Source organism: Mus caroli, unplaced genomic scaffold, assembly GCF_978045245.1.
Source record: "Mus caroli unplaced genomic scaffold, Mus_caroli_1 scaffold_14, whole genome shotgun sequence".
Lineage (NCBI taxonomy): Eukaryota > Metazoa > Chordata > Mammalia > Rodentia > Muridae > Mus > Mus caroli.
Genome location: NW_028227269.1, coordinates 17,824,788 through 17,952,500, shown reverse-complemented (window position 1 = coordinate 17,952,500; position 127,713 = coordinate 17,824,788). Strand labels below are relative to the sequence as shown.

Sequence of the window (127,713 nt, the reverse complement as noted above, 5' to 3'; positions counted from 1 at the left end):
CCATGACCACAGATCTTGGCCATTTATCTTGACTACATCTGGCATCAATTAAAATCCAAACTTGTTGGGTATGTATGTACACCAGTAGATTAAACTACTGCAAGCACAGATGAGAGAGTTAGGGGATGGTTGGTCCCTGCTTGCTCTTTATCTCCTGCATCCCAGCCTGCATGTCTGTGGGTTTGAGGAAGACTGCCCCACTCTGGCTTAAACAAACACCCTCCAAGATGGCCAGGACATCTGGGAAGACTAGGGGTGGGTCTCAGTCATCCATATGGCTATGGAGAAAAACTGGTCCCTGTAGGATAAAGGCTTTCTATGAGCAGCCTTTTGGGTGAAGAGCACCCACACTACTGCAAACACCTCCACCTTATGTTCTCTATGGAAGCTCAATAACCTCATTGGCTTTACAGAATGGACTTTGGCAAATCTTGTTTCCGTTTGACGTTGAGACCTTAGGGGGAACTGTACCATTTTGTCTCCCCAGCAGAGGGATTTTAGTACTGCATGTGTTTAGTTAGTCTCACTTCACAAAGGAAGGAGCAGAGGTTTGGGAAGTTGTGTGATTTGTGGTCTCACACATATGTCACACGGGTCCTAGTTGTGGGTGAGAAAAGCCGCTGAGTTACAAAATGTCCTTAAACTCCATACTCCCCTATCACATGGCCACCTGCTCCCTTGGAAGTTGCTCCAGGCCTCTTGTCTGGTGCCTAATGCCTGAGAGGTTCTGAGTGGACTTTTGGAGCCTGCCCTGGCTCTGGAACCAGAGGATCGGGTTTGGCTAGTTGGTTCTGACCAGACAGAACCTGGTCTCTCTAGAGACTGCTTGTCTTTCAGCCTGGAACTCTCCTTAAATCTTCATGTCTTTTGCTTCAGACACTGAGTTTATCTAAAATTTCCACAAAGAGGAGGACATTACCTACGGAGACAAACCCTGTGTCCACCATAGGGCCACCCTGTAAGGCAGGTGCCCAGCCCACAGGGGGCAATGCCAGATGATTTTTCTGCTGGGAAAGGCTCCTGGCCAGGATATGGGTCTGGACTTTGGGTCTATTTTCAGTGTCGATTGCTCAAGATGACAATTGTCAAGAGCCTGCACTCTTGACAGGTCTAAAGATGGAGAAACAAACCCCAATGGGACCAAGGCAAATTCATCAGTTCTCAACCTAAGGGTTAATTTTTTCGGTACACTTCTATCTCCAAAAATATTTATATTAGAATTCATAATAGCTGAAAAGTTACAGTTCTGAAGTAGCAAGGGAAATAATTTTTTTTTGGCTGGAGGTCACCACAACATGAGGAACTGTATTAAAGGATCGCAGCCAGGCAGCTGACCCTGAGGACGTCCTGTCTGCCTCTCAGATGCTGGGATTACAGGTAACTGCCATACTTGCCCAGCTATTACATGGTTCTAGAGATCTGATTTCTGGTCTTCATGCTTACATCTAGCATGTTTTATGCACTAAGCCATTGTCTCCCCACAGCCCTGTTTTAAAAAATTAAATAAAAGTTTTGATGTTTGAGTAATGACAGACCCAAGGGAAGCTGCAGCTGGGTCCATGAATCTGTCCTTCAGGTTCACACCTGGTCCTGTCTTGCACAGCTACAGTGATATTGAAGTCAGGGATAGGAACACTGCTACCATCCACACAGCTTTCTCATATCATGATTGTGTGCGCGCCCCGACAAATGCATGCTGTGTGCATGGTATCTGATGCAGTTTCAGAGCATGTGTAGATCTGCGTTGTCACTGTCACTGATTGCTCTTCCTATGGTTAGAAAATTGCAGAAAAGATTCTGTGGGGAGGCGACCATAGGGTCTCCTAATGATGAACCTTTCTGCCCGATACTCGGCTCTGTACCCTTCCTTCCTGCCCCATCCTTGGCTCTGCACCCTTCCTTCATGCCCCATCCTTCTCTCTGTACCTTTTGTCCAGGCGACTTTCTGCTCATGCTCACTTCTGAGTACACTCCCCCTGTGGTCCATCCTCTGGTAAATAACCAGCTTAGAAATCACAATGGACTAGTTTCTAAGCTGCATTTACCAGAAAAGGCTACATTTCTAGAAGGCTTTGCAGGGCCTTCCACTAATTTTAGCTTGAATCAAAGAAAATAAACTTTCATGATTTGTCGATTACATTTAACAGCTGCAGCTGACCCTGGAATGACCTTTAAGTCCGTGTCATGAGCTTACAGCATAGCTCCGTGCACAAGTGACCCCATTGGGGGTGCTTCTGTTTTTTGGCTAAATTCTACACTTTGAGGGGTCTTTCCTTACTGAGACAGTCTCTGAGAAACCTAGCAAGTGAACTCCCACGGAAACAAGGGTGACGGAAACATCCTATCTTCTTGATATCAATTTTCTGATCCACAAATTTTGGTCACTCACTAGCATATGAATTTTTCCACCAATGAACTCTGATGTTGGAGGTCTGTAACAGAAGCCCCAGACTCACCCAGTGGAAAAAATAGTCCTGCAGGCTGCAGAAGCAGCAATTGAGTAGTGCACCACTGCCATCTAAGGCTCACCATTAGTGTTGCACCATAGGGTGGCTCTTAAATATCTTGGAATCGAGCCTTGTTAGACTGTTCCTTGGCCTTTCAATGGGAACAATTTAGTCAACTTCAATGGCTCCCAGAAAAAGGAAGTCTAGTGTAGAGAAGCTGGGGGTCAAGGGGACCCTGAGATGAAGCTGACAAGGCTTCCCACACCCTTTGGAAGGGAACAGAGCCAAGCAGTGGTGACCGTATCTAGGGGCTCTGGGTCAGGGAGCACAGGGTTGGAGTCCTGAGTCTGTCCCTTGTCAGTTACTGGACCTAGAACAAGATACTTAGGCCTCTTCATTCATTCTATGAGACAGGGTGTTCCTGGGGAGGCAAACATGGACTCAAATTTGAGATTCTTCTGCCTTAGCTCCTCTAGTGCTGGGATTAGAAGGGTGAACCATCATGACTGTACCACTTTAGCTTTTGGAGACTTGTGTTTTTAATACCTAGTGGGAAACAGTACTAGTAATCTGACCCTAATTAGGCCAGCATGGCCATTAAAAATATGTGAACCACAAGGAACATAATAGAGCCTCCAAATGGAAGGCATATATAGTTCTTACTGACTGGTCGCTAGTAAGACTAAGAAGGAAGTATGGGGGACAGGGAACGCTACAGGGTTTGAGTCCTGAGTCTGTCCAAATGAGACAGAGAGACAAGGTTTTACAGGGTCAGTAGGAGTTTTCCATTCTAAGGGGGAAGGGCAGTCCAGATGCAGGTACTATGTGTACAAAGTCATTTTATTAAGAATTGTCCCACTGTGCTGAGTGCATTTCATTGAGTTTGGCCTGGTCTAAGCTCAAAGTGGATGAGGTATGGCTGGAGAGAAGCTCAATGGTTAGAGCACTTACCGCTTCTGCTGGGATCAGAGTTTGGTTCCCAGCACCCATGTACCAGGGCTTACAACTGTCAGTAACTCCAGCTTCAGGAGATCCAATATCTTGCTCTGGGCCTCCACAGGCACCTGCATGCATATATGCAAATGCATGTAGTGTTTCTCTCTCACACACATGGCCACAATTGAAATAATAAATCTTAAAAATCCACTGAGTGAAATAGAACAGGTGAGTTTGGCTAGAACCTCCAGGAGGGCTCAGGAGTCCATCTTGCTTCCAAACTTCCTCCAACCTTTCACCTCCCCACCTTGACATTCCCTCTCTGGGCTTCCTGCTACCACTGTTTCCAACACTGTCTGGATACAAGGTTTGGTATAGGGTAAGGAGTGGATTGTGGTTAGTTTCACCCACAGCCACAGAAGTGCAAAAGCCACATTCTGCAAGGCTCACCAAGACTTTGTCCCTTTTGGGTGGTGCTTCCTTCACGTGCTTGAATGGCCCTGGCTTCCTAACAGAAAGTTCATCTTTAGATTTGAAAATGTACTGTGGGACTGTAATCTTATGGATGTGTTGGTAGTGTCCCTAATTCTATGAAAGCTGATTAGCACCTTCACTCCCAACAAGACATCCTGTGGGTGTTCTGGGGTCCCATGGATAAGGCTAGCTCACTGTTTTTCCACAAGAGAGCTTCTTCCTTGAATAAGTTCTTCTTTTTCTTTTTAAATGTTTATCTAAATTTGTTTCACATGCATTGTTGTTTGGCTTGTATGTATGTCTGTGTGAGGGTGCCACATCGCCTGGAACAGGAGTTAAAGACAGTTGTGAGGTGATATATGGGTGCTAGGGAATTGAACTCAGGGCCTCTGGACTTGCCATCAGTGCTCTTAACCACCAAGTCCTAATTAGTACTTTCTATGACAGTTGTCAAATTTTGTTTTTGAGGCATGGTCTCACTATTGAACCCTGGCTGGCCTCAAACTCAGTATGTAGCTAGGAATGGCCTTTGACTCCTGATGTGATTGTCAGGTTCCCAGACTGCTGGGGTTGTAAAGACAGATGGAGGCCAGAGGACAACTTATGGGAGTTGGTTCTTCCCTTTCACCATGCGGGTTCTGGGAGATCAGACTTGGTCTCTGATCTTGTATTTTTGAGCTAGAGTCCTAGAACTCATGACTTTGCTGCCTCAGCCGCCCCTTTCTGTGCTCTTCTTTCTACCCCTCACTGTACTCTCACATCTTGTGTGTCTTTGAGTTCTTCATTTGAGAAGACTCCCAAGGCTGGAGAGATGGCTCAGTTATTAAGAGCATTGACTGGTCTTCCTAAGGTCCTGAGTTCCAATCCCAGCAATCACATGGTGGCAGAGAGAGAGAGAGAGAGAGAGAGAGAGAGAGAGAGAGAGAGAGAGAGAGAGAGAGAGAGAGAGGTCTTCATAACTGGGCAGACACATCCATTGATCCTTTTATTCCCCATTATTTGAATTAGTGATCCTGAATTTGCTGTGTAACCTTCGCTCAGCCTGAAGCTGGCTGAGCCAGACCTTGACCTTGCTGCCACTAAGGACATTACCTAGGGTGGAACCTTCCTCCATAGATCACACAATTGTTCAGCCACTGTTGCTGTTCCTCTTCAAGATACTGCTACCTGCAGAGAGGCGCCAGAGCTATTCTGGAGACTATGCCCTATCCTTCATATCATCACCTGCAGCCAGTTCCAAAGATCAATTGGTGGGAATGGGCCTCCCTCCCCACTTTATAAGCGCATTTGCCATTAAACATTTGAACCTTGATCAGAACATTGTCTTGGCTCCATTTCTCTCACTTCCTCCTAGTTTCCCTTTCTTTAAGTGCCAGCCTGCCACTCAGGTGTACCCTGTACATGTGAGCCACTGGACGGCTTGCAAGATTAGTGGGTGACATTAGCCAAGGCGCATGCCCTGTTTGGCCCTGAGGGATTGATTGTGTCCAATATCTAAAACACCTTTTAGCCAACAGCACCTTTCTCCTTGAGGTGAGGTGGGAGCAAAGACAATGTCTGGCCAATCTCAGAGTCTCCAGTGATTACCCAGGACAGATACTCAGTGGGTGTTTCCTCAACATCTTCAGACAGTCTGGGCCTCAGTCTACAGGTTCTGTGGCTTAAAGCAGGAGGGCCAATGGCCTTGCTGTGTGTGGAGCCCACTGAGTGGGGAAAGGCTGGCATGGACTCCTCTCTGACTAAATTCTCGGCTGTTCCAGACATCCAAGGACTTTCCCCATGTCTACCACTTATCTCCTTCATCTCCACACTCACTGCAGAGTGAACCATGAACAGGGTGCTTGGGGAAACATAGGAAACTCACAGACCTTGGTTTATTTGATCATTTTGATATGCCAGGTCAATGGAAAGGAAGGACGGAGCACACAGGAAAACCTGTGTTTGCAGGACGGAGGGCAGATGTCCACAGCCCTGGGCATGCATGTATCTCCTGTGTAATTAGGCAAATGAATACATAAATACCACAGCACAGCCAGACTTGGGGGTGGGGAGAATCACAAGCCACAGGGGACCATGCTTTTAGGTCAGTCAGAGGCTTTAAATACAGGGGCTGAAACTTCTCACTTTATACAAAACTTATATATTAAAATTAAGGATACCACGGTATACACATGCAAGCAGCTTTGGTCGGAGAAAATGAACAAAAGAGGTGGAGCCATGCACAGGAAGGGCTTGCCTATCTACTGTCCATCGTCTTCATCCTCACAAAGTCAGCTGGGATCATAGAATAAATCACGTGGTCTCGGTAAGATACTGAAATGTCCTGTCTGGTGTCCTTAAGGGCCTCCAGGCCCTCTGTGGGCAGGGAAGGAGCCCTACAGCCGAGAACACTTGAAACCTTGGAAGGAACCAGCCTGGACTGGATGGGGAGGTACATCTATTGGGTCAGATAGAGGAGGGAGCTGCATCCAGCCAGACCAGGTGAGTGTGATGTGCTGCCTGGACCCAGGTCCCTAGAGAGCAGGAGAAATCACGGAGAAATCCACTTTTGCAAGCAAAGCTGAAGATGGTAGGTCAAGCCTGTGTTTCTCACAAGTGTGTAAAAGCCCATTCCCCTCAGAACTGGCTAGCACTGCTTGGATCACACTGCAGCAACCGGACAATGGATGGGTCGCTCTTGGCGCCTTTGTTGAATTCTTCCAGGGACATTTTGCCTGAGGAATGGAAGAGGGAGACTTAGGATTAGCCAGTGCTCTGGTTAAAGTCTGGAACCCTCTGGAAAATGGACAATGTCCAGTCTTCTCTCTCTCTCTCTCTCTCTCTCTCTCTCTCTCTCTCTCTCTCTCTCTCTCTCTCTCTCTCTCTCTCTCTCACGCACACACACACACACACACACACACTCACACACTCACACACACACACACACATATGGGAACACATGCCACTTTGAGGCACACATGTGGTCAGAGGACAACTTGTAAGAGCTGGTTCTCCTTTCAAGGAATAGGTTGTGGAGATTAAGCCCTAGTCATGAGGTTAGGTTTGGTAATGAACTCTTTGGCTTGATGTAAGCAGATAGAGGCCTGGAGAGCCACCATGATCTGGGGCAGCTGGGGAGAAAGGACAAATTATGGCTGCAGGTCAAATTACATTTCTGTTACTGTGACAAAAATCCCCTGACTAAAAGCAACTTAAGGGAGGAAGTTTTCTTTGGTTTACTTCTAGGTTACAATTCATCACTTCAGGAAGTCAAGGCTTTAAAACCTCACGGGGCAGAGAGAATAGAGGTATGAGCACCTGGCTCATAATGAGACTCTGTACTTTTTTTCTGATACTCTTCTTTTCCCTTTATTACACAGTTCAGGCCCCCTGTCTAGAGAATAGTAATGGGGTTTCCCGCATCAATTAACCACCAACACAACAAGCAACAGGCATGCTCATAGACTGCCATGATCTAGATGGATGGTTCTCAGCCTTCCTAATGCTGTGACACTTTAATACAGTTCCTTGTGTTGTAGTGACCCTCAACCATAAGATTATTTTCACTGCTACTTCATAACCGTAATTACACTATTGTTATGAATCTGAATCTGAATATTTGTGTTTTCTGTTGGTCTTATGCTACCTCTGGGAAAAGTTCATTTGATCCCCCAAAGTGGTTGAAACCCATAGGTTGAGAACCACTGATTTTGATAATTCTTCATTAAGATTCTTCTGAGCTGAGCAGTGGTGGCACACATCTTTAATCCCAATACTCAGGAGGCAGACTGGTGGATCTCTGACTTTGAAGCCAACATGGTCTAAACAGCAAGTTCTAGGACAGCCAGAGCTACACAGAGAATCCTTGTCTCTAAAAAACAAACCAACAAGCAAAAAAAAGACTCTCCTTTATGGCTGATGAGATGGCTCAGCAGTTAAGAGCAGTTGATGCTTTTGCAGAGGGTCCTGGATAAAGTTCCCAGCATCCATAAGGCAGTTCCCAATCATTTGTAACTCCAGTTCCAGGGCGACCCAGTGCCCTTTTCTGACCTCTAACACATTACACAAACATACATTCAGGTAAACGCTCACGTAGAAAACAAATACTACTTCTAAAATAAAATAAAAATTAAAATAATTAAAAAAAAAGAATTCTGAGGTTATTCTAAACTGAGTCAAGTTAACAGTTAAAACTATCACAGCGCCCCCTAGTGTAGACTCTTGTCAGCTTCGGGTGTTGAGAGCTATCCACCTTTGCTGTCCTATTCTTGTCCTATTCTGTACCAGTTTCTCTGAAAGCCCTGACTTCTCCTTTCTTGAGTGCTAGCAAGTGGCCCCTGGCTTACAGGGCAGAGTATGCACTCAGTGGCCTCCATTGTGAGACACAAACAATTGGACAAGTGCACAGTGGGGACACGGTCTCCACTCTGAAACTGCTAAAGCTCCTGGCTTTGACAATCAGAAACAATGGCCCTCCATGTTAAGTGTGCCACCAACATAGTGCTACTTCAGCCTCACACCCACACCAGTGGGCTTATCCCCATTTCACGGAGAAGAAAGCCAAACCTGGGAAGTGGGCAAGTCTTAGTACAGTTGGTCTATTGGAACACAAGCCTCCGTGTCAGAGTACACAAGAGAGTAAAGAACACTTTAGAAAATGGCTGAAAGGCAGCACCAGTCAAGAGGCTGCATTGCTTTGTGTGCATTGAAAAGCATTTCCTTGATGTCTGGGAAGCTTTTTGTTGTCTACAGTTCCCTGGAGCCTTGAGTCCCACTGAGTCCTGTCCTCAGCTCACCTGCACAGAGCACTGGAGGCTGTTCACTGCTCTTTCCTGTGCATTAGCTTACATTCAATCTCAGTGCGACCTGGGGAGCCTTTCATGCCTTAATGCTGCATTTCCTGTTGGAACAAAACCCAACCAGTCTTGGCTCTACAAAGCCACAGAGAGGCAGAATTAACTCACCATGCAGCTACCTCACCCTTGCTGAGGTCCTGTGAGAAACTCAGCCAAGGCACAGAAGGACCTCTCACCACCTCACCTCCTCCTGAGACCAGCCTTTTTGCATCTGTGGTAGAACCTCAGACTCCTAGGTAAGATGAGGCTCAGTGGTTTCTATGTTTGATGAGCCCCATGAGAATCCGCAGTTCCTCACATCCCAGGATGATGGCCTGGTTCAGAATCTCAAGACTCAATGCCACTTGATTCAGTGTCTCACCTCTCAGCCACCAGTATGACCTTCCTCCCCTCTGCATATATAATTGTGGAAATAGTAAGACCACTGTTTCTGTCAACATGTGTGCTAGCTAATTTTATGTCAGTTTGATACAAGTTTACGTTATCAGGAAAAAGGGAGCCTCAGTTGCAAAAATGTCTGTATAAAATGTCTGCAGGAAAACTTGTAGGGCGTTCTCAGTCTCTCTCTCTCTCTCTCTCTCCCCCCCTCTCTCTCTCTCTTTGTGTTTGTGTACCTCCCTCCCTCTCTCCCTCTTTTTCCCTCTTTTGTTTTGTTTTGTTTTGTTTTGTTTTGTTTATTGAAACAGGGATTCTCTATGTAACAGCCCTGACTGTCCTAGAACTCACCTTTTAGACCAGGTTAGCCTTGAGCTCACATGTTGCGGCCTGCCCAGAGTCCACAACACGAACGGTTCAACTGAGAATGGCAGTTCGAACTGAAAAGAGAGGAATCTAGACGGGGCGGAAGAAACAATGGAGCCAAGACAACAAACATTTTGATCAAGGCTCAATTTTACTATTTTCAGACACTCAGTTATAAAGGAAGGGGGAGGGAACCCAACTTCCCGCCAAGTAACTCAGGGTCCAGTAGCAGGACGAACACGTGTGTGCCTCCAGGCAGCAAAGGCAGGTTCCAGCAGTAGGCGTGGCAGGACGAATGAGCAGGTAGCTCCACCCTTGAGCAAGCAGGTTCCAGGCTGGGGGAAGGGAGGCCACATCTCCTCCCATTAGTTAACAAAGCAAACAAACAAACAAAAAAGGGGGTGGCCTGAGGCAGAAAAATTATTTATGTTCAATAGTTCTGCCTGAGTTCTTAGGGCTAAAGAAAAAACTTGTTTCCGTGGGATTCCCTAACTTTTCTAATGGTAAACTGTATTTGGCTAAGACTGTCTTTATTATCCTAGTAAACCACTAACAACAGAATAGGCTCTGACTTTATAATGCTAATTAGTGCTGAATAGGTAGCTACCTGTTTGCATTTTAAGTAGGGCGTTGGAACCCTGGCTGAGTTTAACTAAACAAATTTAGAATAACACTGAGCTGATAATCTTCCACAATTTTGGGTGACAGGCAGGGGAAACAGGGAGAAGGGGGTAAGACCAGCTCTTTAGTACAAGGCCAGTTGGCTTTTTTATTTGGGTGGGAGGCAGTGAAGGGCTTGCCCTTATGACAGTAAGGTCTCTAACCTCTCTCTCCCCTATTAATTAAGTTTAAATAGGCAATGCTTAACAGAGGTGATCAAATGATTTTTTTCATCCATAGATGAGTGGGCCTTTAACCTTGACTTGGGTGGACATTGACCTGATTCTTCCTGTAAGTGTTATAACAACTCACATCTGTGGCTCTTGGTATCTTTTGGGGAGGGGAGGCAGAGCCTTAAGTATTTTTGGTTTTTAGCTGGAATCAGATACCAACCTCTTTCAAATTAGGTGTGTCGCACAGGAAACTCAGAAACGGTCAAGCTGGACCTTCCCTCCGCAGTAATCTCCTGCGCCAAGCGGTACCCATACTGTATTCATATGATTATGAATCAGTAGCGCAGTTCTGAGTTATGCGCGGTCTTTATATGAGACTTGTCAACCTCAGATTTAGCAAGGCCTAGACAAAAATTATGTCAGTATTAACATCACTAATTTTGGTTAAAATAGGACCTGAAAGTCTTTTTTCTTCATCTCTGTTATTCTCAATAGCCTGAGGAACTAAGGACACCTTGCAGTAACAGCAAGGGTGAAAAGCCAGAGGCCAGCTAAGGGACTAAGCCCATCTCTATCAAAATAAGAACTAATCTCTGTAAATATATGAAATTTCTACTTTTCTAGCTCTCCTGGTAAATCTAAATCTTATCTCAGGCTGAAAGCCACGTGCTGGGATGTCTTCGGGAGGAAGATTAGCAGTACCACCTGTTTGCTCTTAGGGACGGAGAACTGGAGAATGTAGATTGACTTGCTTGAGAAAAGGAAGAAATCTAAACAATGAGAGTGTAGCAATGTAAATTTTCTGTTTGGAGAAGTTAAGGTACTTTATTTAGATGCAAATTGTAAAACTAAAGCTAATCTCCGGCCTCCTGTAGGGGAATTGGCTCAGAGGAATACAGCGTTTCTGGGAGGTTCCACTCCCAGCTGAATTGTAAGCACAAGAGGAATTTTAGTCTTTAGAATGATACTTACGAGAAGAGACAGGATCTGTGTTTACCTGACGAATTAATCTCTCTGGTAGCCACCGTGCTTCATCTTCATCTCGTGAAAAAACACAAACCGAGCCTCTTTCCCAGATTAGAACTGGATCTGGACCCTTTCATTTATTAGTCAGGGTGTCCTTTCATTTTACCAATGCATAAGAATTAGAAGTAACTGGGTGCCAGTGGCATTCTGCTGCAGACTGACCTTTAATGTCAATTTGCAAAAAGTTTAGGACAAATAAGGTGAAGGCAAGATGAGCCTTTGGTGACCTTGGGGGAAATGCTCTGAATTAACTTTGCTAGGTAATTTAGAATATAGGAATCTCTAATAATTGAACTGAATATTAGACCAGTCTAAGATTGAGTTAGAATGGCTGGTCACACTGAAGAAGAGTGAAAAATCATTATGACTCTATTAAATGACTAATTTTACTAAGTCTGAATATACAGTCTCTGATGTACTATTGCCATAAAGTTAAAAGGCTAGAAGCTAGTCTAAACTGGAAAAATGACAAGCAAGGATTTAAGGTAAACTTCCCTTGAGAAGCATTAGTTAATAAAATACTTTCCACTTAGGAAACAATATATACTGAAAGATTAAAACTTTTGGCTTCTTGTAAAGAAGCAGAAACAATAAACATTTTTCTTACATAATGTAAAGCTATATTAGCCATACGTAGAGGCAAAATTTTCTAGTGATTACCAGTTTACTAGAAGCAAAAATCTTTGAATTGACATGCCCATGGTTATAGAGCCCTAGGAAGGGTGCAGGATGCAGGCTAGGTGTACCTGACCCTGAATTCTAGTCTCCCTCCCTCTATCAGAGCTGAATCAAGTGGGCTGGAAAAGGGCAGGCCTGCATAGGGCAGAGAGTGTATACCAAACACCTCTGTGCCATCAACAGTTTCACAGGCTCACCTACTCCCCTCTCCCCACCCCCACCCCCTCTCCCAATCCCCTCTTCCCACCCCACCTGCTCACTCCTACCATGTTTCCTACCTTCATTGTTTGTGTCCATCTGCCTGAAGATCTTGTCTGTTCGATTCTCGGGAATAGACTTGTCCTCGGGCATCTTCATCACAGAGGACACCATCTTGTAGATGGCCTGCAAAGGGGCATCTGTGAGTGTGCTGTGGAGGACGGAGGGTGAGTTATGGTCCTCGCTCAGCTAACCAAGGAGCAACGACAGGGCAGAGTCAGGACCCTTCTCTCACCAGAACAAGTCTCACAGACAAGGTTCTGGGCAAAGGGAACCAGGAAACTTTAAGTGACATTCAAGAGCACAGGATACAGCTGGGGTGTGGAAGAATGGAGGGCTCCTTGGTTCAGACTAGAGGGGAGGTTGTGTGGCAAAGCATCTATCTGAAAGGAAGATCTTTGGTGGGGAGCTGGGAAATCCTGGAGGGAAGGTCAAAGGGGAAATACATTGATCCCTGCCCACCCATGGGTCCTGAATCTGCAGATTCAACAAACTACAGGTAGGAAATAGTCTAGAAAACGAAACTGGAGGTACACAGATTCTTGTTATTTCCCAAATAATACACATTATTATTAACATCTATAGCCATTGTACAAATTTTATTTACTTATCTATCTACACGACTAGGAGATATTTAAAGTTCCTTGTCCAACACAGACATATGGCAGCTTGATATTGTCTTTCAGAGCACACACTTACTTATCTAAACATGTCCTCCCCTGTACAAACAACCAACTCAAATGTCCACAGTGTCTTGATCAGAAATAATCATCAACTCAGGTAGACAGGTGCCACACATCTGTAATTCCAGAACCGGAGCGTAGAGGCAGGATTATCAGGAGTTCAAGGTCATCTATGACTATATAGAAAGTTCATGGCCAGCCTGAGCTACATGAGACCCTGTGTAAAAATGTTATATTAAAAGAAAGAGAACAGGAAGTACAATAGTGGTGCATGCCTTTAACCCCAGCATTCAGTGACAGTGAAGACAAATAAGAGTTCAAGGAAGGCTACCCTGGGCTACAGAGCAAGTTCTAGGATAGCCAGGACTACACAGAGAAACACTGTCTCTCTCTCAAAGACATACACACAAAGACACACACACACAAACATACACACGGGCGGGTAGGGAGAGAGAGAGAGAGAGAGAGAGAGAGAGAGAGAGAGAGAGAGAGAGAGAGAGACTGAGTAACAGAGACAGAGAGAGACAGAGAGATTTACAAATGGAAGATTATGCACAAGGGCATGTGGTGAATGATGCCATCTGTGAGAAGAAGTCCAACGGGTTTGTGAGTGGAGGCCTCCTGTGGAAGAACTTACTGGAAAGGTAAAGTTGACTGAAGTGGGGGATTGGCTGAATGGACAGGTATCTTGTAGGCCCTTTTGTCATGTTTTCCTTTGTAATTTTATTTGTTTATTTGTTTTCTGAGATAGGGTCTCCTGTAGCTAGAAAGGAGCGAAGACACTACGGTCTTCTCAAAGCAGTTTATTCAGGAACCTTTCAACATGCATGCATGAATCTCTCTCCAGGAATAGTATCTTGTTTATCTCTCTGCCCCCAATCGCAATCCATTATATAACCCCTCAACCACGCCCCATCAGCCCAGTCCATGTAACAGCAGTCCATTGGCCAGAATCATCACTCGTCATATGGTCTGATCTTGCATCATGGTGCACCTGAGCAGTTCTCACGATGGTCGTGGCTTATTTTCAGGTGTATGAGGAAGTCGGGTGCAAGTCATAAGACTTGGCTGCAGTCCCAGGCGCCATCTTGGGACTGCTGCCACACCCACTCCCCACATCTCCCCCTTCTGTACTTATTGGCAGACAGAATGTCTGTCTTAGGTTGCACCCTGCGGCAATGCCCCTTACCCATCATTGGGAGACAAAGAGCATTGGTTTGATCCCTGTCTTAGGTTGGTGACACGCCCAGGGCATCTTACCCATCATTGACTACTTCTCTAGCATGCCAAGCCACACATGAGGAGATTGTCCTGTTTTCGCTGCCGCAAAAGCCTGTATCATCAAGGCTTGGGCTCTGCACTCACGACTCTGCATGCATCAGGTGCACCAGAAGGCCAGGATGCTGATCAATATCAGATACAGAGCAAGTCCATCAATTCCAGCTCACTCTTTCAAGCGGGAGACAGCGGACAGCAATCCAAAGCTTCTGCTACATCAACGGTTAAATTATTCACAGCCGCGGCAGTTTGTAAGGGATATGGTCACACCGGTGGCTGTGGTGGCAGAGATTGCTACAGCAGTGACAATAACTGCAGCAATGCCAAAAATCCCTCTTAGGTCCAAACAAAGTCATAGCAGAAGGAGCCTGAAAGGGCTAAGGTACAAAGCGAGACATCCTAGTCACAACAGCTAAATGATATTCAGATGCATTCCAGCACATACTATAATAACAAATATCACTACTACAATTAACAACATTATTCTCATAACTACCATTATAAACAATAAACACAAAAGGAGGCCACATACAAACAGGTGTAGCCTGAAAAGAAGCATTCCTCCGTCCAGCAAATTGAAATACAGAAGTTTTAAACACATTAGAACCATTCCAATAAAAACTTGCATTGCCCCAGGCCCCTCCCACCACCATGCTTAAGGGGGGAAGATCAGTGCAACTACCATTCACCCCACCTAACACCATACATTAAAAGGATTACTAGCTCCTACTTGAGCTGGATTTTGATATGTCCAATTATACTCTAAAAAGGAACTATTATGGACTGTACCTATATAAGGGGAAAATGAAAAATAATTCTTCACTGCCCAAGGTACTTTTCTAGATTGACAGCAGGTCCAAGGTGGAAGGGAATTGCGAACACTCCTACAAAAAAGGGGCCCATCTAGGTTAGGAGGGTATAGTGCTATTGCCCTTGGATATACTGGCAGGCCACAACCCTCGGAACCAGGTAGCATTAGCTTTAGTAGATACAGCTGAACACAATCACTCATCTGTGAAATATTTTGAACCATCTGAAAACACAACAATCCCCTTAGCTGAAGCAGCATAGATTCCCTCACTGGAGTTATCTCTCCATCCCATGATAAAAAAAGGCAATTGTAGCAAAGCATTAGGATATAAAGAACTGAGGAAACACTTGTGCTGAATGCGTCAACGGCATGGTTTTCGGGAACACAGGCATAATTCCCCAATGTAGCTCTTCAGTTCTCACTAGCAGGACCATTCCCAGCCACAGGAATATCCATGTCCTCATGGCTCTGCTTGTCCTGAATTGCTCTGGTCAGCCGCTCTGGGATCCACAGCAGTTGTCGGTGATCCTGGGGAAACACACAAACAGACCCTCTCTCCCAAACAAACACTGGGTCAGGGCCCTTCCAACAACCAGTCAAAATGTACCCTTGGATGGGATAATTAGTTTGAGCTGCTACAAATCTCCCTTGTCCCAGCAGCATGTCTTGATCCCAGGCTGGATGGCCATTGCCAGCATTTATTGCTGCTTGCTCGGCAAGAAACTCAATGAAAAATGCCTTCTAGTCTAAATATTGGCCTGGTGACAAGCAGGCGAGAGCTAGGTTCTGCCAATTGCTTGGAGACATGCAGTAGTGGTGCAGGTTCTCTAATTGCGCTCTTACAAAAGCAGCACTGACACTGTAAGTATGAACCCCTTCCTCTATACTTTGAACAATCTTCCAATCAAGCGGCTCATGATGATGACCTCCCTGTGCATCCTGAAATACAGTAAAGCACTGGGTTCCCAGTTCCCTCCAGGTTTCTGAATGCAGACTACACCTGGATCCTCTTTCAGGGGCTTACGGACGCGGCCACGGTGGCCCTGGCCCTGAAGGCTCTACCTTCATTTTTACTTTCTCTAGACTGTTGGCTATACTCTCCAGATTGTCCTCAGACATATCCCCATAAATAGAATTTCCTTCTGCCTCTGACTTTTGGGATCGCGCCTCTCTCACCTGATTCAGGCCTCATTGCCCTTTTGGATTTCTGCTCCATATCTTTCCTTCTCCTCGATACAATCCCGTATTAGCTTCTACACTGGCAGCACATGCAATTCCTATCTCACAGCCTTGCTTCTACCACGGTTTAGTGTCCACTTTCCTTATCACCTACAGCCTGGGCTTCAACCACGAGTCAGCCAACCTCTCCCTGGTTCACTGGACATTGAGCTTGACAGGGTGGCCAGTGCTGGCTGGAAGTACCCCCAGAAGCTAGCTACATCCATCTCTGAACAGGAGCACACAATACCAACTTCTCCAGCCACAGAGAGTCTGCCCTAAGAGGACAAATGCGACTGCTGGTGGCTGAGGGGTCACCACAGGCCTAGGATAAGCATACAGATGAGCTGCCCACCATTGATACCCACTACCCATGGCTCTAATCCACACCCCAACATAGAGTAAGACCATATCATGACTCTTTGGGAAGGGATAGAAATGCCCTGGTTTTATTGTAGGTAATTCATTTTGGAAACTCAATTAACAAAACACATGTAAAGTTGAAGCCACCCTGGGAACGCGGAGCTGTAGGTAAGAATGGAGCAGCCAACAGTGGGAGGGTGGTACACCTGGTGGTGGTTGGTCCAAAGAATCCCTTAGTGGAGCAGGAAAAGAGGTGCAAAAAGACGTCTGGGGACAATCCAGGAATACTGATGGAGAAGGAAGGGAGGAACGAGGGGAGGAGGAAGGAAGGAAAGAAGGAGGAAAGGAAGGAAGAAATGAGGGAGAGGGAAAAGGAGGGCATGAGAGGGAGAAGGGAACTGGAGTACCTAGAGGAAGGGACAATGAGCTGAGCCCAGGAGGTGGCTACTAGGATGTTACTGTCAGAGGCAGGCCCTCAGGCAGGAGACAAAACTGTGAAACAATGTGAACAGGAGACCCCAGAAAAGAGGGCAGAGTTTGGGGTGGTAGCAGGTAAAAGGTAGAGAAGCCAGGTTGGACCAAGATGGGAGGTATGGGGTCCCCTGCTCAAATACTAGTATTGGAGAGAAAAGACCTGTACCCAGTGAATCCATGTAGCTCCAAGGCCCTCAGCACTGAACCATTCACACAGGGAAACTTACAATGTGTCTCTGGCCTGGAGTTCACTTAGATATGTCACCCATCAGATACATCTTGCTAACCAGAGAACTGACCATCAGAGAGCTGCAGAACCTCTCCTAAGTGAGCCAGGACCTGACTCCAGGATACCCGGGTATGGGATTGTGCTGGTATTGTCCCAGAGAGTGCAATGTGTAAACAGCTGCATTGCCACCATAGCTAGCCCTGTGCTTGTGGCTCCTCTTCATGATCAACAGTCCTGCACCCGACAGCCTTGCCACAGACCCGTGGTGTCCAGCTCACACACGCAGCATCCACTCACCTCATTGAACACACATCACTGCAGTGTCTGTGATTTGTCATCTAACAGAAGCTACTAGAATGCCAAACTCCTTGTACCTGCTCTGCAGATATCTGCCGGGAGGAGGCTGCAGTGCAGACAGCCTTGGAGATAATGGAGGAGAGGCTTCGTTTCCCTTATTTCTCATTCCCTTCCCAATGGCTTGAAGATCTGCTCTTTACCAAATATTTCGGAGGTAGGAGCTCCAGAACACAGGGCTGTGCCTCTGCCCAGACTTTGTCTCCTCCCTGGTATCAGGCTGCTAATTAGAATTCATGCTTTGCATTGGTTTTGGACATTCTTGCTGTTGTGGTTATTGCATACACACACACACACACACACACACACACACACACACACGCCCTTGTTCTCAGGATGTACTAATACTAATTTGGAGGCAGGAAGAACCTTGACATAGCTCACATTGAAGCAGATCCCAAGTGACCCTCTGTGGATGCAAAGAACAAGGCATAAGCATCAGGAGGATGGAGACTACCAGGGAACATTCAATCCATGTTTCAGGGCTACCCCTGAGGTGCTGGGGGTTCATGGGATGTAGAAAAGGGAAAAGGAAGGGTCTGAGCCTCGGGATCTGGTTCTGAGGAGCAATGGCTTGAAGATCTTCTCCTGCATGCAATGTCATTTAAAGAAAGGGTGGTGACAATAGGAATGTGTCTGGCCATCTTAAGCACCTGGAACTAATGGCATAAGCAGTATGAGATAAGGAGGAAGAGAGGGTAGGATTGACCCTTTTCGGAAACTCCAGTAAAGAAGGGCTCTATGTAAAGAAGCCTCAGTCCTGGAGGGACTCCATGGAGCATAGTCCTCCCGCCCTGCCATGTTCCACTACACCCAGATAGGAAAACACACCTTTACAATGCTAAGTGCTGCTGAGACTCTTCAATATCCAGCAGCTAGCCCTGAGCCACAGGAACTCTCAGCTACTGCAGTCAGTAACAGTGACCCCTATTTCGCTCCAAAGGGGACAAGGATTCAGTACAGATACTTGGGACAGAGGACCAACAGTCATATAGCAAGATAGCCAAATAATCCTCCAAGAAAAACAAGAAAGCAGGCTCCCAGAAGCAGAAAGCCCCCTAACCCCACCTTATCCTCTTTCTTGACAGATACACCCCGTTAACTGGGAGAGTGTATCACCAGAGAAGCCCATACTTGAGCAGACAGTTAGGACCTGCTTCGGTGTTTTCCAGTCTCTTGGGTTCTTGAAGTATAGATGCTTGAGTCATGCTGGATTGTGGTCCCTACTCTCGAGTGCCCTGCACTACAAATGCACATTCCTAGGCAGGACAACTAGGTGCTCTGGCCAAGAAGATGGAATTTAGAGCCAAAACTGAAGGCCTAGAGGGGATTTTGGAAGATGACAGAGCCTCCAGTGAGTGGTAAGCTGTCTCACATGCCTCAGCTAGTGAAGGAAAATGAGATTTTGTAACTTGTGATTCATGTAAAAGAGTTGTCTAGGAGCCCATATGCCAGGGCAGGGCTCTTCTGTAAAGATGAAAAAGAATGCAAGGATGCAGGCAAGGCTATTTTGTCTGAGTTTACACCATCTGATCGGAACCTCCTCTCTGTCTACTGCCCCTTGGCGCCGGGGTAATGTCATACAACAACTGGTTGCTATGTGAACAATGATAAGGCACCAGCCCACAGGAACAAGGTCCTGATGCCCTTTGGCTGACATGTAATCTTACTGTTAATGTTTGAATGAGCCAATCCCATACCTTTGTTGAAATTCCTTGCACCCCTATCCCTTTTTCTTTCATAAAAACCCCTAGCTCTGGAGACTCGGAGTCGACTCCCCTGCCTTTTGTGTGAGGTACATGTCGGCCCAGAGATCTGCCAATAAAGCCGCGTGTGTATTGCAACAAGAAGGATTCTTGCGTGTTCACGGGTGCACCCTATCCCTGGATTAGAGTAGGGGTTACCATATGGGGGGAGTCCTACATTTGGGGGCTCATCCGGGATTTGGGAGCACCCAGAACCCCAAGAAAACCCCTTGGAGGTATGTCTGTGTGAGTTTGGTGTGTCTGAGTGCGGTGCCACTGAATCTGTGTGTCGGTTTTCCAGTTTTAGTATTCTGGCAGCTGCCGCTGAGGTCCGTGTGGGTCCAGTGGCTGTGGAAGGAGATGTCTTGAGTCCACAAGCTGCAACCCTGGGAAGACGTTCCAAGGGTGACCCTGGAGGAAGTCCTCTGGCAGAGTGAGGGAGATCAGGTGCTCTTTCTGCCAGAACGGGAGTGGACGCGGAATCCCACCCTGTCAGAGGTCGCGTTTGGCTGGTTGTATAGGTCCAGGCAGGGATGAGTGTGCTTGGATGTTCTAGTGTCCCTTGTCTCTGTCTTCATTTTGTCTCTGTTTCCAATTTTTGTCATGGGACAGACTGTCTCAACCCCATTATCTTTGACTGAGAACCATTGGACGGACGGACGTTAGGGCAAGAGGGCAAAATCTATCAGTAATAGTTAAGAAGAAACCTTGGCAGACTTACTATACCTCAGAATGGCCCACTTTTGGGGTGGGTTGGCCTTCCGAAGGAACGTGTGATCTCCCCACCATTAGGACTGTAAAGGCCGTAGTTTTTCAGGAAGGACCATGATTGCACCCGGACCAGTAACTGTACATCACAGTGTTGGAAGATTTAGCGCGATTTCTGCCTGCGTGGGTTCATCCATTTCTCCCACCCCTATGTCCAGGTACCAAGGTTTTGATGGTCCGAGAGAATGCTGAGAAGGGGAAATCGAAACTACTATCTGGAGAAGGCAGCAAAAAATCTACTCCACCGCAGCCAGAGGCCATTTCTAAAATCCACCCAGATATAGAGTGGCCCCCTGAATGGCCTGACTCACTACCACCACCTCATCCCCTGGTTCTCCAACCTGTACCCCAACCCTCAGCTTCCATGGCTCCACCTTTGGTTCTAGGGATCTGGGAGTGAGGTCCCTCAGCAGGAACAAGAAGCCAGCGGGGAGCACCCAGCGAGGGGCCAGCCGATTCTATGGTGGCACTTCCCCTTAGGGCTGTTGGAGCTCCCCCTGCCAGCCAGAACGTTCCACAGCTTCTGCAATACTGGCCTTTTTCTTCCTCTGATGTCTATGACTGGAAAGTAAACCACCCCCCTTTCTCAGAAAATCCTACAGGGCTTAAAGGGTTGATAGAGTCTCTGATGTACTCATAACAGCCTACCTGGGATGGTTGCCAACAGCTCCTACAAACCCTGTACACCACCTAGGAGAGAGAAAAAATTCTCCTCGAGGCACGGAAGAACGTCCGAGAAGGGGCCGGTCGGCCAGTACAGACCCTGGTCGAGATAGACAAAGGATTTCCTTTGACTCGTCCTCAGTGGGATTATAACACAGCACAAGGGAAAGAACGGCTGTCCAATTACCGACGGGCACTAGTTGAGGGTCTCAGAGGGCCCACTCGTAGGCCCACAAATTTGGCTAAGGTAAGACAAGTTATCCAGGGGCCAACTGAGCCCCCCTCAGTTTTTTTAGAGAGACTCATGGAGGAATGCATTTTGTGGTGCACTTAGAGATAGACTTTAGACTTCAGTGAATCTTAGGCAAGCATTCTACCAACAGTCGTAGCCAACTCCAGCCTATTCTCTCTCCTCTCCCTCCCCCTCCCCCTCCCATTTTCATGTGACACAGTCTTTTCTCTGTGTAGCCCTGGCTGTCTTGAAACTCCCTCTGAGACCAGGCTGGCTTGGAACTCACACAGATCCATCTACCTCTGCCTCATGTGTACTGGGATTAAAGGAGAGCCTCACAACCATCTGGCTATGATAGAGTCTTTCTATACAACCCAGTCCAGCCTTGAACTCAAGACACTCCTCAGTCTCCTGAAATTACAGGAGCACAGCATGACTTAAGTGCTCTTTTGAAGGATATGAAAGACATTGCTGCAAGCAGGAGAGGGCAGAGACCTCCATTTCATTCCCACAGTCCCTCTACAGATGGACGTCTTGTGCAATCAGTCCTGGTAGGATTGAGCCAGAATAGGCTTCTCTTCCTTGCTGCTCAACACCGAGGATCAGGTTGGCACTTTGGCCCCAGGCTTGATGCAGCAGGTTCTTTGGGGTCCATGAGCCAGCTATGGAATGACTCGCACATGGGCTCCTGATTGGCTGGGATGACAGGTCATATCAATTCTGTTTTGATGCTGCAGGCCAAGAAGCCAGCAATGGCCTTTCCCCAGTAGCCAGGGGAATGGCACGGGGCCTCTAGGACTGGTTCTGCATGGTCAATGACTCAGGTTGCCCTGGCCAGTAGCCAGCACCCAACACTCCTGTGAGGGTGCAGCAGTAACCCAAGAGTGCTGAGGCAGGCCTAGCATACAGCAGGGTAGAATATCTCTCATTGCGCGTGACTGAACTTCTGTGTGTCCCTCTCTAAAAGGAACTGCATTTTACTATGTCAGGCTGCAATGGGACATCCAGATTTGGTGGTCCCTGGGTCAATCCCTGACTACAGCCTTCCCTTCTAGCCATATGTTCTTGCTACCTTGATTTCTCTGAGTCCTGTCTCCTTAGCTGTAAACCAAGAGTGAAGGTCCCTGTGTGTGGAGTTTACAGCCTATTTCTATGAAAGGAAGGGAAACAGAAGCTATGAGGAGACAGAGACAAACTGAACCACCAGGCAAATGCTCGGTGGGGACATTGGAGGACTTTTACTGTGAAAGACCACAGGCTTCCTCAATGAGCTCCATCTGAGTACAGCACCCTGTGAGGAGGGAAACCACCGACCTGAAAAGCTTCTCTTGCAGGTCACACCTAGTGTAGTGCCATTAAAAACCGTATTCTGTGCTGGTAAAGAGCCTGGGGTCACTGTGATATGGAAGCATCCATGGGTAGGGCCAGTGACGTCCTAACTCCTGTACTTCAAAGAGGAAATGAGGGGAGGGAAGGAAGGATGTAGCCAGGCAAATATCAGGGCAGGGAGTGCAGAGGCTCCTGTTGCTGAGGGGCAGGTCTAGTACAGGGGCCCAAGACCAAGGGCTTGCTAGACACAGGGATGGGGTTTCAGGAGGAAGGCCCCTTATCTCATGGCAGCAGGTATCCTGGGAAGTCCATGCCTACTGCTTGGGAATAGGAGTGTGAGTGTTAGGGACCCTCAGGCAGTGGCTCACACTTCATACCATACACCTTGCAAAGTTTACAGACACACACACACCCGAACACCCCTTCACCAACACAGAGATGTGTTACCTCACTTACTATTCAGAGGCTCCCATCTCCCATCCCTCCTGGCTCCAGTGATAGCACAGGAGGAAGAGCGGTTAGAAGGAGGACTCCTCAGAGCACTACATAAGACTCCGGAAGATATTTGCCCTGGGAGCTCGCTATTCTTACACACAGCAATACAAGTCCTTTGCTCATTCATTCATCCAGCCACCTTTACCAAGTATGCATGGACTTGGCCTGAAGATGTGCTGAGCGAATGACCCTAAACTTGGGCATATGGAGAAGATGCTGACTGGTGGACAGGAAAGATGGATGCTCAGAGGAAGCCTCACTGTGCTCAGAGGTGAGTCACTGTGACACAAAGGGAGCATGTGGAGAAACATGTGGAGAAATTAGGGAGGGAGGGAGCAGGTCATTATCTACTACTGCAGAGCTGTCACTCAGTACATGTTGAGCTCTGAGCTGCAGAGATTCACTGCACCCCATCAGCCTGACCCATCTTCCCATCCTCTCAGGCCACGAATATCTCCACTGCTTCGGTATCCATCCCGATGGCTGCCACTGGGCCTTTGCTCCCAGACCTTCTTCAGGCTCTCTCCGAGCTCACATCTCTTAGCATTCCTGGAATACTTTGACGAAAAGGGAAGCCTCTACACACAACCTTCTAAGCCTAACCGCTTTCCAGCATTACTTATTCCAATATTATATAATGAATTAAAGGCCCAGGCTTTACTTTGCTTTTCTTTGCCATTAGAAGCCAGAGCCCTCAAGATCACTGGGGACAGAGTATATCCTTAACACATGCTGAGCACAGCCATACTGACTGCCAAGGTAGACAGCTAGCAGGAAGGCTGTGCCCCAGACTTGTACATGCTTTCATCCACAGGCAGGTGGGTGGGAATGGAGGAGGTGCCCATCATCAGAGGGATCTTTCTACTGATCATCCTCTGACTTCTGACTATATAGCAAAGTTCTGACATAAGATTAAGAACTATCTGACCCAGACTCTCCTCATTCAGTGCCCAGGTGTGTTTGGCTACAGAGGAGTCACTGGGTGTACACCAAAGCATCCAAGGGCCCCAGGATGAGAAGAGCCACTATAGGCTAGAACTTGTACTCCTCTGACCTCTTTGTCTGCTCCAGCTTCCAGACATCAGTTTCCAGGCTTGACTGGACCCTACCATACACTTGTGCATGGATGGCATCTGGAGTCAAGGACCCTGGGGCCTGGAGGTATATATGGAGGTGACATTCAGTCATACAGACTCAGAAACTGCTCTCTTTAGCCCCAGCAGTGCACACCATATTCCATTGTGTTTATTTTCCATTGAGGGGACCCAAAGACCCTCTTTCTGAACACAAGGGCCTTTTTCTGGTTATCTCCTTCAGACTTACTGACAACCTGGACAGAGTGTCTGGAATGTGGGGGAGTGAAGAAAAAGGCAGCAGGAGATATCCCCTCCCTCCAGGAGATGAAGGCCAGAAAGGAACTCCACCCACAGAAGTCCTGAGGACACCCTGTGCCATGAAATTCCCTCTATGAATGCTATAGGAGCTTGAGTGTCTGGGGCTGGGGGTATGGGTGAGGGAGACCCAGCCACTCCCCGGTCTGCTGGAAACACCTGGTCTAAGTCTCTAGGGAACTAGCTACCTTTACTAGAGCCAGGGACAGAAGTACCACTTGACATTTGCCTCTGCATCTTGCAGACCTCTTGAGGTAGCAGCCATTGGGATTAGAAAGAACCATGAAACATGCACAAACTCTGAAACAATGGTGGTGATGCTGGCCTCATGGTTAAGTAGGCCTGGCTGATCCTGGTACTTACAGGGTTCTTCTTACCTCTCAGCCTCCATTTCATGACCTGTCCTCTGAGATCCCTGAATAGACTGTCCCCACAGTCTCTGCAAATGGCACCCCTTTCATTCACAGCTCTAATGCTCTGCAGGCCTATTGGCCTTGGGGTGACTTATATAGGACCAAATGGAGGCCAAGGCAGAGCAGGGATCAGAACCACTGGGGGATGATGCACAGGCTCGACAAGCTGCTAGACCATGCCCGTGGAAAAGAAGACCACAGATCACAGGGCACTGGCACATGGATGAGCTCACAACATCCCTTCACTTATCCCAAGTGCCCAAGTGAAGCTGAATGTGTGTGTGTTTATGTCAGTATGCACGGGTGTACTATGTGTGCATTTGTGTATGCATGTTCTCTGTGTGTGTGTGTGTGTGTGTAATTCCTATGATCCCCATTAACAGAAGCCTGGTGAGATACTGGTCACCCTCAGCTGGAATAACATTGTCACAAAGCCAATGTGGGTGATGGTCATGGCCATTGCTCTATGGATTCAGGTGACTGGGCTATCCAGATGCAGCTGTGTGTGGCTCCTAGAACTTTTTCTTTTCAGGTCATTAGGATGCTTGATAGAGTATCCTGGCTGGGCTTGGGAAGGCTCAAAGGAGCGCCCAAGGTCCTGCTCTGGACCTAATTGGGAGTGCCAGAGCCAGGTCTTTTCTTCAAAGCCCATATTGCCCAGACGTGCTTCGCTGGCTCAGAAAATGGCACATAGAAAATGTACACATGGAGTAAAAATATATCCCAACTCAGACAGCACACTACCGTCACCAATCTGGTCAAAGATACACAGTCAGCATCATGAATATTACTTAGCTACCCTGTAGAGCCAGCCCTGAAGGCCATCTCTTTCCTCCCTGTCTGTTCCCCACATGGGGACTGGAGGCCTCTTTCCAGTGAACAGTATTATGGGATGTTCCTAAATAGTCTTGTACCTCACTCAAAGCTGTCATTGTCCCCTGAGATCCTCAGGACAGACCAAGGAGGGAGGCCCAGTGTTACCTCCATTTCTTCGAGAGGGAAGATGGGGCTCACAGGGAGGCTAGTAATTGACTCAAGAGCTAAGTGGCAGTCAGAATGGGACAGGAAAGTCCTGTCACCCGAGCACAACTTCTCTTTCTAGGCTACAGCACTGTCTCTGTTTCCCCTTATGGTACAGTCTCTCCATTCACAGCAATGATCATACTTGCAATGTTCTTACTGAACCAAGCACTGGTTTGGCCCAGAGTCTGTTCTAAAGAGCAGGAGGACCTAGGACTCCCCTTGCTCTGCAGACTAAGGATAGTGGTGGAGACTGTGTGTCTGCCCTCCTCCCACCCAGCCAGGTTGACTGAACACCATGAAGTCAAGAGGGCATCACTTCATTCATTACCTTGCATCAGTGCCTAGCCAGGAGCTATAAACAAAGCAGGTACTCAATACTCAGTGCTTTACAAAGGACTGCACCTGAATTCAGACTCAGACCAAAAATCCAAGATCTGGACTAGAAAAGCCATGCACATCCCTAACAGATATGTGCACATTAGTGTGGGAATATGCACGTTAGTGCAGGTGCCCGAGGAGGCCTTATGAGGGTTCCCGATCCCCCAGAGCTGGAGTTACCAGTGATTGTGATCCTCTCAACATGGGAGGAACTGAACTAGGGTCTGCTCAAAGAACAGTAAGAACTCTTAAGCAGGGACCCACCCTGCCAGTCCCCATATGTATTTTTTATTAGATATTTTCACTACTTACATTTCAAATATTATCCCCTTTCCTGTTTCCCCTTTGAAAATCACCTATCACTTCCCTCCTTCCTATGCTCCCCAACCCACACACTCCTGCTTCCTGGCCCAGGCATTCCCCTATACTAGAGCATAGCACCATCACAGGATCAAGGGCCTCTCCTCCCATTGATGACTGACTAGTCCATCCTGTTACATATGCAGCTGGGGCCATGGGTTTCTTTTTGGTTGGTGGTTTAGTCCCAGGGAGCTCTGGGGGTACTGGTTGGTTCCTATTGCTGTTTCTCCTATAGGGCAGCAAACCCCTTCATCTCCTTGGGTCCCATATATATTTTTAACTGACTTTAGGGCCGTTTTAGATTAATAGAAACATTGAGAGACAGGCACAGAGACATTCCCTGGGCCCATCTGGTCAACACCCTCCACCAGAATGGGGCGTCTGTAGCATGGACAATCATTGCCCTCACTCAGTCTACAGCCTACACAGCATTCATGCTTTGAGCATGTTCTGGGTTCACAGATCCATGTCCTCTATAATGTATACAGACCAGCTTCACTGACCTCGGATACCCCGTGCTCCACCTTGTCCATATTTTCTCAAAGTGTTTCAAAGCCCCAAGATTCAATAGCTTCCAGGAGTTCTGATTTGACACTCATGGGGTCAAAGTGCAGGCAGATGGTGGAACCTGTGGAAGGTCATCAGACACACAACCTGGTGGTTGCAGCAGAAATCACCAGCCAAGTAGGTATACAAACAATGTCATCTACTGATTTCCTCATCCTGCCTTCACCACAACCTTGGTCAAGAGCCATGCTCCAAGGGGCTCACTGAGGGAGAAGAGACTCTGGGACATTCCATGTCACTCTTGGCTAAGTGGAACACCCACAATGCAAATTCCTCAGCCCAGGCCCTGCTTTATGCATTCATTCTTGTTAACCAAACTGATCACAGGGTGTATACATGACATGATTTCATGCAGTCAGGAAGAAAAGTGAAATCATGATACTTGCACAGAAACAGAAGGAACTAGAAATCATTGTTAAGCAAAATGAACCAGAATCAAAAAGGGAGGTGTGTGTGGTGTGTTTGTATGTATGCGTGTGAATATATGTATATGTTATGTGTGTACATGTGCTGTGGTTGTATGTGTGTGTGCATGTGTGTGAATGTATGTATGGTGTATGTATATATGTGTGAATGAATGTATGTGACTGTGTAGGGGTATGTGTGGTGTGTGTATGTGTGTGGCTGTACGTTGTGTGTGTGCATGTGTATGTGTGATATATGTGTGTGAATATAAGTATGTGGTGTGTGTGCATATATATATATATATGTGAATGTATGTAAGTGGCATATATGTGTGTGGGTGTTTTTGTGGGGGCATATTTATGTGTGTGTTTGGTGTATGTGTGGTGCATGTATGTTTATGTGTGGTGTGTGTGTGTATATGTGTGAATGTATGTATGTAGTATGTGTGCATGTTTGTGTGGAGGTATGTGTGTGCTTATGTGTGTGTGTGTGTGTGTATGTGTGACCTTATTAGCAGAGATCCCAGAGAACTTTCTTCCTCTGAAGAAAATAACTGTTTCTTATCGCAGGAAAATAAGTGTTGACCATGTTTCTGTTTTGTCTGTTGGGTTCTGAGGTTACAAGTGTGCAAAATCACATCTTACTTTCAATTGCATTTCAGTCATTGGGTACAAGCTATTTTTACAGCCAAGTTGTTGTGGTAAATATTACTTGTGGATTTCTTACCACCACATAAATTATAGAGGTATTAAATAATAATAATAATAATCGAAGAGAATAATAAACTACTAATAAGAAATAGTAATAATAAATAATATGAAATGAGAAATAATATGAAATAATAAAATAAGAAATAATATTAATATGATGTAATAACATATTAAACAATAATGTGAAATAATATGAAATAATAAAATAAGAAATAATGATTATGACTAATAATGATTATAAGCATTAAAGCAACATCATGGGGCACATACCATTCCTCTATGCTAATTTCTCTACTTCTTTACTAAGAACTATGAGATATCACTCACCAAATTCTTTTGTTTTGTTTCATTTATTTTTTTGAGACAGGGTTTCTCTGTATAGCCCTGGCTGTCCTGGAACTCACATTGTAGACAAAGCTGGCCTAGAACTCAGAAATCGGCCTGCCTCTGTTTCCCAAGTGTTGGGATTAAAGGCGAGTGCCACCACACCCGGCTCACTTGCCATATTCTGCCCAGGCTGCTCATACTCTCAGGCTAGCCCTCCTGGCCATGCTCTCCCAATCCATCCACCCATGGGACCTTTTTCCCCCGCTTCTTCTTCCCTCTCCTTCATGGTCTCTTCCAAAGACACCAAGTCCGGGAACTGAAATGCCATCAACCTTTCTTCTTGCCAGCTGCAGGCATTAGATGTGTTTACTGATGATCACAGGAGGTAGGAATGATGTAATCATAATCCCCAAAATTATCGTAAAATATGGGTCCAGAGTCGAGGATCTGGTATTAGATCAAATGTTACTCATACTGTTCCCTCTCAGGCTGAACGTCTAAAACCTAGAACATAACAGTCCTTTTAGACAAGGCTACATCAAGCTAAACATATAGACAGACTTATAGATAGACTTTTATATATACATATATATATATATATGAATATATAATGATATATGTATAGATATATGGTGTATAGATAGGTGTATATATAGATATATACATATAGATGTATAGATATGTAGATATATAGGTTTAAAGGTGATATATATAGAGATGTATAGATTGAAGATCTATAGATGATATGTAGATATAGAGATGAATAGATAGATATAGAAATATATATATATATATATATATATTGTCATAGGGGGAAATGTCCATAAGGACAGGTCAGTGTACTGACTTCAGGGGGTGAAGAGGATGGCAACCAGATAGGAAGAACAAATCTGTGAGCTAACCTGGACACTTCAGACCTCCCAGCCAAAAACCAAGGAGCATCCAGGGGCTGGTTCATTACCCCAGGTACATGTCTCTCTGTCCACAATGGGACAGGAACAGGACGTACTTAAATAAATAAAAAAATTAATTAAAAAAGGAAAAATTGAAACATAATTGAATATATATATATGTGTGTGTGTGTGTGTGTGTGTGTGTGTGTGTGTGTGTGTGTGTGTTATCTGGCAGAAAAAAATGGCATTAATTCAATATTCTTTGACCTGGCTCCTGTGTGCAATATCAGTTACTATGATCTGTCACATGACACACAACTACAGCCAATAATCATATGACACAGCTAATAAGGCCTGTGTCATAATCATCTGAGCTGACTAAACCCTGAAAGTGCATTGGACATATCTCCAAAGTAAGAAACTCAATATTGCTTGGACCAAGCTAAAGTCCCCAATTTACATATCTACCAATCTGGTCTGACTTCATGCACAAGACATGAATAAATACACGCTGGAAAATTACAAAGTTGCTCACCCTGTCACCATCAGCTCTATTTTTTTTTTAATGGTGACTTCAAGGTTAGAGATAAAAACAGGTGTCTCACAAAAAGTAACTCTTTCAAAAAGTGCCTCACTTGACTCCCTGTCCAGTGTAAGGAGAAAGAACAACCTTGGAATCAATCACACACCTGATTAAATCTAAGCTGAACACTTTGCTTAGATAGCGCCATTCCATTCCATGACATTGGTACTCGATAATGTAATAAGGACCAGCATTAATCACTCTCTGGCTAATGACTCTGAGCTCATTTATATTGTCAAAGAAGGTCTTAAATATTCCAACAAAGCTACATTACAAGAAAAACACTATAGCCCCAAATGTATGGAGATGACAGAGTACCTTAAAGAGGGAATGACCAAATCACTTAGAGAAATCCAGGAAAACAGAAAAAAATTGGAGGAAATCAATAAATTCCACAAAGAAGTCCAGGAAAACACAAACCAAAAAGTAGAGGAAGCCAAAATTCCTATAAAGTCCAGAAAGAACACACCAACGGGTGAAGTAAACAAAACTATTCAATACATAAAAGTGGAAATAGAAACAAAAAAGAAAACTAAATCTTAGGAAATAGTAAAAATAAAAATTTAGGACTGCAAAAAGGAACTACAGAGGCAAGGTTCACCCACAGAACACAGACATGGAAGAAAAATCTCAATCATTGAATAAGCAATAGAAGGAATGGGTAAATCAGACAATGAAAATATTAAGTCTAAATCTTCCTGATATAAAATATCATGGAAATCCAGGACACTGTAAAAGGACTAAACATAAGAATACTTAGGAAGAGAGGAAGGAGAATGCTCCCTCAAAGTCTCAGAAAGTATTGACAACCAAATCATAGAAGAAAAGCTTCCTAACAAAAAGAAAACACAAGAATCATCAAAACACCAAACAGAAGGGACCAAAAAATAAAGTCTCTTCTTGTGTAATAATCAAAACATATAGTTCAAGGAAAGAATACTAAAACCTGCAAAGGTAAAAAGCCAGGAAAAACATAAAGGAAGATCTATTAAGATCACAGATGTCTTCTCCTTGGAGTCTGTAGACGCCAGAAGGGTTTGTACACATGCGCCGCAGAAACAACAGATGCCTTGATTTTAATATGTAATAAAATGACTACACCGTAAATGAAAAAAATTAAGATAGTCCACGATAAACTCAAATTTAAACAACCTCTCTCTAAATATACTGACCAACACAAAGAGATAGAGGTAGAATCTAACCCGAGGAAGTAAAGGATACACATGAAAACACAGGTAGTAAATAATCTCTTACTGTCTACAAAAGAAGGGAAAGCACACACACAGCCCAACACCAACACCACCCGCAGCTGCAACAACAACAAAATACAAGGAGTTAGCAATCACCATTTATTGACTCATTCAATAAAAACAAGTTTTGATTTGGGAGAAAATGTAGCTGTAAGTTGGCACAGGACTTTGAGGTTTTTGTGTTTGAAAGCTATACAACTTTCTGTCTCAGGTTGCATGTGGGCGGTGGGGTTTTGAAGATAAACTTCTGAGTATACTTTTGTGTCTCTCACTGATCAGTAGTGACTTAATTCCAATAAATTCTTTTTTTTTCCTTTTTTTTTCCCCAGACAAGGTTTCTCTGTGTAGCCCTGGCTGTCCTCGAACACACTGTAGACTTAGAAGTCTACCTGTGGGCCTCGAACTTAGAAGTCTGCCTGCATCTGACTCCCAAGTGCTAGGATTAAAGGAGTGCACCACCACAACCCAGCCCAATAAAATCTTATCCTTTGCATTGTCCTGGTGTGTGAGTTGTGTTGAGCCTTACTGGACCCAACAACTTAAAGGCTTTACCACTCTGCTGACATTCATAGCATCTGTCTCCAGTATGAATAGTCTCATAAAAAGGAGTATATACATAAAAAGAAGCTCAATGAAAAAGCTTCACCATACTAAATAGATTCACAATGTTTCTACCCAGTTCAAATTCTTCCATGATGAAAAAGACTACAAAATTGTGCAAAGGCTTTACCATATTAAATATACTCAGAGGGTTTCTCCCTCAGCCTTTCAATGGCTAGGAACAGATCTCATGACCAAACCAACTCTCAGAAAAGCAAATATTTAAATTGGGGTTTCTCTGCCATGCAGTTTGTCTTGTGTGTGCCTAAAGAATTATGACATGCAAAGGCATTACAACATTCATAACATTCACGTGGGTTCTCACTTGTATGTGATCTTTTATGTCATCTTAGATGACCGTGACATCAAATGCTTTACAACAGCGATTACCTTCCTAAGGTTTCTGTCTTCTATGTGTTCTTTAAAAATAATGGAGACTATAGAGTTGTAAAAAGTCTTTATCACATTGATTATAGAGACAATAACTTTGTCAAAAGTCTTTTATCACATTGATTAGGTTTCGAAGGTTTCTCTCCATTATGGGTTCTTTTATGATACTGGAGACAACTGTGACCTGCAAAGGCTTTACCACATTGATTACATTCATAGAGTTTCTCTCCAGTATGTTTTTTTTTTTTTTTACATTTCGATCTTTTATTAGATATTTTCTTCATTTACATTTAAAAAGCTACCCTGAAAGTCCCCCTATACACTCCCCCAACACTGCTCCCCTACCCACCCACTCCCACTTCTGGGCCCTGGCATTCCCCTTTACTAGGGCTTAAAAAGTTTGTAAGACCAAGGGGCCTCTCTTCCCAATGATGGCAGACTAAGCCATCTTCTGCTACATATGCAGCTAAAGACATGAGCTCTGGGGGTATTGGTTAGTTTCTATTGTTGTTCTGCATACAGGGATGTAGACCCCTTCAGCTCCTTGGAGACTTTCTCTAGCTCCTCCAGTGACGGCCCTGTGTTCCATCCAATAGATGACTGTGAGCATCCACTTCTGTGTTTGCCAGGTATTGGAATAGCCTCACGAGAGACAGCTATATCAGGAAAGTATGTGTTCTTTTATGATACTGGACATGACTGTGACCTGTAGAGGCTTTACCACATTGATAACATTCATAGGGCTTCTCTCCAGTACATTTAGTTTTCTGACTTTGCACATGATACCAATTACATTCTTAGGGTTTCTCTCCAGTATGTGTTCTCTTATGACATTAGAGATAACTGGGTCATGCAAACGCTTTACCACATTGATTACATTCATAGGGTTTCTCTCCAGAATGTGTTCTTTTATGACGGTGGAGATGACTGTGTTGTGAAAAGGCTTTACCACATTGATTACATTCATAGGGTTTCTCTCCAGTATGTGTTCTTTTATGATATTGGAGACCATTGTGACTTGAAAAGGCTTTACCACATTGAATACATTCATAGGGTTTCTCTCCAGTATGTGTTCTTTTATGACATTGGAGATGACCATATTGTGAAAAGGCTTTACCACATTGATTACATTCATAGGGTTTCTCTCCAGTATGTGTTCTTTTATGATATTGGAGATCAATGTGACGTGCAAATGTTTTACCACATTGATTACATTCATAGGGTTTCTCTCCAGTATGTGTTCTTTTATGACGTTGGAGAGTACTGAGTTGTGCAAAGGCTTTACCACATTGATTACATTCATAGGGTTTCTCTCCAGTATGTGTTCTTTTATGACGGTGGAGATGACTGGGTCTTGCAAAGGGTTTACCACATTGATTACATTCATAGGGTTTCTCTCCAGTATGTGTTCTTTTATGACATTGGAAACTACTGCATAGTGCAAAGGCTTTACCACATTGAATACATTCATAGGGTTTCTCTCCAGTATGTGTTCTTTTATGATATTGGAGATGACTGTGACCTGCAAAGGTTTTACCACATTGATTACATTCATAGGGTTTCTCTCCAGTATGTGTTCTTTTATGACGTTGGAGAGTACTGAGTTGTGCAAAGGCTTTAGCACATTGATTACATTCATAGGGTTTCTCTCCAGTATGTGTTCTTTTATGACGGTGGAGATGACTGGGTCTTGCAAAGGGTTTACCACATTGATTACATTCATAGGGTTTCTCTCCAGTATGTGTTCTTTTATGACATTGGAAACTACTGCATAGTGCAAAGGCTGTACCACGTTGAATACATTCATAGGGTTTCTCTCCAGTATTTGTTTTTTTATGATATTGGAGATGACTGTGAACCGCAAAGTCTTTACCACATAGATTACATTCATAGGGTTTCTCTGCAGTATGTGTTCTTTCATGACGTTGGAGATGACTGGGTCTTGCAAAGGCTTTAGCACATTGATTACATTCATAGGGTTTCTCTCCAGTATGTGTTCTTTTTTGATATTGGAGACCACTGTGACTTGTAAATGCTTTACCACGTTGATTACATTCATAGGGTTTCTCTCCAGTATGGGTTCTTTTGTGATATTTAAGATGACTGGGTGTTGGAAAGGCTTTACCACATTGGTTATGTTCATATGTTTTCTCTCCAATTTGTCTTTTTTTATGACATTGGAGATGACTGAGACATGAAAAGACTTTAGAACGTTCATTACATTCATAGAGTTTCTCTCCACTATGATTGCTTACATACCTGCAATGAAAATTGGCACATGTGATATGGTTACTATATTAATTTCCCTGTTCAATCATTTCATCAAGATGAATAAAGTTTACAAATTGGTCTACTGATAAAGGTGGACCAGATCATCTGGTTTTATCACTTTATATGTTCATGGTGTTCTCCCTCATTATGGGTTGTTTTGCATCTTTCGAGATATCTGTGATGGTTATTACATGGCTAACATTTATAACATCCTTTTTATATGGGATATTTATATGATGTATTTCATCTATAGAAGGAAAATAGAACAACTCATAGCTTTATAACAGTAATTGCTTTCATAATTTTTCCTGTACGTGAATTGTACCACATTTGAATGTGAACCAGGACAAACAAAAAAATTTACAAATTCCTAGTACCCATAAAGATTTTCTACAGTGTGAGCTTTGGGAAGTTCCCAGTAAAATTAGAAAACCAATTCATTGCAAACTTTTATCATATTCAGAATGTCTACCAAAGATGGAATCTGACATATTTTCTCACAGTTCTGGGATAGAAAGCGGTACATTGCTTCTTTCAATATCCCTATGCTCACATGGCTTTTATCCATTGTGACACATGATATATATATATATTAATAGAAGAGTAACAGATGAAAGGTTCCATGCTGCATTCATGCTGTTTGACCTTTTGTTCCTCATAGATGTGTAATATATGAATTAAGGTTTTTCCTATGACAACACTCTTGACTCTCATAAACTGTACCCTAAACAAATGATCAATTTCACTATAAGAATATGAGTATCACCAACTTTCCCATGGATTATTGGCTTATCGGAAGGTTTTGCATATATACTTATCACTATTCGATGTGCAATATCTAAGTCTTGTGAGTCTATACACATTGTCAGATCAGTATAGCTCTAATAGAGGTACAAATTGAATAAAGGTGTCTCTTAAGGCAATGTTTCCTCGTCTTTTTTTTTTTTTAAAGGAATGCTTTGTTAAATAAATCACATAACTACATCTAGGCAGTACATTTTTTTAAAGAATATTATAATTAGGGCTGGAGAGATAACTCAGTGATAAAGAGCAGAGACTGCTCTTCCGAAGGTCCTGAGTTTAAATCCCGGCAACCACATGGTGGCTCATAACCATCTGTAACAAAATATGATGCCCTCTTCTGGAGTATCTGCGGACAGCTACAGTATACTTATATACAATAAATAAATAAATATTAAAAAAATTGTAATTATAGTTATACTTCAAGTATTGACATTTTACACTCCTGCTTTGATTTAGAGCTTCCATATCATAGTAAAATTTCCTTAGAGGCATAATTGCACAAGCTTTCACGTGAAAATTACCTTTCATTTCTTCTTGAACTTTGACAATGTCTTTCAATATGATGGTTTTCCCAAGTGTAGCCTAAAAGACAGTACCAGAAAAATGAATGATACAGTATTGGAAATGAGGCAAAATTCAAGATACTGTGAATTTTCACTTCACTGGACACTATTTATTCAGCTCAGTCTTCCTTGTTCTCAATTGTAATAACAGAGCACCATCACTCACCAAGAGACATGTCTTCCCACTATTTTGAAAAGCAAAAGAAAATTCACAGTCATACCTATAACAGTGAGGTTCCAGTAGGTCTCCAGCATCACATCTTTGTAGAGACTCTTCTGGGAAGGATCCAGCAAATTCCACTCTTCCCCAGTGAAGTTCACATGCACATCATCATAAGTCACTGCATCCTAAAATGTCCCATACATGTGTACATCACAAAGCATGGTACTGACATCACTGTAAAGTAAATGTACGCTTCCTTGACCATATATTCATGTAATTCTGGTGCTTCCTCCACTGACTTCCTGACACAGAAGTTATAATCTAAGTACCATAACATTTTAAAGGAAATTGAGTTGAAGGTTCACTTGTGTTGCTTATGAAAAATTTAAATAAATAGCGTAAAGTCTTTCGAGCAGAATTCCAATGAGAGGGAGATGTAGGGTAAAACAGATCAACAGTTCTGAGGACACATCCCAGAAATTGTAAGAAGAATCACTAACGAGAAAAATCACGGACAAGCAGGGTGTATGTGTTCATGTCTTTAATCCCAGAGTCACGGGCAGGTATAAGTCATTGAGCTGGATCCTAGTCTGTTCTATGTAACACATTCCAGGACAGCAAAGGTAACATATTAAGACCCTTACTCCACTGCAAAAATCAACCACTGAGACAAAAATGATAGAAAGAACTCAGTTGTGTACTACAGTTCCTACAAAGAAGTAATGATATTCATATTCACGCACACAGGCAAAACACTCCTATTTATTTAAAAATTTCAAAACAAACACAAGAGTTTGGGGAAACATCAATACCCAAAATCCAATGACTCTGAAGCCTCAGGCAGTATTGATGTCATGAGCATATGCCATCCTAAAAAATAGACTATAATCTATGTGCCCACGGGGTACATAGGGGGCCCCAACCCCACTCAAAGGAGAAACAGAGGAGATTGGGAGGAGGGAGTCTATGAGGGCAGGGACCTAGAGTAGGGACAGTGATCAGGGTGATAATGAATATCTAATTTACAGGATAAACAAAAAAAAAAAGGAAAGAAAGAAAATGGAAAATTTTGAGTGTATATACACTTTCATCTTCCCCAAGATAAATCTAGAAATGCTCCTGAACTGTTCAAATGTTTAAAGTCTCTGCTGACACTCAAAACAATATTTTGACAGCCACATCAGAAAGCAAAGTTGCAAAATCAAACAGCAAGTTATATCTTTCCAACATAAAATGGCACTGAATACCCCTTCCCATTCCAATCAATAGGAATGTGCACACAGTGAGAGAAGATTGGACAAAGGCAAGAAAAACAGCAGGGCAAACATCAAATCCTATAGCTTTGTCTCAAACACATTGGACTTCAATTCCTAAAGGCATAGATGGTGCTCTTCCTGTAACTTCTCATACATCTCTCAGTTTGGGTACTTCATCTCCCTGTAAGCATCTCTCCATGGCAGATTTCTCAATGCGTTAGTTTTCTCCACAACCTGTGGTCACAAAATGCAACTCAAGCATCAACCTCACCACTTACAAGCAAGGAACTCAAACAGAGTCTTCCCTGGGATCCTGACTGTCAAAAGATGGCTAGAGTGGTGCTAAACTGAAACCATAGAGAAAGAATCTATGACCATGGTATTTTCATCTTTCAGTTTCCAGAAGCGGCACAATGTGGATGATCCTGTGAAGTCTGACTTCTAAATTAAAGGACCCTGCCTCACTTGGACCACATTTGCAGCAGGTTTTGTTTAAGGTTCCATTGTGGGATGAGGAAACACTGTGAATACTCCTCCCATTAATTTAAAACAAACAAGCAGGAGGAAGTGCTACACTTAGGGTACCTTCATAGGCACATACCCACAAGGGCATTTGCTCCACTAAGTTCATAGCCACTTTATTTATAAAAGTTAGAAACAGGAAAGAATGCAGATGTTCCTCAACTGAAATGTGGACACAAAAACCATGTTACATTTACAAAATGGGATGCTATTCAGATATAAAAAACAAGGACATCATGAATTTTGCAGAGAAATGGGTACAATTAGAAACTAATATCTGAAATGAGGTAACTCAGGCCCAAAAGGACATGCATGTACATACTCACTTACAAGTGAATAATAACCATAAGTACAGGATACCCACACTGTACTTCATAGACCTAAAGACAGTAAACAAGACAAGGCACAAATGAGCATGGTTGAATCTCACTCAAAAGGGGGGTATGAAAGAGACAGAAGAGGCAGGTGGAAGGGAGAAAACTGGATGGGATGTTAGTCAAGAAAGAAGAGGAGTGTTAGGAACAGGTGTGGTAAGAGACAAGAGAAGTCCAGAAAGCCAGGAAAATGAAATGAAATCAGCAGATGATGGGAGGGTTAGGGTGGAGGCATCTGTGGAATGTGCCTGAGAATATGAATCGGAGGGCACAAATGTGGCTAGGGAGGTGATCTCAGCTTAGATATAAAGCATTGAGTTATGGGCCATGAAGAGGTGACATCTTGCAGTCAGGCAGAACCACCAGTGAAGTGTTCAGTACACCAAGAAAACCAAATACCTTTCCTCCCAAAATTTGTTCTGTCTGCAAGTAAGGCAGGCAGAAACTTGAAACAGAGACTGAAGGAATGGCCAAACTATACCCTGCCAAACTGGTAACCCATCCCATGGGCAAGCATCAAGGCTGGCATTACTGAGGATAATTTGTTATACTTGCAGATAGTAGCTTAGCATCATTGTCCTCTGAGCGTCTCCATCCAGCATCTGACTGAAACATATGCAGAGACCCACAGCCTAACATTGGACAGGGCTCAGGGAGTATTTTAAAGGAGTTGGGGAAAGAATTGAAGGCCTCTGAAAGAATAGGAAGGCCATGAGGAGACCCCCAGAGTCAACTAACCTGGAACCTAGGAGACTCTCAGAGATGGAGCCACCAACCAATGAGCACACAGAGGCTGGGACGGAGGCCCCCACCATATATGTAGTGGATGTGCTGCTCAGTCTTCATGGGGTCCCCAACATCCAGAGCAGGGCATGTCCCTTAAGCTGTTCCTGTCTGTGCAAACTGTTTCCCTAACTGGGCTGCTTTGTCTGACCTCAGTGGGAAAGGATGTGTCTAACCCTGCAGAAACTTGACATGCTATAGTTGGGGGATACTCAAGTGGTTCCCACCCTCCATGGGGAGATAAAAGGGAGTCAGTCATGAGGGACTGTGGAAGGTGGAATGGGATGGGTTTAACAATTATAATGTAAATTGAATAAAGAAATAGGGGAAGTTTCCCAGAACTCAGGAGGCAGAGGCAGGGGGATTTCTGAGTTCTAGGACAGCCTGGTCTTCAAAGTAAGTTCCCAGACAGCCAGGGCGACACAGAGAAACCCTGTCTCAGAGGGAAAAAAAAAAGAAATAGGAAGATTGAACAAATACTTATCAATAGATAAAAATCGACAAATCGGGCAATATTTTTTTTTGTTTGTTTTCCTACTCAAAATCTCACTGCATAAGCCAAGTACAAAAGTTTTCTGTATTCTTTCTTTCTTTCTTTCTTTCTTTCTTTCTTTCTTTCTTTCTTTCTTTTTTTTTTGGTCAAATATCACAGAAATGACCTCTTCCTAAGGTTTTCAGTCTATTTTGCACTGAAATACTATGACCTCAACTTTGTGTGGCTGCATTACTGTCAACTCTCCAATCTTCCAGACCCTATGGGAACAACCGATTAAGCTCCATATACAGCTTTCTATGACTTTTGCCATCTCAATTTCTGATATTTTCCATATTCCTTCAAAGGAGACCATAGATTCTGTCCAGCTTGAAACAATTGCTGTTGTTGTTGTTGCTGTTGTGTTGTTATTGTTGTTGTTCTACCTTGCAACTCTGCTGCTGTGATGGTTTCCTCTGAGCAGAAGCATCTCAGGTAAAAAATGTTTGTTTTACATGGTTTTGTCAGATCACAGCCCACCATACTGGGAGCTCAGACTAGAAACTGAAGCTAGAAAATGAAGGCAAAAATATTTGACAAACACTACTTCCTGCCTTGCTTTCTTGCTTGGTCACTTTCTGTAGCCTCCCTAGTCCTTGAAGCAGGCTGACCCAGACTTTGACCTTGCTGCCACTAAGAAGGATATTACCTAGTGTCTTAGTCAGGGTTTCTATTCCTAAACAAACATCAACACCAAGAAGCAAGTTGGGGAGGAAAGGGTTTATTTGACTTACACTTCCACATTGCGGTTCATCACCAAGGAAGTCAGGACTGGAGCTCAAGCAGGTCAGAAAGCAGGAGCAGATGCAGAGGCCATGGAGGGATGTTACTTACTGGCTTGCCTCCCCTGGCTTGCTCAGCCTGCTCTCTTATAGAACCAAGACTACAAGCCCAGAGATGGTCCCACACACAAGGGGCCTTTCCCCCTTGATCACTATTTGAGAAAATGCCTTACAGTTGGATCTCATGGAGGCATTTCCTCAACTGAAGCTCCTTTCTCTGTGATAACTCCAGCTGTGTCAAGTTGACACATAAAACCAGCCAGTACACCTAGGGTAGAGCCTTCTGACTTGATGGCTCTATTTGCTCTTCTTCAATATTCTGCTTCCTGCTGGAAGGTCCTGGAGAGTATCTGGACACAAGCCCTGTAGATCGCCTATGGGCTGGCTCCAGGCACAAAGAATGGGCTGTCAGAGGATGGGCCTACCCTCTTTATGAGCAGGGACTCTCAGTAAACTTCTGAGGCTTTGGACAAAAAGGATTGTCTTGGCCTCATTCTTTTGTTGCCCTCTGATGTCTTTCAGCCCCGGGCTGCCTTTCTGGGGAACCCAGTTCACATGGCCACAGGCAGCTACAATGCTCACCTAGCTCTCTCATCCAACCCATGTCCACTTGCTTCCCAATATTGCCACCCTTCATGGAAGAGTTTTCCTATATCAATTATCAACACTATCTCTCAGAGACATAGAAACCAGCCATTCTGATGAGGGCATACCTGCAACTGAGGCTCCTTCAGATGACTGTAGTCTGAAATGTTGAGTTAAAACAACTATGACACAGAGAAATAATAAATGAGAAAGTTGTAAAATTTCAAAACCAATGATCTAACCATATCAATTACAGGACCCCTGCCACCTCATCAGGGAGGTGGAGTAGTGTCTGAGCCAGGATAAAATGGGAAGGGCTCCTTGCTCAGAGCATGGGAAAATACAGTGGAATGGGGAGAAGAGAGGCTGCACTGCAGTGTGGTGAGGTGTCCTTAACCCTGGATTCCCACGTCAGTGAGACCAAAGAGGTGGCCAAACAGCTGGAAGGTGAATAGAGGAGCAGATTGCCCCACAGACCCAGAAATAAGACTACTGGTCTAAGGAAGATATGTTAACTTTGCTGGAAGGGATGAAAAACAACCTCCCATATACTGACAGCTCCAAGTTCAAAACTATAGAATCACATATAGACTGAGAACAGCATTGTTTAGAAGGGGGCATGTGGCCTCCCTTCCCCCCAGCCTGGAACCTGCCTGCTCAAGGGTGGAGCTACCGGCTCATTCGTCCTGCCACGCCCACTGCTGGAACCTGCCCTCTGCTGCCTGGAGGCACACACGTGTTCGTCCTGCTACTGGACCCTGAGTTACTTGGCGGGAAATTGGGTTCCCTCCCCCTTCCTTTATAAACTGAGTGTCTGGAAATATTAAATGGAGTCTTGATCAGAGTTTTGTCTTGACTCCATTGTTTCTTCCGCCCCGTCTAGATTCCTCTCTTTGCAGGGAACTGCCATTCTCAGTGAACCGTTCGTGTTGTGGACCGCGGGCGGGCCGCAACAGTTGGCGCCAGAACTGGGACATGAAGAATGGCAGAGGGATGCTAAGAGAAACGACTGCTGTGTGGAGCTCCACAAGAAAGAAAAGAATCTTCGTATCGGAGGAGCATCGGAGCAACGGACAGGTACACATGCTAGCGCTAGCCTAAAAAATTTCAGTTTTGTAGAGTGTTGCTGGGGATGCGGTAGGATACGAACAAGTTTGAAGCAGTGCTGACCCAACACTGGTTCTGCTTGGGGTCAGCAGTTCGTAAATCGGAACTAGATACGGAGACAGGCGGTGTGCCGCAGTTTTTTAGAAATCTGCTTAGGTGGAAGAAAGAAGGGTTCAAAATCATGGATCAGGCGATTGTGTTTAGTTTTCAGGAGTTGCTTAAGGATAAAGGAAATTCATACCGGAGAAGGTATGGGCTAAGCTGAGACAGCGTTAAGCCCGAGCACTGGTTCACTTAGGTTCAGCAGTGAAGCTTAAGAGGAGCTAGGCACAGGCGGTAGGCCGTGGCTAGAAAAAAGCTACATTGTTAGGTGTGAGAAAGGAAAGGGTTTATTAAAAGGAAATTAATACAGGCGGATTGCCGCAGTTATAAAAACTGCATCATGAGGGAGGAAATTGTCCCAAATAGCAGGAGTACTCTGCCCCATTTTGTGTCTTGTTTATGTCTGGTGCACCAATCTGTTCTCGTGTTCAATTCATGTATGTTCGTGTCCAGTCTGTATGAATGAATGTTCTATGTTTTATGTTGGATAATAAAAATGGTATAAAAAACTTTATCTGCAAGGCCGAGAGCTGCCACGTGTTTCAGCCAAAAACCAGACACGTGGCAGGAGGGCCCCTGATGGAAAAAATGTTCGTTTTAAGAAAAAGCAGCGAGTACACAGCCTCTTAGTTTCGAATCTGATAAATGGTTCATGATTAATGTGTTTGACAATGGTAAAGTGCTTTTTTATTCTATGATTGTAGCTACAAAGATTAATATTCTCTGATTGGTCTAAAATTAACTGCTTCATTTGGTTCTTTATTAAAAATGTGCTCTGCATGTTTTCGCATTCAGCTCATAAGTTGTTGGTTAAAATTAATAATTGTTACATTGCTACAGATGGTTAATGTTAAATTTGATAACTCAAGTTTAGAGTCCTTCCGACACGTGGCCTAAGGCAGCCCTAGAGGCTGAGTCTCTTAAGATATTTCTAGTTTAGATAATGATTAATGTGGTTCCTATCCTAAATAGTAAAATTTAAGATAATATATAAAGCAATGCCTCTTTATTAAAGCGTTAAAGCTTGCTTTAATAGGTATTCATAGGTATTAATTGATATCCAAACTTCGTAATATGATAGTAATGCTTCTAATATTGATTTTAACAGTGATAAATTGTTTTAAACGTAGGTTTTGCTTTCCCAAAGTTATAGGTATTATCCTAACCTTGCACAAAAAACTTAAAAATTATGGTTAAAACTGCCATTGTTCCATTGACTGCAGCTTGCAGTTTGATTGCAAATTTAAGATTAATGCTCAGATTAAAAAGTATTTTACCTTTGAGTCAATACAGGGCTCTGGGCAGTCCCAGAGCGGCTTGTGGCCCTTTCTTTTGTTTTGCAAACAATGCCTAAAAAAGTTTTTCCCTGTGTTCAAGAAAATTTCTTTTTAACAGTGTTACAGATCTATTCAAATGTTTAAAATAATGCTTAAATTCAAAGATTTTTGCTTCTAGTAAACTGGTAATCACTAGAAAATTTTGCCTCTATGTATGGCTAATATAGCTTTACATTAAGTAAGAAAAATGTTTATTGTTTCTGCTTCTTTACGAGAAGCCAAAAGTTTTAATCTTTCAGAATATATTGTTTCCTAAGTGGAAAGTATTTTATTAACTAATGCTTCTCAAGGGAAGTTTACCTTAAATCCTTGCTCTCACCCAAAAGATTCAGAGACAGTATCCTTTTATTACTTAGTGTTTTAGTTTACTACAAAAGGTTTTACAAAAAATAAAGAAAGCTTTTATAATTGTTGTTAATTGGTAATTGAAAATTAGTTGTGCCCAAGACAATTCTTTGGCCAGAAAAAACATTATTGTAAAGTCATTTTTCTCATCCTCCCAGCCGATCGTTGGCCACGTGGGCCCAACTAGCTGCTGTGGGGCGGAGTCTTAAGACACACAGTTGCCCCTATTCCAGCACAAATAATCTGGTTGTGTGCTGTAGATGGTGTTTTAAAATGCTGAACAATCAAACCTTAATTTATATATTAATAGTCAATGCTATATCTCTGAGCTCATAATTACTTAAAATTGTTCGTCCCTCAGATACTATTAATTCTCAAATTTACAATTGCTTATACATATTTCTAGTTAATAAATAAATAAATTATGCACGTGTGACTCTTAATAACTTTTCTAGCCTTCTAGTTACAACCGTTCCTTAAGAAAAATGATTGAAAGTGCAATTAGTCACTGCCCCTTTACAGCCAAATATTTAAAATGTTTTGTCCAAAAAGTTATTAATTCAAAAGGTTAGATATTGTAAAATTTTAAACTTTAACCTCTTAAAAGACAAAAGAGAGAAATTGTATCCCCATATATACTATTTAGTGCATTTCCATGCACACTATTTAAAACATACCTTTATTTTCAAAATTTGAGATTAAAATGTCAAATTTAATAAATGCTTTTTAGTATCTTAAAAGGGTCTACTTATTGGCTTATAGATTGATCCTAAAACAGCTACCTTATTAGGAAAGGGAAAAACAAGTTCTCTCCACAGAACTCTACAGAAGCATATTGGTAATTCGTGTGCCGAGCTGACAGGTAAGTTAACTCAGTGTCCTGATTAAAAGGACTAAAAGATTAAATTCATGTTTTAGATCCATCCTTGCTTGTCATTTTTCCAGTTTAGACTAGCTTCTAGCCTTTTAACTTTATGGCAATAGTACATCAGAGACTGTATATTCAGACTTAGTAAAATTAGTCATTTAATAGAGTCATAATGATTTTTCACTCTTCTTCAGTGTGACCAGCCATTCTAACTCAATCTTAAACTGGTCTAATATTCAGTTCAATTATTAGAGATTCCTATATTCTAAATTACCTAGTAAAGTTAACTCAGAGCATATCCCCCAAGGTCACCAAAGGCTCACCTTGCCTTTACCTTATTTGTCCTAAACTTTTTGCAAACTGACATTAAAGGTCAGTCTGCAGCGGAACGCCACTGGCACCCAGTTACTTCTAATTCTTATGCATTGGTAAAATGGAAGGACGCCCTGACTAATAAATGAAAGGGTCCAGATCCAGTTCTAATCTGGGGAAGAGGCTCGGTTTGTGTTTTTTCACGAGATGAAGATGAAGCACAGTGGCTACCAGAGAGATTAATTCGTCAGGTAAACACAGATTCTGTCTCTCCTTGTAAGTATCATTCTAAAGACTAAAATTCCTCTTGAGCTGGGAGTGGAAGCTCTCAAAAAACACTGTTTCCTCTGAGCCAATTCCCCTACAAGAGGCCGGAGATTAACTTTAGCTTTACAATTTGCATCTAAATAAAGTACCTTGACTTCTCCAAACAGAAAATTTACATTACTACACTCTAATTGTTTAGTATTCTTCCTTCTCTCAAGCAGGTCAATCTACATTCTCTGGTTCTCCGCCCCGCCCCTAAGAGCAAACAGGTGGTTCTGCTAATCTCCCTTCCAGGGACATCCCAGCATGTGGCTTTTCAGTCTAAGATAAGATTTAGATTTACCAGGAGAGCTAGGGAAGTAGAAATTTCATATATATTTACAAAGATTAGTTCTTATTTTGATAGATATAGGCTTAGTCCCTTAGCTGGCCTCTGGCTTTTCACCCTTGCTGTTACTGCAAGGTGTCCCTAGTTCCTCAGGCTACTGGGAATAACAGGGATGAAGAGGAAAGACTTTCAGCTCCTATTTTAACCAAAATTAATGGTGTTAATACTGACATAATTCTTGTCTAGGCCTTGCTAAATCTGAGGTTGACAAGTCTCACATAGAGACCTCGCAATAACTCAGAATTGCGATACTGATTCATAATCATATGAATACGGTATGGGTACCGCTTGGCGCAGGAGATTACTGCGGAGGGAAGGTCCAGTTTGACCGTTTCTGAGTTCCCTGTGTGACACACCTGATTTGAAAGAGGTTGGTATCTGACTCCAGCTAAAAACCAAAAATACTTACGGCTCTGCCTCCCCTCCCCAAAAGATACCAAGAGCCACAGATGTGAGTTGTTACAATGCTCACGGGAGGAATCAGGCCAATGTCCACCCAAGTCAAGGTTAAAGGCCCACTCATCTACGGATGAGAAAATCATTTGATCACCTCTGTTGAGCATTGCCTATTTAAACTTAATTAATAGGGGGGAGAGAGATTGGAGACCTTGCTGTTGTAAGAGCAGGCCCTTCACTGCCTCTCACCCAAAAAATAAAAAAGCCAATTGGCCTTGTACTAGGAGCCAGCCAGTCTTAATCTCTTCTCACTGTTCCCCTGCCTGTCACCCAAAATTGTGGATAATTATCAGTTCAGTGTTATTCTAAAATTGTTTAGCTAAACTCAGCCAGGGTTCCAACGCCCTACTTAAAAGGCAAACAGGTAGCTACCTATTCAGCACTAATTAGCATTATAAAGTCAGAGCCTACAGCACAGTGCTGGTATTTCAGTCAGTGCTTTTAAGACAGTCTCAGCCAGATACAGTTTACCATTAGAATAGTTAGGGAATCCCACGGAAATAGGTTTTTTCTTTAGCCCTAGGAACTCAGGCAGAACTATTGAACATAGATAATTTTTCTGCCACAGGCCACCCCCTTTTTTATTTTTGTTTTGTTATCTAATGGGGGGAAATGTGGCCTCCCTTCCCCCCAGCCTGGAACCTGCCTGCTCAAGGGTGGAGCTACCGGCTCATTCGTCCTGCCACGCCCACTGCTGGAACCTGCCCTCTGCTGCCTGGAGGCACACACGTGTTCGTCCTGCTACTGGACCCTGAGTTACTTGGCGGGAAATTGGGTTCCCTCCCCCTTCCTTTATAAACTGAGTGTCTGGAAATATTAAATGGAGTCTTGATCAGAGTTTTGTCTTGACTCCATTGTTTCTTCCGCCCCGTCTAGATTCCTCTCTTTGCAGGGAACTGCCATTCTCAGTGAACCGTTCGTGTTGTGGACCGCGGGCGGGCCGCAACAGGGGCAAAATGAGGTCTTTGTCCTTTCCACCATTTTGCAGAGTCTGATTTTGCCCTGAAAGCGGTCATAAAGAGCTCTCTGTCAGGGGCAATTTAATGGGTACAGGTGCTCTTGATAAGAAGGACTCAACCCAAGGTGGAGGGTGAGTAACTATATCAATTGGGATGGAAACAGTCTCACTTACTCTCTCAGTAAGAGAATACTAAAGTGGCACACACATAACAGAGGGCCACGAGGGGGCAGTGAAGGCTACGCAGCAGATTCCACCTCTTGTACAGAGGAGAAAATGGCAGTTGTGAGCCATGGAGCAGGGTTCCAAGACTTCTGTAACTTCCCAGAAATTAAGACCAGGGGCACAGAACCCCTGTTGCAGGCCTGGAACATCTTCCTAGCCCATTCTTGCCATGACTCTCCAGCATTTCAACTTCACTGGAGTTCCACATTCACTTTGTTCATCTCCCTCCATGAGTACTCAAGAAGAATCAAAAAACCAAGGTACCCAGACACATTTCTGACAGACAGGGCACGGATACAAAGAACTAATGACACATCCTAACAATGGTCTTTCAACCCTTACGATGGGAGTTCTAAGGGTCTTGGGTTTCCAGTCAAAGCATCAAGGTTCTATGCCCAACTCACAGAAACTGCAATGACCAGCACAGAGCGTATTGCAATGCAAACACACAGAGGTCTTTTTATGAGCTCAGTAACAAGGACTCTCAGCAGTCAAACTCACATTAGGTACAAACTGAGAGATCAAGTCTAGAGGTTTAGAGTATATATTGTAGTTACAACAAGAGTGGGGAGTTTGCATACAAATCAGCATTGTTAATATTTTGAAAATTGTATGTCTGGCATAATGTGCAGGAACCAAGCAAGGGGGACAAAAAAAAAAAAAATCTGACAACCATGATGGGTAAGCTGTTTCTGTTTTTGTTTTCTATAGGAGGTCTTAGTTATCTCTATGTAGATTCACCCTGCTGATGTACCTTAACTGGCTGTTGATAAGGGGATTTTGTCATGGGATTTTGGATGGAATGTACAAATGTGCATTCTTAAAAAGCAAACTGTTTGGGCTTTACAAACTCATCTCTGTTCCTGAGCCCCTGATTATCGACAGAAACTCCTGGTTAACCACAACCATGCCTGTCTGTAGACTAGACTTTGTCCAAAGACTACCTCACTATCTGTTACTGCAGACACTAATATCAGCTGCCCTTACCACTGAAACAGAATACCACTGGAAATTTCCTATCCTCCTGTGCACGCCTCCTATAAACACCATAGACAATCCCCACCTGCACATCCATTCCTGCCTCATCCCTGTGTCTCAGCCCCCACTTGGGCAGATATTCCCTGTTCAACCACATTCCATGCCTGAAAGGACACAAGGTAAGCTTCCATAGATAAACTTCATGATTGATTGATTTCTTATCCCAGATTCAATTTTCCCACTTGTTCCAACATTGTATTAAACAGGATGGGGTACTTGACCTCTCTCCTGACTATGTCTCCTTGTGGATTACTAAGATCTTCTGTTCCTGCCTGTCTCTTCTCCCAGCTTTTATATAACAAAGCATCCACTGTTGACCATACCCACCAGTCAGTAAAATAGGAAACTGTCAGTGAACACTCTCTTCAAATCCATGCATCAAACAGTAACCCAGGAACAAAACTCCCACCCGAAAAGACAAACCCAGAGGCCAGTACCTAGGTCAATAATCACCCCAACAGAGATGGCTACACACCAGCATAGCAACATAGAGAGTAACAGCCAGGAACAATTGCAACCAAGAAATCCAAGCTATCCCATCACAGCAGGTCTGAGAAATTAAAGCATGCAACAGATAAAGTGCAAAAGAGGTTTTTTGGGGGAAGGGAGAGGAGTGAGAACCTGGGGAAGGGATAGAAGTAGACAAGAGGACCTGCAGACAGGCACACAGACCGGTTAGAAAGAGAGCCATGAGGGGAGAGATGACAGAGAGTGTACATGTGCAGAGAACAGAGACAGGGAACAAAAATAGAGAGCTGCTATAGCTGGGGGCTGATGTATATAAAGCACGCCTGATAACAAACACAGGGGATGGAGGCAGGAAATGACATAAGCAGTTGCTAAGTCCCTGAGCAGCACATGAGATTACTTGTACACTGACAACTACAGAGGCAATGTTCACCCACAGAACAGGAAAGGAAGACAGAATCTCAGGGATTCAAGAGGAAGAGAAAAAATTGATATCTCAGTTAAAAAATGTGGATTCTAAAAGTTTCATGGCAATAAACAACTGGGACTTCTGCAAAACATGTTAAGGCGAAATTACAAACGATTGAAATATAAGAATATCCTCTCAGAGGTCAATAATTTTTCAATAAAACCATAAAAAATTCTGAAATTATTAAAGTCCCTTTGCCAAATAATCAAATCACTAAACATATGAAGTAAAAAATATGAAAAAACTGCAGCAGAACAAAAATTAACAAAACCTAAACAAAACCAAAACAAGTATAATGTATGAAATCAGACCTATTAGATTTTTACCTGTCTTCTTAATGTATACTAAAAGACAAAGGGGTTTGGACATGTGTGCTACAGACTCAAAGAAACCACACTTGTTTTCACAAGCCAGCCTAACTAAGGTCTAAAGGATTTGGGCAATGATAGGGAAGTTATTCAGAGGTCATCCCCGATGGAGCAAGTGAGGAGCAACAGGAGAGACCTCACAGGTGCTCACATATGGCTTATACTTCCCATCCAGCCCCAGAGAGGACTCACCACCCCAGCTTCCACTGCTCAGCACCACCCTGCCCCTATCCTCTGTGGGCAGTAACCCTGTGCTCATCATGCCTCGAAATCAGAGCTTCCTGAGGTCCTCTCACAGCACCCAACAGCAGAGCTCAGAGCAGGACACAGAGAACCATTCAAGCCTGCACAGCCACAGTGAACTTGGGGAAAGGCACCTGGAAGATCCCTCCTCCTTGATTGGTCAATGGGTCTCACCCTTCCTCAAGGTTAAAGTGTGCTTCAAGTCCAGGGCCAGAGCATTTCCAGATCTCAGATGTGATTTGCACTACATTAGCATTTGAGCCTGTCCTACAAGTGGACTCTCACCCCTCCCAGCCCTGGGAGAGAACTCAACATTCATGTGGGGCATTGGGCTATGCACAGACAGGTTGGTCTCCAGTTGAGCTGAGGTCTGAACACCAGAAGGGTGATAATTCCTTACTTGACAAGGAAGGCATTAATTCCCTCATGCTTCTGGAACTCAGGCTCCTGCCTAAATTACTGTCCCCCAACCCCACCCCAGCCACCACAAGAGAAGCCTGGCTAAAAGTCACTTAGACAATGCCCCTAGTTTCTGACCTTCAGGCTAAACTACTCCCCAGTTACCTAGCAACAGTAAAGCCCATAAAAAGGACTGTTCAGCCCCACCTATCTCTCTTGATCTCGCTCCTTTGTTCTCTTACCTCTCACTTCTCTCACTCCTCTCTCCTCTTTCCTTTCTCTTTGTCTTCTCCTCTCCTCTCTCCCTCTTACTCTCTTTCTATCTAGCCTTCCCCCTTCTAGCTTTCTAGGGGGGACTCTCTCTCTCTCTTCTACCTTCTCTCTTTCTCCCTGCCTTTCTATAATAAAGCTCTAAAACCATAGAAAGTCTCTGCTCATCAAGGCCCACTGAGCTTGGAGGACGGGATAGGCTTTCTCCTAATGAGCCCTTTCTAATCTCCCCATGCAAGGCCTTCATGTGGGCCAGTCAAGATCCACTGTGCTCACTCTCACAGGTGTGGGAACCTCTCATCCCTCATCCCTCTCTCCCATAACCCCAAGGCTTTAGGAAAGTAGCCCCAGGGCTCCCAAGTTGGGCTGCCCCTTGTTCAGACCCGAAGAGTGGGTCAAAAGGCTTAGATGCACACCTGGGGCTGAGAGGGGAGTGTATGGCAGCTCTCCCACATCTCTGTCCAGATCATAGGTGGAACTCTGGCAGGGTGTGGGCCTTCCCCCCTTTCCTTTCTTCCCCAGGGCCCCCTTTTAGTTCCCAACACATTCCAGCTCAGGCTAGTCAGCTGCCTGCTCCTGCCCTCTGTGAGCAATGATCCTGCATTACCAGGACCTGACTTCGACCTTGCCTGAGCTTGCCTCACAGCACTTGCCTTCTTCTTCCTGAAATCCAGGGGAAGAGCTTGCATAGCCCATTACCCAAGGTGCAGTGGGGTTATCAATCTGAGTGGGAGGTAGCCCAGGCAATGAACATTAAAGAGGGATTTTAGGAAACAAGAGTTTTGTTTGTGGCTCAGTGCTGGGCTCAAGGAGACTGCAGCTCCCTTTCACCAGATGATACCAAACAACCCTGGGAGGAAAGCCAGAAATGTAAGGGAAACACTGTTGAGCCTTCTTGGTAGCCAGCACATCGCCATCAGTGGCAAAGTAGAGAAAAGCCACAGTTGAATTAGGACAGGTTCTCTAGGTAAACATATCTCAAATCAGAATGAATTTCTCTATGGATACAGAAAGGAAATTTAATAGAATGTCTCTCTAATGTCTAATATAGAAAGGCTATCAGCCAAGGGAACTTAGAAAAATCAAGGACGGGTTATCTCATGTTGCAGGATATTGCAGCTGATATTCACTATGTACCAGAATTCTGAAGAAATAAGTACTCAGTACTTGCACTAAGGAAACCCACCTCTGCACAGTGAAAGGACATAGAAGAACCAACCAGAGTGGTCAGAACTCCTGTTTTGTCAACTGCTGAAACCCAGAGTCACATGACTTCTTTGTGCCTATATGACCTATCTCAAAAATGAATAATCTTAAATAAGCCCATTTAATGCTTTCTTACTTTATAATTATTTTCTTTATTTTTTGAAAGTGTAATATAATCTCATCGTTTCTATTCTCTAAACCAACCCATATATCCCTGCTTGCTCTCTTTCAAATTCATTACCTCTCTTTTCATTTGTTATTTTATACATATATGTATATTCCCTAAATATATAAACACAGCCTGCACAATCTGTATAATATTATTTATATGTCTGGCTGGCAACCAACTGGCAAAAGCACATTTTCTTAACATAGAATTAAAGCACATAAAAATACTGGTTATAGCCAGGCGTGGTGGTACACGTCTTTAATCCCAGCACTCAGGAGGCAGAGGCAGGCAGATTTTCTGGGTACGAGGCCAGCCTGGTCTGAGTGAGTTCCAGGACAAACAGGGCTATACAGAGAAACCCTGTCTCGGAAAAAAAACAAAACAAAAAAAAACAAAAATAAAAATAAAAAAACAAAACCAAAACCAAACAAACAAACAAGCAAAAAAGGACAAGTCCTCCAGCCAGCCAATCTTCACAGTAAACCTGTTCTCTACCACTAAGGCATGCTGGACAGTGCCACTTCTACCTTGGAGATGATGCTTCAAGTATCATCAGGGAATGAAACCCAGTTCAAAGGACATTTCTACACTGCCACTACTGCAGACACAAATGAACCCCTACTCCTTTGCTGGTCTCCCCACTTTTCTCCTAGGCCTAGGAACAAGCACTGAAATGTCTTTAAACTGTGAAGCAGTGACTGGAGAAATGGTTTATTGTAAGAGAACTTCCTGCTCTTCTGAAGGTTCCAAGTTTCATCCCCAGCACCCACAACCAAGCAATTCACAGCTGCCTACAACTCCGGATGCATAAGCTCTGAGGGCATTTGCACTCTGAGTGTCACACACAGACACAAATCAATAAAAAGTAAATCCTAAAGAGGAAATCAGACCATGGGAGTCTGAGCCCCAAACCCTCTAACAGCTTTGTGCCACTCCACAGCCAACGTGCAAATTCTCTCCCCAAGGTCCAGTGCTATCTGGACCTAAGCCACCCCTCCACACAGGCCCCATTGCTCTCCCTCACCTCTGATCACAGGCCTTCTGTCTGCCCTGATACTCACATCTCAGCCCTTTTCCAGGACTCATCTATGCACAGGTCTTTGCAAGCAGGCAGCCTCTACATTCCAGACTGCTCAAAGGTCACCTCTGCAGAGATGCCTGTCTTGACTTCAGTTTCCTCCCTTCCAAAACCACATCCTATCCCCAAGTTATGCATAACCTTGATTCATCACTACATGGCACACAACATGACATAATCACCTGTCTATCAGTGATTATCAACTAGGGAGGAGCCTTTTACAAATATAAAAGCTCCAGGCCTCACCCAAATCATATGAAATCAGAATTTAGGAGACAGAACCAGGTTCTTCCAGTCCACAGACCCCCCCTCCCCCACCCGGCAACTCTGAACACAGCCAGGACTCAGGGCAGCCTACAACAGTACTTTCAAACCCTGGTGCACACACTGCTCCTGAGAGTGCTGTTAAAATGCACACTCTATTTCCACAGCTCTGTCATGGAACCCGAGGCTCTGCAAGTTGCACACCACACTGACTGGTGCTGTCAGGTGAAGCATTTTGCAGTTGCAAGGGCCTATGCTCATCAACAGGACTTCCTGCAAGTATGTAAAACAAAATCCTGAATCTACATCACACAACAGAGTGGCCACCAACCCATGTGGCCACCAAGCATCTGAGACCAAGTAATGTTAACAAAGAGGTGAATTCATTCTTGGGCTACAATGCTGACCAAAAGCTAAAAGCGCAGTCCCCCACCTTGAAAGGCCTCTGTAACTTCTTGGCCTAAGCAGCCTTCTGCACCCTGGATGGATAGGAAAATTCCACCAAAGGCCTAGTTGATCACCAGCCCAAGAGTGGATACTTCCCTAAGGTAGGGACAGAGATATGGAAGACTGGATTAAATCACCTTGGAGCCTCTTACACCAGGCTTCCATTCAAGGCCCTTTCATGCACATCCCTGATCACATGTAAGCAGTCCCAGTCTTCCTGTTCTCTACATCATTGCCATAGATGCTCTGATCACATGTAAGCAGTCCCAGTCTTCCTGTTCTCTACATCATCACCATAGATGCTCTGATCACATGTAAGTGGTCCCAGTCTTCCTGTTCTCTATGTCATCACCATAGATGCTCTCACAGACATGGCCTCACGTCACTGATCTGCCTGGAAAATCGGTTTCTCCCCATGGAATCACATATTCTTTCAAAGAGAAGAGATGTCTAATCCCTTCACCTAACACACAGCAGCAGGTCCCAAATGAACCACAGCAAGCGCTGGGATGCAGAAGGAATGGTATCATAGTAACTGCACTACTAATCATAAAAGAGAAATTGAATTCTGCTGGAGGGAAACCAATTCCACCCTAACTGATTCAAGACGTTCCAGAGACACCAATTCAAATTTAGGAGAAGCATAAAATGATGACCTGTTAACCTACTCCCTTCCAAGGATACACTGAGAAAAAGGGGGCATCCTTCTGACCATAGATACGAAATCTGTTAGCCTGGGATTCTGAAGGAGCTGGTTTACAAACAAGTCACAAAGGACTGCAACTCAGAATCAAATGCAAGGCCAGTTCCCACTGGAACTGCTAGGCGGAGCCTGGCCCCATGAACAGCATCCCCTGGGAGTCTGTACAGTCTAGATGTTCATTCTCCTTTTGCAGTTAGAACAGCAAAGCGATTTCCAAGGTAACCAAGGACAACAGAATAAGAGAGTCATGGCCATGGAAGGAAAAAGTTAAATTTTAATACTTAAGAGTCTATATCAAATTTATTTTTAAAACTACATCAATGCCAAATGAGCAGGGTAGGGATGAATGGAGCTATGAAGAAGCCCTAACAAACAATAGGAGTGTCTCAAGAATGCACACAATGTTTCTCTATTTCCAGAGTATTTTGAAGTAACCAGAGGCTTAAATAAACTAAGACATAAAAATCAAAGCTGGGAAGGGGGTGGGGGGTGGCGCAGCTCAGTTTTCAGATTTATGCCACAACTACTTATTTTCTCCCTTATTTCCAAAGCACAAAGCTGACACCAGTTGCGCTCTGCACTTTGCAAACTGTGCAGAGTAAGTAACCCAGAGAAAGTCAACAGGAAATCAAAAGTTTCAAACCAGCTACACTCTGACCTGTTACCAAGACAATAAGCTCCTTAGAAAGAATACATGGGGGCTGGGAAGGCAGCTTAGGGGGTTAGGGGGTCTGGTGCTTGCTACACAAGCTTGTGAACCTGCAAGGGGATCCCCAGGATTCATGGGGAGCAGAGAAAGGCTGTGGGGAACTTATTCAGCAAAGCATTGCAAGTTCAGCCTCTGTGCTCAGTCAGCACAGGAGCCAACACACACACACACACACACACACACACACACACTCTCACAGGCACACACAGGCACAACTAGGGGGAAGGACAACAATTTCCATTTATATGCACACCTTCATCCATTCATCCATTTTCTTCTCCCTTGCTCCATTCTCATTCCAGGGTCTATACAGTAACTACAGTGAAATCTGGTAAAGCAGCTACCATTTACTAAGTCTACTGGGTACTGTACCAGAACCTTCAGTAATAGACATGATTATCTAGACTGTGAACTGGACTGAAAACGGCAAATGAGTGTGTGGGTGGGGAGGGTCTCATCCCAATTCATACAACTGGAAAGTGAGGGAGCCTGACTCGGAGGTGGCTGATCTAGCTATGGGCAGTTTTGAGAATGCACCATCACTAAGCATTAGAAAAAGCCATGCAGTTTGAGTATGCAGCATCCAGCCAAGTTCAAACTCCACTTGATGTGTCTATAACCTGAACTAATCTCCTAGCCTCAAATTCCTTATCTGCACAGCAGGGATAGATATTAAACACAACAGTTTGATACCTGTAATACAGGCCACGCACTGGCGAACTACTGACATTCTAGCTACAGATGTGCAAGCCAAGAAAGACTATTTCAGTCAGAAAATGACAACGGCTAGACATATTCTCCATTGGAAGCAAACAGGTTTGCCAAAGTTAATCAGATAAGTTTACTAATTCCTTAACTCATTAAGTAGAAGACCAGAGACTCATTTTTTAAGTTTTATTTCTATGAAATTCATAACATTTTGTATGTCACAAAATCTATTCTAATGTCTCATTTCACCATTTGCTTAAAGTCCAAGTATTGTGAACATGGTGTGTTACTTACTACACTAGAGAGAGAACATTTTGTATTGGAAGTGAACATTAAATAATGTAGGAGGAGAAAGAAAGCATTATTTTAAGTAATCCACACTGAGTCCTTTCACACTTCAAATTAGTTCATACACACTATTATCTTAGAGTGGATGCTGGCTTACTTAAAATGAGACAGGCCTGCAAAGATTTCAGGTTTTCCCTGTTTCCAACTCAAATCCATTTTCTGCTTAGGAGGCTGAGTGAAGCCAGCCTGCAATTTAACAGAATGACCAAATCCAGTCTCTCTTTAATCTACCCAGTAACTGAGCTCTTGGGTAATCTCCTGCACTGCCTGGAAAAGCAGCTTTCGGTTCATCCAAAATAAACTAAAATTAATCAGAGAGAGGCCATGCCTACTTTAATTGCAACTTGTATTTTCCTGGCTTTCCAACATCTGCCAGTATTACTGATACCTAACTGATTCAATACAATGAGAGAAGCGTCCTAACTTTATAAACATGGGCTGTCTTTTAAGGACAACACACACAAGTGTCCTTTCCACAGAGGGAATCCTACCTTTTTTGATGTAATTATTTTCATAAGCATTAATGATGCATTTTCGAAACACTGTGACTATCTTCCTAGTGCTTTTCAAGGGCCCTCGTGGGGGAGGGGCTCTCATCCCTCTCATCCTCCACCTGCCTCATTAAAGGCATCAGTGGCACCTAAAGGCCAGGCTGAGAAAAGTGGACTAAGCAATCTGCTCTCACTGAACTGGATAGAACAGATTTACAAGCGGATCTTTGGGAAGAGGGGTGAGAGGAAAGAAAGGGGACGAGGATGAAGGAGAAGAATGGATACCCGAGCTTACTTCCAAGAGCAGGATGCTGAACCTAGTATGTTTCATTGAGTCTAGTCCTGACTGTGTAGGTCTACAAAGACAAATATTTTACACGAACTAATAATAGTCTAGTTTTTTGTTTGTTTTTCAGGCGAAGCCTAATAGCAAATGCTTTGTTTAGGCAAGGGGAAAGGATGTAACGACACAGCTTAATTTGAAAACTCTCTGAACAACAAGCTCTGGCACAAGTATTTTAAAATATTTACCCCATCTTAAAATTCTGAGCAAAGGAAATGTAGGCTTGGGTTCACTTTGCTACACGTGTGTGTCTCGTTCTCCAGCTCGTTCTCTGGCTGGACGCACAAAGCCTACAGAGCCGTGTGGGCGCAGGTGGAGGGCACTGGGTATCCGGCACCAGGCGCGGAAGCCTACCGAGTGCACAAGGCGCAGCGCGATCCCAGCTGCCTTGCCTCCCGCCCCGCGCCGGCGACGCTACCGCTCACCTCCTCGATGGCCGCCACGGTGTCCGGGCACTGGGCCTTGCGCGTGGTGAAGCTAGAGGCCGTGGGCGCCTTGTAGTCCTCATGGGTCTCGGCCACGAATTCCGACACGGAGATCTGGTCCGGCATCGCCAGGGCGCCGGGGCGCGGACTGCGGCCGCCTCAGTCGCCCAGGGCGCTGGCTCCGACCCAGCCGCTGCTTGGGGAATCGGACAAAGGGGAGCGCGGGCCCGGAAGTCGCCGCAGGGCGCCAGAGCCTCCACGGGACACGCCCTGGCAGCAGAGGGCGTGCAGCCCACAGCTCTGCCCACCCTGCTCCGGGAGACGCCTATGCCTAGTTCTCAGCGAGTGCGCACAGCTAGGGGAAACTGCGCACCACCAAGTGGCTGGCCGGAAGGCCTCCCGCCGAGAGGGGCCGAACCGGCGGGGGGTGGGGGGGGAGCGGTGGCCTCGGGCGGGGCTGGGCGGGGCGGGGCGGGGCAAAGGTCTGGCCGCCAATCGGGGCGCTTGCCGCCTCCGCGCTGCCAGGAAGTGGAGGCCACAGGAAGAAGGGCGATGTGCGCACTGGCCTGTCAGTGGCTGTGGGTCACCGCCTTGTGTCTGCCTTCGGGACGTGCTGGGGTTCGAGGGCGCGCCTCTCCCGGGCTGCAGTGCCCAGCTCCCACCCTGCACCCGCCATGACCTCTAGCAACATTACCCAGAAGGCGTGGAGTGGAACCAGGAATACTGGCTTCCGGGCTGGAGAGGAGCCCACCCTTTTGCTCCCCAATCCCACCGTTAGCCTCAGGATCCCCTGAATTCCCCACCAGAACCTCAGGGAAGGGCCAGTGAGACAGTGTGGGTAGCTCGCCCCCTACAGGACAGTGAAATCCTCCAGGGCACTTTAGCAGGACAAGATGTAGACAGTTAGTTGGGGATGCAATGATAGGGACCATGTTCTGTCTGTGCGCCTTCTGCAGCCTTAAGAAGCCATGGGTAAAGGCAGGTGTTTTGCATAGGGAGTTGACCATGGTACAAGCCGAATGGGAATTCAAACCCATGTCCTTCGACTTGGAAGAATACTCCAACCCCTAGTAAGCATCGTGTTCCCTAAGCTTGTACAATTAGGGACACTCCCAGTTACATGATGACAGTTTTAGGGTGGTAGGGCAGGCTTCACCCTGAGAAAATCATAGAATGCACTGATGTGCTGTCGGAAGTGAGGGATATCCAAGAGAACCAGAGGTAGAGCATGAGGGGGGTATTGTACCTGATGGTTCTCAGAGAGTATTCCAACCCATAGCTGATTGATCACAGACACAACTGGGCCAAAAATCATCTGAATTAGGACATTTTCGTCTATATCTCATTCAGAAATTCTCAGCTGTATTTTAAAAACCCAAAGGTTCTGAAGACACTAGTCAAAAATCACACCCTCTAACTCCCCGAGGAAAGAGGCATGGTTACTGCTGCTGTCAACAATACAGCATAGAGAAACTTTACAAAAACCTTTTGTGTGTCTGAAAAGGAGGGAATGTGAGAGACATTGTAAACCCAACATGGGAAATAAAAGTGGTCTCCTACTGCCATAGGACAGTAGACCAGTCAATCTTTTTAAGGCTCCCATGTACAAATCTGCTGTATGAGGTGGCAGCTGGGTTCAGACATTATGTATGGCTTCTGGTATTTTACCAGCACTGCCTGTGAATAAGTTCAGACTTCAAAAATAGCTGTGCCAGTGGGTAGCTTTTATTCCTATGATAGGCAATAAATTGCAATCCCAAAACTCTCTAATTCTCTGCCACTTTCCACCATTGTGAACATCCTTCCATTTAGTGTCTCAGGGACACACCTATTTCAGCATGTATAACTCGAGGGTATTGTGTTGTAGTACAGGCTCTCCTTCACAAGGCAATTTCTGATCCCTCTGCCTCTCTTCTCACCTATAAGTCATTTTGTTCTTTTCTGAAATTGAAGAATATTCCATGTAACTTTTCAAGGGTTTATTTTTGGAAACTTGGTCTCTTTGATGTCTTGGGAAGTTAAAAGAAAATAGTGGTTTTCCTTGGCATAATATAGTACCAATCAAATGAATCAATGTGTTTAACACACACACACAGACACATAGACACACATACACACAGAAAAACACACACCTACACACACACACAGACACACACACAAAGGCACACACCCACAGGCACATACACACAGACACCCAGACACACACAGGAACATACTCACACAGACACACACATAGACACATACAAACACACAGACACACACAGACACAGACACACACACACAGACACATACTCACAGAGACACACACAGACACACAGACACAGACACATACACCCACAGACAAACACACACACAGACACACACACAGACACACACACACACACAGACACAACGAAGGGACACACAAACACATACACACACAGACACACACACACCCAGACATGAACATAATTTAAGGTTTAAAGGTTGAACAGGAATCAAGAGAACACTACCCACTCCTTTGTATGTGGTGCTGAGGATTGAATCCAAGGCCTTGAACCTATAGGCAAGTGCTCGAACACAGAGTTACTACCTCAGCCCTCATTTACATATTTTTAATGCATTGAGAAAAGAAGATGCTGGTATTACCATTACAGACACGGACACCATTAAGTTTATTTTAAAACATACCTGAAATATCTATTTTTAAAAATAATTCTTGTTGGGCATAGTGTCACATCACTTTAACCTCAGCACTCAGGAGTCAGAGACAGGTGGATCTCTATGAGTTTCAGGACAGCCAAGTCTACAAAGTGAGTTCCAGGATAGCCAGTGTTCTATACAGAGAAACCCTGACTCAAAAAATATATAATGATTCTCAAGGATAAAATTGTACTAAAACTGAAGTGAGGCATATACAATTTCAATTAACCCATACAAACATTTATGTTTTGCTGTAAAATATAAATGCCATCGATCATACAGTATTCTTTTAGACCTCACTAGGGGCTGGTTCAATTTACATACCATGTAAAATATGTTACTTTTAAAGTCTGAGAAATTATGAATCCATATATATTTCAGCCTATAATTTTCATATAAAAGACTATAGTCCTATTATTTTTTTGGGGGTGTACTGGTCTGTTTCTGTTGCTCTAATATACCTGAGGTTGAAATTTTTGAAGAAGAGGAGGTTGGCTAGGATGTTGCCCAAATGGTACATTGTTAGTGCTTGTCTGGAGTATATGGAGCCCATGGGTTCATCTCTACACTGGGAGAAAATACGAACAGCAAGGGGAAGGGAAAGGGGAGGAAGTTAGATAATGGTTTTGGAAGCTGCCCTGGTTAGTTTTGTCAACTGGACACAAACCTAGATATAATTGGAAGGGGAATCTCAGTCAAGGAATTGTTTCCATCAGATTGGGATTCAGACATGTCTGTATGACATTTTCATGATTATTAATTGATGTGGATGGGCCCAGTCCACTGTGGGTGGCACAATTCCTAGCAGGTGAGCCTGGCCTGTGTAAGAAAGATGCTAAGTAGATCAAGGAAGGCAAGCCAGTAAGCATCATTCCTCCAAGGTCTCTGCTTCAGCTCCTGCCTTCAGTTCCTGTCTTGGCTTTCCTGAATGATGGTCTAGAATCTGTAGCCCAGATAAACCCTTTTCTTCCTCGAGTTCATTTTAATCAGTGTTTTATCACAGCACAGAAAACAAACTAGGACAGAGGTGTACAGTCTAAGATCAAGCAGCCCCTTCCATGTAGCTTCATGTAGGTGGTAACATAATGTTGACATTATTTACTTGTAAGATTGATCACAGGCTGGAAGCCAGAAAAACAGACATCAAACTTCCTACTTTAGAACTTGCTTTAATGAGAACTAATGGAGGTTCCCAAGAAAACTCCCTTAATTGCTTCCAAGGATAGTACCCTCAGTGCCCTAACTCCTCCTAGTCCCCACCTGAGCCCCACCATGACACCAAGGCCAAGGCTAAAATACGAGGACCATTAGGGGATAAACCACATCAGAGCAGTAGCACAGAGAGTAAGGGTTTGTTATCCCAGAAGTTGGGATAAGCAAGAACTATGCATAAATTCATACAAGTTCACTTCAGATCAGTTTTATTTTGTTTTGCTTTTGTTTTTGTTTTTTCTTTGAGACAGGGTTTCTCTGTGTAGCCTTGGCTGTCCTGAAACTCACTTTGTAGACCAGGCTGGCCTCGAACTCAGAAATCTGCCTGCCCCTGCCTCTCAAGTGCTAGGATTAAAGGCAAGCGCCACCATGCCCAACACTTTAGATCAGTTTTACCACTGAGAGTTACTTTTAAAAACTAGACCTTTGCCAGGTGTGATGGCCATACCTTTAATCCCAGCACTCTGAAGAAAGAAACAGGCAGATCTCTCTTAGGCTGTGGCTAACCTGGGATGCACAGTGAGACCCTCTCTCAGACAAGTGGATTCTTTTTGAGACTTTGAAGAGCTAAAAAGGTCTGGATAAAGACTTGTAGACCTCTGATGACATCATTGGCATCCTCTCAACAGTGCTTCTGGGAGGAAATGGAAGCTAGCAGAGAGGCCTTTGTTGGGGAAGTGTTACTAGATCCTTTCAGGGAAGAAAATGCTGGAAGTCTGGCTTCTATCCTCTCTGTGATTCACCTCTGTCATGCTGTGAGCATCTCCCCTCCCCTGCATTCCTCCACCACGATGTCTTGCCTCAATTACAGGCCCCAAACCAGCAAGACCAAAGGACAGAAACCTCTAATCCTGTGAGCCAACATAAGCTTCATCCTTTACTCGATTCAGCTAAGGCAACCAAAGGAAGAAGGATAGAAAAGCCCATGCCTGGTGCACAGTAAGATTGGGTAACAGCCCATTTTCCAGAGGAATGTTCTGCCTCTAGTAATTCCCAAGAACCTGAGATTTCTCACTGTCCAGCCAAGGGAAAAGGTAATGTTCTCAATTCCGGAATTTTCTGGAGGCTTGGCTGGTTTAACACAGACATTTCCAGTTTGCTTGCAGTTAACTTGTAAATGATTACTCTTGGAATGAACAGGTCTGAGTCTTAAAGGAACTTTGTGGTAAACAATGCAATAAAATAGGGACACCCACAAGGACCCGTGATGATGTGAACACTGGAAATGTCACTGGGACTTTCACCTCCACCTCATGGAGTACTTACCCCCAGATAATGTTGTGAAAGCAAGCCATTTACACCCCAAGGTGAGAGACAGCCACATGTATGGGTCACTCACCTCACGGTTTGTGCTTTGGGGACAGAGGCAGGGAAGGATTTGGCAGCACACAATTATTTTTTTTTAAATATTTTTATTACATATTTTCCTCAATTACATTTCCAATGCTATCCCAAAAGTCCCCCATAGCGCCCCCCACTTCCCTACCCACCCATTCCCATTCTTTTGGCCCTGGCATTCCCCTATATTGGGGCATATAAAGTTTGCAAGTCCAATGGGCCTCTCTTTCCATTGATGGCCAACTAGGCCATCTTTCGATACATATGCAGCTAGAGACAAGAGCTCCGGGGTTCTGGTTAGTACATCATGTTGTTCCAACAATAGGGTTGCAGATCCCTTTAGCTCCTTGGGTACTTTCTCTAGCTTCTCCATTGGGAGCCCTGTGATACATCCAATAGCTGACTGTGAACATCCACTCCTGTGTTTGCTAGGCCCCAGCATAGTCTCACAAGAGACAGCTATATTTGGGTCCTTTCAGCAAAATCTTGCTAGTGTATGCAATGGTGTCAGCGTTTAGAAGTTGATTATGGGATGGATCCCTGGGTACGGCAGTCTCTAAATGGTCCATCCTTTCATCACCGCTACGAACTTTGTCTCTGTAACTCCTTCCCTGGGTGTTTTGTTCCCAATTCTGAGAAGGTGCACAGTGTCCACACTTTGGTCTTCATTCTTCTTGAGTTTCATGCGTTTAGCAAATTGTATCTTAAATCTTGGGTATCCTAAGTTTTGGGCTAATATCCACTTATCAGTGAATACATATTGTGTGAGTTCTTTTGTGATTGTGTTACTTCACTCAAGATGATGCCCTCCAGGTCCATCCATTTGGCTAGGAATTTCATAAATTCATTCTTTTTAATAGCTGAGTAGTACTCCATTGTGTAAATGTACCATAATTTCTGTATCCATTCCTCTGTTGAGGGACATCTGGGTTCTTTCCAGCTTCTGGCTATTATAAATAGGGCTGCTATGAACATAGTGGAACATGTGTCCTTTTTACCGGTTGGGACATCTTCTGGATATATGCCCAGGAGAGGTATTGCTGGATCCTCCGGTAGTACTATGTCCAATTTTCTGAGGAAACGCCAGACTGATTTCCAGAGTGGTTGTACAAGCTTGCAATCCCACCAACAATGGAGGAGTGTTCCTCTTTCTCCACATCCTCGCCAGCAACTGCTGTCACCTGAATTTTTGATCTTAGCTATTCTGACTGGTGTGAGGTGGAATCTCAGGGTTGTTTTGATTTGCATTTCCCTGATGATTAAGGATGTTGAACATTTTTTCAGGTGTTTCTCTGCCATTCGGTATTCCTCAGGCGAGAATTCTTTGTTCAGTTCTGAGCCCCATTTTTTAATGGGGTTATTTGACTTTCTGGAGTCCACCTTCTTGAGTTCTTTATATATATTGGATATTAGTCCCTTATCTGATTTAGGATAGGTGAAGATTCTTTCCCAATCTGTTGGTGGTTTTTTTGTCTTATTGATGGTGTCTTTAGCCTTGCAGAAGCTTTGTAGTTTCATGAGGTCCCACTTGTCAATTCTCGATCTTACAGCACAAGCCATTACTGTTCTATTCAGGAATTTTTCCCCTGTGCCCATATCTTCAAGGCTTTTCCCCACTTTCTCCTCTATAAGTTTCAGTGTCTCTGGTTTTATGTGAAGTTCCTTGATCCACTTAGACTTGACCTTAGTACAAGGAGATAGGAATGGATCGATTCGCATTCTTCTACATGTTAACAACCAGTTGTGCCAGCACCATTTGTTGAAAATGCTGTCTTTCTTCCACTGGATGTTTTTAGCTCCCTTGTCGAAGATCAAGTGACCGTAGGTGTGTGGGTTCATTTCTGGGTCTTCAATTCTATTCCATTGGTCTATTTGTCTGTCACTATACCAGTACCATGCAGTTTTTATCACAATTGCTCTGTAGTAGAGCTTTAGGTCCGGCATGGTGATTCCACCAGAGGTTCTTTTATCCTTGAGAAGAGTTTTTGCTATCCTAGGTTTTTTGTTATTCCAGATGAATTTGCAGATTGCCCTTTCTAATTCGTTGAAGAATTGAGTTGGAATTTTGATGGGGATTGCATTGAATCTGTAGATTGCTTTTGGCAAGATAGCCATTTTTACAATGTTGATCCTGCCAATCCATGAGCATGGGAGATCTTTCCATCTTCTGAGATCTTCTATAATTTCTTTCTTCAGAGACTTGAAGTTTTTATTATACAGATCTTTCACTTCCTTAGTTAGAGTCACGCCAAGATATTTTATATTATTTGTGACTATTGAGAAGGGTGTTGTTTCCCTAATTTCTTTCTCAGCCTGTTTATTCTTTGTGTAGAGAAAGGCCATTGATTTGTTTGAGTTAATTTTATATCCAGCTACTTCACCGAAGCTGTTTATCAGGCTTAGGAGTTCTCTGGTGGAATTTTTAGGGTCACTTATATATACTATCATATCATCTGCAAAAAGTGATATTTTGACTTCATCTTTTCCAATTTGTATCCCTTTGATCTCCTTTTGTTGTCGAATTGCTCTGGCTAGGACTTCAAGTACAATGTTGAATAGGTATGGAGAAAGTGGACAGCCTTGTCTAGTCCCTGATTTTAGAGGGATTGCTTCAAGCTTCTCACCATTTACTTTGATGTTGGCTACTGGTTTGCTGTAGATTGCTTTTATCATGTTTAGGTATGGGCCTTGAATTCCTGATCTTTCCAAGACTTTTATCATGAATGGGTGTTGGATCTTGTCAAATGCTTTTTCCGCATCTAACGAGATGACCATGTGGTTTTTGTCTTTGAGTTTGTTTATATACTGGATTACGTTGATGGATTTCCGTATATTGAACCATCCCTGCATCCCTGGGATGAAACCTACTTGGTCAGGATGGATGATTGTTTTGATGTGTTCTTGGATTCGGTTAGCAAGAATTTTATTGAGGATTTTTGCATCAATATTCATAAGGGATATTGGTCTGAAGTTTTCTATCTTTGTTGGGTCTTTTTGTGGTTTAGGTATCAGAGTAATTGTGGCTTCATAGAATGAGTTGGGTAGAGTACCTTCTGTTTCTATTTTGTGGAATAGTTTGTGAAGAACTGGGATTAGATCTTCTCTGAAGGTCTGATAGAACTCTGCACTAAACCCATCTGGTCCTGGGCTTTTTTTAGTTGGGAGACTATTAATGACTGCTTCTATTTCTTTGGGGGATATAGGGCTGTTTAGATCATTAACCTGATCTTGATTCAACTTTGGTACCTGGTATCTGTCTAGGAACTTCTCCATTTCATCCAGGTTCTCCAGTTTTGTTGAGTATAGCCTTTGGTAGAAGGATCTGATGGTGTTTTGGATGTCTTCAGGATCTGTTGTTATGTCTCCTTTTTCATTTCTGATTTTGTTAATTAGGATGCTTTCCCTGTGCCCTCTAGTGAGTCTGGCTAAGGGTTTATCTATCTTGTTGATTTTCTCAAAGAACCAGCTCCTTGATTGGTTGATTCTTTGAATAGTTTTTCTTGTTTCCACTTGGTTGATTTCACCCCTGAGTTTGATTATTTCCTGCCGTCTACTCCTCTTGGGTGAATTTGCTTCCTTTTGTTCTAGTGCTTTTAGGTGTGTTGTCAAGCTGCTAATGTGTGCTCTTTCTAGTTTCCTTTTGGAGGCACTCAGAGCTATGAGTTTTCCTCTTAGAAATGCTTTCATTGCGTCCCATAAGTTTGGGTATGTTGTGGCTTCATTTTCATTGAACTCTAAAAAGTCCTTAATTTCTTTCTTTATTCCTTCCTTGACCAAGGTATCATTGAGAAGAGTGTTGTTCAGTTTCCACGTGAAGGTTGGCTTTCTATTATTTATTTTGTTATTGAAGATCAGCCTTAGTCCATGGTGATCTGATAGGATGCATGGGACAATTTCAATGTTTTTGTATCTGTTGAGTCCTGTTTTGTGCCCAATTACGTGGTCAATTTTGGAGAAGGTACCATGAGGGGCAGCACACAATTATAACACAGATAGAAATTTAGATCTGGGGGTCAATCTTTTGCTGGTGTGCCCAAAGACCATAGAGGGTGTCAGATCCCCTTGAACTGGAGTTACAGATAGTTGTTTTGTTTTTTTGTTGTTGTTGTTGTTTTTGTTTTTTGTTTTTGTTTTGTTTTGTTTTGTTTTGTTTTGTTTTGTTTTGTTTTCAAGACAGGGTTTCTCTGTATAGCCCTGGATGTCCTGGAACTCACTCTGTAGACCAGGCTGGCCTCGAACTGAGAAATGCACTTGCCTCTTCCTCCCAAGTGTTGGGATTAAACGAATGTGCCACCACTGCCTGGCCATATAGTTGTAAGCCACCATGTGGGTGCTAGGAACTGAACCCCATTCCTCTGGAGGAGCAACAAGTATTTTTAACAGCCAAGTCATCATTTCTCCACCCCACCCCTATCTTTAAAACACACTCACATACATGCACACACATGTACAAGTCCACACATACACATGTACACACACACATGCACAAGTGCACACATATACATGCACACATACACACACATTTTAAAGTTCTTGTCATTATTTTATGTGGCTGTTTTGCTTTCATGTATGTCTGTGCACCACAGGCATGCAGTGCTCTCAGAGACCAGAGAGGGCATCACATCCCCTGGATCTGGAATGATAGATGATTGTAAACTTCTGTGCTGGGAGTTGAACCTGCTCTCAACCTCTGAATCATGCCCCCTTTAAAAGGTGTTCTTCCACTGAGCTATGTCCTAGATGTGCTCATGTCTACACCACGAGTCTCTGCTCTAGTGTTCACGATCCCATTATCCATGTTTTGTGTTTGTTTCTGAAAAGAAAGAAAATACTGTAGGAAGCTCATCCTTGGGCCCAGACACTTGTGTTTGTTCTTATTTTTTTGAGACAGGGTCAACTTTGTAGCCTGGATAGCCTGGAATTTTCTTGTAGACCAGGCTGGCCTCAAACTCACAGAGATTTGCCTGCCTCTACCTTCCTGAGTTCTGGAATTAAAAGTACGTGCCATCATGCCCAGTTTAGGCCTCAACATTTGACAATGTATGTATTCTGGATCACCTTTATGACTGAATTTAAAAAATGAATGACAAGCAGACCTATCCTCAGCTTATTTTACAGAACAGTACACAAAGACTGTTCATTTTTTCATTTTAATAAAGTCTGTAGACTCTCCGTGCGGAAATAAAGTAGACAGTCCTAGATAAAGGAGCCTTAAACTGGAGTCTCTGGGGGCTAGTCAGGTGAGCTCTGCCACACAGTCAGGAAAGCTGGGTTTGGGAACTTGTGTATATGGTAGAAATACTACATGGTTGTATGTCACTGTGCATCTCTTCCCAGTTCAATAGTCTGGCAGCTTGAAATTGCTTCGTAGGAGTATTTACACCAGAGAAATGGGCAGCCACTGATTGTGACTGGAGTTCTTACTTAACTGATTGTCTAAGCCAAACAAGGCAGGGGAATGTTGTGACTTTGTTGAGGATTATATTCACAGGCAGGCACATCTGAGCCACCGCATTGTGAGTAGCAAAGAGGTTTGAGGGAAAACGCTGCCAATCCTCTCTGTTATAGCAAGGAGGCCACAGGTGTCATGGGCAGATGAAGTTACACCAGACATCTTTACCAGCCTTGCTTGCTCATTAACATAAACAAATGTTAACTGACATTGATGTCAGAAAGAGACTCATCTGTCAATGACAGCAGCTACTTCTTTGCTGACTGAGTTGGATAATAAGCATTTCTACATCTTATTTTGTCCAGACATGGTTAAACTGCAAGCTGGGTATTGATGCAAGCACTTGGCAAAAATCAATAGAGGCATCTATGAGAATCAATTAGCTACACAGGCTTCACTATAGAGTAGCTAATATCTCTGAATGCTTTGCAGGTTGTGTGCTGTCCAGTGTTTAAGTCAGCAAACATAAAGTAAGTGTATTTATGGATATACACACACATTTATTTTCAGAGCCTAGGCTTTCAGTATTTACAAGCCCACTTTGAATACATTTCTATCTTTCCTAGCAACAGACAGAGCAGGGGCACTCCCAACTCTGATTCATGTTCCTGGAATTAAATACATATAGGATTAAAGCCCTGGTACACTGAAATGCAAGCAAAGGCAACTAGTGTAAATAAATATTACTTGTCTTTCAGCAATTAAGGGAATGCCATTTGTTGTTTTCAAGCTCTTAGAATAATACAAACAAGTGCCAGCAGAGGGCAGGGTTTGTTTTCATGGGAAAGCAAAACAAACTAAAAAAAAAAAAAAAGAGTTTAATTAGCACTCCATATGCAGATAGCTTTTGCTAAAGCTTTTAAAGAGTGCTTGCAATACTTTATTTTTTTTTCTTAGATCACAGCACTCTCTTCATTGCTGGGTGTGGTGGTGCATGCCTGTGATCCCAACACCAGTGAGGCTGAGTGCGAAGCTTAGGAATTTGAAGCTACAAATTCTGGGCAGCAGAGCCTATTAGAAGCCAGACATAGTAAGATCCTGTTTCTAGACAACAAAACAAGGAAACAAACAAACAAAAAAATCGCTCTTCCTTCAGCGTGTGGATGCATTCATAGGTTTCTCTCCCTCTCCTTTAGATGGGGAAGCCATTTCTCCAGTGTTTTCCTATTGTCTATGAAATAAAAGTGAAGCTCTCGATTCTACTCTAGACCTTCCCCCAATCCTTCTGCCAGCTACCCTCTGACCTCTAAGCACCTCCAAACCCTGCCTGCCTGTGTAGGGGCCTTCCACTAAGAATAACTTTGACAGGTTCAGTAGGACTCAGCCATGAATGACTGGGAAACTTTTTTTATTATGCATTTCATAACGTGCACATAGTACATAATATGCTGCATAACCTTCTAACAGGAACAGATGAACATAGCTGAGTGATTTTTCTCATCAGCCAGGAAAACACTTCCTTAGTCAATGTTCTCCAGGCCCTTGGGACTGAACTTGAGCAGCTCTGTTTCCTTGCCCCTGTTGGTGAAATTGTGGATGTATGCAGTGGACACCCCAGGGATGATCAAGCACACCCCCATAATGGCGAGTCCAGGGAGAATCTAGAACCAAAACTCCACACCATTACTCACACTCCAACCCATCACTGGCTCCTCAGAGGTGACCCGGCTTTACCTCTCTTCCCCTGAGAAACTTTCTTGACCACACCATTCATTCACCTGTAGAGAGTTGAGAAGTTGCAACACTCACCCACGAGCCCCACACTAAAGCATCTGCAGTACACTAGACCTGCTCAGCAGAGAGTGTCAGCCACATCCTTGAGACTTCAAGCTGCCCTTCCCCGCAGCTCACAGCGCCCCTCTGTGTTTCACCCACTGAGAGCAGCTCTGCTCCTCATTGCCTTCCTGTAGGACAAGCTAGCTAGCTTCTGACCCTGGAACATTGTTGTGAGCTTCCTCATCTTCACACAACTTCATAACCTCGCACCAAATCCTTGGCCTGGAACACTTTCTTTTTCTTGACTGCTTGGGAAGTGTCTTGGTCATCTTTCAGAGTCAACCCCAAACCTGAGCCTGAGGGTCCAGCTCTTTTCAATTCTTTCTCAGCCTGTCTGGGAAAAATTGGTGGTCTTGGCTACTCTCCTTCCTTGAAGCATTAAGCAGAGAATCTGTAAGGCAGCAGAAAAGAAACAGAGCAGAGCACAGCACTAAGATCTTGGTGCACGTGGGCAGCGTGGAGGGACATCATCTTGGAGACTGGGAAGAGGAAAGGGATGAGAAACTGTCAGAGGTTAGACAAGGAGGAGGATAATGACTGGAATGTAGAAAGAAGAATTATTGTTAATATGAATAAGAATAATAGATCTTGGTGCACAGTGAGACGCCTACCACCCATTTCTCTGCCTGCCTCCATCCTCACTGGCATGTGAAGTGATTGGTTTTTGGCCAAATATTGAGTCAGACAAGGTGAGAGCACTCATTTCACTGAACTTACAATACATCTCAACCCTAATCTGTTCTAGAAGCTTCCATTATAGAATGATTTGCACTTATCGCTAAAGCATCTGCTTCTTAATATTTATTTATTTATTTATTTATTATATGTAAGTACACTTATATGTAGTTGTCTTCAGACCCTCCAGAAGAGAGCATCAGGTTTTGTTACCAATGGTTGTGAGCCACCATGTGGTTGCTGGGATTTGAACTCAGGACCTTTGGAAGAGCAGTCGGCACTCTTAACCACTGAGCCAACTCACCAGCTCCAGAATCTGCTGCTTGATGCTCACCTCTTTTACTCAGCTTCTGGGAAGCTCTAAAATGGGGCAGACACAGAGTAGGACCTCCATAAATTTCATATGTCTTTTTGAGACTGGGTCTTTCTATGGACTCCATAACCATTACTAGAAAACTAATTGCATGGCACCACTTAGCTTTTGGAAGGCAGAATGTGAGGCGACATGAAATCCTTACTGAGAAAGCCATTGGTCTGCCATCTGCCAAGACAGAATGGGGTCTTCACCCATGATAGGTTAGGCAAGCTGCTCAAGTAGTCTGGGAAACTTATTTACAGAGGAATGAACATGCTGGTTGCGAGGGTGGTGATTGAACCACCTTGCACTTCCCCACACTGCCCCCAATCAGACACAGTAACTTTCAAGTCTCCTCCTCCTCCATGTTGGAAGCCTAAGGCTCAAGATGACAGCCATGAACACAGTTCCATATGAATAAAGGAACCCCTGCCTCAATCTGTGGTGTGCCAACTGTGGTCTGGAGAGCAGCAGCTGCCTGGGAGCCTGGTAGAAATGCAGAACTCACTCCTACCAAGACTTAGGGAGACCTTGAGCTAACTCGTTTGCACTTAACCTTTGAGAGATGTTTTTCTAGCTTACACAGGCATACACCAAAAACAAGGACTTTGTTTTCTCATCTTGTCAGAAGGGTTCAATTTCAAAGCATGCGAATTCTATTGTACTATTGGGATTTAATCTAAGAAAAATCAGAGGTTTGGGTCTCGATCATAAGAATGTGTCATTTTGAAGTTGTGTGTATGTGTGTGTTTAGGCTCATGTGTCTCCCAGGTTTTCCTCTAAATTGATACATAGCTAAGGATAACCTTGAACTCCTGAGCCTCCTGCCTCTACTTCTCATATGTGGGAATACACTCTATGCACAGTTTATTTTGTTCTGGGGTCAGGGCGGGGGCAGGGGTGGGTGGAGTTACAAGTCATAGTTTTGTGCATGCTGGAGAAGGACTCTATCACTGAGCTACATCTACAGTCCTCCTATGAGTCCTTTTGAGAGAAACAAAATGAGGTGACAAAATAATAACTGGGGCAAGGGCAGGACATAACCATTGGCAGTCAGAAAAGGTTTCCTAGAGGAAGCAACTTTTGAGCTAAGTCTGAGATGAAGAGAAGAAACAGCTGAGCCTAAGGGGCTGGGGAGAGTCCTCCAAAGGAATGTAGAGAGCCAAGGCCCTGAGGTGGGAACTTGTTAGCTGTGAGAAAGAAGGCCTTACATGGGTGTTTCGGCCTGCCCGCAGTCCACAACACGAACGGTTCAACTGAGAATGGCAGTTCGCTGAAAAGAGAGGAATCTAGACGGGGCGGAAGAAACAATGGAGCCAAGACAACAAGTTCTGATCAAGGCTCAATTTTACTATTTTCAGACACTCAGTTATAAAGGAAGGGGGAGGGAACCCAACTTCCCGCAAAGTAACTCAGGGTCCAGTAGCAGGACGAACACGTGTGTGCCTCCAGGCAGCAAAGGCAGGTTCCAACAGTAGGCGTGGCAGGACGAATGGGCACGTAGCTCCACCCTTGAGCAAGCAGGTTCCAGGCTGGGGGAAGGGAGGCCACACATGGGTTAGAGTCCTTCCCGCAAAGGAAAAGAAAGCCTATCCCATCCTGCCATATTCAGTTATTCGTGGTTGCGAGGAGGACCACAAACCTGGAAGGAGATGAGAGGAAGAGAAAGAAAGCAGGAGACCAAGCAAATTTGTCCAGGTCTCGTTTATTATGCTGAGGTGCTTTCTTTTTAAAGCATACATCTCGGGGAGTAGGGGAGGGGTCGAGGGGGAATTTTACAAAGAACAAAGAAGTGGGCATCTGCTGACATGGGGGACGAAGTCAGGAACCAGGCAGCGGGCATCTGCTGACATGGGGGTGAAGTCAGGAACCAGGCAGCGGGCACTCTGCACCTTATCTTCGGGACATAGATCCTCCTTGACAGCCTTGGGTGTCAGACTGGGCTCAGGCATAACTCCTGGCCTTGGATGGCATGGGAGTTCAGGAAGAGATAGGGAAGAGGGGACTATAATTCAGCTTTTACAGCCTCAGGTGTCAGGAAGGGAATAGGGAGGAGGGGATGATAACCAGCTCCTATCAAAGGCCATTTCGCCTAGGGAGATTGTGAAGGGCTTGCTTTCTCACGGGATGGTCTCTGACAAAAGCTGATGCTGCAGACATTGGCAGGCACTGACTGCACAGGGATCTAGAACCTTCTAGAGTGTGGTTTTTCATGTCTGCAACTAACACAACTGTCCTTTCACTTTAAAAACAAAGAAGACTTGACTCTGGGATGATGGCTCAGCAGGTAAAGCGGTCACTGCTCCAGCATGGGGATCCCTAACACTCGGGTACAAACTAGGTGTGGCAGCTTTTCATCCCGTTTTTGATAGACAGAGGCAGGAGAATCCCAGGGACACACTGCTCAGCACTGTGCCAATTGGTGAGCGTCAGGTTGAGCAAGAGACCCTGTCTAAGCTTAACAAGACAAGAGGGCAGGGGAGCAATGAAAGGGGATATCCAACAATCCAATGTTAACAGTACTCCAGAAACTCACACACATGCATACACAACACACTACACTCACACACACACACACACACACACACACACACACACACACACACTAATATTCCTTTGGCTGCTTGTAGAGAAATGATATCATGGGTTAAGGGTGGAGCCAAAACAGATGGTAAAACACTTATTAGTGATAGAAAGTCAGATTACATCCACCTGTTAAATTAATTACCTTATGTTATTTGTACAAAATGACAGGGTTCATTATGAAATTATACATGGGTGTGCTTTGGCAGCACACATCAAGGAAGTAAAGGTAGGAGCCACAGTGGGCTCCAGATAAAGGGGGTTCCTCACAGTGCTGGCCTTGCTGCCTGCTGCTAAGCAAGCAAGCGATGGAGGTGGGCATTGTGATGAGCTACAGGCCTCAGAATGCAAGAATTAGAAGCTTTTGTTGAATGCTGGGTTTTAAGAGCCTATCAGAGCTCTGGAAGAATCCCTCCTGACCAAGCACTAACTTTTCATTGGATTCTTAATTCTCATCATGTGTCTCCTCCAAGACCAATCTGGGACTTCCTAAAAGCTTTGCTGAAAAATAGCTGGCACAGTCAACTGCATGTTACTCACTGACTAATTAATTAATCACTAATTAATTACTCACTAATTAAGAAAATTCCCTACATCGCTTCTCGGCCTTCTGGCTAAGATCAAGTGAAGAAAATTCCCTACAAACTTGCCTACAGGTTATATAAAGTATATGATTTGTATAGGTAGAGAATACATATCTGGAGATATACATATACACAGATATGAATATGTGTGTATATCCATCTACAAATATTATCGCAATCAAAATTGTAAATCAAATGGGTTGGGGTATAGCCTAAAAAAATTTAGGAATGACTGAAAATTCAAATTAAAGTTCAGTGGAAACAGTAGACTATTTAGCATGCAACAAACCCTGTGTCTTAGTTAGGGTTCCTGTTGCTGAGACAAAATACCATGACCAAAGCTGGTGATGGTACACACCTTTCATCCAGCACATGGGAGGCAGAGGCAGGCAGATTTCTGAGTTTGAGGTCAGCTTTGTTTACAGAGGGAGTTCTGGGGCTGCTGGACCTACATGGAGAAACTGGTCTCTGTCTCCAAAAACAAACAAAACAACCCCAAACAAACCAAAGAACAAAAGCAAATAGGGAAGGAAAGGAAAGGGTTAATTCCATCTTTTGCTTCCACATCACTGTTCCTTGTTAAAGGAAGTAGGGGCAGGAACTCAGGGCAGGTACTGAAGCAGAGGCCAGTGAGAAGGGCTACTTACTGGATTCTTCTTCATGACTTGCTCGGCCTACTTATACATTCCAGGACCACCTGCCCAGAGATGCCCAAATGGGTAGGGCCTAACCCTAATAGTGACTAATTAAGAAAATGCCCTACAGTCTTGCCTACAGGTCAGTTTTGTAGAGGCATTTCTTAAAAATTATGGTTCACTCTTCCAGCTTGCGTCAAGTTCATATACTAAAAGAGATAGATGAATAAATAAATACATTTACCCAGGAAACCCTGGTTTCATCCCCAATACCACAAAATAGGAAAGTAGATAATGGTTGACAAATATAGATTATAGATGATAGTGGTGAATAATAGAAGACAGATGAGCAGATAGATTGATAGATAAATTATAGATAGATAGATAGATAGATAGATAGATAGATAGATAGATAGATAGAGAAGAAGATAGAAAATAATGATATAGGTGATAGGTAAAAGACAATAGAAGAGAGATGGATGACAGATATGATACTATCTATAGATGATTGGGAATAATAAGGTACATGACCAGCAGATGAAGAGGTAAGAAAAGAGAAGACAGAGCTAGGTAGATAACAAAGACAATAGATAAATAAAGTAGCCGAGCATGATCGTCTGATTCTTTTTTTTTTTAATTAGGTATTTTCCTCAATTGCATTTCCAATGCTATCCAAAAACTCCCCAATACACCCCCCTCCCCACTCCCCTCCCCACCCCTTGGCCCTGGCATTCCCCTGTACTGGGGCATATAAAGTTGGCAAGTCCAATGGGCCTCTCTTTCCAGTGATGGCCCACTAGGCCATCTTTTGATACAAATGCAGCTAGAGTCAAGAGCTCTGGGGTACTGGTTAGTTCATAATAATGTTCCACCTATGGGGTTGCAGTTCCCTTTAGCTCCTTGGGTACTTTCTCTAGCTCCTCCATTGGGGGCCCTGTGATCCATCCAATAGCTGACTGTGAGCATCCACTTCTGTGTTTGCTAGGCCCTGGCATTGTCTCACAAGAGACAGCTATATCTGGGTCCTTTCAGCAAAATCTTGCTAGTGTATGCAATGGTGTCAGCGTTTGGAAGCTGATTATGGGATGGATCCCTGGACATGGCAGTCTTTAGATGGTCCATCCTTTCTTCACAGCTCCAAACTTTATCTCTGTAACTCTTTCCATGGGTGTTTTGTTCCCAATTCCAAGAAGGAGCACAGTGTCCACACTTTGGTCTTCCTTCTTCTTGAGTTTCATGCGTTTAACAAATTGTATCTTATATCTTGGGTATCCTAAGTTTTTGGGCTAATATCCACTTATCAGTGAGTACATATTGTGTGAGTTCCTTTGTGAATATGTTACCTCACTCATGATGATGCCCTCCAGATCCATCCATTTTCCTAGGAATTTCATAAATTCATTCCTTTTAATAGCTGAGTAGTACTCCATTGTGTAAATGTACCACATTTTCTGTATTCATTCCTCTGTTGAGGGGCATCTGGGTTCTTTCCAGCTTCTGGCTATTATAAATAAGGCTGCTATGAACATAGTGGAGCATGTGTCCTTCTTACTAGTTGGAACATCTTCTGGATATATGCCCAGGGGAGGTATTGCTGGATACTCTGGTAGTATTATGTCCACTTTTCTGAGGAACCGCCAAACTGATTTCCAGAGTGGTTGTACCAGCTTGCAATCCCACCAACAATGAAGGAGTGTTCCTCTTTCTCCACATCCTCGTCAGCATCTGCTGTCACCTGAATTTTTGATCTTAGTCATTCTGACTGGTGTAAGGTGGAATCTCAGGGTTGTTTTGAGTTGCATTTCCCTGATGATTAAGGATGTTGAACATTTTTTCAGGTGCTTCTCTGCCATTCGGTATTCCTCAGGTGAGAATTCTTTTTTCAGTTCTGAGCCCCATTTTTTAACAGGGTTATTTGATTTTCTGGAGTCCACCTTCTTGAGTTCTTTATATATATTGGATATTAGTCCCCTATCTGATTTAGGATAAGTAAAGATCCTTTCCCAATCTGTTGGTGGTCTTTTTGTCTTATTGACGGTGTCTTTTGCCTTGCAGAAGCTTTGCAACTTTATGAGGTCCCATTTATTGATTCTCGATCTTATGGCACAAGCCTTTGCTGTTCTATTCAGGAATTTTTCCCCTGTACCCATATCTTCGAGGCTTTTCCCTACTTTCTCCTCTATAAGTTTCAGTGTCTCTGGTTTTATGTGGAGTTCCTTAATCCACTTAGATTTGACCTTGGTAAAGGAAATAGGAATGGATCAATTCGCATTCTTCTACATGATAACCGCCATTTGTGCCAGCACCATTTGTTGAAAATGCTGTCTTTTTTCCACTGGATGGTTTTTGCTCCCTTGTCAAAGATCAAGTGACCATAGGTATGTGGGTTGATCTCAGGGTCTTCAATTCTGTTCCATTGTTCTACTTGTCTGTCATTATACCAGTACCATGCAGTTTTTTTTTTTATCACAATTGCTCTGTAGTACAGCTTTAGGTCAGGCATGGTGATTCCACCAGAGGTTCTTTTATCCTTGAGAAGAGTTTTTGCTATCCTAGTTTTTTTGTTGTTCCAGATGAATTTGCAGATTGCCCTTTCTAATTCGTTGAAGAATTGAGTTGGAATTTTGATGGGGATTACATTGAATCTGTAGATTGCTTTTGGTAAGATAGCCATTTTTACAATGTTGATCCTGCCAATCCATGAGCATGGGAGGTCTTTCCATCTTTTGAGATCTTCTTTAATTTCTTTCTTCAGGGACTTGAAGTTCTTATCATACAGATCATTCATTTCCTTAGTTAAGTCACGCCAAGGTATTTTATATTGTTTGTGACTATTGAGAAGGGTGTTGTTTCCCTACTTTCCTTCTCTGCCTGTTTATCCTTTGTGTACAGAAAGGCCATTGACTTGCTTGAGTTAATTTTATATCCAGCTACTTCACCGAAGCTATTTATCAGGCTTAGGAGTTCTCTGGTGGAATTTTTAGGATCACTTATGTATACTATCATATCATCTGCAAAAAGCGATATTTTGACTTCTTCTTTCTGATTTGTATCCCCTTGATCTCCTTTTGTTGTCTAATTGCTCTGGCTAGGACTTCAAGTACAATGTTGAATAGGTAGGGAGAGAGTGGGCAGCCTTGTCTAGTCCCTGATTTTAGTGGGATTGCTTCCAGCTTCTCACCATTTACTTTGATGTTGGCTACTGGTTTGTTGTATATTGCTTTTATCATGGTTAGGTATGGGCCTTGAATTCCTGATCTTTCCAAGACTTTTATCATGAATGGGTGTTGGATTTTATCAAATGCTTTATCAGCATCTAATGAGATGATCATGTGGTTTTTGTCTTTGAGTTTGTTTATATAATGGATTACATTGATGGATTTTCGTATATTGAACCATCCCTGCATCCCTGGGATGAAACCTACTTGGTCAGGATGGATGATTGTTTTGATGGGTTCTTGAATTCGGTTAGCAAGAACTTTATTGAGGTTTTTTGCATCAATATTTATAAGGGAAATTGGTCTAAAGTTCTCTATTTTTGTTGGGTCTTTATGTGGTTTAGGTATCAGAGTAATTGTGGCTTCATAGAATGAGTTGGGTAGAGTACCTTCTGATTCTATTTTGTGGAATAGTTTGTGAAGAACTGGGATTAGATCTTCTTTGAAGGTTTGATAGAACTCTGCACTAAACCCATCTGGTCCTGGGCTTTTTTTGGTTGGGAGACTATTAATGACTGCTTCTATTTCTTTAGGGGATATAGGGCTGTTTAGATCATTAACCTGATCTTGATCTAACTTTGGTACCTAGTATCTGTCTAGAAACTTGTCCATTTCATCCAGGTTCTCCAGTTTTGTTGAGTATAGCCTTTTGTAGAAGGATCTGATGGTGTTTTGGATTTCTTCAGGGTCTGTTGTTATGTCTCCCTTTTCATTTCTGATTTTGTTAATTAGAATACTTTCCCTATGCCCTCTAGTGAGTCTGGTTTATCTATCTTGTTGATTTTCTCAAAGAACCAGCTCCTCAATTGGTTGATTCTTTGAATTGTTCTTCTTGTTTCCACTTGGTTGATTTCACCCCTGAGTTTGATTATTTCTTGCCGTCTACTCGTCTTGGGTGAATTTGCTTCCTTTTGTTCTAGAACTTTTAGGTGTGTTGTCAAGCTGCTAATGTGTGCTCTCTCTAGTTTCTTTTTGGAGGCACTCAGAGCTATGAGTTTTCGTCTTAGAAATGCTTTCAATGTGTCCCATAAGTTTGGGTATGTTGTGGCTTCATTTTCATTAAACTCCAGAAAGTCCTTAATTTCTTTCTTTATTCCTTCCTTGACCAAGGTATCATTGAGAAGAGTGTTGTTTAGTTTCCACGTGTGTGTTGGCTTTCTATTATTTATTTTGTTATTAAAGATCAGTCTTAATCCATGGTGATCTGATAGGATGCATGGGACAATTTCAATATTTTTGTATATGTTGAGGCTTGTTTTGTGACCAATTATGTGGTCAATTTTCGAGAAGGTACCATGAGGTGCTGAGAAGAAGGTATATCCTTTTGTTTTAGGATAAAATGTTCTGTAGATGTCTGTCAGATCCATTTGTTTCATAACCTCTGTTAGTTTCACTGTGTCCCTGTTTAGATCTGTCCATTGGTGAAAGTGGTGTGTTGAAGTCTCCCACTATTATTGTGTGAGGTGCAATGTGTGCTTTGAGCTTTACTAAAGTATCTTTAATGAATGAGGCTGCCCTTGTATTTGGAGCATAGATATTCAGAATTGATAGTTCCTCTTGGAGGATTTTACCTTTGATGAGAATGAAGTGTCCTTCCTTGTCTTTTTTGATAACTTTGGGTTGGAAGTCAATCTCATCAGATATTATAATGGCTACCCCAGCTTGTTTCTTCCTACCATTTGCTTGAAAAATTGATTTCCAGCCTTTCATTCGGAGGTAGTGTCTATCTTTTTCTCTGAGATGAGTTTCCTGTAAGCAGCAAAATGTTGGGTCCTGTTTCTGTAGCCAGCCCGTTAGTCTATGTCTTTTTATTGAGGAGTTGAGACCATTGATATTAAGAGATATTAGGGAGAAGTAATTGTTGCTTCCTTTTATTTTTGTTGTTAGATTTGGTGTTCTGTTCTTGTGGCTGTCTTCTTTTAGGTTGAGGGATTACCTTCTTGCTTTTTCTATGACGTGGTTTCCATCCTTGTATTGGTTTTTTACTGTTATTATCCTTTGAAGGGCTGGATTTGTGGAAAGATAATGTGTGAATTTGGTTTTGTCGTGGAATACTTTGGTTTCTCCATCTATGGTAATTGAGAGTTTGGCTGGGTATAGTAGCCTGGGCTGGAAATTGTGTTCTCTTAGTTTCTGTATAACATCTGTCCAGGCCCTTCTGGCTTTCATAGTCTCTGGTGAAAAATCCGGTGTAATTCTGATAGGCTTGCCTTTATATGTTACTTGACCTTTTTCCGTTACTGCTTTTAGTATTCTATCTTTATTTAGTGCATTTGTTGTTCTGATTATTATGTGTCGGAAGGAATTTCTTTTCTGGTTCAGTCTATTTGGAGTTCTGTAAGCTTCTTGTATGTTCATGGGCATCTCTTTCTTTAGGTTTTGGAAGTTTTCTTCTATAATTTCGTTGAAGATATTTGCTGGTCCTTTGAGTTGAAAATCTTCATTCTTATCTACTCCTATTATCCGTAGGTTTGGTCTTCTCATTGTGTCCTGGATTTCCTGGATGTTTTGAGTTAGGACCTTTTTGGATTTTGTATTTTCTTTGATTGTCCTGCCGATGTTCTCTATGGAGTCTTCTTCACCTGAGATTCTCTCTTCCATCTCTTGTATTCTGTTGCTGATGCTCGCATCTATGGTTCCAGATTTCTTTCCTAGGGTTTCTATCTCCAGCGTTGCCTCAGTTTGGGTTTTCTTCATTGTCTCTACTTTCCTTTTTAGGTCTTGGATGGTTTTATTCAATTCCATCACCTGTTTGGTCTGGTTTTCCTGCAATTCTTTAAGGGATTTTTGTGCTTCCTCTTTAATGTCTTCTACCTGTTTAGCAGTGTTCTCCTGTATTTCTTTAAGTGTGTTATTAAAGTCCTTCTTGATGTCCTCTACCATCATCATGAGATATGCTTTTAGATCCGGGTCTAGCTTCTCCGGTGTGTTGGGGTGCCCTGGACTGGGCGACGTGGGAGTGCTGGGTTCTGATGATGGTGAGTGGTCTTGGTTTCTGTTAGTAAGATTATTACGTTTACCTTTCGCCATCTGGTAATCTCTGGGGTTAGTTGTTATCGTTGTCACTGTTTAAAGATTGGAGCAGACGCTGTGTTCCACTCACCAGAAGTCTTAAGATCCTGTGGCGGGTGTTGTGGGTAGCTGGCGGGTGTCAGCTGACCCTGCGCTCTAGCTACCCCAGTGCTGGTCAGACCGGAAGAGGCTTGTGGCCCTTCTCAGGCCAGTTTTCTGCCTCCCCAACCAAAGCAGTCTCAGGTCCCGTGCGATTGGACTGGAGCAGAAGCTGTGTTCCACTCACCAGAATTCTCAAGATCTTGTGGCGGGTGTCGTGGGTAGCTGGCGGGTGTCAGCCGACCCCGCGCCCCAGCCACCCCGGTGCTGGTTAGACAGGAAGAGGCCTGTGGCCCCACTCAGGCCGGCATTCTGCTTCCCTAACTCGATAGTCTGATTCTTTAACCACAGTACTCAGGGGCCTGAGTCAATAGGATGTTTGTGAGTTCAAAGCAGCCTGATCTAAATACTGAGTGCTAGGATAGGTAGGGCTATTCAGAGAAAGCTTGTCTTGAAAAACTAAAAATAAAAGAAAACCAAAATGCAAATGAAATAGATGACAGGTCTAGATCATAGAAGAAGATATCACAGAGATTGATTGTCATACAGGAGATCTGTAGTTAATAGAGACAGATACTAGAAGATAAGATTAGCTGGAGAAGTAGATGAAGATAGAACAAATATAAGGGAAGGTCTGGTAAGGGAGCATGGGAATTGTTAGACCACAGAATGAGAGGACAGCCTAGTTGGAACTGGGCAAGCTTTCCACATTTCTCCTTTCATAAGGACAGCAGTCATATTAGTTACTTCCTATTGCTGAGAAAAAAAAACCACCATGACCAGTAGTCCAGAGCTCATGTCTATCTTTTTTCTTCATTTTTCCACAATAGTTTTCTTTTTTTTTTTTAAAGAAAATATTCTTTTCATTCCAGTGCAATGGTATTTCACCTGCATGAATTTCTGTGTTAGGCTGTCTGATCTCCTCGATCTAGAGTTACATAGAGTTGTGAACTGCCATGTGGGTGCTCAGTTCGGGATTCATTCCATCAACATCAGCCCCACGTTATTTCAGAAGTATTATCCAAGAATGGGCTATAAACTCCAACACACAGAATAGTCCAGCAAAACCTCCCCTCTCCACCTGTTCAGAATGCTGTGTCTTTTCTCATGGCCAGCCTAGGCCTCTCCACTCCTGGGTTGCCATAGGTACAGTCCTCAGTATCTTTTCTCACCTACTGGGGCTATGGTTGCAATGACCATGGTCCAAGCCATGATGATATCTTTGGATGTGATCCCTTGCCAGAGCTGCCATGCTGCTGAATTAAAATTCCTCTCCACATGTGTGCTAGGCTTTGAACTGAAGTCATGCTTGCCCAATAAGTACACTTGCCCTGACCTCATTTTCGAAATCTAGATTCTGGGAGGCCTTATTTAGACCTTTAAAATTAGTCTTCAGGAGAAGAGCTCAGGTAGTTTGTATGCTTAATAGGATTTCCAGGATTTTCCATCAAACAAAATTCAGAAGCTTTATGTGGCAGTTAGGTGGAGAAACTCAAAGCCAGAGTGTTGGGAATTTCTTTATGAGTGTAGGCAGGCAAGGGGGTCATTCTTGGAGGTAAGTGAGCAGTGAGCCCATTCCAGAGCCCACAATCCAGCAAACCTCTGAGGATCCGTCTACAAAATAATGACTCGAGAATAAACATGGCCAAAAAGTAGGGAAAAACACTTGCCACAAAGCCTGGTGACCTAAGTTCAGTTCTCAGAACCAACATGGTAGAAGAGAGAACCAAGTCCTGCAGAGTACCCTCTGATTTCCACATTATTGTACGCTCACACAAATATAATGAGAAATATTTTTAAGACCAAAAGCGTTCCCAGTGGAGCTGAAAGTGTCTAATATCCATGCTTGGATCACTCCTTTGCTCTCCTGGTATGTGTTTGAGGCAGAGGGATTTGCTTGTAGGATTCTGAACTACCTGTAAGTGGAAGAAATGCCCAAATCACAGAGGCCACCTAGTCCCTACAGACTGTTTTCTCAGTGCAGTGGAATTCCTAGTGTCTGATGCCCTGTGGGGGGCTTTCTTTGCAAAAAGCTTATAGATTGTTTTCTTGAGGCTTTTTGATTTGCTTGGAAAACTAACTCTAGCAGCCTGAGGGTTGGGCATAATCCCCCCAGACAGCAGTGGGGAGCCAGGCACTTTGCCCCCAAACTTTCCCTTTTATGTTAGTGCTTAAAAAACAGGGTTGCATTCTGGTTCTGTTTGTTCCAGTACTCCTCTCCTCTCTCTGCTGACCTCTCCCACTCAGCTTGGGCTTCACAGCCAATGCTGATCTCACTGGCTGACTCTGCATTGCATTTTGGTGAGTCCCACATACTAATGCCAAGAAGTGAACGCAGAAGCAACTAGCTCCTGTCCTGGTCAAAGTTTCATAGGGGCTCCCAGCCTCCCCAGGGTCATGCCCTGAACCCTCCCCTGGGTAGAACCCCTGAGTGTGTCAAAGAAGGCCCCTGCATGGGCCAGACCTGTAGAAATGTCTGGTTAGGCAGGCTCTCTGGGTCCCTCTGAGTAATTAGCTGGAGATGGGAGCCCAGCAAGGCCAAGACCAAGGGATTTGACAGCATGGTTGCCAGCTGATCAATGTGGTCCTTGCCCCTTGTTCCAAAAAAGATGACACAGTGATCCAGCCTGAAGCTTTTAGGAACAAGCAGCATCCCTGGAAGATGCTGCTCACTACTGTGAACCAGGAAGAGCACTGATGGCAAGCCAGGAGTAACCTCCATCTTCATGTCTCAGGGGACTCATAGCCCATATAAGCAGGCTTCTCCCTTGTCTGAAGTCTGATCCTACAGATACTGTCCTGGATAGTTTTATGTCAACTTAACACAAGCTAGAGTCATCTGAGAGGAGAAATCTAGATTTAGAAAAATGTTTCCATAAGATCCAGCTGTGGGCTGGTGAGATGGCTCAGTGGGTAAGAGCACCCGACTGCTCTTCCAAAGGTCCAGAGTTCAAATCCCAGCAACCACATGGTGGCTAACAACCATCCGTAACAAGATCTGACTCCCTCTTCTGGAGTGTCTGAAGACAGCTACAGTGTACTTACATATAATAAATAAATAAATCTTTAAAAAAAACAGTTATATATCTTCCTTTAAAAAAAAGATCCATCTGTAAGGTATTTTCTTAATAAAGAAATTAAGGCAATTTCATAATTTAGATGTGGGAGGGCCCAGCCAATTGAGGGTGCTGTCATCTCTGGGCTGGTGGTCCTGGGTTCTATAAGAAAGCAGGCTGAGCAAGCCAGAAGGAGCAAACCAATAACTAGCACTCTCTCCTTCATGACCTCTGCATCAGCTCCTGACTCCAGGTTTCTGCCCTGCTCAAGTTCCTGTTCTGACTTCCTTTGATGATGAACTGTGAGGTGGAAGCCTAAGCCAAATAAGCCCTTTTCTCCCCCAAGATGCTTTGATCATGCTGTTTCTGCACGGTAATGGTACCCCTGACTTCAACAGGTCCCTTGTCAGATTAAATATGTGGGGCAGTAAAACATGCTCACTTTCACGGAGGACCGAGTTGTTGCGAACCCACAGGGAGTGGATGCTTCTCTTGCCCACTGTTTCCTGTCTTTGTTCTTCTCCCTCTAGTTATCTAAGCAGATGCTTCAGCACCACATTCCGGGCTCTTCCTCTTCAACTAATGACAATCAGTTGGTAACGAATCCACGTGTCATTGGATTGGATATTTCAGTTTATTATCCACGGGCACTGTGGTCCTGAGCCCTCATTTCCCACTGTGCCCTTATCCATTTAGGTCTCTCCTCATCTGCAAGTGTTATTTTATAATAAATCTTCCCATCTCTGGGTTAATCAACTTTCCAATCACCCTGTTTACTGAGTGCCAGACTCTTTCCCATAGTGATCCTTCTAAAAAGCAAATGTAGTTTTAAGTGGCTCAGTATCATCCAGGTTCTCCCTACAGTCTACGAATAAACCCCAAATTCTTCAATATGCTCTAAGCGATCCTTCATGGCCCAGAATGCCTGACTGTGCTGCCTCACTTCTCCTCCAACCTTTCTTGAACTCAGAGATTGAACCATAGTCTATTGACTCAGGCATTTCCTCATTCAGTTCCTGCTTTCTTTTTTTAAAGGTGTATCTATTGTATGTATGTATGTATTGTATTGTATGTATGAAAGCCCACCCCTATGCTATGCTTGCACCACCAAAGCTATACCTCCTGAACTTCCTCTGACAGCACCACCAACTGGAGATTTGCTGTTTAAATCCCTGACCCTTTAGGGCAGTGGTTCTCAACCCGTGGGTGGCGATCCCTTGTGGGGAGTCACATGACCTTTTCATATGGATCACATATAAGATATTTATATTATGATTCACCACAGTAGCAAAATTACAATTATGAATTACCAGTGAAATACTTTTATGGTTGGGGGTCCCCACAACATGAGGAACTGTATTAAAGGGTCACAGTATCAGGATGGTTGAGAAGCACTGTTGCTCTAGGGGATATTTCTAATTCAAACCACTATAGAAAGGAGGTGTGGCCTGTGTTCTGTCATACTTCACCATTTTAACTATCTGAGAAATAGGCTCTCCACCCACACATTATAAACAAGAGTCAGCTGGCTCTGTGAGCTAACATCACTTCAAAGTGGTGCTCGCCCATCTGCAAGCACAGGAGCTTCCCTGCTGTCTGGTTGTCCTTCTGTGAATGTTCTATATAAGCCAGACTCTAAGGATCAGGGTCCATATGGAGGTGGTATAACCTAAGCTAAAGGAATATGTCTTTTTAGGTTTCAAACTAAGCTGGCTGCACAGTGCACAGTGCACCTTCCTTGGCAAGGGAATAAAAACAAGCTGCCTAAATCAGATGGGAGAAGAGACAGCCGTATTTGGTCTGTCCATGGGAGGAACATGCCAGAAGCCTACCTGCTCTTGGAGATAACACTTCAGAGTCCTCCTTACCATCTTGATAACTACCAAGAAGAAGGATAGTGATACCAAAATGTTACATCTCCCAGAGAAAAACCCTGGAGTAGGCCTGGCCTTGCAGGCTGGCCACCTCCACCAGCCCCCCTCTTCCTAGCTTGAGCATTAAAGTTTTCTCTGTGGAAGCTGGAAGGTCAGTCAGTCCCAATGAGACTATTCAGAGTTGCCTGCCTGAGCTAACTAAAATAGAATGTGATCTCAAATAGGTCTCAGCAACCAGCTTGCTCCATTGTCATAGTCACAAGGTGAAGATGTCCAAGGTTGCTCTGCAAAAAAGGAACCAACACAGGGCTCTGACCATATAAGGGGGGTATTTGTTTCATCTCCTGATGTTAAAGTTCTTTGTATAAACTGCTCTGATCACAGATGATTTAACAAAAGCCACATAGGAGAGTAACAAGAGCCAAGGGCACTGAGGTCCCTGCACCGCCCACAGGAGAGACTTTGGGGGTCTAAGTGAGTTTGGGAAGTTTCCACAGACTCGGCAGATCCCAGACTTGGGTTCCCAGAAGGGTCTGGGCCAGGGACAGTCCAGCCAGAAAGACAGAATTAAAACATGGCAAGGTCTTTGCCAAGGGCACGCTAATAGCTCCCACCTATCACCCAGGGAAGGCAATGTCTGGGAAGAGATAATTGACTTTTCATGGAACAGATGAAGTTTTACATGCCATGCTTCCTGAGTGACAGCTTTGCCTTGGGACAGCAGCAGCATGCAGTAGAGAAAGCATGTCCAAACTCTCACCCTATCCTCAGGCCTGGGTTTAAATTAGACCTGCAAGATTATTTCCATCACTTAGACCCCAAACTCCATCTGTCTTTGTAGTCATCCCAGAAAATGGAATGGTCCCCACATTCCAGTCCACAAATTGCTATTACTTTTATTTTCAGGTTTTTGTAAAAATATGCTTACACATTTTGTAGCTTTTTTATTGCTACCTTAGTAACAGATATGCAAATGGTATGCAATGAGTGATAAGATTTTATCTGGTTTACCTGTAGGTAGACAAAATGGGGGTGGGCACTAATATGCCCTCTGAAGTTCAGAAAGGCAAAGTGGCACACTCATTGTCGCAGAGCAAAGCTGGGCTTGACTTAATCCTTCAGTTCTCAAGCTCTGCCTAGACACTGTGCCCCAATTCAGCCCACAGGTAAGAAATGCCTCCATACCTGATGCTCAAGGGTCATGTGACAAAGCAACCTGCGCATTATCCTCAATGTTTTTCATGAGCCTCTCCTGTAATGACACTGCTGATCACAGAGTCTATGATTAAGTTTTCCCCAAGCAGACACATGGAAACACCTGTCTTCCTTAGTGGGTCTCTCCTGTCTTTTCCCAAGCTTGGGAGGCACCAGACAACTCTGCCTGTCCTTCCTGTCACCTTCCAGCCTCACAGCTGGGCTCTCAGAGTCACCCAAAGGGACATTTATATCTCTGTTCAGACTTCTGGAACTCCTGAAGCTGGTTCAACCAGTCTGATTTTTCTAACAATACAGGTTTTGCCTCTGTGTTGCTGTAAGCACCTTATTTGTATAAGGACTTCACACAGTGTTTTATACATAATCAGCAGTTAACAACTGAGGATTAGAGGGTGTTCCTAGAAAGGATCATACTTGGAATAGGGACACAACACAGGAACACACACATAGGAGCACCGAGGAGATGCTCTGGGTGACAGAACACATATGAGGATGTCCCTTTAGGCTCCAACACCTCCCAGGGGTGTCCTCTTCCTACCAGTTCATACTGCTCAGCATTCCACATACTGTCTAAAATCCCTCTGTATTACTCAGGGCTCTTTCTGTTCTGAGAGATCAAAGTCCTATTCTAAGGGACTTAATTACAGAAACATATGTTGATTGGCTTTCATGCCTACCTGCCCACTAAGAAGTGCTGACAGGGGAGTCACAGAGAGGCTACCACATGCCTGGCTTCCTGAGGCAAGACCTAGGAGTTGCACTCAGTTATGGGGGAATGAAGAAGGAGAATAATAATAGGATGTGTGGCACTAATTGTTCTGAATTCTGGCTTTGATGCCATCACCACACATGGGCATGCAGGGCAGCCTACTGCTGTCTCTCTGGGTGGCCCCCCAGTGGATGTTAAGGACTTTCTATAGGACTTCCCTAGTTAGGGTAAGTAGAGAGGGAAACACTCCCAAGAAGGAGAGATGGTAAAGCGGTCAAGAATGCCCACCCAGAGCAAGTCATTTACAAGAAACTCCTCCTCCATGTGGATATCATTTCCTTCCTGTTAAGGAATCAAGGAGAGAGCTTCAGGACCAGGGCTGCCCTGGATAACTTACACTTGGGGCCAGAAATCAGAGAGCTGCTTTCTCCTCCTTCACTGTGATTTGTTGTGGCTTCCACTTTGTCAACATGGGATTTCCCCCATTCAGAGGCTGATACAAACCAGCCGAATTTCCTGGAAACCCCATGGAAGCCCAGGACAAGTTGATGAAACCAAGCATGACAGCCATTAGTCTGTGCTTGGCATGGAGTACTGTGGTTCACAGCTGATGGGTTCCTGTTGGCTGTGTGTGTAGGAGGGGCACATTTACCATCACTGTACATTCAGGCAGTTTTCATCACAACAGATCAGGATGTGCTGTAGGCCCATAGAAACCTTGGCTGCTTCCTCTGCTTCTCCACCCAACCACTGCACACAGAGGGCTCGAAGCCTGAGTGAAGACACTGCATCTTGCTGCCTGGTTGTCCCCACAGAGACATCCTCTATGTGACCCTGGCAAGTCTCTAACTCTTTCTGAGCCCTGGTTCTTTCTTTGGGAGGCTAGGAAACTTGGTTGTACAACACACAGAACTGCGTTGTACATATACTAAATGTTCCATAAGGGGACTCAGGAATATCTATTATACTGCTACAGAAAGTGATTTGCCTAGAAGCACAGCAGACTGTAGACACAGCATCTTTTCTAAACAGCCCTGGGGGAGCTGTTTCCCTTTGCCACCAGGGCCAGGCTCTTTACCCCACCCCCAACCCCCACTCTGGGCCCAGGACCAGGACACAGATCCTCATGGGGAAGGTCAACTGGGAGCTTTGGGTGTGTTTCCCCTCATTGGCCTAAATTAGATGGGCTGATGGCTGTTTTGGGGAAAAAACAGCTGCATTCTTCATGTGTTTTTCCCATCAAAACATGTCTGTTTCGTTCCCTTTTAAAGGGCACCCATGAGGCATTTAACAGAAACAAAGACGTCTCAGTCTGCCACTTTCCAGGTAATTCACCTTTAACAGTGTATGTGCATAGAATCTTTTAAGATCTGAAAACAAGCCCCAGAGATTCCCACAGGCACCTGAAAGCAGGGGCTGTTCTGACAGGCCATTACAGAGGTGACATCAGAATTCTAAGCATCCTTTACTCACAGATGTTGTCTGGCAGGGAAGCAGTCATAGGATTGTTCTGTCAGGGAAGAAAGACAGACACAATGTGTTTCCCCAGGCTAGCTTGCTGGGTAAGACAAAATGTGTTAAGCCGGGCAGTGGTGGCACATGCCTTTAATTCCAGCACTTGGGAGGCAGAAGCAGAGGTAGGCTGATTTCTGAGTTCGAGGCCAGCCTGGTCTGCAAAGTGAGTTCCAGGACAGCCAGGGCTATACAGAGAAACCCTGTCTCGAAAAAAACCAAAACAAACAAACAAACAAACAAACAAACAAACAAAAATGACATAGTGTGTTTCCCCAGGCTAGCTCACTGTTGGAGCATCATGCTCTCAGGATAGTATACACTCTTTTGGGAGACAACTCTCCACTCAGTCCCCAGGATTAATAAAGATACCTAAGGCAGATGGGATGAGAGGAGATAGAATAAACTCCAGACTGTTCCCTGGGCCTCTGATACCTTCACCCTATGTATCTCAAGCATGCTTCCAGTTGAGGGTTCCCTGGACACCCGTACCACACGCCACTTTATTAGCTGGGAGAGCCCAGAGGTCAAGAGCACAAGTTGGATGCCGGCTTTCCTCCCTGGCCTTGTGATCAGACCCTGTTTCAGGGTTTCATGAAAAGCACGGTCCCTTATCTGATACAGAAGACGCCCAGAACAGAGGTTACATGCTGTTCTCAAGAGCATGTTGTCCTGACTGCCTCTACCACCACCACCAGCAACAACAACAACACCGGCAATACCACGAAAACCACCACCACCACCCAATTTCTTCCTCTGTTCTCAGCAATTGGAACTCATTCTCTGCTCCCTAAGATCATGTGTATGCTGGTTACCTTATGTCAACTTGACACAAGGTAGAGTCATCTCGGGGATGGGGTCATACCTCCATTGAGAAAATGCCTCCATCTGTAAGGCAGTTTCTTAATTAATGATTGATAGAGAAGGGCCCAGCCCATGTGAGTGGTAACTTTCCCGGAGCTGGTGGTTTTGGGAGCTATAAGAAAGCAGGCTGAGCAAGCCATGAGAAGCAAGCAAGAAAGCAGCATTCTTTCATGGCTGCTGCATCAGGCCCTGCCTCCAAGGTCCAGCTCGGTTTGAGTTCCTGTCCTGACTTCCTCTGATGATGAACTAACTACATGTGCAAGTGTAAGCCAAACACACCCTTTCCTCCCCAAGTTGCTTTTAGTCATGGTGTCCTAACCAGGACAATGTGTGATCTCATCTCCCTAAAACCATCAGGACAATAACACAAGCGTCTGTGCACGGCTTACTGCACCTTCCATTCTCTGACCCACTTGCTCATTCTTTCACTTACTTAACACATTTGTTCACAACACTGCAGAGCATGGTGAGGCCATTGCCTTCCAGACACTGTGTCCATCCAAGGCAACAGAGCTATGAAATGTCCCTATCTCTGCCTCTTAGAGCTGAGGTGACACATTCTAAAGGACAAACTGTTATCAGTAGTATGGTAGATGGAGGGAGCAGGGCAGTAACCAGCAAAAGTGACCTGGATGGAGGCTGAGCCAGGATCCCAGGAATCTCCTGGAGAGTGCTCTGAAGTTCTGGGGATGCCCATTGACGCCCTCAGTCTTCCATACCTCATCCAAGGACTAAAGAACTATAATCTGTGCTCTCTATTTGGCACAAGCATCTTCCCTATAGAATCTTGCTGGCTCTTCCAGCCTCCCTGGCCTTTGCCCCCTCATCCTCACCATGGACCATGCCCTCTGAAGTTCACCCAGCCTACTATGGAATCTTTCATTGCTTCCTTCCTTATGTTTTCCTTGGTCCCTTGTCTGTCTCCACCAGACTGTGAAATCCCTGGGGGAAGGGACTGTCTCACTGGTATCTGGATTCTGGGAGCTATACAGCCATTGTAAGGAGAGTTCTGTTCTCAGGAATTACTGGCCCAATGGCTAAGTGGTCTGGGGGCAACAAGATTATTCACTGCAGGTTACCCAGTTTGTTCTGGCTAAATCTAATCTTAAAGAGCAAATAATCCAGCCGTGGACTCAGTTTTTGTTAATGTCCCTGGATCCCTCTTGAGAAAAGCAGTTTGTTGGGGATATGTTGTTAGGCAAACCAGCCTAGACACAAATATCTCAATGAACAAGTCCTGATGAGAAAGGGACTCCTGGAATCACCTCTATTTGAAGATATAGCTGTTGTCCATCCTAGTATGGTGGATTGAAGGAGAATGGCTCCTATAGTCTCATATATTTAAATACTGGGGCTCCAGTTGATGGAACTGCTTGTGAAGGATTAGGAGGTGTGGATTTGTTGGATGAGGTGTGTTATGGGGGTGGGCTTTAAGCTTCAAAAGACTCCTGCCATTCCCAGTGTTTCTTCTCTGCCTCTTACTTGCAAAATCAAGATGTGATCTTCCAGCAGCTGCCTCAGTGTCCTGTTGCCATCCCTTTGCTCTACCAGCATAGCTTCTAACCCTAAGCACAGTAAGAGAAAGGTAACTAAGGCCCTTTAACAGCCAGCAGTGACATGGCTGCCAGGCCCAGTGACTTGCACCTGCAGACTCAACACTTGGGAAACTGAAAGCAGAAACATTGTCACAAGTTCAAGGCCAGCCTAGGCTACATGAGGAAGTCCACACTAGCCTAGCCTGGCTGCAGAGTGTGACTGTCTCAAGCAAAAAGAAAAAGATGAAGCCTGGAGAATCTATTGGTATTGATGAGACACTGCACAAATTCTGGGGCCTGTCTGCTTTCATCTCTCCAGAGTAGGAGAGCCCAGGGAAAGGATAAAATCTAAAATTAACCAAAGATCCTAGGAATCCCTGCCCACCACATATTCCTGTGCTCTAGAGCAAAACACTTCACATCCTGGCATTTCCCCAGTCTAGGGTATGCTTGTTATGCCAACTACACGGGAGGCTGATGCAGGAGGATTGCAAGTTTAAGGCCTGTCTAGGCAACATAGTGAGCCTTATTTGTCTTATTTATCTCAAGATAAATAAAAATGAGCACGAGGGTATAGCTCAGGGGTACAGTTCTTGCATAGTGCACATGAGGCCATGCTTTCATTTCCTGATATCACAAAAGACAAAAAGTGCTTTGATTTCAATTTCCTTTTCTGTAGAATGGATCCAGAGTCCTGTGAAGTAAGAGAAAACATCCATGCAAAGTGTATGTAATGACAACAGCTTGCTGTTCCCTTGGGCTGCTGTGGCAGACAGGCCCTTGTTCCTCTAGCAAATGGCTTGTTCTCCAGGCTACTGTCACTCAGCTCTTGAGAGCCAAGCATGGTACTCACCAAGGGCCTCTGCTCACACTGAGCCACTTTATATCCTCCTGCTTGTGACTCTAAGTCCATGATTTTATTATGCATTTGTAGGCAGTAAATCCGTGGTGTAAATAGAGTTATATAGAAGCAGCAACTTCATCTTAGAGCTGTTGTTCTCAATGCTGCGACCTTTTGATGCAGCTCCTCATTGTGGTGACCCTCACCTACAATCAAATTACTTTGTTGCTTCTTCATAACTGTGATTTTGCTATGTTATGAATCTTTTTGTTTGTTTGTTTGTTTGTTTGTGTTTTTTGAGACAGGGTTTCTTTGTATAGCCCTGGCTGTCCTGGAACTAATTTTGTAGACCAGGCTGGCCTGGAACTCAGAAATCTGCCTGCCTCTGCCTCCCGAGTGCTGGGATTAAAGGAGTGCACCACCACACCTGCCTTATGTTATGAATCTTGATGCAAGTATCTGATATGCAGGATATCTGATTGGGAGTTATGACCCACAGTTTGAGAACCACTGGCTTAGATGAAAGAATGTGCACAGCTGCCTTTGAGCACTGATCATCCCAGCCACCTCTACATTCATCTCTCCAGCCATCTCTCCATACATCTCTCCATCCATCTCCCCAGCAACCTCTCCAGCCATCTCTCCATCCACTTCTACAGCCATCTCTGCCTGTTCTTAGACATTTATTTTAACTGTAAATGTACATTTACTCATCTGGTCAGTGTATTACCATGGCAATAGCAAAGTAACTAAGGCACTGTCTTCTTTCCACAATCAGTCATGGCCCTGGTTCCCCATTTGACACTCCAGAGAGCTCACAGGGAGGAACACTTCCCTTTTGTCCCTGCAAGGGATTCTCCTATGCTGACAACATTCAGATGACTCAATGAGAGTGTACTTTTGAAGTGAAAGTTAATGTTGAAGAACAGGTAGAGAGGACTGGAGCTATAGCTTAGTAGTGAGGAGACATTTTTTTTCTACTCTTGTAGAGGAACGAGGTTCAGTTCCCACATCTATATGGTAGCTCACAACTGTTTGCCATTCCAGCTTCGATGAGCAGATGTGCTCTTCTGGCCTCCACAGGCACCAAGCACACCCATGGTGCACATACATACATGCAGGCAAAACACAGAGACACATAAAGGATTTTTTTTTTCCTTTAAAAGACATAGAAGAAAAGAAAATTAGCAGCTTTCAGTCTCACATTTTTGCCTCTGTCTTCCAATGAGGAAACAGACTAGGGAACAAAGCGTGGCTCCACCAGTATCCAGATGCTAACTAGATGCTAACTAGCTGTCATGGCTGGCCTAATGCAGTGGATGCACTTGGCTACTGATGAGTCATATGTCTCTTGGGGCATCTGCATGGCTGCAGCTTGGAAGCCCATCCTCTCCAATGATGAATTATGAGCTCCAAGATGGATCTAGGTCCTATTTATCCATGGCAGGTTTTTAATTAGTTTCCATTTTTGAAAAATGTTCATAGCAGCTTGGGTCATTATCATGACATGATTTTTGAGAGAACTTCCTTTCTAAAAAGAAGACTTGTCAAAGGAAAGTATCTGTAAAGATGGTTCTGGATGTTGTCAGCATAGGAGAGTCCTTTGTGGGGATGAAAAGGAAGTGGTCTTCAACTGGAGTGTCAAATGACAGAAAGGTGTCATGACCTAAGAAGACAATGTCTTAGTTATGTTTTCATTTCTGTGATAAAACATGGAACAAAAACAACTTAGGGAGGAAAGGGTTCATCCAGTCTACAGTTTATTCTCCATCTTGAAGGCCAGTCAGGGCAAGAACTCAAGGCAGGAACTTGGGGGAAGAACTGAAGTGCAGACCATGGAGGAATGATGCTTACTGGCTTTCTCCCTTTGGTGGTAGTTTGCCTTCTTATACACCCCAGGACCCTCTGTCTAGGGATGGAACTGTGGGGCCTTCCAATCAATCACCAATCAAGAAAATGCCCCCACAGACTTGCCACAGTTAATCTGATGGGGGCATCATCTCAACTGAGGTGCGGCTTCCCAGATAACTCTAGCTTATGTCAATCAGAACATTTGGCCCCTGTCAACTTGATATACCAACACAAGTATTAAGCCGGAACTCTTCATTCCTTTTTTATCCTCAATATTTCATATATTAATGTCAATATTACAGCATGAATAACTTTAAAAGTCCAGCCATCTTTACATTTTCCAAGACTTTTAGTCCAAAGTCTTTTTAAAAGTACAGAATTTGTAAAAAGTTCAACGTCTTTAAACTGTGGACTCCTGTGAAATAAAAAAAAAATTTTTTTTCTCATTTCATGAGGAAAGACCCAGGGTGTAGCCATAGTCGGAACAAAGCAAAGCTAAACTCCAGCCATGCAAATGACTCAGTCCCCACAGCCTGGCACTCATGATCTTCTGGGCTCCAGAGATTCTATGTAACTCCACTTCACAGGTTCTGACATTTAAAACACACAAATTCAACTCAACTCACAGACTCAGACAAGCTCCACTCTATAGCTTCTGCACTCACGGGCACTGGCCTCACCATCCTGACATCTGCATCTGCTGGGGGCTCCAAAATCTGCACCTTCACATAGCCTTCTGGTCAGTCTTCAGGGACCCTCACCCTGACATATAGTGCCAAGCCTCAGACTCCCTCCAAGGCTCCTTCAGTCTTTGGGTTCCCACCACAGCTGAGGCTGCACTTTCACAGATGACCTCTGCTGGCATCTCAGAGTGCCAAACTTCAGCTGTTTCCATGACCCCACAGTGTCTTCAAAACTAGTTAGATGTGAGAGACTCTGAATCATTACTGAGTTTGGCTACCAGCATGGCCTCTGGGCTTGGCTCCCTCTGAACAACCACTTTAGTGTGCTTACTTTAAGGAAATACTCCCAAACCTCACCTCAACGATGATGGTCTCTTCTTAATCACCACTAATTTCCCAGTTCCAGCTACTTTTCATCAGTTCTCTATTATCCCAGTAAAGCAAAGGTTTCAGTTTAGTGGTCCTGGTTTCTTATTCATCATACCAGATTTTTCACCTCCAATGGACAAGTCCCACAGATTCATAAATCAAATATATCATACAAACTACCCTGATAGAATCTTCAAGGGATTCTCAAATATCCCTCTGAAACCCCACAAGCCAGGCCTCCATTGTTTGCATTGCTCTCAATATTCCCTTCCAAACTCCCACAGGACAGCTCACTAAGTCCCTACTACCCGATGGCTCTATAAAAATACATTTTATACATTTATTATTAGTGCAAGATGTGTAACAGAATCCCTGTCTGCTGTGTTTGTTTTTGTTTACTTGACATAAGCTAGAGTCTTCTTGAGAAGGGGGAACTTGAATTGAAAAAAATGCCTCTATCAGACTGCCTATAAGCAAGATCATCGAGAATGTTCTTGATTTCCATTGATGTGATGCTGTGGGATATAAAAAAGCAAACTGAGCAACCCAGGGGGAGAAAGCCAGGAAGCAGTCCACAAACCCCCAGGTTCCTGCCTTGGGTTGGTGGTCTGACTTCCCTTCCAGATGGCCCATAAACTGTAAGCTGAAATAAACACTCTGTCCTCACACTGTTTTTGGTCAGTGTTTTATCACACTAACAGAAAAGTAACTAAGATAGAAACTGAAATTGGTACCAGAAGTAGGTAGTGTTAAGAGCTGGCCCTGTGTTTTGGGAAGGATTGTGGAAGGAGTTTGAAACACTGGGATAGAAAAACTACTGGATACTTAATGGGGCTAACTGAGATGTTATGTGGGGCCTGTTATGTGAGGTAGAGAATGGTCCTGGGACCATTCACTGATTGAGCTTGGATAACATGTACTGCTGCTTCTTATGGCTTTCACACCAGAACTCTGAGGCTGGGTCTCCTCTCCCTGCGTAATGTTTCTGTTTTGCCTTAAGAAAATAAATGGCCCTGTAGAGCCTGTGAGACTGCCCAGAGATAAAGATACTTGCTGCACAGACCTGACACCCAAGTTCCATCTCAGAACTCACATGGTAGAAGGAGGGAACCTACTCCTGAAAGTTGTCCTCTTACTTCAATGTACCATAGTACATGCATACACACATGTGCACATGCATGCACAAAGAAACAAACACACAAATAGTAATAAAACAAATTTTTAAATGGCTTTAAAAATTGAGAGGTATGGAAAGGATGCTCATTTGAAACAGTTTTTTTTTTTTTTCTGAGACAGGTTTCTCTTCCCAAGACAGGCTTCTCTGTGTAGCCTGGCAGTCCTGGAGCTCACTGTGAAGTCCAAGCTGGCTTCAAACTCACAAATCCACCTGCCTCCTTCTCCCAAGTGCTGTTATTAAAGGCATGTGCCACCAGTGCCGGCTCATTTGATAATAATATAAACATTCACATGTTTTAAATTCAATTCTTGGGCCATGTATCACGGCACGTGATTTTAATCCCAGTACTTGAGAAGCAGAGAGAGGCAGATCTCTGTGAGTTCCAGGCCAGCCTGGCCTACATAGTAAGTTCCAGGCTAGTCAAGGTTATATAGAGAGAACCTGTCTTAGAAAGAAATAAAATCAATTATTGAAAGGGAGACAGGATGTAGCTCAATGGAGTGAATGCTAAGCATACCTGAGGCCCTGACCTCTACCCTCAGCACTGCATCTACAGGGAATAGTGGCCAGGCTGGGTTACATAGACCCTGTCTCACGATAGATAGATAGATAGATAGATAGATAGATAGATAGATAGATAGATAGATAGACAGATAGTTGAATAGATAGACATAGATAGATAGATAGTTAGATAGATAGATAGATAGATAGATAGATAGATAGATAGATAGATAGATAGATAGATAGACAGATAGTTGAATAGATAGACATAGATAGATAGATAGATAGATAGATAGATAGATAGATAGATAGATAGATAGATAGATGTTTGGATAGATAGACATGGATAAATAGATAGATAGATAGAAAGAAAGATAGTTGGATAGATAGACAGACATATACAGATGAACAGACAGTCAGAAAGAGAGAAAGAAAGAGAGAAACAAAGAAAGAAAGAAAGAAAGAAAGAAAGAAAGAAAGAAAGAAAGAAAGAAAGAAAGAAAGAAAGAAAGAAAGAAAGAAAGAAAGAAATTACCAAGTACTTCTTATACACCCTTGGCCCAATGAAGAGGAACTGAGAAATCACGCAAATCAGGAATGACAAACCATTGCCATCTTATGCCTGCCACCTGCGCCTCCTGCCCAAACTCTAAGAAACCTTCAACTCAGAAGACAGTGACCAACAATCAGTGAGTGCAGGTCCCGGTTCCCCTTGTCAGCAGCTTGTTCACACTGTACAGAGCTGAAACTTAGAATCTAGGCTTGTCACTGTAATCCCGGGCTCCCTGCATGCACTCTGTGCTTACACCCAGAAATCATTTAACATCCTGTATTCCCCAGAGAAGAGCTATGAAGAAGTTGGCCCCAGTGCCTCAGTGTGTGGACTTATTTAGAAATAAGATCTTGGCTGAAGTGAGCACAGCGTGTCTGACCTAATAGCATCCGTGTTTTTCTGAGAAGAAAAATGTGCCTTTTCTTTTTCATTTTCATTTTGGTTTAAAAGCCATTACAATCAAGGACTTCTAAAAATTACTTTTTTAAATGTATGAGGCAGGGGTTATCTCACTGAAGTTGGTGCTAGGCAGGTGGCCAGTGCTCTCAGTGATCCTCATGTCTCCACCCACCACAGTGCTGGGCTTACAGGGCCACTCCTGGTTTCTTATGCTGGTCCTGGGAAAAGGATCCCAGACCTCAAGCTCACACAGCAAGCACTCTGTCCACCTTGTCATCACTTCAGCCTACAAGGACTTTTGCTCCATTTGTTTCTTAGGAAAGGCAATTTGGACACAGAAGCAAATACAGATAGAAGAAGGAAGACACAGGAAGATGGCTAAACACAAGCCAAAGAGAGACTTGGGCAAAGTTCGGCCTCCAGGCTTGTCTTACTTAGGGTTTCTATTCCTGCACAAAACATCATGACCAAGAAGCAAGTTGGGGAAGAAAGGGTTTATTCAGGTTACACTTCCACATTGCTGTTCATCACCAAGGAAGTTAGGACTGGAACTCAAGCAGGTCAGGAAGCAGGAGTTGATGCAGAGGCCATGGAGGGGTGGTACTTACAGGCTTGCTTCCATGGTTTGCTCTGCTTCCTTTCTTATAGAACCCAAGACCACCAGACCAGGGATGGCATCACCTACAATAGGCCCTCCCCACTTGATCACCAACTGAGAAAATGCCCCACAGCAGGATTCATGGAGGCACTTTCCCAAGTGAATCTCCTTTCTCTGTGATAACCCTAGCCAAGTTGACAACACAAAACCAGCCAGTACATGGCCTCACATGGAATCAACCCCTTCAGCACATTGCTCTTGGCCCTTAGCGTCTAGAATGCTAAGATGATACATTACCATGTGAGTCATCCTAACTGTTGACATTATTTTTCTTTTTTTTACAATAGCCGCAGGAAGTGAAGAAGACACTGATGAATGGTACAGTCATCTTAAACTAACTACTGTTCTGGGAGACGCTGGGGCTTTGTGTTTGTTTGTTGTCTTTGAAACAGAGTCTTATGCATACCAGGCTGGTCTGATATAAAGATAATCTTGAGCTGGACAGTGATGGTGCAGGACTTTAATCCCAACACTCAGGAGGCAGAGGCAGCTGAATCTCTGATTTGCAGGCCAGCCTGGTCTACAGAGTGAGTTTCAGGATAGCCAGTGCTACACAGAGAAACCTTGTCTTGAAAAACAAACAATAACAAACTGCTTGCAAGTGCTAGCATCACAGGCATGTACCTCCAAACCCATTTTATATGGTGCTGGAACCCAGGGCTAAGCAAGAAGGACAGCAGAGTCTGGCTGTTTCCCACAAGTGTGACTAACAGCAAGGCCATTGCAAGAACAAGGTCCCTTGACTCCACATCCAGTGCTCCCACTAACGAGGATCACCACCTACTCACTGATTGCTCTGTGACAGTGGATAATGATTGTCAACTTGATGGAATCTAGAATTACATAGATGATAAACCTGTGGACACATCTGCAGGAGAATTTCTAGGTAGCACCATATAAAAGGAAATACTCACCCTAAATGTTGGTAGCACCCTTCTGTAGGTTGGGATCCTGGGATGAATAAAATGGAGAAAGCAACTGAGCACCAGGATCCATCTCTCTCTGCTCCTGACTACAGATGTGTTTAGGTTTGGCAATTGTGGTCAGGATTCAGCCCATGGTCGACCCATCTTCGTCTCTCCTCAGCACACAACCCTTCCCCATATCTGTTCTGCAGGCTGTCAGCAGTAGAGACAGACTCCTGTTTTAGCTAGTGTCAGGGTCCCAGCACTTTCCCTATGTCACCTTGAAATTCCTGGTGAAAATTCCAGTTCCTTGGGGTCCATTATCACTGTTCTCAGAAAGCTGAAGGGAGGGCACAAGTGTGTTTTTAGAATAACCTTGGTCTTGCCAGGACAGTCACAGTTTCTTCCTGCTTTCCAATCTGATAACTTCAACAGAGTTTGCATCTCCAACCTGCCCTATCTACACAATGAACTCTGTGCTTTTCTACTGGGGTGCAATCTAGAGTGATTGCTGTGGGCGCCCTCTTCTCAGAACAATGCTCTTGTCTTCTAGTATCCTATGGTCTACACTCCCATCCTCACAAATCAATGGCTCTTGAATAAATCTTGGCTATCCAGCTTCAGTTTTCTCATTGAAAAATGAAGGTTTTTATGTTGGGAGACTTCAGTCTCTTTTCATTAGGAGAGCCCTGTATTCTCAAGGGCTGCTCCAGGCTTGCATTGAAGGCTAAGACCAAGGCTCTCAAGCTTCAGCTCCCAAAGGAATTGCCACAGGAGAGGTGTAGGAATCCAGGTGCCACACTCCAGTACTGTGATGCTGTGGCCTGGGGCCAGTTCCACGGAGCTGCATTCAAGAAGACCCAACCTCAGGCACATTGCTGCCTCTCTGGCTAATGAAGTCTGACAAGCCTACAGGCCAGGAGATGGCTTGAAGAGAACCCTCCCTAGATCTGAGCATGCTCTTCAGACTGGCTGGTCCCATGAAGGACAAGTGCTTCGTTTTGCTTTGTTTTTTTGTTTTGCTTTGTTTTGTTTCGTTTTTTGTTTTTGCTCCTTCCACTGACTTCACAGCCAATGGGCTCTTTGTTCCAAGGAAGCAGCATCCTAATTTGGCTAATGGAAGTAGTAAGGGATTTTATTTGTGAGATCTGGGTGACTCCCAGATCTCCAGAGGGGCCCAGACTAGGTCAGGCACTACACAACCAGAACCACATGTCCACTGTGTACATAGGTGTTTGTCCTCTCAGGACCCTGCTGCCCAGCTGTGGCTTCTGAACATTCTCTGATGGTAGAGGGGAGTAGTTAGATCTTTCTGCTGATGTCTGCCACCCCAGGGAAGATTCTTGCCTCCTTTTCACAATAAAATCCCAGTTCAGGACCAGGGCCAGGACCTAGGCACTGTACAAGGTGGCTGGGACCGTAGTTCTGGGATTTCAGTTTCTGAAAGCCAGAAGGGTTTTTGCTTAAAGGAAGAGTCAGTGGCAGACAGATATGGGTACAGAAACATCTGTTTTATAGGGCAGAAGAAAGCTTGTCACTAGCCCTACTGCCTCCCTTGACAGCAGAATCTACCTTCTAGAGTCCAGGCCCCCATGATCAGGGGGAAGACATGAGCACACCATCCAAGAATAGACTTAGGGTCTCTAGGAGACCAGGGAGGAGTGTTGTTCAGTGCCTGTGGCTCCTCCCAGCTCTCCCAGCATCCCTCAGTACTTTTGGCTCCTCCCAGATCTCCCAACATCCCTCCATACCTATGGCTCTTCCTAGCACTTCTCACCCCATCCCCTATCCTAAACTTCTCCTTCCTGGGAGCTAGACTTTAGATTCCCTTCCCCAAGCCTGATCCCTGTATAACTCAGCCATTTGGGTTATGCTGTTCTCTTGGCACTGGACACCTCTCTTGGTCAGTGATTCTCTCTCTCTCTCTCTCTCTCTCTCTCTCTCTCTCTCTCTCTCTCTCGCTCTCTCGCTCTCTCGCTCTCTCGCTCTCTCGCTCTCCCTCTCCCTCTCCCTCTCCCTCTCTCTCTCTCTCTCTCTCTCTCTCTCTCTCTCCCTCTCTCTCTCTCTCTCCCTCCCTCCCTCCCTCCCTTCTCACATGGTTTATTCTGCTGGCAAGTTCAGTCTGGCCTCTTGCCTCTATCTGCTTTCTTCCTTATAGCTACAATGAAAACCTTCCCTGTGCTTTAGGAGTAGTTATGCCCCCTCTACTATTTAATTTTTCATTTACATTGTGAAGTTGATTTTCATCCTTGATGCCATACTAGAATCACCCAGATGATTTAAACATTCCCAGCAGACATGGATTGGACCAGAACCTTGGGACCTGGAACCTGCCCACAGTTGTCTTTTTTTTTTTAACATTTTGTTTATGTATTTGTATACATGGGTCGTGTGCATGGTCAGAGGACAACTTCCTAGAGTCCATTCTCTCCTTCCACCACATTTGTCCACAGGTTCAATTAAGCTTGGTAATAAGCTCCTTTGCCCACTAAAGCCATCTTGCCAGACCTCATGAATATTCTTCAACATTCTACTTAACTGATCTTACCTCACATCAGGGCTGGGAGTCATGTGTCTTAGTGTGAAAATCTATGTTGACTGTGTTCACCCGGGAAGGAGGATTAGAGAAGTAAGGGACTGGGGAGCAGTGCTCCTGAGTTAGAAGGAAGGAAACAGTCAGGTAGGGCACCTGAGAAGGGACATGGGGGTGGGCCTGTCTTTGCATTCCTGTGCCTGAGCCCTAGGTCCAAACAGGAGCCAGGGAGAGCTATTTAGTTTCCCACTAGGTGGATCTGACTCGGCTTACAGAGTTTATTACATCCTCAGGCACAGGGAACAGTCAAAGATTTTAACTTGTTTGACAGAGACAGATTCAGTCTGGATACTCAAATCAGTGATCAGAGAGAGTCTTTGTAGCCTGAAAGAAACTTGTGATTTGGACCTTAGAAAGGGTGGCCAGATAGACTGGACAGACAACTGGACAGATAGAAGATGTCAGCCGTACCACAGACACACATTCTGGCATTCTGACATCCATCGATATTTAGTCTGTGGTGAGTTGCAACACCCTGTAAGGGTTCCAGCTTGCTCACCTGTAAAACAAGATGGATTCTCTTAACTCTTTGATAGGGCATGTGCTGGTTAGTGGTTTTGTCAGCTTAACATGAGTTAGAGTCATCTAAGAATCGAGAACTTGAATTGAGAAAATGCCTCTATCAGATGTCCTGTAGGCAAGTCTATGAGACATTGTATTGATTAATGGTTAATGTGTGGGAAGGCCCAGCCACTGTGATTAGTGGGACTGGTGTGTATAAAAAATGCTATCTGAGGAGATGGAGAGATGGCTCAGTGGTTAACACTGGCTGCTCTTCTAGAGGACCTGGTTTCAACTTCCAGAATCCACATGGTGGCTCATGACCATTTGTTGTTCCAGTTTCAGGGAATCTGTCGCCCTCTAGTGGCTGCTTAGAACATAGCATGTACATCTTATGCAGACAAGCAATAAGTAAATAAATACATACATGCGCTAAAAATAAATAAGTCTCAAAAAAAAAAAACCCAAACAAACAAGCTGAGCACATTGTGAGGAGCAAGACCATAAGTAGCCCTCCTCCATGGTCTCTGCTTTAGTTCCTGCCTATTGGTCCCTGCCCTGCTTGAGTTTCTCCCTTCTTTTCCTTCATAATAGACTGTGAGCTGCCAAATGAAATGAAATCATTCCTCCCCAGCTTGCTTCTAATCATAGTGTTTAACGCAGCAATACTAAGCAATGTAGTTCAGTGAGTTGCTTTTATTGGCATTTGGGGACCATGAAGAGCTGTGCTCAGTTAATACTGGAGGGAGGTTATCCTCCGTAGATCCACACATGACTGTGTGGGTGTCAGGGAGATCAGCAATAACTCTGAGGAGGTGGGGAGAAGATGAACAGAGATAGTTTAGTTTTATCATGAATCAACTGAAAAATGTCTTGCATTGGCAGGGCTTTACACCCAGCACCTCAGGGGATTGGACCCTAAAGACAGAAAGTTAAGTCTTACCTGAAAACGAAAGAACCTAAAGAAAACTAAATAAACTAAGAAAACTAAAGAATGCACTTCAGCATGAAGAAAAAGACAAGCTTTTTCAGCCAGGCTGTGGTGATGGTGGTGGCTGCCCTCTCACCTTTAATCCCAGTACTTGGAGTGTGGGGAAGAGCAGACAGATCTCTGAGTTCAAGGCCAGCCTGGTCTACTGAGTGAGTTTCAAGACAGCCAGGGCTACAGAGAAAACCGCTGTCTTGAAAAACCAAAATCCAACCAACTACCCAAACACACAACCAAAAAACAAACGCAAAAACTACAACAAAAAATCCAGACAAACATACAAAACCCAACAAGTTCTCCAGGACAAGAGAGATGGATCAATGAAAGTCCTTGTTTTTCTTGCAGAGGACCCAGGTTTGATTCCCAGCACCTGCTCACAACAATGGTAACTCTAGTTCCAGATGAGAGGGGTGGGGTTTATGCTCTCTTTTGTCCTCCACAGGCAGCAGACACACATGCACTGTATAGCTCTAGCATGAATGCATAAAAACTGTTTCCCTGGACATTTTACATCAGTGAATGTTTTATCTAAATTTTCTTTGATATTTAATTATGTAGAGATTTGTGTGTGTGTGTGTGTGTGTGTGTGTGTGTATACACACACACACACACACACACACAGATGCTCACAATTGAGTGCAGTGCACAAAGAAGGTAAAGAGTTGGTTGGTTTCCTGGAGCTGACCTTACACTTGGTTGGGAGCTGCCTGATGGGGGTGTTGGAAACTGAACTTCTGTCCTCTGGAAGAGCCTAAAATGCTGTTAACCACTGAGCCATCTCTCTAGCCCCTTCTCTTTGTATTTAAATCCAATAAACCCCATAGTGAACTATCATTGCTTATGTGTCAAAATAGTTAAAATAAAAACAATGACACACCAAACAGTGGCAAAGATTTACAGTGACTGAATTTCTCATAAATTGTGGGTGTGGATGTACAATGTCCCAGCCACCTGTAATGGCAGCTTTTGGTTGTCAACTTGACTTCATCTGGAATGAAGTAAAACCCAAACTGCTGGGAACACCTGTGAGAACTTTTTTTCTTTTGAAGTAGGAAGTCCCACTTTTAATCCAGGTTTTCCAAGGTGGGAAGACCAACCTGTAATCTAGATCCTTTGAGATGAAAATGTTCACCTTTAATCTGGCTACACTTTCCCGTGGCAGCCTATAGAAAGAACATGGAAAAGGGAAGCTTTTGCTCTTTGCCTGCTTGCCCTTGCTCTCACTGGCAAGCTCATTCATTCACTGGCATTGGAGTCTATGTCTTCTATGTCTTCAGGATTCCAGAGTCTACTGAAGACCACCTGAGATGCCCATCGTCATGAACTGAAAAACTACTAGATTCCTGGACCAGTAGACAGCCATTGTTGGACTAACTAGACCACAGCCTGGAATACACTATAATAAATCCCCCTTTTATGTCTCTGTATAGATTTTCTATCTGTTTAGGTCTCCTAATTCACCTTCCTAGAAAAGAGTTCAGCTGTTCTGTAAGAAACAAAACATAGCACACTGTGGGTACTAAAGAGGGGCAAGGGAAGGAGGGGGAAGGAAGGATAGCCCACGTCTGGCCAGAGTTCCTCCTATGCTCTGGGCAAGCAGATGCAGGAGGGCTACCAGATGCTATCCACCCAGACCCGGGGGGGCATCTAAGCCACTAACCCCACTTGAAGGGGGGTGGTGGTGGTGGTGGATGAAAAGGCCCTGACCTGGGGCCCAGGGACGACACCCTGTAGCACTGGGGTTATTGGAGTGAGGGCAGAGGGAGAGAGGTTCCCATGCAGGTGAGAGTAAGCACAGCAGGCCTAGATGAACAACGAGAGTCTATGGTTTTAGAGCTTTATTATTGAAAGGCAGGGAGAATGAGAAAAGGTAGAAAGAGAGAGAGACCAGCCATGGCCAAGAGGAGAGAAGGAGGAAAAGAAGAGAGAGAAGAAAGTCTAGAGTAAGAGGGAGTGAGTAAGAGGTTGGAGAGGAGAGGAGAGGAGAGGAGAGGAGAGGAGAGGAGAGGAGAGGAGAGGAGAGGAGAGGAGAGGAGAGGAGAGGAGAGGAGAGGAGAGGAGAGGAGAGGAGAGGAGAGGAGAGGAGAGGAGAGGAGAGTGGAGAGTAAGTGTAAGAGGAGTAAGAGCAAGAGAGCAAGAGAATGAAGAGGGGCCAAACAGCCCCTCTTATGGTATGCTGTTATCTTTACTGTTGCTAGGTAACTGGGGAGGAGTTTAACCTGAAAGTCAGAAGCTTGGGGCATTGCCTATTTGACTAAAGCCATGCTTCTCTTGTGAGGGCTGTGGGGGTGGTAACTTTGACAGGAGCCAGAGTTCCTGGAGACATGAGAGAACTTCTGTCCCACTGGGTCCCGGGGTTACACCTCAGCTTGACTGGAGACCAGACTGTCAGTGTATAGCCCAATGCCCAACAGCACACAGGCTGGTAAGATGGCTAAGTGGGTAATGGTGCTTGATAACCTGAGGCTAAAACCCAGGATCAATGTAGCAAAACTGACTCCTTCAATTTGTCTTCTGACCTCCACATTCATACACTCCATCTATGAAAGAAGTAAATGAATAAAATTTTAAAACAAACAATTGAGCTGAGCATACAATTGCTGTGAGGTCCAACCATCGTGTTCCTGGGCAGTTATCCCACAGACATGGAAACTGGTGTTCACAGATACACCTTTTTGTAAATATTCACAATTATTGTGTGTAATGGCCATAAGCACTGTCCAGATGTCCTTCAATAGTGACTTGGTAACCCAGATGCCATGCATTGGTGCTGTGGAATGCAGCTTAGCCATAAAGAATGTCTAGGGAATTCTATGGAGTGAAAAAATATCCCAAAATGGAAGAGAGGAAGAGAGAGAGAGAGGTATATGATTATTAAAAGGCAATGAGAGGCTCCTGAAGGGGCTGGAACCATCTGAAGAATTGGGGGGGGGGGAGACAGGGTTTCTCTGTGTAGCCCTGGCTATCTTGGAACTTACTCTGAAGACCAGGCTGGCCTCCAACTCAGAAATCCACCTGCCTCTGCCTCCCAAGTGCTGGGATTAAAGGTGTGCCCCACTACTGCCTGGCTTATTTGAAATTTTACAAGTGTCATTTATTTGCTTGTTTGTTTGTTTGTTTCCAGGATAGGGTGTATATAGCCCAAAGTAGACCCAAACTTCATGCTTGCTGTTCAGATGATGACGATGACCTTAAATTTATGATCCTCCTGCCTCCACCTCTGAGTTCTGGGACTATAGATGTGTGCAACCATGCCTAGTTTTATGTAGCACTGAGTACTCCACCCAGGGTGTCATGAAAGTTAGGCAAGCCCTCGACCAAATTTGCTACATGCCAGCCCGAATATGATTTATTTTTGTAACTCAAGGGAGATTTTGCTTTAAAAATAAACCTGTTCTTATTCGTAGCAGTTGCTTAAGCCTTGCTAAGCTGGAGCCTGAAGAACTTTCTTGGGCTGCTGAGGGGTGGTGAGAAGGCAGACACTTCTATTGCAAATGAGGACTTCTAAATTTCTACCCAACAACTTCCATCTCCACCTGGGTTCATGACATAAGGTTTCTGAGAGTCACCTAAAGCCTCAAAAGCCCCAAGGATGCCTGTACCTCACGAACCATAGGCATGGTTCTCGTTCTTTGCCCTCACCTCTTTTTGAAATCCCTGGCTGCTGGAAGATGTATTAACTTCTGGAAGATGTATCTGCTGCTGGTGTTCCTGTTCATACCCATCTACAGGTCTCTTTATAATCTTCTCTGTCCCTCTCCTACTCCAAACATCCTCTTTGGCTCTATCAGGGCCAGGTCTCTCCTTGTTGCATAAGCATGACATGTTTGTTCTTCAGAGGTTGCCTTGCCTGAATTTTGTAACAGGTCCCTCAGGAAGGATAGGACCCATCTCATTGCTAACAGTTTTCCCTTCTGAATTTCCATGAGCATGTCTGTTCTGCCCATGACTGAGCTGTATCTGTGAGTAAGGAAGAGAGTTAGTTAATACTTAGTTGAATTCAGGCTCTTGGGTGAGGCTCTGTGGGGCTTGTGTCTTCTGGGGCAAAGTCAAGAAGCAGCCCCACATGTCAGTGTCCACACATACTGCTGTAGGTGTGCTGAGAAAGCCTATTCATCAGTCTAGTCTAGACAGACTGCACCTCCTCTCCTGCCTCCTCACTTGGAAAATGTCACTGAGCTAGCTTTGTGGAGAAAGCGGGAGCTGGGAATTTCCTAGGTCTGTGCCACTTTGTGCGGTGGAAGGGGGCCTGGCTCTTTTCTGATGATGGCAATAAAGACATGTTGCTGTCTTGGATTACCCACTTCTGAGTCTTGCTACTATGGAAGAAAGGTTCTTTCTCAGCTGCAAGTGAGTAGCTCAAAAGAGAAAACTGTATCCAACAGAGGCCCCAAAAGGAGGAAGCAGAGGACACACAGGACTTAATATGGAGGCGCCAATTGCTCTGTGGAAGGCAGGTGATGAAATTGCTTCACATCAATTCTGGTTTCTGTTTTAAAACATTTGGTTTGTTGCTATGAAAACAAATATATGGAAAGAATGCAGGTCAGTGACACAAAAGGCATTTCTTCTTCCTAACTTTAGATGCTGTTTCCCTCTACCCTTTGACAAGTCGCTGGCCAGCAGAGGAGACAGATGTGGGAGGGCAGCCAATGCTCTTTCTGGAGACGTGGCCTCAGCCCAAGCATACAAGGTGTGTGTGGGGTGGGTCGGGTGCAATTTTAAACTAATTGATGTACTGCTGTGGGGAGTCTACTCATTAAAACACACTCTTGGAGGGCTGGTGAGATGGCTCAGTGGGTAAGAGCACCCGACTGCTCTTCCAAATGGTCCGGAGTTCAAATCCCAGCAACCACATGGTGGCTCACAACCATCCGTAATGAGATCTGACTCCCTCTTCTGGAATATCTAGACAACTACAGTGTACTTACATATAATAAATAAATAAATCTTAAAAAAAAAAAAAAAAAGAGCCGGGCGTGGTGGCGCACGCCTTTAATCCCAGCACTCTGGAGGCAGAGGCAGGCGGATTTCTGAGTTCGAGGCCAGCCTGGTCTACAGAGTGAGTTCCAGGACAGCCAAGGCTACACAGAGAAACCCTGTCTCGAAAAAGCCAAAAAAAAAAAAAAAACAAAAAAAACAAAAACAAAAAACAAAACACACTCTTGGTACTGATGAAACCCTAAGCTACAGGGGACAGGAGGAGGCATGGAGATCATGGCCAAGGGGACAGTCTTTATGGTTCTGTGTGATTCACCAGTCTGTCTTCTGGGGACAGGGGACAGCACAGTCTTGGTGGCAGGGAGAGTGTCACTGTGATTGCCTGTCTATTTAAAGATCATGAGGAAACACAAAGAGGAAACAATTGTCCCATAGGATAGTATTCTGTAATGTCACTGCTACAGACCCTTCTACATGGGACACATTAAAGGTCTGGCTCTAAGGACCAAAATGGGGCAAGGGTGTCTGGGATGGAGTAGAAGTACAGGAACAGCGTGGCCCTTCTAAGTCCCTCCCTTGGTAAAGAGAAGGTTTAACTTACATTGATGTATTAGGTCTGTATTTTGCTGTGAGAAAGGATATCCCATACAAATAAGAGACCTTTTAAAGCAGGTGAACTGTGGGTTAGACTCTCCTAGGTTCCAAACTGGCCTCAGATCACACAGCAGAGGGTCAACTGCAGTCCCAGGTGAGCTCCCTAAGGGCCCTCTCCCCACCCTGAGGGAGGTGACTTCCTCATAGTCCCTGCCAGGATGGGAGCCCATTCCACCCCGGTACTCCTAGCAATGCCATCCTTTCTGAGACCAAATGTTTCTCTTTTCTCATACAAAACCATAGACAGTCAATTGCTGTGCTTCCTCTACTGATCCCAGCTCTCAGACAGGCAGGCCCACGTCACTAACAACTCTGGAGTAGGCGAGTGGGCAGAGGAGGCAGTGAGATGGACTCGTGTGTGTGTGTGTGTGTGTGTGTGTGTGTGTGTGTGTGTGTGTGTGAGAGAGAGAGAGAGAGAGAGAGAGAGAGAGAGAGAGAGACAGACAGACAGACAGACAGACAGACACAGTGACAGACAGTGACAGACAGACAGGCAGACAGACAGACAGACAGACAGAAGGTGAGAGCACTGAGCACCTATCTCAGTGTGTCTTGAGAAACTCTTGGGACTGATTCTCCCTGTTACTTGCTGGCCAGTCTGTGCTGGAGACCAGCAGTTGTCATGGTGGGAAATAGGATGGGATGAGTGGGCCATTTCTTTACTTCAGCCCAATGCTCCCTCCCTCCCTCTCCCTCCTCCCCTCCCTCCTCCCTCTCCCTCCCTCCTCCCTCTCCCTCTCCCTCTCCCTCGCCCTCTCTCTCTCTCTCTCTCTCTCTCTCTCTCTCTCTCTCTCTCTCTCTCTCTCTCTCTCTCTCTCTCTCCCTCTCTCAGCACAGACCAGGTCTCTCTATAATGTAACTTTGGCTGTCCTAGAACTCGCTATGTAGATACAGGCTGTCGATCAGGCTGTATTTTTGTGTGCTGGGATTAAAGGCATATGCCACCGTGCCTGGCTTCTGCTTTTTTTTTTTTTTAAAGGGGTTGTTTAATTTTATGTGTATAAGCATTGGTCCACATGTATGTAGGTGTGCCACATGAGTGCAGTACCTCTGAAAACCAGAAGAGGGAGTCACTGGAGAAACTGACCGTTGTGAGATGCTGTGTGAGTGCTGGGAACCAAATGGGGTTGTCTGCAAGAGCAGCCAGTGCTCTGAATCACTGAGCCATCTCTCCAGCGTGTCTTATTTTTGTTTTAAATGTTGTCTGTAACTGTTGAAGAGCCCTTAGTGACTGTCAGCAGCCCAGGACTTCTCAGGAAGCATTCACATTCCCCATGGGTCCCCACTGGTGTGCCTTTAGACAGTGGACCTCCTCCCAAGGTTACCCTTAAACTCTTAGTGTTTGCTCTCCCAGCATTCCTGTCGCTCAGGAATGCAGTAGCTCAGCTGGCCCAGAATCTGGGCTGTGGCCAGGGCAACTTTCTCTCTGTGTGTTTTCAGGTGGCAGCCGGCAGGCCCTGGTTCCTGTGGGCTGTTGCTACCTGGGCCTCTCTATAGGGCTCCTAACACTGGCAGGTAGCCTCCCTCCTCATAATGAGTGGGCAATAAGTTGATAGAGACCAACTCAGGGGCCTGTTTTATCACTAGATGTTAGAAGTCACCTGTTGCTTGAGGTTGGAACCCCTGAGGACCCCTAAGGAGGTTGCCTCTCATCTCTTTCCTTTATTTTTTTTATTTATTTATTTATTTATTTATTTATTTATTTATTTATTTATTTATTTGAGAAAGGGTTTCTCTGGTTACCCTTGGCTGTTTGGGAACTCAGTCTGTAGCCAGGCTGGCCTCAAACTCAGAGATTCAGCTATTGCTGCCTCCTGTTGGGATTAAAGCCATGCTCCACCACTGCCTGGTGCCTTATTCTTATACACAGAAGCATGCCAAGGTTTTTCATGTGGCTATTTAGATATATCTTAGTCTTGTGAATGTATGTACCTATGTCTGTATATCACATTCTGTGTATCATATTCTGCATACTGCATTCCATACCCCAAAATTGCTTGACTGCATCTCTCGGGATTGATGTTCAGTTCTTATGACAAAGAATGCTCTAGTGAGCGTTTGCCAGTTATGTCTGTGTGGCTGAGGGAGAAAGCTCTGATGTCAGTCTAGTCTCTTCCTTCCTCCCTCTGACCTCTAACTGACCTGCACCCTGGCTCATCTCATAGCTTGTTAACAAATACCAGCAAGACCCAGACAGTCCTCTCCTCTCATCCCCTCCTCTCCCCTCCCTCCCCTCTCCCTCCCCTCTCCCTCTTCTCTCCCTCCCCTCTCCCTCCCCTCTCATTCCCCTCCCCTCTTCCTCCCCTTTCCCTCCTCTCCTCTTTCCCTCCCTTCCCCTCCCCTTTCCCTCTCCTCCCCTTCCCTCCCCTCCCCTCCCCTCCCTTCCCCTCCCCTCCCACTGATCATCTTGCCTCTATCTTATGCATCTTGTTCTTCCCCAGGTGGCCCTGCTTGCCACCTAAGCTCCATAACTCCCCGTACCAGCTTCAGGCAACCTGTATGAACATTCCAGGTCAGACTGGGCATCTCTCTTCCAGGTCCCACAGTGACCTGAGCAGGGTCCCATTCAGAACTTGGAGGCTACCTCAGGACTATCTGGCATGTCTGTCTTTCTGGGCCTGGGAGATCTTCACTAGCAGGTATCAGCTGAAACTCTGAATGGAAGTCTTGTATAGTCCTGGCCTTAGCTGCCATGCTCTGACAGCTAGTGCAGGAATAATGGATCAACCACACCTTGAACATTAACACTGTTGTTAACAGAGCTGCCTGTCATGGCTGGGGAGAAACATAGGGAATCGTCAGTTCTAAGTACTTGTGCAGTGTAATTGCATCTCTGGACTGTGGCTCTCTGACCTCCATTCCTTTTCCATGCAGCCCTGAGCACGATAGAGTTTTCTTCCTCCTTTGGTCCTCTGACACTGATTTCTGCTCAGCCCCAAGACCTGAAGGGGCGGTCATCTCCACGCTGAGTTATAGTTATAGTACCTAATGTTGGCCTTCCTCACTCCAAGGCCCCTGACAACCCATGCTCACAGTGGTTACTGGAGGTCAGGAAAGGCATTTATCTCCCTGTCGTTAGTCTGTGCCCACTGGGGAGACACATTGGTGGCAACTTTTCTTCTACCCAAATTTTAAGAATCAGCGCAGTGAGGCTCAGTGGGCCAGGAGTTCCATTGGAAGAGATCTGTGATTGACCCTCTGTGGTTGCTCAATATTAGTTGTTAATTTGACAGGATCTAGTGTAGCAATTCTCTTCTCAGCCTTCCTAACCCTACGACCCTTTAATACAGTTCCTTGTGCTGTGGTGACTCCGAACCACAAAGTTATTTGTTGCTACTTCAAAACTTTATGTTTCTACTGTTACAAATCAGATTGTAAATATCTGATATGTGACCCCCACCACCAACCCCAAAGTGGTTGAGACCCACAGGTCGAGACCCACTGATCTAGAATCACCATAGAGATATGACTCAGAGTATGTCTTCAGGGGATTATCTGTCAGGTTAATTGAAATGGGAAGAGTCACTCACCTTAAATATGGGCAGCAGTATTCCCCCAGCTAGCGTTCCAGAGAGCATAAACAGGAGAAAGCCAGCTGAGTCCCAGTACTCATCTCTCTGGGCTTCCTGCTGCTATGATAGACTGCATCCTTTTAAACCATCTGCCATAGAAACCCTTTCTCCCATGAGTTGCTTTTTGAAGATATTTGGTCACAGACACCAGAGAAGAAACCAGCAAACCCTTCCAGCTCTGGCTGCATTGCTCAGCCACTCTGAGCTGAGGAACTGTCTCTAAGAGATCTGCCCTAGGGGATGTCAGATGTGGCTCAGTGAAGGACTGAGTGTGTAATTGCTTGGAGTCTCCATTAGAGTGAGGTGCCCACTCCCAAGCATCATTCCTCAAGTCTTTGCTATACCCCTTCAGAGACCACATCCCCACAGGCTATAGTTTCATATTACAGCCAACTCCTGATGTCCATTTCCACAGTGGAGCCTGAACTCCTGACAAGAGCCACCATTGTAGCACGGCTCTGGCCCCTGAGCACAGTGTCTGTTGAATGGACTGACTGTCTTCACTGCTGACCTCCTACCCAAGCTCCCTGCCACAGTTAACTCTCACTGTGCACCTCTTCCATGCCAGCACCGTTCCAGGTTTAACAAAATCCATCCGAGTTGGTATCCAACTGGTGACAGTGAAGAAAGTGCTGCCCAGCTTCTCTTTAACCCCATGACCACTGATCTTGGCCAGTTATCTTAACTGCATCTGGCATCAATTAAAATCCAAACTTGTTGGCTATGTCTGTGCACCAGTAGATTATACAAATGCAAACACAGATGAGAGAGTTAGGGTGTGGTTGGTCCCTGCTTGCTCTTTATCTCCTGCATCCCAGCCTGCACATCTGTGGGTTTGAGGAAGACTGCCCCATCCTGGCTTAAACAAACACCCTCCAAGTTGGCCAGGACATCGGGAAGACTAGGGGCGGGACTCCGTCATCCATATGGCTATGGAGAAGAACTGGTCCCTGCAGGATAAAGGCTTTCTATGTGCAGCCTTTTGGGTGAGGAGCACCCACACTACTGCAAACACCTCCCCCTTATGTTCTCTAAGGAAGCTCAATAAACTCATTGGCTTTACAGAATGAACTTCGGCAAATCTTGTTTCCGTTTGACATGGAGACCTTAGGGGAAACTGTACCATTTTGTCTCCCCAGAGGAGGGATTTTAGTACTGCATGTGTTTAGTTAGTCTCACTTCACAAAGGAAGGAGCAGAGGTTTAGGAAGTTGTGTGACTTGTGGGCTCACACATATGTCACACGGGTCCTAGTTGTGGGTGAGAAAAGCAGCTGAGGTACAAAATGTCCTTAAACTCCAAACTCCCCTATCACATGGCCAACTTCTCCCTTGGAAGTTGCTCCAGGCCTTTTATCTGGTGCCTAATGCCTGAGAGGTGCTGAGTGGACTTTTGGAGCCAGCCCTGGCTCTGGAACCAGAGGATCAGATTTGGCTAGTTGGTTCTGACCAGACAGAACCTGGTCTCTCTAGAGATTCCTTGTCTTTCAGTCTGAAACTCTCCTTAAATCTTCATGTCTTTTGCTTCAGACACTGAGTTTATCTAAAATTTCCACAAAAGAGGAGGACATTACCTACGAAGACAAACCCTGTGTCCACCATAGGGCTACCCTGTAAGGCAGGTACCCAGTCCACAGGGGGCAATGCCAGGTGATTTTTCTGCCGGGAAAGGCTCCTGGCCAGGATTATGGGTCTGGACTTTGGGTCTATTCTCAGTGTCATTGCTCAAGATGACAATTGTCAAGAGCCTGAACTCTTGACAGGTCTAAAGATGGAGAAACTAGCCCCAACCGCAGCAAGGCAGATTTATCAGTTCTCAACCTAAGGGTTAACTTTTTCGGTACACTTCTATCTCCAAAAATATTTATATTAGGATTCATAATAGCAGCAAAGTTACAGTTATGAAGTAGCAAGGGAAATAATTTTTTTGACTGGAGGTCACCACAACATGAGGAACTGTATTAAAGGATCGCAGTATTAGGAAGGTTGAGAATCATTGTTTAAGTGGACATAGAAGGAGATGCTAAGGAGGACCCCAGTTTCTATCCTGGAGTGGCCCTGGAATTCAGTACCAAGGCAGTGATGGGTTTCCTTCAGGTCAAGCTAGTTTGAGAAAGCTGGGAGATATGTAGAGAGGAAAGGGCCAGATTTACAAACCTCAGCTGGAGGTCAGAAGAATGGACTGGTCACAGACACCCGGGCCTACAGATTTTTTTACATTTCTGATTTAATGTTTTTGCATGTGTATGCATATGCACTGTGCATGTGTATTTCCATATTGTAGGCACATGTGCATGTGTGGGCAGCTCAAGGTAGACATTGGGTGTCTCCCTACCCCACTCTCCACTGTATTTATTGAGGCCAGGTCTCCTGAACTGTAGCTTGCTGATTCCAGCTAAGCTAGCCAGGCAGCTGACCCTGTGGATGTCCAGTCTGCCTCTCAGATGCTGGGATTACAGGTAACTGCCATACCTGCCCAGCTATTACATGGTTCTAGAGATCTGATTTCTGGTCTTCATGCTTACATCGAACATGTTTTAGTCACTAAGCCATTGTCTCCCCACAGCCCTGTTTTAAAAAATTAAATAAAAGTTTTGATGTTTGAGTAATGACAGACCCAAGGGAAGCTGCAGCTGGGTCCATGCATCTGTCCTTCAAATTCACCCCTGGTCCTGTCCTGCACAGCTACAGTGATGTTGAAGTCAGGGATAGGGACACTGCTACCATCCACACAGCTTTTTCATATCATGATTGTGTGCGCACACATACACATGCATGCTGTGTGCATGGTATCTGGTGCAGTTTCAGAGCATGTGTAGATCTGCCTTGTCACTGTCACTGATGGCTCTTCCTATGGTTAGAAAATTGCAGAGAAGTTTCTGTGGGGAGGTGACCGTAGGGTCTCTTAATAATGAACCTTCCTGCCCCATCCTCGGCTCTGCACCCTTCCTTTCTGCCCCATCCTCCTCTCTGTACCCTTTGTGCAGGCGACTTTCTCCTCAGGCTCACTTCTGAGTACCCTCCCCCTGTGGTCCATCCTGTGGTAAATAACCAGCTTAGAAAGGACAATGGACTAGTTTCTAAGCTGCATTTGCCAGAAAAGGCTACATGTCTAGAAGGCTTTGCAGGGCCTTGTGCTAATTTTAGCTTGAATCAAAGAAAATACACTTTCATGATTTGTCGATTACATTTAACAGCTGCAGCTGACGCTGGAGTGACCCTGAAGTCCGTGTCAAGAGGTTAAAGCATAGCTCCGTGCACTAGTGACACCATTGGGGGTGCTTCTGTTTTTTGGCTAAATTCTACACTTTGAGGGGTCTTTCCTAAATGAGACAATCTCTGAGAAACCTAGTAAGTGAACTCCCACAGAAACAATGGGGAGGGAAACACCCTATCTTCTTGATATCAATTTTTGGATCCACGTATTTTCGGTCACTCACTAGCATATTAATTCTTCCATCCATGAATTCTGATATTGGAGGTCCGTAACAGAAGCCACAGACTCACCCAGTGGAAAAATAGTCCTTCAGGCTGCAGAAGCAGCAATTGAGTAGTGCACCACTGCCATCTAAGTCTCATGAAAGAAAATTAAAAAAATTGAGATCTGTGATTCATGTAATGTATGTCAAATAGCCCAAAGAGTTGTTTGTGAGCTTTGAAACCTGGGGCTGAGAAAAGAGCAGAATAGGCCGGGACATGCCCGGGCAGGCCCATTGTTACATGTCCTGACTGGCCTGTTGCCTCCCTATCTCCTGCACTTCTGACAGTCTGCTGATGTTTAAATCAACCAATCATGTGAAACCTCGCCAATTCCTCCCCCAGCACCACCCCTTTTCTTTAAAAACCCCTAGCTTCCAAGCCTCATGGTCAAATCCACTGTCTCCTCCCTGAGATACATTTCGACCCAGAGCTCCGCCATTAAACTACCTCCTGTTCTTACATCAAGTTGGTCGTCTGTTCGTGATTCATGGGTGCATGTCGAATCAGGAATTGAGTGGGGGTTTCCCCACTAGGTTCTTTCAGCTCACATTCAGTGTTGCACCATAGGGTGGCTCTTGAATATCTTGGAATCGAGACTTGTTAGACTGTTCCTGGGCCTTTCAATGGGAACAATTCAGTCAACTTCAATGGCCCCCAGAAAAAAGAAGTCTAGTGTAGAGAACCTGGGAGTCAAGGGGACCCTGAGATGAAGCTGACAAGGCTTCCCACACCATTTGGATGAGGACAGAGCTAAGCAGTGGTGACAGTATCTAGGGGCTCTGTGTCAGGCAGCACAGGGTTTGAGTCCTGAGTCTGTCCCTTGTCAGTTACTGGACCTAGAACAAGCTACTTAGGCCTCTTCATTCATTCTATGAGACAGGGTGTTCCTGGGGAGCCAAAGGTGGCCTAAAATTTGAGATTATTCTGCCTTAGCTCCTCTAGTGCTGGGATTGGAAAGTTGAACCATCATGACTGGGCCACTTAAACTTTTGGAGACTAGTGGTTTTAATACCTAGTGGGAAACAGGACTAGTGAGCTGACCCTAATTAGGCCAGCATGGCCATTAAAAATATGTGAACCACAAAGAACATAATAGAGCCTCCAAATGGAAGGCATATATATTTCTTACTGACTGGTAGCTAGTAAGACTAAGAAGGAGATATGGGGGACAGGGAAGGCTACACAAATGAGACAGAGAGACAAGGTTTCACAGCGTCAGTAGGAGTTTTCCATTCAAACGGGGAAGAGGAGTCCAGATGCAGGAACTGTGTGTACAAAGGCATTTTAGTAATAATTGTCCCACGTGCTGAGTGCATTTCATTGAGTTTGGCCTGGTCTAAGCTCAAAGTGGATGAGGTGTGGCTGGAAGAAACTCAATGGTTAGAGCACTTACCACTTCTGCTGGGATCAGAGTTTGGTTCACAGCATCCAAGTACCAGGGCTTACAACTGCCAGTAACTCCAGCTTCAGGAGATCCAATATCTTGCTCTGGGCCTCCACAGGCACCTGCATGCATATATGCAAATGCATGTAGTCTTTCTCTCTCACACACATGCCCACAATTGAAATAATAAAATAACTCTTAAAAATCCACTGAGTGAAATAGAACAGGTGATTTTGGCTAGAACCTCCAGGAAGGCTCAGGAGTCCATCTTGCTTCCAAACTTCCTCCAACCTCTATCAGAGCTGAATCAAGTGGGCTGGAAAAGGGCAGGCCTGCATAGGGCAGAGAGTGTATACCAAAAACCTCTGTGCCATCAACAGTTTCACAGGCTCACCTACTCCCCTCTCCATACCCTCACCCCCTCTTCAAATCCCCTCTTCCCACTCCACCTGCTCACTCCTACCATGTTTCCTACCTTCATTGTTTGTTTCCATCTGCCTGAAGATCTTGTCTGTTTGATTCTCGGGCATGGACTTGTCCTCAGGCATCTTCATCACGGAGGACACCATCTTGTAGATGGCCTGCAAAGGGGCATCTGTGAGTGTGCTCTGGAGGACGGAGGGTGAGTTACGGTCCTTGCTCAGCTAACCAAGGAGCAATGACAGGGCAGAGTCAGGACCCTTCTCTCATCAGAACAAGTCTCACAAACAAGGTGCTGGGTAAAGGGAGCCAGGAAAGTTTAAGTGATGTTCAAGAGCACAGGATACAGCTGGGGCATGGAAGAATGTAGGGCTCCTTGGTTCTGAGTAGAGGGGAGGTTGTGGGGGAAAGCATCTGTCTGAAAGGAAGGCCTTTGGTGGGGAGCTGGGAAATCCTTGAGGGAAGGTCAAAGGGGAAATCCATTGATCCCTGCCCACCCATGGGTCCTGAATCTGCAGATTCAACAAAATACAGGTGGAAAATAGTCTAGAAAACGAAACTGGAGGTACACAGTTTCTTGTTATTTCCCAAATAATACACATTATTATTAACATCTATAGCCATTGTATTAGGCACTGTATATAATTACTTTACTTATTTTATGGATGTATGTAATTATTTATTTGAGGGAGATGACCTCACGACCAATTCAGAGGACAACTTGTGGAAGCTGGTTCTCTTTTCCTACCATGTGGGTCTTAGGGATCAAAGCCAGGCTGCCAGGCTTGGTAGCAAGCACCTTTACCCACAGAGTCAGCTCACTGGACCAAATACAGAGATGGTTTAGAGCATGGAGTAGGAAGGATGCAGGGTGCACATAAGCATTGCTCCTGTGAAGGACTGACTGCTGACTCATCCTTTACTGTGTCTTTCTGATTTCTATAGGAAGCCCTATAGACAGCTAGTGTGTGTGTATGTTATACATATGTGTGTAGATGATCACCCACCCATGGAGAGGCCAAACAGGAATACCGGTGTTCACAAGATTCCCATTCTCTATCACTGAACCTGGCCGGGGCTTATCATTTTAGCTAGGTTGCCTGCTCAGCAAGCTTCTGGGACTCACTTGTCCCCTAGTTCTAGGGTTTCGGGCATGCTCAGCCACTCCTGCCTTTTCCGTGGGTGTTGGGATTCAGAACTCAGGTCCTCATGCTGAGTATCAAGTGTTCTTCCCCACTGAGCCATTTTCCCAGTTCTTGCTTTGACAATTCTTAATCACCTATCTGAGCCTCAGATCTTATTAGAGGTTAAAAAAAAAAAAAGACCCGTTTTATAGAATTGTGTGAATAAACCTGATGGATGAGCTCAGCTGGGGCCTGATTTCCAGCAAGCAATCGATAGATGCTTAGCTTTTATCATTATTCTCTGCAGACATGCAGTCCTTTAGTATACCAGGTAGCAAGTGGGCAGAGGAATGACCTGGTGTATGGGGCCGGGGATGGGGGTCCTGGATCCCTGACTCCCCATGCGCCAGGCCCTGTCAAGTGCAGGTACCTGCACTATCTCCAGCATTTCACTGCAGCTGATGTAGCCATTGCTGTCTAGGTCGTACATGCTGAAGGCCCACTTGACCTTCTGTTTCAGCTTGTCCCAAGAGGTCATGCTCAGAGCAATGATGAACACTCGGAAGTTGATGGTGCTATCACTGTTGGTGTCAAACGTGTGGAAGACATGTTCAGCGAACTTGGAGGTGTCTCTGTAGGGGTAGAATTTGGCCTAGATCTTGAAATTGTCCACGGTCAGGTGGCCAGTGGAACACCCATTGAGGAAGCCCTTCTACCACTCCTGAAGCTCATGGTTGGTGAACTCCCTGTGTTTCCGCAGGTCCTGCAGCACCTCAGGACCCAGCTTGCTGTTCTGCTTTCCCATGGCAGCTGGCAGTGGAGACTAAACCTGCAAGGCCAAGACACAAGGTAAGCTGTGGATAACTGAAACTCCATGTCTGGCTTCCTATCACATTCTACCACCATGCTGGCTAAGCAATATCTGCTGTATGTCCAGTGCCATCCATCACAGCAGTGGTTCTCAGCCTTCCTTAATACAGTTCCTCATGTTGTGGTGAACTCCCAGCTATAAAGTCATTTTCGTTGCTACATCATAACTGTAATTTTGCTATGGTTATGAATCATAATGTAAATATGTGATATGCAGAAGGGTCTTAGGTGACTCCCTTTGAAAGGGTCATTCCATTGTCAAAGGGGTTATGATAACACAGGTTGAGATCTTCTGGGCCAGAAGAACTCAAGACCATGATAGTGCAAGCTCTGGCTTTTAGTATTTCCAGGATGGCTCTCCTCAGGAGGTACAAAATGGCTGTATATAACATGGCAAAACCCAGAACACTCTAGGAAAGACAGAAAGAATATCTTTTTATAGCTAAATACAGTCTACTTGGAGCAGAATCATGGTATAAGGAGACAGGGAGAGGCAAGCCAAAATCAGTGGAATGAAGCTTTGTCAAATGTCCTGTAAGGGTTACACAAGAGGCAGGATTGAGACAAACCCCTCAGCTCATCAGCTTGGGGTAAAGGGGTCTCATGGACCCAATCCTGACTCTTCGCTTTGAACAGCTCTTTCTTTTTCTCGTGGGGGACCCGGTGTGTTTGTTTCCTTGTCACAGATACATTTGCTGATGCTGCATAGTAAATAAATCCTGCCTGCATAGGCAGATGTTAGTGGTTCACACTCCTACCTAACACAGCTAGGGTAAATTTAGAACTAGGTTGACACCCATCCTGAGTGGACTCAGGGATGATACCAGAGAACAGGAACATGGCTTTGGCCCTTCAAAGTTCAACTTCATTTATCAGCAACCTTAATTTTATAAATGACATTTAAAAACCCCATTCTTACCCAGATTTCTGGGTTAATCTGGGTATGTAGGGTTTCATGGGGACCCAGGTATTAAAGCTTTGAAGCATGTTGATAGGGGGTTTCTAGACCCCCCAAGACCTCCTTATCCCCCTCCATACAATACTGGGAGAAGTTATCAGCACATGCCATGCTATTTTTAACCCTAGAAGAGACACCTGGAACCTTATGGGAGTCCCCACTCTTTATTATGCCTTTGAGATATTGTTCTGCCAGGGAGATCTAGAATTAGTATCAATCAGTTGGTGAATGTCCATGTGAATGTTAACAGCTGAAACAGCCCCCATGGAAATTCAGGACTGTGCTTCATTGGCCAGCACACCACACTGCAGTCTTCTACAAGGTCCATGTGTGAGATCCTGCAGTGATTGGCCATTGGCCATTAATACTCGTTCACTTCCCTACCTCAATTTTGATTTCTTTCTTTCACAGTAACACACCTGTATAGCTCAGGTATTTTTGAAATGTGTAGAAGAACTAGTGTGGGTGAGTCTCCTCTACCCAAGTCCCAAAGGAAACCACTCTGAAGTGCTCAGAGGCTTATGAATTCTAAGCACTACGTGCTAGGTCCTATTAAGGAAGATGAGACATGCACTCAATATTACCTGCCACCGCCCGTCTTCATCACCTCTTTCCCAGGATGTTAGCATTCTATGTACATATTTTATTTACTTATTCACAGGACTAGGAGATATTTAAAGTTCCTTGTCCAACACAGACATATGGCACCTTGATATTGCCTTTCAAAGAACACATTTACTTACCTAAACATGCCCTCCCCTGTACAAACAACCAACTCAAATGTCCACAGTATCTTGATCAGAAATAATCATCAACTCATGTAGTCAGGTGCCACACATCTGTAACTCCAGAACTGGAGGGTAGAGGCAGGATTATCAGGAGTTCAAGGTCATCTATGACTATATAACAAGTTCATGGCCAGCCTGAGCTACATGAGACCCTGTCTAACAAAGTTATATTAAAAGAAAGAGAACAGGAAGTCCAATAGTGGTGCATGCCTTTAACCCCATCACTCAGTGACAGTGCAGACAGATAGGAGTTCAATGAAGGCTACCCTGGGCTACAGAGCAAGTTCTAGGATAGCCAGGACTACACAGAGAAACATTGTCTCTCTCTGAAAGACATACACACAAACATAGACCGGGGGGGGGGGGGAGGAGAGAGAGAGAGAGACCGAGAGACCGAGAGACAGAGAGAGATCTTCAAATGGAAGATTATGCACAAGGGCATGTGGTGATTGATGCCATCTATGAGAACAAGTCCGATGGGTTTGTGAGTGGAGGCCTCCTGTGGAAGAACTTACTGGAAAGGTAAAGTTTAAGTGGGGAATTGGCTGAATGGACAGGTACCTTGTAGGACTTTCTGTCGTGTTTTCCTTTGTAATTTTATTTGTTTGTTTGTTTTATGAGATAGGGTCTCATGTAGCTAGAAAGGAGCGATGACACTACATTCTTCTCAAAGCAGTTTATTCAGGAACCTTTCAGCATGAATGCATGAATCTCTCTTCACGAATAGTCTCTTGTGTATCTCCTTGCCCCCAATCGCAATCCCTTATATAGCCCCTCAACCATGCGCCATCAGCCCAGTCCTCATAAGAGCAGTCCATTGGCCAGAATCATCACTCGTCATATGGTCTGATCTTGAATGATGGTGCACCTACGCAGTTCTCATGATGGTCATGGCTTATTTTCAGGTGTATGAGGAAGTCGGGTGCAAGTCGTAAGACTTGGCTACAGTCCCGGGCGCCATCTTGGGACTGCTGCGACACCCACTCCCCACATCTCCCCCTTCTGTACTTATTGGCAGAGAGAATGTCTGTCTTATGTCGCACCCTGTGGCAATGCCCCTTACCCATCATCGGGAGACAAAAAGCATTGGTTTGATCCCTGTCTTAGGTTGGTGACATGCCCAGGGAGTCTTACCCGTCATTGACTACTTCTCTAGCATGCCAAGCCACACATGAGGAGATTGTCCTGTTTTGGCTGGCGCAAAAGCCTGTATCATAAAGGCTTGGGCTCTGCACTGATGACTCTGCATGCGGCAGGTGCACCAGAAGGCCAGGATGCTGATTAATATCAAACACAGGGCAAGTCCATCAATTCTGGCTCACTCTTTCAAGCGGGAGACAGCGGTCAGCAATCCAAAGCTTCTGCAACTCCAACGGTTAAATTATTCACAGCCACGGCACTTTGTAAGGGATATGGCCGCACTGGTGGCTGCAGTGGCAGAGATTGCTACAGCAGTGACAATGGCTGCAGCAACGCCAAAAATCCCTCTTAGGTCCAAACAAAGTCATAGCAGAAGGAGCCTGAACAGGCAAAGGTTCAAAGCGAGGCATCCTAGTCACAACAGCTAAATGATATTTATATGCATTCCAGCACATACTATAATAACAAATATCACGACTACAATTAACAACATTATTCTCATAACTACCATTATAAACAATAAACACAAAAGGAGGCCACATACAAACAGGCATAGCCTGAAAAGAAGCATTCCTCCCTCCAGCAAATTGAAATACAGAAGTTTTAAACACATTAGTCCATTCCAATTAAAACTTGCATTGCCCCAGGCCCCTCTCGCCACCATGCTTAAGGGGGGAAGATCAGTGCAACTACCATTCACCCCACCTAACACCATATATTAAAAGGATTACTAGCTCCTACTTGAGCTGGATTTTGATATGTCCAATTATACCCTGAAAAGGAACTATTATGGACTGTACCTATATAAGGGGAAAATGAAAAATAATTCTTCACTGCCCAAGGTACTTTTCTAGATCGACAGCCGGTCCAAGGTGGAAGGGAATCACGAACGCTCCTACAAAAAAGGGGCCCATCTAGGTTAGATAGGTGCTATTGCCCTTGGATATTCTGGCAGGCCACAACCCTCAAATCCAGGTAGCAACAGCTTTAGTAGATACAGCTGAACACAATCACTCATCTATGAAATATTTTGAATCATCTGAAAACACAACAATCCCCTTAGCTGAAGCAGCATAGATTCCGGCACTGGAGCTATCTCTCCATCCCATGATAAAAAAAAGGCAATTGTAGCAAAGCATTAGATGTAAAGAATTGAGGAAACACCTGTGCCAAATGCGTCAACGGCATGGTTTTCAGGAACACAGAAATAATTCCCCAATGTAGCTCTTCAGTTCTCACTAGCGGGACCATTCCCAGCCACAGGAATATCCACGTCCTCATTGCTCTGATTGCCCTGAATTGCTCTGGTCAGCCTCTCTGGGATCCACAGCAGTAGTTGGTGATCCTGGGGAAACACACAAACAGACCCTCTCTCCCAAACCAACACTGGGTCAGGGCCCTTCCAACAACCAGTCAAGAAGTACACTTGGATGGGATAATTAGTTTGAGCCGCTACAAATCTCCCTTGTCCCAGCAGCATGTCTTGATCCCAGGCTGCCTGGCCATTGCCAGCATTTATTGCTGCATGCTCAGCAGCAACCTCAATGAAAAATGCCGTCCAGTCTAAATATTGGCCTGGTGACAATCAGGCATGAGCCAGATTCTGCCAATTGCTTGGAGTCATGCAGTAGCGGTGCAGGTTCAATAACTGCACTCTTACAAAAGCAGCACTGACACCATAAGTACGAACTCCTTACGCTAATCTTTGAACAATCTTCCAATCAAGTGGCTCATGATAATGACCTCCCTGTGCATCCTTAAATACAGGAAAGCACTGGGCTCCCAGTTCCCTCCAGGTTTCTGAATGCAGACTATGCCCAGATCCTCTGTCAGGGGCTCACGGAGGCTGCCACAGCGGCCCTGGCCCTGAAGGTTCTACCTTCATTTTTAGTTTCTCTAGACTGTCAGCTATGCTCTCCAGATTGTCCTCAGACATATCCCCATCACTAGAACTTCCTTCTGCCTCTGACTTTTGGGATCGAGCCTCTCTCACCTGATTCAGTGCCTCATTGCCCTTTTGGAGTTCTACTCCACACTGGCAGCACCCCTTTAGCAAGAACTCCCTGTTCTTCTGCAAACTTCAAGTCCTTCCCTAACTTCTCCCACCTGAGCCCTGTAAGAAGTCCTGATACAGAGAACCAAGGAGCGACCTGATCCACTACTTTTAAAAAGTTCTACAGGGTCTCCTTTTTCAGCCTGATTCCTTTCACTTTCAGCAAGTCCTTAAGGGCTTGGCTAACTGTTTGACCTGAGGTTGAATTCCCCATGGTGCTTGGTGCAACTTGTCCCAAAACCAGGAACCTTAACTTGTCCCAAAAACGGGAACCTTAACTTGTACCCAAACCTGGAAACTTATAGTCTCAATCCAAGAACTTAAATTGTCCCACTTACCCGGGAACCTTACCAGCTAGCTGCCCAGACTGTGATGAGTTCTGAATGTCCCCGTATGGGCCACCATTGGTCGCCTCCGATTCCGATCAGCAGAAAGAAGTGATGACACTACGTTCTTCTCAAAGCAGTTTATTCAGGAACCTTTCAACATGCATGCATGAATCTCCCTCCAGGAATAGTCTCTTATGTATCTCCTTGCCCCCAATCGCAATCCCTTATATAACATCTCATCCACACCCCATCAGCACAGTCCACATAACAGCAGTCCATTGGCTAGAATCATCACTCGTCATATGGTTTGATCTTGCATCATGGTGCGCCTGCGCAGTTCTCACAATGGTCATGGCTTATTTTCAGGTGTATGAGGAAGTCAGGGGCAAGTCATAAGATTTGGCTGCAGTCCTAGGCACCATCTTGGGACTGCTGCCACATCTGCTCCCCACAGTAGCTCACTCTGACTTCAAACTTACTACGTAGCTGAGGACAACCTGCACCATTACCTTCCTGCCTCCCCTGTCTAGCAGTCACAGGTGTGAGCCACAAAGCCTGGCTCTTTTGTAGATTTTTTTGTTTTGTTTTGTTTCTTTGGTTTTTTTGTTGTTTTGTTTTTTGAGACAGGGTTTATCTGTATAGCCCTGGCTGTCCTGAAACTCACTTTGTAGATGAGGCTGGTCTCGAACTCAGAAATGCCCCTGACTCTGCCTCCCTAGTGCTGTGATAAAACGTCATTTACAGTTTTAAGATGTCAAAATGTGTACATGTGTTCTTTTCCTTTTTTCTCTTTCAAAGCTTTAAAAATATTTATCTATATAGTATGTTACAAATGATTTTCTTTTTATATAATACATTCTGAGGTTGCCTGGTACCTGCAAAGGCCTGAGTAGTATGTCGGATCCCTGGAACTGGAGTTACAGAAGTTTTGAGCCACCATGTGGGTGTAGGGAACAGGACTGAACTGGGGTCCTCTGCCAGAACAGCAAGAGCCCTCTCTCCAGGATTCCATTCCCCTTAGATTTCATTTTCTACTCAAAGAAGAAGAATCCCCAAATCATAGTCGCCCAGCCTCTAACTCTTGACTGGTGGCATGTCTAAGAACCTCTGAGTTGATAGGACACTATAAGCTAAGGCCTGTCTGGGAGGGGCTTCAGGAACAAGAAATAGAGACAGAGCCTTCGCGCTGGCACACAGCTCTAATCCCAGCAGTCAGAAAGCAGAGGCAGCCAGATAACTTTGAGCTCCATGCCAGCCTGGATTACAGAGAGAGGACCCTGTCTCGAAAACAAAAAACAACCGAAACGCAGAACTAGGGTCCTAGAGGACCTGCATACAGGGGTGAAGGCTCTCTTGAGTCCCCTGGTGATGGCTTACTGTCAGATCCTCTCTTTTCTTGCTACATGCACTTCCTATCTCACAGCCTTGCTTCTACCACGGTTTATTGTCCTCTTTCCTAATCACCTACAGCCTGGGCTTCAACCATGGGTCAGCCAACCTCTCCCTTGCTCACTGGACATTGAGCTTGACAGGGTGGCCAGTGCTAGCTGGAAGTATAGTCAGAAGCTAGCTACATCCATCTCTGAAGAGGAGCACACAATACCAATTTCCCCAGCCACAGAGAGTCTGCACTAAGAGGACAAATGCGACTGCTGGTGGCTGAGGGGTCACCACAGGCCTAGTATAAGCATACAGATGAGCTGCTCTCCATGGATCCCACTACCCAGGGCTCTAATCCACACCCCAACATAGAGTAAGACCATATCATGACTCTTTGGGAAGGGATAGAAATGTCCTGGCTTTATTGTAGGTAATTCATTTTGGAAACTCAATTAAGAAAACACATGTAAAGTTGAAGCCACCCTGGGAACACGGAGGTGTAGGTAAGAATAGGGCAGCCAACAGTTGGAGGGTGGTACACCTGGTGATGGTTGGTCCAAAGAATCCCTTAGTGGAGCAGGAAAAGAGGTACAAAAAGAGATGTCTGGGGACAATCCAGGAATACTGATACAGAAGAAAGGGAGGAAGGAGGGGAGGAGGAAGGAAGGAAAAAGGGAGGGAAGGAAGGAAGAAATGAGGGAGAGGGAAAAGGAGGGCATGAGAGGGAGAAGGGAACTGGAGTACCTAGAGGAAGGAACAATGAGCTGAGCCCAGGAGGTGACTACTAGGATGTTACTGTCAGAGGCAGGCCCTCAGGAGACCCTCAGGCAGGAGACAAAACTGTGAAACAATGTGAACAGGAGACCCCAGAAAAGAGGGCAGAGTTTGGGGTGGTAGCAGGTAAAAGGTAG

The 127,713-nt window shown here is 44.5% G+C and overlaps 2 protein-coding genes across 2 annotated transcripts; both read right to left on the bottom strand.

The window, feature by feature from the left end:
- Positions 1 to 6,156: 6,156 nt before the first annotated feature.
- On the bottom strand, positions 6,157 to 57,449 carry LOC147001146 (hippocalcin-like protein 1). Its single transcript, XM_085830229.1, has 3 exons — positions 57,307 to 57,449; positions 12,249 to 12,354; positions 6,157 to 6,571 (listed from the first exon to the last, which is right to left on the bottom strand). Exons 1-3 carry the CDS (start codon positions 57,430 to 57,432, stop codon positions 6,474 to 6,476), a joined length of 330 nt encoding a protein of 109 aa, XP_085686355.1. The 5' UTR covers positions 57,433 to 57,449; the 3' UTR covers positions 6,157 to 6,473.
- LOC147001147 (uncharacterized) lies at positions 32,275 to 37,848 on the bottom strand. Its single transcript, XM_085830383.1, has 4 exons — positions 37,819 to 37,848; positions 36,020 to 36,146; positions 35,757 to 35,817; positions 32,275 to 34,263 (listed from the first exon to the last, which is right to left on the bottom strand). Exons 1-4 carry the CDS (start codon positions 37,846 to 37,848, stop codon positions 33,009 to 33,011), a joined length of 1,473 nt encoding a protein of 490 aa, XP_085686509.1. The 3' UTR covers positions 32,275 to 33,008.
- Positions 57,450 to 127,713: the final 70,264 nt, after the last annotated feature.

Excerpts from the sequence above, each read along its gene's own strand:
- LOC147001147 (XM_085830383.1), bottom strand. The coding sequence starts at position 37,848 with ATGAACTTAGTGGAGCAAATGCCCTTGTGG. Across the intron at positions 36,147-37,818 it reads TGGAGCAAATGCCCTTGTGG|GATGCAGTGACTTATGATGA; the intron begins GTATGTGCCTAT and ends GGGACATTTTAG. Across the intron at positions 34,264-35,756 it reads AGTTCAAGAAGAAATGAAAG|TCATCTTAAATATCACAAAA; the intron begins GTAATTTTCACG and ends TCCAACACCCAG.
- LOC147001146 (XM_085830229.1), bottom strand. The coding sequence starts at position 57,432 with ATGCCGGACCAGATCTCCGTGTCGGAATTCGTGGCCGAGACCCATGAG. Across the intron at positions 12,355-57,306 it reads CCGTGGCGGCCATCGAGGAG|GCCATCTACAAGATGGTGTC; the intron begins GTGAGCGGTAGC and ends GCCCCTTTGCAG. Across the intron at positions 6,572-12,248 it reads GATGGACACAAACAATGAAG|GCAAAATGTCCCTGGAAGAA; the intron begins GTAGGAAACATG and ends TCCATTCCTCAG.